Source organism: Natator depressus, chromosome 26 (genome assembly GCF_965152275.1).
Source record: "Natator depressus isolate rNatDep1 chromosome 26, rNatDep2.hap1, whole genome shotgun sequence".
NCBI classification, from domain to species: Eukaryota; Metazoa; Chordata; order Testudines; family Cheloniidae; genus Natator; species Natator depressus.
Window position 1 is genome coordinate 573,421 of NC_134259.1, and position 115,372 is coordinate 688,792.

At 48.6% G+C, this 115,372-nt stretch overlaps 3 protein-coding genes and 1 long non-coding RNA gene across 6 annotated transcripts; 1 reads left to right on the forward strand and 3 right to left on the reverse strand.

Moving 5' to 3' along the window:
- Positions 1-383: 383 nt before the first annotated feature.
- Positions 384-17,087, reverse strand: LOC141978320 (protein phosphatase 1 regulatory subunit 3C-B-like). Of its 2 annotated transcripts, none has more exons than XM_074940342.1 (2): positions 16,970-17,087; positions 384-2,452 (listed from the first exon to the last, which is right to left on the reverse strand). In XM_074940342.1, the coding sequence occupies exon 2, from the start codon at positions 2,419-2,421 to the stop codon at positions 1,555-1,557; it is 867 nt and encodes a 288-aa protein (XP_074796443.1). In that variant the 5' UTR covers positions 2,422-2,452; positions 16,970-17,087; the 3' UTR covers positions 384-1,554. The 2 variants fall into 2 exon arrangements, with proteins under 2 accessions (XP_074796443.1, XP_074796442.1); XM_074940341.1 differs by lacking the exon at positions 16,970-17,087 and adding an exon at positions 3,080-3,174.
- Positions 17,088-17,376: 289 nt separating this feature from the next.
- GINS4 (GINS complex subunit 4) lies at positions 17,377-22,529 on the reverse strand. Its single transcript, XM_074940343.1, has 7 exons — positions 22,383-22,529; positions 21,748-21,834; positions 20,847-20,960; positions 20,238-20,335; positions 19,355-19,443; positions 18,762-18,852; positions 17,377-17,514 (listed from the first exon to the last, which is right to left on the reverse strand). Exons 1-7 carry the CDS (start codon positions 22,476-22,478, stop codon positions 17,418-17,420), a joined length of 672 nt encoding a protein of 223 aa, XP_074796444.1. The 5' UTR covers positions 22,479-22,529; the 3' UTR covers positions 17,377-17,417.
- Positions 22,530-30,741: 8,212 nt separating this feature from the next.
- Positions 30,742-47,540, reverse strand: GOLGA7 (golgin A7). Of its 2 annotated transcripts, none has more exons than XM_074940067.1 (6): positions 47,407-47,540; positions 46,112-46,244; positions 42,329-42,481; positions 37,406-37,507; positions 36,084-36,147; positions 30,742-32,080 (listed from the first exon to the last, which is right to left on the reverse strand). In XM_074940067.1, the coding sequence occupies exons 2-5, from the start codon at positions 46,220-46,222 to the stop codon at positions 36,100-36,102; spliced, it is 414 nt and encodes a 137-aa protein (XP_074796168.1). In that variant the 5' UTR covers positions 46,223-46,244; positions 47,407-47,540; the 3' UTR covers positions 30,742-32,080; positions 36,084-36,099. The 2 variants fall into 2 exon arrangements, with proteins under 2 accessions (XP_074796168.1, XP_074796167.1); XM_074940066.1 differs by having other exon boundaries at positions 47,340-47,476.
- A 160-nt stretch (positions 47,541-47,700) lies between these two features.
- Positions 47,701-66,052, forward strand: LOC141978231 (uncharacterized). Its single transcript, XR_012636356.1, has 3 exons — positions 47,701-47,715; positions 64,690-64,753; positions 65,124-66,052. It is a non-coding gene; the product is annotated as an uncharacterized LOC141978231 (long non-coding RNA).
- The last annotated feature ends 49,320 nt before the right edge of the window (positions 66,053-115,372 follow it).

Here is a 115,372-nt window from a genome sequence, read left to right on the forward strand (position 1 = left end):
ATTTGGCTGTTTAGGCTGCAGTCACAAGAAGACAGGCCTGTCTGGTTACCGGTTTGCAGCTCCATGCACAGCAATGGGGCTGTATAGAAACGGAATGAAACTAAATTTTCTGAAAAACTTCAGCTAGTCCAAGCTTTGCAGCTTTGCCAGGGGGTGGGGGAGAAGGCAGTCTGCAGGGCAACTTTCATGCCCTTGTGCCTGTCAGCGAAGCGACAGCCAGGCACTGCTCCCACCTCTCACCAAAAAGCAGTGCAATACGTGGAGGATGGACCTGAGGCGGAGACTGTTTAGTGCACTGCCTGGCATGTACTACAGGGGTGGGAGGCGCTGTCCGTCAGCTGGAGAGACAGAGGAGCAGGGTTCTCAGTATACAGAGACTTTATTAAGGTTCTGAATCTATTCACAACAGCTAAAACCGGAAGGTTTCCCAGTGGCCCAGGCCCAAGATCGCAGTAGCAGCCAGCCCAGATAAGCACCGACAGCCAGTCCAGCTCAGCTTGTGCCCTGCACGGACTGCAGAGACACAGTGTCACTCAGAGTGAGCCAGGCTACACTGGGCACCTGCACTTTGCACACTGCACTGACTTACCGCCCTCCTGGAGGGCGGCCAGTGACACCAGACGCAGGTGAGCATGGTCCCCTACGGAGGCGTGATACGAACTGATGGAGCGACCAACGTGCTGTGTCACTAGCGACCTCAGCAAAAGCCAGACGAGCCCAGGCCAGCCTTCCTCCCACAGCAGCAGGTCCTGAAGGAGCACATCCCAATGAGCCACTCACCACCGTGCCAGGCCACCCGCAATCTGTTATCTTCAATGTGAAGAACCTGCCAGCCACCCCCACTGGGGTAAATGAGACAGAAGCCCTAACAGCCAGGCCAGTGCCTTGTCCCGCAGCCCCTTGCCATTGAGAGGATTTAAAGCGACAGCCACTGGTTCCCTTCAGGGGGGATGTAGGCATAGCTCACGGTACGCATGCTGGCCATTGGGTGCCACAGACATTCATACCATTATCTGCAGCACGGGCCTGGATGCCTATTTGTCCCAAATGCCTGGCAACTACAAGGCACTTAGGCAGCCTCTCCCATTCCTGTTTCTATGCCCACTGGGTCTGCCGTTCTGACCTGCACCCCCACCGAGTCCAAAGACCCTTGGTTGCTAGGCTGGCTGGGCAGTTTTTATTGCGGCTTGGTAACTCAGTCCTTTGACCCGCCAGCAGCTTTGCTGGCCTCTGCAAACAAGCCAAGGTCTGGCCTAGCCCTTCCCCAGCTACTTTCGCAAATGATGAGACAGCAGCACAATCCCTGCCCAGCCTCCCTGGCACAGTCTCCGCTAGTGATGTGTTCTGCGCTAAGAACCCAGACCCACGATTCAAGCTGAGCTACGGCCTCCAGCTTCTATGACAGGTCCTGGTGCTGAAGCAGCGTCCACGAAGACCAGAGGGGACACAGACAAGCTAGTGACGTAGCGAGCAGTGTCTTCCGCAGCGGGACCCCCGCAAGGCATTGCCTCTGCTGGAGCGGAGCATTTGTACCCACACTTAGAACTCTCGTTCCTACCAGTATGGACCATGGCTCTCCAAACGCCTCCAGGTCTGCCAGTGAGAGAGGACCAGTGCCGCTGCCTTGGAGGGGCCCAGGTGCTCCCCAGCCACGCTGGAGCCCCTGGCCAGCTGGGAGAAGGTGCTGGGAGGGGACGAGGAACTCATGTGGCGCACCTTGTAGTTGCTCCCATTGTTGTTGTCCCAGTAGGTTTTCTGCCCACACTGAAAGGAAACGCAGAACTCGATGGCTCCGTGGAGGCTGGATGCTTTGGGCAGGGTGATGCTGAAGGAGAACGTGTCTGCATCAGTGGGGCCGTATGTGCTGTGCATATATTGGCAGCAGACATCCCGGAAACTCCTCCAGGAGTCAAAGGTGATGCGGATATGCACCTTCTTCTCATACCCGATGTTCCTGACCTTGATGGTCCCCGACAGGGACCGCTCCTGGATCAGACAGTTCTCCAGGCAGATCAGGTTGGTGTGCAGGCGGCTGCGGAAAGCCATGTAGTCGGCAGAGGGCTGTGGGAAGTCCAGTGTGTACTTCTTTGTCTCTAGGTGGGGGTCTCGCAGCTTGGGCCTGAGGCAGGTCAGGTCGGACAGGGCTTGCTGCAGGTCGCACAGGTCCTCCTCGATCTTGGAGAAGAAGCGGACCGCTGTCAAGGAAAGCCCCTTCATGTCAGCAAACACCACCCTCTTCTTCTTGCTCCGGCTGCCCTTGGCGCTGTCCTGCTGCTCCAGCTCTGCACTGGGCTTCTGGTTCAGGCAGGAGCGGAGGGGTTTGCGTCCCCGGCCACCCCGCAGCTCCTCATAGGAGTTCAGCAGCTTGCGGATGGGAGGAGAGTGGGTCAGGCAGAGCCGCATGGCAAAATCCACAGGCATGGCTGGGGGTGTGCTGAACACCTGGAACAGTCTGGAAAGAAGCACAGACATGGGGCTAGGGGTGTAGCCTGGGGGCAGGAGAGCCGAGAACAGCAGGAGATATCTAGCAGGGCCAGGGGACATTGCGATCAGAGCGAGAAGAGCTCAATTAATGCCTAGCAACAACCCCGCCAGAACCTCCCAGACCCACTCACCACAGATCACCAGCAACCCCACTGCCAGAGACCTGCAACCAATGAACTTAGGGCTGCTTCCTTCCACCCTGCTGGTCAACCCCCAAACTCCTGCACACTAACCACCCACCAGCCCCACATGCCCCACCAGAGACCAGAAGCCACTTTGCCCGAGAAACCAACCAACATCCACCCTCAAATCCACCACCAGCACCCCCCAGCCCACCTTCTCCCCTCTGCCCCCCCTTCACCCCACCGACCAGCCCCCCCGCCAGCCCCGCCCCGCTCTCCTTCGCCCCCAGACCAGCCCCCGCGTTCCCCTTCGCCCCCCCCAACACTTGACCAGACACCAAATGTGAACAATCGGGACGGGGTGGGGGGTAATAGGAGCCGATACAAGGAGAAGACCCGAAAATGGGGACACCTGGTCACCCCAGCCCCAAAGCAGCCCCCGCGCACCCTCCAGCCCCCCCGCTCTCACTCACTCGCTGCAGCTCATGGCTCCGCTCCGCGCCTCACTGCCACACCTGGGAGCCACGGGCGGCCGCTACACCCCCGCGCCGGCCAATCAGCGTGCGGGACGCGCCCCCTCGGGACAGAGCGACCAATGGGAGCCGAGACTGCCGCTGCAGCCCCGCCCTGGGAGCCCGGCCCCCGCGGGGCGCTGCGGGGGGCGGGCGCGGACCGTGCGGGGCGCTGCGCTGCGGGGCCCGGAGCCGGCGCGGGCTGTGCGGGGCCCGGGGCGCTGCGGGCTCAGGGGCCGGGCTCCCGAGGTGCCAGCGCGGCGGCTCCCGCTCCAAACCCCGCAGCCCGGGACACGTGCGGGGCGCTGCGGAGCCCGGAGCAGCTGGGATGGGGCAAGGGGCCGCGCGCCACTTCCCTTCGGGGAACGGGCTGTTGCTCAACCCCTTTCCGGGAGCAGACCTGCTGCTGCGGGGCACTCACCCCGCCCTCGGCCCGGCCCGGCCCAGGGCTCAGGAGCAGATCACTGCCCGATTAGCATCAGCTCTGGCCGGGGGCTAATGGCTAATCCTCCCCTGCTGAACCAGCCGCCAACACCAGCCCTGAGACACCGCTTCTAAATCCACCCGCCGGGCTTAAAACCAGCCCCGTAATGCGCTCTGTGGCCAGCCAGACCTAGCCGCCGCGCCCTGGGGTGCCAGGGATTGCTAGGAAGTCCCGGGGAAGGCGGAAATCTGTGCTGAGCGCGGACATCTGGGTCTGGCGCAAGGGTACCGCACCTCAGTGCAGGGGCTAGTCCAGTGGTTCTCAAACTTATGTACTGGTGACCCCTTTCGCACTCAGAGGCTTGCTACGTGACCCCCCCCAAATTAAAAACACGTTTTTATATACTTAACACCATTATAAATGCTGGAGGCAAAGCGGGGCTTGGGGTGGAGGCTGACATCTCGCAACCCCCCATGTAATAACCTTGCCACCCCCGAGGGGTCCCAACCCCCAGTTTGAGAACCCCGGTCTAGTCTCTCTGCTAGTGAAGTTCATGATTATTGCAGTGTATCACCACAGGCCACAGAGGGCCCCATGAAGATCAGGACTCGTGTACTATCCAGGTGGATGCTAACATGACCCTCAGCATTGTAATAGCAGAGCACCCTGCAATCAGGACTGGCTTTATCCACACAATGCCTAGGTGAGATAGGAAAGTGTCCTCATGTCACAGAGGGGGAACCCAGATACAGAGAGATGAAAGGAGTTGTCCAAGGTCACAGTGTCAGAGCCAGGCACTGACCCAAGATCTCCCTTTTGCTTGACAAACTTCCCAAAGTTGCTGCTTTCCAGTCTCCAGCTGTGGATGTGTGTTTGTGAACAAGGACAGGCTAGCAGATGGACAGAACTCCCAGTCTGTTCCTAGTTGAGATGCCATGTGGGGAAAGCAGAGGGAGAGAGGCCAGACCAGGGTTTGGTATTTGGATAGCCCACGTGCACAGGGCAGTTCTCACCTCATTGACCGGGGGAAGGAGAGAAAAGTTCACAGCTTTGCAGGGCTGAGTTAACAGGACACCGGCCCATGGGTGGCTCTGAAAAAGCTAAAAAATGAGTTTCACATCATCACAGTTTTCTTTTTAAACTACAACCCTCAGTAATGGCCATGGAAAGACCTAACTCAGAATCCAAAGGCAAGGTAGGGGCCATGGTTTCTCAAGGTCTCTCTGGCTAGTAGAGATGGATAAAAATGGCTCACTCTGACCTCCCCCCTCTAGTTCTCCAGTGGCTAAACACAGAGGTTTAATCCCAGTCTATGGCCTGCCTACCGGCTGCAACTGGAACGGTTTGTCCCGGGTTTCCTGCAGTTGCAGAGAAACACACCCTATCCTGAGCAGATGAAGAGTCCTGGAATGGGAGAGCCCGTATTAGACTGTCCAGTAAAAATGATCAATATAGCATGTCTGGAAATAACACTCAGGTTCACCTTTCCTGGTCAGCCCTCACAAGGCTTGCTGGTAGAAAATGCCAGCACTTGAATCAGTTCACCCGTTCCCTGCTCCCCTGCTAATCTCTCTCAAGCTGCCTAGCCACTTCCGTTAAGCATGACTGATTCCACCTGCTGACAGCACAGATCTTCATCAGCCACTGACACAACTCATCCACTGCATGCATCCGATGACGTGAGCTGTAGCTCATGAAAGCTTGTGCTCAAATAAATTGGTTAGTCTCTAAGGTGCCACAAGTACTCCTTTTCTTTTTGCAGATACAGACTAACATGGCTGCTGTTCTGAAACTCATCTATTGTGTTTTTTACGTGGCTGCCCATCACCATGGTATCTGAGAGCCTTCCAGTAAATGTAAACAGAAATCCCGCTCTCTGCCTGGCAGCAGAAGCAAACTTAGAGCTAGCTAGGGGTGGGGCGGGGATTTTATTATGTAAAGTGCTACAATGCTGTGGGATTTGAGAGGGACCTTTGAACTAGAGGCCAGAAACCAGAGGATCATGCAACCATCCTGCCTGATGTAGACAGATAGCAGATGCTGCAGACATCTCCTTCCTGAGGCTTCCTACCCCCGGCCCGGGGGGATGCACACAGTCTGGAGGAACAGTAAGAGCAGGTGACATTTGCCTTTGGCTAGCATTTTACTGCAGGTCGAAGGGAGGAGCTGTCATTTCAGGGACATTATCACCAGTGGACTGCATCTTCCCAGAAGTTACTCACTTGTGTGGCCTCTGGAGAGGCACCACAGATGACAAGTTCTGATTTGGGTCAAGGAGTCGGTAAATCTTCCGAACCGGGACTAGCCTGAGATCCCAGGCAGCTAGAGAGCTCTGTCTCTTTCTGAACTGCAGTGGCAGCAGGGGTAGACCAGTCTCAGGAGAGGGGAAGAAAAACCTTTCTGGTTGTCATTGCGTCCCCAGGACAACACGGGGCTGAAAAGCCCCTTGTTGCCCCCCTTCAATCTCTCCTTTGCAGGGATGCCTACCAAAAAAACCTGACAACGGGTACGCAGCTGGTGTGCTGGACTGTTGCTCTTCATGCTGACACACAAGGTGGGGAGGTAATATTTTTTATTGGCCCAACCTCTGTTGGTGAGAAAGAGAAGCTTACACAGAGCTATTCTTCAGCTCCATGCAGCTCAAAGTCTTCTCTCTCTTACTAACAGAGGTTGGTCCAATAAAAGATATTACCTCCCCCACCTTGTCTCTCTAATGTCCTGGGACCAAGATGGCTACAATTGCACTGCTCTTCATGCTGAAGTTTTATCTCACCTTGTGCTCCTCTTTTTTGTTGGATCCCCTTGTTTTTTTATTTATACAACAGATGCAGGCTCTTTGGGATTGTTACGGGTCTGTACAGCACCTAGGACTGTGGGGCCCTGGTCCATGACTAAGGCTCCCTAGGTGCTAAAATACAAATAATTAATAACCTGGCAGCCACTTCTCTGCACTAGCACACCGCTCCAGGTGCTTCTCTACACCAGCACACTGCTGCCAACTCAGGAGTTTAATCACTAGTCTCACAGTACTTGGTGTTTCTTTAAAGTCCCAGCTGCTGGAGTCACGGGAGAATCTCAGTGGTGGTGGGGTGGCCGTGATGGTGGAGAAATTTTCCTTGAAGCCTGAGTCTCCAGTGCCAGCACCTAGGGCCATCATTTACGCCTGTGCAACATTTCACACCCATCTCACTCAGGTGAGAATGACAATGCAATGGGGCCAGAGCTGGAGCATCAGGCTGTAAGTTAGGGGCTTTGGCAGGATCTAGCAAGAAGGCGCCAACCTTCCTGCCTCTGTAGCGGCATGCAGTCAGGGAAGAAAGTAGGGCTCCTTGGTGTAGAGTACAGAGCCTCAAAATGCTCATACTCCTGGGGCCAGCAGGCAAGACTCAGGCCAGGTGAACACTAGTGGCTTTTGCCAGCACAGTGATGTCAGGTACAAACTGCACCTCATCACACCCGATTAACAGCTATGCCAGCCATAGGTGCTGATTTCCCCTCTTTCCCCTGGGTGCTTGACCCCCCTCACCTCTGCCCCCAGCTCCACCCCTTCCATGAAGCCCCTGCGCCCATTCCTACCCCTTCCCCCAAAGTCTCCGCTCCCTCCCTGCCCCAGCTCTGCGCCCCCGAGCGTGCCATGTTCCCGCTCCTCCCACCCCTTCCCAGAGCATGCTAACACTGCCAAACAGCTGTTTGGCAGCGACCGGCCAGGAAGCGCTGGGAAGTAGGTGGAGGAGCAGGGATGTGGCACGCTCGGGGGGGGGGAAGGAGGAGGTCAGGCATGGGAGGAGGGGAGCTTGGCTGCCAGTGGATGCACAGCACCCACTAATTTTTCCCCATGGGTGCTCCAGCCCCAGAGCGCCCACGGAGTCGGTGCCTATGATGACAGCAACAGGTTACAGCACAGACCTGGCCTCTCAGTCTGCTGCTCTGAGAAAGAAGCAATATGGACACAGCTGTGTGCACCTAGACCCTTTTATACATGGCTAAAAACCACCAACAGTCAGCCAAGGGCGCAGGAGCTGAGATGGGCAGCACTGCCCTCTGTGCACCCAGCCCACATTACACTCCGCAAGGCCTCAGGGTGTGGGGAGCGCAAGGCCCTGCAGTGAGGGTGGGGAGGGTCTATGGGCAGGCGCTAGTCACGCTGCCCTCCACTGCCGGCTGCAGAGGAAGAGAGTCATTGGGACATCGCAGCTGCAGAGAACGGGGCAGCAGCCAGGGAACAGTTGCTCCGCTGAGTACCTGGAGCTCTGAGCCCTGCCAGCCGCAGCCTCTGCGAACACCTGGGGTTTACTCATTACTCTGAAACCTGTCATTAGACATTGCCTCCCAGGGTCTTGCAGAGTTCAGGGCTTTCCTGCAGCTGTAGGTAAACAAAGGAAAAGAGAATGATAATGGTGGGTCAGGACCAGTGGGCTAGGAAAGGAGCACACATGATGTGCTCCCCAGTAATCATGCAGACCCCCCCAGGGAGAAAGAGCTCCACAGCGTCCTTGACTGATAACAGGGATCCAGTTACACCTCTCCATGTACTAGCAGCATGCCCAAGGCTTCTGGTACAGGGTAGTGCCTGGCCTTTCCAAGCGCCGTGCCCTGGCACTGCCCAAACACTTGGGCTGTTCCTTGCAGAGACTTGTTCTCCCTAATAGGCCTGTCCTCCGTCAGCCCGAGCAGGCTGCTGGCAGAGCAGGATCAGGGTGCCCAGCTAGCTGTGGAGGACGTGGGTCCCAAAGCCCAAGAACTCCGGCCCAGTTTGGCAGTTGTGCTGAGGGACTCTAACATTTGCAGCAGAGACAGCTTTCAGAGTAGCAGCCATGTTAGTCCGTATCCACAAAAAGAACAGGAGTATTTGTGGTGCCACAGGTACTTCTGTTCTATTAGCAGCAATGCTCGCTCCTCCCGCGATCTTCTGATGCCAGCTCCCACAAGGCCTCAGCAGCTGTTGGACGTGGCTGTGCTGCTTCCTGCAGCTAAGGTTGGCCTATGGGTGAGGAGCCAGACACCCCCAGGAGAAAGAGCTGCAGCCCAAAGCCCCAGACATGCAGCCCTGAGTCACAGCTCCCGGGAGCAGGACAGGAGGCTCCTTCTCAGACGCCCAGAGGAACCTCTCTCAGACATTTCCCCCACACATCTCAGAGCACAAGGAAAGAATTCAGGGCCCACCTCTGAGCAAAAAGGACATGCCCAGGATACCCAGAGGACGATATGGAACGCAGCACCACGCACATAGGTATAATGTGTAATGTGCCGCGGGGGCTAGGGTGATGGGGAAGGAGCAGCACTGGCCTCCAGCACACCCTGCCCTGCCCACAGGAGCTTACACACTAGTCAGAACACCACCACTCGGGACATCTGGTCTGACTCGAGTGCAGAGCCCGTCCCAGCCAAGAAGCCCAAGTTCACACCCTACCCAGAACTGCAGCGGTATGCAGCAGGGGTTGTGGCTGTCAGCAGCTGGGCTTCGGCAAAGGCGCTAGTGCAAGGTGAGACTCAAATGGCAGGTTTCTCAAGCCATGCCTGTCATTCTGCTCCTGGGACTGGGAAGGGGCTCATGGGAGTAACATCCTGGAGGTATGTGGCCTGTCTAAAGGCTGTGGTGTGTTCGTGCGCTGGATGGAGTTCAGTGCTTGCACGTCTGCACACGTAGCTCCCACTCCACCACACGTCTGTCTGTTACTTTTTGGCAGTGACTAAGCCAATAGTTTAGGTCAGCAGATTGCTTTCTCCAAATCACCCTTTCATCACATCCCCTGTGGCTGTCACTTCCTTCCCCTTGATTTAGTGACAAGCAGCTCACCATCATTGGGCATTTCTCCAGCAATGAAAGTACTACCCCCCACCCTCCGCTGCCCACTTCCTGCGGGGAAGGGATCTGACTCAAACTGGAGGCTGCGGAAATCAACGCCCTACTGGTGCTCTCTCTCACCCTCCTCCTGCTCTGGGCTATGAACTCATCACACAGACAAACCAGAGAGCTTGAGCCACCTTGAGCGGCAGGAGTAAGGTTTGAGAGCCCTAGTCCCTGCAGCAGTGCTCACCGTACCTGGGATGCTTATTTCCAGGCCCTGCTTTCTCCTCCAGCGCTCAGATTAACATAAAAACGGCCATACTGACTCAGACTAAAGGACATCTAGCCAGTAGCTGGTCTTCCAACAGTGGCCAATGCCAGGTGCTTCAGAGGGAATGAACAGAACAGGGAATCATCAAGTGATCCATCCCCTGTCACCCATTCCCAGCTTCTGGCAAACAGAGGCTAGGGACACCATCCCTGCCCATCCTGGCTAATAGCCATTGATGGACTTATCCTCCATGAACTTATCTAGTTCTTTTTTGAACCCTGGTATAGTCTTGGCCTTCACAACATCCTCTGGCAAAGAGTTCCACAGACTGACAGTGCATTGTGTGATGAAATATTTTCTTTTGTTTTAAACCTGCTGCCTATTAATTGGGTGACCCCGAGTTCTTGTGTTATGAGGAGTAAAAAGAAAAGGAGTAGTTGTGGCACCTTAGAGACTAACCAATTTATTTGAGCATAAGCTTTCGTGAGCTACAGCCGGGCATGTGCCTAGGTCAGGGGTGGGCAAACGTTTTGGCCCGAGGGCCACATCTGGGAAAAGAAATTGTATGGCAGGCCATGAAAGCTCACAAAATTGGGGTTGGGGTGCGGGCTCTGGGGTGGGGCCAGAAAGGAGGACTTCAGGTGTGGGAGGGGGCTCCGGGTTGGTGTGGGTGCAGGGAGGGGTTAGGTCTCCGGCTGGGAGTGCGGGCTCTAGAATGGGGCTAGGAATGAGGAGTTTGGGGTGCAGGAGAGGGCTCTGGGCTGGGACCGAGAGGTTCAGAGGGAGGGAGGGGACTCAGGGCGGCGGGTTTGGGTGCGGGAGGAGGCTCGGGGTACAGGCTCCAGCTGGTGCTTACCTCAAGCAGCTCCAGGAAGCAGTGGCATGTCCCTCCTCCAGCTCCTTTGCAGAGGCATGGCCAGGCGCTCTGCTTTGCATAGAAGCTGGAGGGGGGCCATGCCACTGCTTCTGGGAGCCGCGTGGAGCGGCCCCCGACCCTGCTCCCCGGCTGGAGTGCCGGAGCAGGGCAAGCCCCGGAGGGAGCTTAAGGGCAGGATCCAGCCCACAGGCTGTAGTTTGCCCACCCCTGGCCTAGGTTCTTTTGAAAAATCCCAGTAGGTGCCTCTCTCCATCTTCAAATCTGGCCCCAGGTGCTGGCTCTCAGCACCCTACTCCGACCACTCAGTCACAGAATCATAGAATACCAGGGTTGGAAGGGACCTCAGGAGGTCATCTAGTCCAAGCCCCTGCTCAAAGCAGGACCAATCCCCAATTTCTGCCCCAGATCCCTAAATGGGCCCCTCAAGGATTGAACTCACAATCCTGGGTTTGGCAGGCCAATGCTCAAACCACTGAGCTATCCCTCCCACCATCCTCTGCCTGTAGCCTGGGGCAGCGCTGTCCTGTGGTGATCATGGAGCATTCATGCATGAAGGAGGGTGTTTTTGTGACACAAAGATGGTGCCACAGGTGCAGCATTTCCAAAGGCAGAAAGGGCTGAGGGCAGCAAGCTCCAGAAGTGCCCCGATGGAAAGATCCAGCTTCTCTCTCCTGCGTGGGACAGCAGGGGTGACTTCCCTCTGCTCTCCCCTCCCAGCTCAGACTTTGCAACTCTAAAGCAGCTGCCCAGACAACTACTGTACTTAATTAAACCCAATAGGGTGAAGGAGAAAGGGGTCCAGTGAACACGTGCTACAGAGAGAAACTCGAGCAAGTCTCTCCCACAGTATCTGTTTCTCCAGTGGAAACTCAACAGCGATTTGTCTGGGAGCTGCAGAGCCCACGAGAGGATTTTCATAAGGGCTGTCTGTGGGGGCAGGGCATAGACCAGATCCCTGCGTGGGAACTGTAACCATCAGCCTTTGGTGTCACTTCTTTAGGATTAAACCCAGCTTCCTCTTCATGTTTGTGCCTAATGAATCTTCTTTACATAAATGGATTCATTAGGGATGTTCTAAACCACAGCACACGCCAAGCTGCTCACCCCATGCTGTACTGCACACATGCCATCCCCATGCCTCCTGCTGCCCAGGGGAGCTGGGCTGCTCCCTCACATCCCAAGAGCACATGCAGGGGAGGCCAGGCCCTTTGAGGACTGCAGGCCTGTGCCCTTGGATACACCCAACAGACCCATGCCACGGCAGGGGGCACAGAGCCCTGGAAGTTACTGAGGTGGCTCCCGCTTACACAGAAGAGGCATGTGGGAACCAGCAAGGAAGGAGGAGCTTTTCTTCTCTATCCAACAAGGACAAAGGAATGAAGTGCCTGACCCAACGGTCCCTCCAGCCCCGTACCCCAACTCCAGCAATGGTCAGACCAGCTATTCCAGAGGAAGACACAAAAATCCTGCCATGGGCTGGGGTGGCATAACATCTTCCTAGGAGAATTTCTTCCTAGCCCCGGCAGGTAGCTTACGTGTACTGAAGTATGTGGCTTTAGATTCCTTCCACATCATGTTAGCTGTCGCTATTCTTATTTTTCACCTTATTTGAATCCTACTAAGCTCTTTGCTTCAGCAACACCTTGTGGCAGGGAGTCTCACAGGTCACACAGCAGGTAAAGCAATATTTCCTTTTACTGGCTTTAAATTAGTTGCCTTTTAATTTCATTGGGTGATCCTTTGCTTTGATTTAGATCTCCAGATAGCATGAGAAAGGGCATATACAGTAGGAAAACTTCCCTAGCCTTCACTATATGGTTCATCATTTCATACACATCCATCATGCCATCCCCTATTATCTCCTCGCTGACCTAAGCAGTCGCAGGCCTTGTCTGAAGTGTTCCGAGGTTGCTACGTGTTTTCATTGCCCTTCTCTCAACTCTTCCCATTTCTGCTGTACCCTTTTTCCTGAGATGCGGAGAGAAGACCTGAAGCAACGTTCAGTGCATTTCTGAAAGGCACGCTCTTGTTTAAGTCCTCAGGTTGGGGACTGGGATATGGATGCTGTTATGGCTGTAATCTACGCTAAGTTGGAAGGAGCTAGTGGCATTAACCGTGAACAGCTGTTTGGTACCTGAAGGAAGCAGGGGCTCTTGATCTAGATCCCTGGAGCAGATAGTCACAGCCCAGACGGTACTGTTGGCTTGTCTCAGCGGAGAGGCCAGGGACTGCAGGGGCCTTGCAGACGGAGCTCTTCTCTCATGTCTAGGGTATGTCTATGCTAGAAGAGTTAATACCTGTAGTTAGGTAGCACCAGCTCAGCCGCATTGGTGTTAAGCTCCTGGTGCAGACAGGGCTCGGGCATTTCCCCACCATGGCAAGAAAATCTGCTCAGAGCAGGGCTAGACACAGTGGTAGAGATCCTTGTGTCCCATCCACACTAGTATTTACATGGTAACTAGCACTGGGGGTGCTGAACCAATGCTAGCAAAAGCAGCAGCCTCAGTGCAGAGACCCTCGGTGCTAGCTGACAAGGTGCCTGCAGTCACTGCCCTGTCTACAATGCTGCTAGCAACAGAGAAGCTGAACTTAACAAGGCCTGTGGGGTACGGAATCTTAAATTACCTCGCGTAGATCTGACCACTGTGTCTAACCTCACACAGCACATTCCTGCAACCTTTGTGCACTGGAGTGAGGGATCAGTATGGATCATCTGCTCCCGCTGGATACCATGAACAGGTTCCCTCCAGGGCCATCTCCCACTTGGGAAACGATACAATCATCAAAACATTGGGCGAGAAGTGCTCTGGAGAGGTCATCAAGTTCAGTCCCCTGCACTGAGGCAAGACCGAGTAAACCTGGATCCCAAGAGGGGTTTGTCCAACCTGTTCCTAAAATCCTCCAATCACGGGGATTCCGCCACCTCCCTTGGGAGCCCGGTCCACAGCTTAACTACCCTGAGCGTTAGAAAGTTTTTCCTGCTACCTAACCACAGTCTCCTTTGCCACAGATCAAGCCCATCACTTCTTGTCCGACCTTCAGTGGCCGTGGAGAACAATCGATCCCCGTCCTCTTTCCAACAGCCCGGAACAGGTCTGAAGCCTCAGGGCCTTGCTCGGTGGTCTTTTCTCACAACTACACGTGCCCAGGTTTTAATCTTTCCTCATAGGTCGGATTTTTTGATGAGCCTTTTATGATTTTTGTTGCTCTTCCAATTTATTCACATCTTTTTTACTGTGGTACCCAGAATTGGGCACAGAACTCCAGCTGAGGCCTCTCCCATGTCTTACCTATGACAGTCCTGTTAATACAGCCTGGAATGAGATTCGCTGTTTTTGCAACTGCATCACATCATTAACTCCTATTCAATTTGTGATCCCCCAAAACCCTGAGATCCTTTTCAGCAGAACGAACACCTAGCAAGTTAGTCCCCATTTTGTAGTTGTGCATTTGATTTTTTCTTCCTAAGTGTGGTACTTTGCACTTGTCTTTTTGAATTTCATCTTGTTGAAATGTCAAGGTTGTTCTGAATTTGAACCCTGTCCTCTGAAGTGCCTGTAAGCCCTTCCAGATTGGGGTCATCTGCAGATTTTATAAGCATGCTCTCCACTCCATTATCCAAGTCATGAATGAAAATACTGAGTAGTACTCGACCAGGACTGACTCCTGCAGGACCCCACTAGATACCCCTCCCAGTTTGACAGCCAATCATTGATAACTACTCTTTGAGCATGATCTTTCAATCAGTTGTGCATCCGCCTTACAGTAATTTCATCTAGACTGTATTTCCCTAGTTTGCTTATGAGAATGCCATGTGGAACTGTGTCAAAAATCAAGATATATCACATCTGCTGCCCCCCACCATCCACTAGATCAGTAACCCCAACGAAGAAGGGAATGAGGTTGGTTTGACATGATTTGTTCTTGACAAATCCATGCTGGCTATTCCTTATAAGGCTATTATCCTCCAGGTGCTGTGTTAAGTCCTGTTAGAGACAGGAAGGAGTGGGGAAAGGGAAGGGCTGGAGAAAGGAGAACCAGAAAAGGGGATTTGGTCTCATTCCCTGGCAGGACTCTATTGCAGAATTGCTCTGGGAAAGCCACTCCCTGCAGACAGGTGCTGTCCAGAGCACCAGTCACTGCAGGCAGAAATTCCAGTTAACAGGAAGGCCACAGGGACTCCCTCGAGCCACTTAGAAATTCCTCCCAAAGCCCTCCTGACCTTCCCTCACCAGCTGATTAGACAAGGCCCTCTCTGTGCACATACAAGGGTTGGCAGGGAGTGGGGAGATAATGTATTTGCATTAGAGTTCATTGGCTGAACCCACTGGAGTGGCCTTGGGTTTGGGGATTAGCTGTGCACCTCCCTCTCCTCTACCTGAAGCCAATCAGTACAGACAGAAGCTAAGAGAAGGTCCCTGACCCCCATGCTGGGCACTTCTAGAAGCAATGGCTCCAAAGCAAAGTCATACAGGATTTCAAGAGGTAAAAGGCCAGCCACCAAATTCTCTGCGCAACTGTATTTGCTCTGGCAGCGGCACAGCACATGGTCTCTGCATGCAGGGAGACAAAGCCTTGTCCCAGAGACCCAGACAGAGCCAGTCTCAGAACCGGAAACGGCGGAACAACCAGCACCAGAACCATTGCCAGCACTGAATCCAGTACTTGCAACCCCAACACCAGAGGGCCCCACCGAACCTGCACCAGCAGCAGCCAATAACCCTACACAAGAGGCTTAGATGGAGCCTGAACCCCAACATAGTGTACCAGCGGAGAGCGGTTCACAGTCAACGGAAACAGCCCCACCCCTACATCGCTTCCAGAGGGACCAAGCCCAGGTCCACAATCCAATGAGGAACTGATGTCTCCAGCATCAAGGGAACAGTTCCAGACCGAACAGGAAGCAGATGAAAACCTCCAGAGAGCTTGGACGGTGGCACGGAGCAACCCACCGCCTCTCAGCTCTTCTCATCGATCCAGGTTTGTTGTAGAAAGAGGACTTTTATACAAGGAAACTTTCTGGTGGACACCAGGAAGACTGGCATCCTCAGAGACAGTTGGTAGTTCCAACTAAAGGGTAAAGCTATCAAGCTTAGCCCAAAGTAAAACTATTTCCCCATGTTTATTTCCACCCCCTACTGTTCCTCACATGTTCTTGTCAACTGCTGGAAATGGCCCACCTTGATTATCACTACAAAAGGTCTCCCCCGCCCCACCTCTCCTGCTGGTAATAGCTCACCTTACCTGATCACTCTTTTTATAGTGTGCATGGTAACACCCACTGTTTCATGTTCTCTGTGTATATAAAATCTCCCCACTGTATTTTCCACTGCATGCATCCAATGAAGTGAGTTGTAGCTCACAAAAGTTTATGCTCAAATAAATTTGTTAGTCTCTAAGGTGCCACAAGTCCTCCTTTTCTTTTTACAGCTTGTACAGATACCCTGCCTGTCCCCATGGGAGGAGCCTTCCCAGGGTGCTGGGAGCAATCTCCAGTCCAACACCCAGGCCATTCAGCACCCCATTCACCTAATGAGGTACTAATGGCAAAACTTCCTTTCCTCATTAATACCATCAAGCTGGCAATCAAGGAAACAAACGAGCAGCCCTTTCACACTGTGCTGAGGTAACCTGGTATTTAGCACATTCTGAACATTAAGCTATTGTTCCTCCCCGCTCCTCCCCCACACAGAAGGGTCTGCCCAGCACTCTCTCCACTTCTAGCTCCTGGTCACTCCCACCTCTACTATTTGCAATGGAGAATCTGTGCACTGTGCTTTTTGGCTGAATGGATCACCTGGCAAAGGGCAGTGCTTAAAGTGGAGGTGGGCAGGTCACAAGACGGTCACAGACCTGGCAACCAACATCCCATCAAGCCAGGATGCCAGTCTTTCTAAAGCTGTGGCTCCCAGAGTTTGACACCGACCACCCGCTTTTGTTGGACCACGGTAAGCACTGGTGCCCCTGTGCTTTACACCCAAGAGGAGGCACAGACCTGAAAACTGGAATGCTCATTGGGGGAAGGCTGGGCGGCCCATGCCCAGGCCATGCTGGATGCAGTCTGGAACACAGGCTGCCGGCTTTCAGGAAGAGCCACAGATTGTTTAATGGGTGCCACGAATACAACAAAGTGAATCAGAATTGCTGTCAGGGATGCAGACGCCACCTCCTCCTCATTGATAGCTAGAGCCAGAGATACCCCACTGGTTTATTTGTGCTCTCTCAGGCCGATCATTGTACTCGCCATCCCCAGGCCTGTAAGAGCTCCACAGCGCCTGCAGGTTCCACACATGACCAGCCCCACCCCAGGCCATTCAGGGCTGATACCTGCTGCAAACCCACACAAGCACTCATCCATTGCCTAATCCCCTCCCCACACTACATTTAAGCATCTCTCCTAATTTAGCTGCACAGGAGGCTTGGAAAGGATCTTGGGCAGTGGTGCCCTTTTAGGCACACATGGAGATTTTGCTGTTGTCTTTATAACGTACCTCGCTCACACTGGCACATCCTCCTCCAACAGTCACTAACTCATTCCAGGGGGTTCTTGCCAGCCAGCTGAAATATCCGGAGTATAAGCAGGGCAATGGTGCCACCTGCTGGCTCCACAACAGAGCAGTAGCTTTGCAGAGGCTGCAGCTGGATAGAAGACCGGGCTCAGCTTTCTTTCAGCGGCAGTGTCCTCATTCCCCACACAGGGGCACTTGCTGATGGCACCTTTACCTGGCTGTTTGTCTTCCTGTCCTCAGGCTACAGCAAAACTGAGCTGCTGGGCCCCCAGGCTGGGCCGGGGGAAGGATGGGTATTTGCAACTGTCCACAACTGCTGTGTCCCCATGTGCTGACTGGCACAACGATGCTCTCAGGTGGTCTTGTGCATGGCACTTGCCCTTCCAGACTGCAGGGCCTCCTGCCTGGCCCCTTTAAGTCTTGTGATGTTTCAAATTAGCTGAACTGCTCCTGAGGCCACCAGGGGGGCAATGGTTTTGTATCTGATCAGGTGCTGTGAGCCCTCCTCCAGGTCAATCACATATTCTCTGAAGGGGAAAGAGAGACAGGTTCAGATGGAAGGGTGGCAGCAAGCTCAGACCGAGAGGAGAGGTGCTGCATTCTCCTGAGGCTCCTGCTTGCTTTTCAGGTTTGCAGTGTTGGATCATATAAAAGAAGTTCTGTATTAAAATCACAAATGAGTTTGATTCCCCATAGTTTAAATTCCAGGGTATTACTAATTAAGAGGTCTCTTGGTTTTTGGTACTGTTTCTCTCCCTCTCTGTGTGAAACTTGCAAGCTGCTAATTCTAAGACAGAGTCTGTTCTCAAAGCAATTCTTTGTAACAACAACTACTCACACAGAGAGAGACTCAAAGCAATACTCTGTAACAACAGCACCCAGAGGCTCCCCGCCCTTTTGTTGTATTCATCTTGTTCTGTTAACAATTGTGATTAAAATAGAGATAGAGGATGTATGTGGATGGATTCTTGGTGTGGATAATAACTGAATGATCAGGGAGGTGCCAGCCTCAGAATCCAGTGTCCATCGGCTGAAGAAGGCGTCAAGTGGAAATAACCAGAGGACCCCCGGAGGGCAGACTGGGATCCACCTAACAGCCTCAAGAATGGGAGAACCAAAGAACAAGATAACATCTGGCAGCACGGAGCCGTCAGGAATGTGCCATCTGCTGATTGATTCAGCAACAGCATGATGAAGCAATTCCCATAGACTGGCATACGAAGAAATTCCTATAAAAATGGACTCTAGAAAGTGAGAACTTTGGGGTCTGATTCTACAAACCAACTTCCAGGAGCATCAGATGAGCATCTGACAAGGCCCTGCTCCCTCCTCATGTCCAGGCCACCTGGCCAGTGGCTTGGCATGAGCAACTCTAAGGCTGGTAACTATGATAACAACCTTGCAGAACCTCTGTGTGTGTGTGTGTATGAATGAATGTGTGAATAAATATGAAACTTAATGGAAAGTTATAGCTATAACTAACTGCTTACTATGATTCTTTCTGTATTCACAATAAATGTGGCACTTTGCCTTTTTCCCTTTAATAAGCTCCTGCTGGTTTTTATTTTATTGGTATAACAGCCGCGGCAACGTGACCGGATTAGGCAAGGAGGAGGGGTGCTGCTCCATCCAGCCCACCCACCCACAGCTACACAGGCAACTCGCAGAGACGCCCCCTGCACTCTCCGCTGTGGGAAGCTGAGCAGAATACAGTCGGGATGGCATTTCTAAGGCATGTGCGTATCAGTGCACAGCAAAGCAATAGGCCACCTACCTCTGCTCATCAGTCTCTGGCTCCACCAATATGTTTTCCTGCCTCTCCTGCACCCTCAGGAATACAAAGGAGTCCAGGTTGGGTTTGGGAACTGCAAGGAAAGTGACACACTCAGCCCTGACCCTGGGCTCACGTGACTGAGACCAGGGCACTTTGTGCTGCACGAGCCACTCCTGGGAACAGTCTCTGCTCCTCTGCAGGACCTTCACGCGGAGCTGGGATGCTCATGAGGACACAGTGCAATGCTGGTCACTAGCACCACAGGTGACTGGCCAGCCCCATATGCACCAGCCAACACATACTTGAGACAGCAGGAGAGTCAGAACACAGAGACCAGTGTGAATAGCCTGGTGACCCCCTTGTCTCTCCCAAGAGGGCGATTCTAGGAGAGGGCGGTGCAAACATATCCAGACCAGCTTCTAAAGGGCCAGCAGTGTGGAGAGGGCCATGCTCAGACACCTGCCTCTTCCAAGCACTCACCGCTCTAGCGCTTACACTGCTTGCTCTCTAGGACTTCAGGTTACTCCAGGGCTCGTCCCCAGAGAGCCACTGCTAGAATCTTGTTGCCTGTACTGCAGCTGGGCTTCTCTTACCCAGTCTCAGGAGATCCACTTTCTGCAGGTTGGGAGGCATGTGTTTCAGGGCCACATTTTTCAGGTAGGTTTCTGTGTTCGCCATGTACCTGAAACAAACAGCCCTTATTGTCAGTCAGATCACGGCAAAAGCTGGTGGGCCAGAATGGACTCCAGGTACCAGCGAGACATGCTGAACCCGCAAGCACGGTGGGAAGACAGCAGCAAGCGGCTGGGTCTGGAGGGACAGAAGCTGAAATGAAGACTTCTCTGCTCCAGCAAAACAGCGCACACAAATCCTTCAGTGCCCAAGGGCACAGCCTATCTCCAAGGGAAGGTGACACAAAAGGCAGTGAGGGCTCTTCCCACTGGCAGGACTTGGGCAGCAGAGGGAACTTTTCTGGCATAGTTTAGTGGGTGGCTGAAGTGAGACTGCCCCTAGATACCTCCTTGGCCAATGGCCTGCCACAATCTGCCAGCGGAAGGCTGCCTGGAGACAGGAGAGGAAGCTGTGCAGCAGGACGAGGCTCCTGTCATGAATCTGGCATGCACACGGAAGGAGGCAAGTGGGCAGACACCAAGACTGATGAAGGCTGAGCGGGGATCTTTTTTCAATGCCTTCCCAGACAGACAGTCAGGAGCGCTCAGGGCCAAGCCTCTAGCTTCACTGCAGGCCCAACAGAGAGCGAGGGACTCGTTAGCTGGTCACTAGGGGACAAGGTTTTTCCAACCAAGCTGCCACAGCCAAGTTTGCCAAGGGAGGATCTACAGCATGTGAAGCGGAGGCACAAAGGGAGAGCCAGAGTGCATACAACCCCAGTTCTGGCCTGGACCTAGTTCTACTGCGCAGTAGAACAAGACCTGGCTCACCCCTTTGCCCAGCCCTCCTTCCATACCTACTCACTCTTTAGCAAAGGCAAACTCCTCTGGAGAGAGGATGGAAGGCTCTCCTTCCGCTCGGGACTTCTCCTTCTCCAGGATATGGGGGAAAAACTTCTCGATCTGCAGGGGAAGAAAAACCCCAAAGAAGAGTCAGCTGTGATCGAAACAGAGAGCTCCATCATAGGCAGCTCCCAGCATTCTCCCTTCTATAGCCAGAGGGAATCTGTCACTGCAGATTGGTGAGGTGCAGAGGTGGCACATCTGCCCTGGGATTAGTTCCGGACCCACGCAGGGATGTCTGCGCCTGAGAGGCGGGATGGCAATGGAGTTTCCAGGAGGAAGATTGCACTGTGCTGACCCTCCATAGGGTAATAAACATGCTCACCACAGCACTGTGACCCCCCCACCCCCACCAAGTCACTGTGATACCCAGAACAAGGTGCTGCGCTTGACAGCAATGAGGAATGGATTCCGCAGGTGAACCTTATGGTCACTCTAACCAAACATGTCAAGGGCCCATGACTCAGAGCCCCAGACCAAAGCAATATGCTTTTGGTGTGGCCAGAACGCCATGCCTCCAGCCACTCTCTTAAGAGTCACCTTGCCATGGCACAGAATAGCAGGGTGTTACCTTCACAAGCCTGCAGCGCAAGTAGCTGCTGAGGACATAGCGGATCCTCTCAATCTCCATGCGGTGGATGCTGACCTTCAGGTCTCCGTGCTTGGCTCGTTTCAGATTTGACTCCTGCAAAGGGGCACATGGGGGGAATATCAGACTGTTCAAACACTCAATAGCTAAAGACACAGAGAGGCCAATGTCCGCAGACTGAGCCCCGGGAAAAAGCTAGATTGCAGCTGCCTCTTGCAGACAGAGCACCTGCACCACGAATGCAGGTTACCACCCCTCACTGCCACATGGGAACCAACACACAGGACAGCTCCTTGGAAAAGGGAATCCAAGAACCACATGCCAGATTTTGCAGTATATAGGATTTGGGCAGGTAATGGCCATTGCCAAGACTGCAGATGGTTGATTCTGTCATCCAGGCAACTGTGAGTCTGCCTGGAGCAGGAGATTTACACCACCTCTGTAGCAAACAACTGCACAAAGAACCAGGAACTGGCTAGCAGCACTGCCTCCACGACCAGCCCACTTTGGCGAACAACAAGCTGCAGGCCAGGATGAACAGCAACCATGCTGAAGGCCCTATAGAATAGCAGACAAGGGCAACAACAACAGCTGATGCCAATTTTAACCTCTATGACTAACAGCAACATGCCAGGAGCCTGGGGGCTCTTGCTGCTCTCAGCACATAGCATGAACTATCACTGCTTGGGCAGAGCATGCAGGTTAACCACAAGATGCTCAGAACTACATCCACCCTCTGTGGGGGACACTGGAGAGGGGGACGGATAGAAGCACTGGCCGGAGCTTAAGCAGGGGACCCCAGGGCACGGAGTTTAGCAATAACAGTATGAACCTGCCCAGCCATTCCCAACCCCTGCCCCCACCTGTGCCCCCAGACACGCACCATGTGGTCCAGCTGCTCCATGACACACTCCACGATTTCAGACTTGCTCTCCAGCAGCTCTGGGGCAAACTTCTCATTCAGCCAGGCCTGCCAGCACAGCAGGACAGTGAGCCACAAACCGGCCTAACACTGGGCCCCCGTGATCTGACCCACCAGCCCTCACTCCCCTCCCGGAACCGGGATAGAACCCAGGAGTCCGGGCTCCGAGCCCCTCCCCTCCCGGAACCGGGATAGAACCCAGGAGTCCGGGCTCCCAGCCCTAAGCCGGGATAGAACCCAGGAGTCCGGGCTCCGAGCCCCTCCCCTCCCGGAGCCGGGATAGAACCCAGGAGTCCGGGCTCCCAGCCCCTCCCCTCCCGGAACCGGGATAGAACCCAGGAGTCCGGGCTCCCAGCCCGGAACCGGGATAGAACCCAGGAGTCCGGGCTCCCAGCCCCTCCCCTCCCGGAACCGGGATAGAACCCAGGAGTCCGGGCTCCCAGCCCCAAGCCGGGATAGAACCCAGGAGTCCGGGCTCCCAGCCCCTCCGACCACTCCCCTCCCGGAGCCGGGACTGAACCCAGGAGTCCGGGCGCCTAGCCCCTCCGGAGATAGAACCCAGGCGTCCGGGGCCCCGGGCTTCCGGCCCCACCCACCTGCTCCAGGCTGCGGATGAGCTGGGCGGGGGTCAGCACCAGCTCCTCGCTGCTCCCGTCCGAGTCCCGCTCGCGCAGCTCCGGGCCCTCCGCCATCCCGGCTCGAGGCTCCCGCCAACCGCGGGCGCGCGGTGACGTCAGCGCGCTCCGCACGGCGGCCGGGCGTCTCCTGGCTCGCGAGGCCGCTCCCCGCGCGCCCGCGGCGGCTTAAAGGGGCCGCGACGCCCGGCCGAAGCCCCGGTCCCCCGGGGCCCCTCCGCCAGCGCGGCCCTCATGGCTCTCAGCCGGCGTCCGGGGACACCGCTCCCTGGGCCCCGCGCCTCTGCCCCCGCGGGTGCACGGGCAGGACAGGACACGGGCGGACGGACAGACGGGTCTGTGGACAGACGGACAGAGGGATGGACGGAGAGACGGGGGATCCTCGGACGGACAGACGGACACAGGGATGGACGGAGAGACAGGGGATCCGCGGACGGACAGAAAGGTCAGTGGACAGACGGACAGAGGGATGGACGGACAGACGGGGGATCCGCGGACGGACTGACGGACAGAGGGATGGACGGAGAGACGGGGGATCCTCGGACGGACAGACGGACACAGGGATGGACAGACAGACGGACACAGGGATGGACAGACAGACAGGTCTGTGGACAGACGGACAGAGGGATGAACGGACAGACGGGGGATCCACGGACGGACAGTCGGACACAGGGATGGACAGACAGGGGATCCGTGGACAGACAGACGGGATCCGTGGACAGACGGACACAGGGATGGACGGAGAGACGGGGGATCCGCGTACAGACAGACGGGTCTGTGGACAGATGGACACAGGGATGGACAGACATAGGGGGGATCCGTGGACAGACAGATGGGTCTGTGGACAGACAGAGAGAGGGATGGACGGACAGATGGGGGATCCGCGGACGGACAGACGGACACAGGGATGGACAGACAGACGGGGGATCCGTGGACAGACGGACACAGGGATGGACGGAGAGACGGGGGGATCCACGGACGGACAGAGGGACACAGGGATGGATAGACAGACGGGTCTCTGTACAGACGGACAGAGGGATGGACAGAGAGACAGGGGATCCATGGACAGACAGACACAGGGATGGACGGAGAGATGGGGGATCTGTGGACAGACAGACGGGTCTGTGGACAGATGGACACAGGGATGGACGGATTCACAGACCAATGGACAGACTGATGGATCCATGGACAGACCTAGGGATGGTCAGATTCTTGACACTTTGCTGGACAGACAGACAGAGGAATGGGTCCATGGAAGGATCGATAGCAGAATGGAGGAATACATAGATGGATGGACAGACCTTGGTCGTGAGTGGGTTGTGCAGGCCCCTGCCAGAGCCACCCCCCTGATTTCCCCACACCACAGCCCCCATGAGCATCCGCACCCCCTCCTGGTGTGCAGCCCAGGCCAGCACTAGCCGCATCCTCACCCCAGTGTGAACATAATGGCACTGTGTCCTGGCGACCTCTTAGCATTCAGCGGCTTCAGTTGGGAAACTGGACCCCATCATGCCAGGCACTGCACCCACACACAGGGTCACTAGTATTGTGGGAAGGTGTGGGGCCCAGCCCCGTTGTGCAGGGTGCTGCACACGTACACACTGAAAAGTCAGTCCCTGCCCCAAGAGCCTGCATTCCTGTAACTCTCTACTAACTTGGATGTGTTTAGTTGTGTGCCACACAAACAGCTGTCATTCCATCCCAGTGGTGGCTAGGGATTGGGGATGATTCCTCCATATCTGCAAAGTGCTGCAGGATCGATCAAGGCAAGATGATGACGACGATTATTCCTTCTCACAGCAATTGTGCTGTTGCAGCATCCAGTAATGCAGCTCTCTGCTGGCTTCTCTGAGAAGCTCTTCCAGTGAGTGGCTGTTCTGCTCTTGACTTTAAGGCTGCATGCTCATCTCAGATGTGGGAGAGTACAGTAAGTAATTTTACTTTTCATGCTGGTGTGTCATCTCTTTTTCTCAGTTTTTGCCTATTGTTAGGATATAGATATTCAGGCCTGTCTGTAAAGGCCTGTACTTTAAGAATTTAGGGGTATTCTTATCACTTCGCTAGTTCTAGAAGTATAAAAGAAAGAATCAAAATCACTGTCTGCTGGTGTAAGGGCCCTCTCTTACTGTGACAGTCTGAGGCCCTGTGCTTAGGCTAAGGCCTTTGGCTAAGCAGCAGAGGCAGCCATAAGCTAGGAAGCGACAGGTCACATCCTCACATTCCAAACTAGTCACATTGAAAGAAGGTGCTATTGGGCTGTTAGGAATACAATCCTGTCCTGATAATGCCTATCACCTCCAGAGAAAGGGAAGTGCCTAGAAAATGTAAAAAGGAAACAGCATCCTGTCTGGCAAGAACTCACTTATCAATACTGGGATGTGAAATCCTCGCTTCTGTATTGTTTTGTCTGTATAGTTCCTACTTTGCTATTGTTTGTCTGTATAATCTCTGTCTGGTTCTGTGATTGTTCCTGTCTGCTGTATAATTAATTTTGCTGGGTGTAAACTAATTAAGGTGGTGGGATATAATTGGTTACATAATCATGTTACAATATGTTAGGATTGGTTAGTTAAATTTCAGGAAAATGATTGGTTAAGGTATAGCTAAGCAGAACTGAAGTTTTACTATATAATCTGTAGTCAATGAGGAAGTGAGGGGGCCTTGGTGGGAGGGGGTGGGTGTGTGTAAAGGGGGAAATGGGAACAGGGGTAAGGAAATTGGAATCATGTTTTGCTAAAGGGGGAGATGGGAACAGGGAATGGGAGTGGGGAAACTGGAATCCTGTTTGGCTAAAGGGGGAGATGGGAACAGGGACACAGGTGTAAGGCTCTGTGGTGTCAGAGCTGGGAAGGAGGATACTAAGGAAGGAAACTGGAATCATGCTTGCTGGAAGTTCACCCCAATAAACATCGAATTGTTTGCACCTTTGGACTTCGGGTATTGTTGCTCTCTGTTCATGCGAGAAGAACCAGGGAAGTGAGTGGGTGAAGGAATAAGCCCCCTAACATCTATTACACACCTTGACTTTCTAAATATAAAAATTAGGATCCTTTTTGGTAGTCTCAGTTGTTACCTGATTTGTCTGTGCTCTAGAGCAGGGGTTCTCAACCATTTTTACTCTCTTAGGTCCCCCCCAACATGGCATAAAAACTCTGAGGCCCACTTGTGCCATAATAACTGGTTTTCGGCATAGGAAAGCCAGGGCCAGCATTAGAGGTAGCATGCAGGGCAATTGCCTGGGGCCCCATGCCACAGGACCTCCCACAAAGCTACTTTGTTCAAGCTTCGGCTTCAGCCCCAGCCCCGGATGGTGGGGCTTAGGGCCCCGGCTTCAGTCCCATGTCGTGGGGCTTTGGTTTTCTGCCCTGGACCCTAGCGAGTCTAACACTGGCCCTGCTTGGTGGACCCCCTGAAACTCAGGGGGCCCCAGATCCCTGGTTGAGAACCACTGCTCTGGAGAATAGCACTAAATCTTCTCTCCTACACTCTCCCACGGTAATATGCATTTTAAAAACTGAACTCCTGTACATATTTTGAGAGCATGAACTTAATACCAAATAAAATGGCTGTACATCATAGGATACATACATCCAAATACATGCTGCATATACACGATTCCTTTAGCTGAAAAGAAACATAAGGGTACATTTATGTATCCAAACCCACCATGTTTCCCAGGAATTCAAGATACTAGGGATATATTACTCAGTGGTTGGTTCTTGGTTGCTCCCAGAAGGGTAATTGTAAAAACATTTCCAGTACAAATTATTACTTTAATTTCATGATAATGAGCTGCTCTGTGAAACTATGAGGTAAGAGAACAAAAAGATCAAGGAAAGCAGATTTGGAGGAGGGCGCCTTTGGGCTTTTATTTTTTTTAGAAGCACTTTGTGCTTTTACAAAAAGTTCTTGTAACAGAAATGATAAGAAATCACCCAAAGCCATGGTGCTTTATAGTCCTGTCTGTTACAGACCCCACCTCCAGGTTAACTGGAATATTACCTATTTTGACAATCAACCAGTAAATACAACATCTAGATGTAAAGACATGGCAAAGGCAAAGTCACATGTTATATTAATTTCATGTTTGCTTTAATATCTGTCTTACAAATTCCTTTTCTGTCTGTTTGGAAAAAACACTTTACCATCAGATGTAAGCTCAGGCCTTTGCATCACTGAGCAATTCTGAAAACTCCTTCATGCTGCCCTAGAACAAGGCACAGATTTTGTTCTGCAAAGCATTTGTCTTATGCTAGCATTTACAGGCCCCAACCAAGACTGGGGCCTCATTGCGCTATTTGCTGTACATACATGTAGTAAGAGACAGTTTGCCTTGACGAGCCCCATTTCAACCCCTTCCTGGAAGTCCCCACCCCAGCTTCACCCCCTCCCTGCCCCCAGGGGGTGCAGGAGGGGTGCCGGGTGTGGCGGGGGCTCAGGGTGCAGGGAGGTGGGGTGTGGGGTGCAGTGCAGGAGAGGCGAGGGGTGTGACAGGGTTGGGGTGCAGCGGGGGCTCAGGGCAGGGAGTGCAGGAGGTGTGCAGGGTGCGGCAGAGGGCTCAGGGCGGGGAGTTGAGGTATGGGGTGCAGGGTGCAGCGGGGGCTCAGGGCAGGGTGTTGGGGCGCAGGAGTTCGGGGTGTGGGCTCCGGCGCCACTTACCTAGAGTGGCTCCAGGGTGGCAGCAAAGGAAGCAGCTGGAACCATGTCCCTGCGGGACGGGGGTGGGGAACAGGGCTCTGCCTGCTGCTCTTGCCACTCCTCCAGGTACCTCCCCTGAAACTCCCATTGACCGCGGTTCCCCGTTCCCGGCCAATGGGAGCTGCGGGGAGCGGTGCCTAGAAGCAAGAGCAACGCACGGAGCCCTCTGCCCTCTCCCCTCCAGGGGCTGCAGGGACGCGGTTCTGGCTGCTTCAGGGAGTAGCGCGGGGCTTGCGGGCTGTAGTTTGCCCACCCCAGGCCTGGAGGTAGGCAGAGGGTGCGGGGAGTGTGGCGGGCCGCACGAAAGAACCCCGCGGGCCACGCGTTTGAGACCCCTGTTCTAAACCATCCTTGTTCTCAGAGAACCTGGGCTGTGTGCACAAGCCCCACTTCCCACAAGACAATGAAATGGCGCATGAGAGAGACATTTTTCCCTAGAGGTATTTTTTAGTTCTAAATATCCCATGCAGGTCACCACTTCTGCCTACACAGTCACTGCCTAATGAGCCACTCTACAGAGTCAGTCAGAGGCAGGTTTCTCAATCTCATTGGAGGTGACTAACTCTCAGAACTTCTCACCTCCAAGTCACTTTTCCAAACTGGACCAAATCAGCAATGGCTGGATGTGACCTACCATCTGGTGGCTCTTTGGTACTCTCTCAGCTTCAAGAATTTAGATGATTTCATTTTTAGTGGCCGTGTCTAGATCACAAAAAGCCACCGCTAACTGACATCACTATTGCGCTCTCAAAGCCATCTACAGCCCTAATGCAAGAGAAGAGACAAGTGCCTGCAGGGAGAGTTCTCGTTTCAATTCAGGTAGGTTTATGGAGTAGACTCTTTATAGGGTAATTATGTGACCTTAGTTCTAAACCTTCTTCTGAAACCTCTGATCACTTTCTGACTGAACTATGGGCCTAGTACAGACCTCAGTTCATACTAACTTCCACATTTTTCCTTCAGTTATATACAGCTTTGTAGAGTAATGTGACCCACTAGTGTAAGCCTCAACTCAGCACAAAGCATCAGTCCCAGTTTTATTAGGCCCCAGAAAACTGCAACAAGGGAAAACATTTTTTTAAAGCAGTTATATGAAAAGGTTAAACACAACAAGGTAATTTAAAAGAGTGAAAGGAGATATAAGCACGTACTGAAAAATATTTTAATTTGTGATCAAAGGGGGAGGATTTTTGTTGCAGTCAATGAGAAATAGGGGTAGATACATGGTGCAATAAAAGTGCAGAGTGTTGTTCATTACTTTAAATTACAGCCTTAGCAGAGGGCTGAAAGGGCTAGCCTCGCTGGAACACCACTCTGTCTGCAGAAGTCCCAGCTCCAGGGGTGCCCAGGCACAGACTGCAGAACTCAACACCCATGAATCCACTCATGGATCATTCCAAATGGAGCTGGACAGTCAGTACAGAGGCTGAGACTCCTCTGGCTGGGATACAACATCCACAGTCACACCCCTCAGATCATCAGTCAATAAGGAGGGCCTCACAGACCATCAAGCCTTTGGCTATGTTTTCCTTCACATTAATTAGCATGGAGAAGCGTCTTGTAAATCAGGAAGAGAAAGATAAAGGAAAAAAAGATACTGAACTGGGGTGGTTTAGTACTGCATGACATTTTGATTAAACTAGAATAGTATCAAATTAACACTGCACACATTAAATGGATTAAAAGATGGCTAACTGATAGGTCTCGAAATGTTATTGCAAATGGGGAATAGTCATTGAGGGAGTATGTTTCCAGTACAGTCCTGCAGTTTTTGGGCCTACATTATTTAACGTTTTTATGAATGGCCTGGAAGAAAACATAAAATCATCACTGATAAAATTTACAGATTGACACAAATTGGGGGAGTGGTAAATAATCAGGAGGACAGGACACTGATTCAGAGCAAGTTTGATTGGTTGGGCAAATAATATTCATTTTAATATGGCTAAATGTAAACATAATCAAGATGGCCAACTAGATCTGGGGAAGCAGGGACTCTGAAAAAGATTTGGGAGTCATGGTGGATAATCAGCTGAACATGAGCTGCCAGCGTGATGCTGTGAGCAAAAGAGCTAATGCTAGTCTGGGACGCATAAATAGGGGAATCTCAAGGAAGAATAAAGAGGCTATTTTACCTCTTTGTTTGGCACTGGTGCAACCACTGCTGGAATACTGTGTCCAGAGCTGGAGTCCACACTTCAAGAAGGGTGTTGATAAACTGGAGACAGTTCAGAAAAGAGCCACAAGACTGACTAAAGATTAGAAAACATGCCTTGTAGTGATAGATTGAGCTCTTTGAGTCTATTGAACTTTACAAAGATAAGATTAGAGGGTGACTTGTTTACAATTTAAGTATCTACATGGAGAACAATTATTTAATAAGGGGCTCTTCAATCTAGCAGGATAAAGTATAACACAATCCAATGACTAGAAGTTGAAGACAAATTCAGACTGGAAATCAGGTGTAAATTTCAACAGTGAGAATAAATAACCATTGGAACAATTGACCAAGGAATTCTCCATCACTGACAATTTTTAGATCATAATTGAGAATAATATCCACAGTTCTTCTCTAGGAATTATGATGGGGAAGTTTTCTGACCTGTTATACAGGAGGTCAGACTAGATGACCACAGCGGTCCACTTTGGTCTTGCAATCTATGAATTTGTTGATAGCCTGACCTACAAACTCATGATTCTCCGAAGGGGAGCCAGGACACCCCAGAACCAGTTAGAGGATACACAAGTTGAGCGCCCTAGAAACTGCTGCATCCAGGATCAAAAAGAAAAGGAGTACTAGTGGCACCTTAGAGACTAACCAATTTATTTTGAGCATCAGCTTTCATGAGCTACAGCTCACTTCATCTGTAGCTCACGAAAGCTGATGCTCAAAATAAATTGGTTAGTCTCTAAGGTGCCACTAGTACTCCTTTTCTTTTTGAGAATACAGACTAACACGGCTGCTACTCTGAATCCAGGATCAAGTCTCTCCAGGTTGGTCATGGGCAGGAGGTCACATCCTTGATCTTTACTGTATACCTTACAGGGAGGGACTCAGCTATCTTCTATAAAGCTTAACTTTTACTTAACCAAACCAAAAACTAGAAACTATTCAGAGAGAAGCCTATTAATGTCCTCGACTGTTAAAAAACCAACTTATTAATTCAGACAATTTTATAATACACATCCATTGTTCCATTTGCTGAGCCCCCTTTTGGGGAACGAACTTCACAGACTCTTGGCTGCTTATATAAAAGCCTGGAGTTGCATCCCACATTTGTAAATACCCAAACACTGTGTATATAACGTATCGAGGTGCCCAGCCTGAGCTACCGTGCCTCAGACATCGAAACCTCTAGACTGAAACCTATATGGGCTCAATATTAGGTCTGTCGCTGCTAACATTTTGTTTGTACACAAGCAAAAATCTGAGTAACAGAAAGTAGAACGCCCACCCTCTTAATGTCTAACATTCATTAGATTTGTAAGATAGCTGTGTAAGTGTATACATATTTTAGAATCTTGGTGAGCAGCCATCAGTTTTACTTAGGGAGTTGTTATTTGATTCATGTCAGTATCAAAGTATGACAGACAGTTTATTTAAGAAAAATTTATTGATCCGTTAATAGGTCTTCAAAATTATTGCAACAGGTCTGAAAAGGCAAACACACAGTTACAGCTTAGAAAAACAAGTATTTTGTACAGTTAAAATATTACACAAGCCTCCAGGAAAAAGATCAGTGTATGAGAAATTAGATCTGGAAGCTTAGATCCAGTATTAGCACCTACAGTATCACAAAGCAGAATGCTCTCTGTTCTGAACAGTTGTCTTCTTTTGTAAATCCCTTAATTCCTTCCACGGGAAAGGATGATAGCTCTCAAAACAGAGGGACTCTGCTAACTTAAGCCAAGGCCAGATAGAGAGCTCATTTTAATAAAGGAGAAGGAGACAACAGAAAATATTACACCAACTTGATTTGTAGGAAGTTTTACTCAGAAGATGTCCAAGGTATTTTAACAGACGTTGAGGAATGTTTATGCACGGGAAATACGACATACTGCACAGCTCTACCCTTCAGCAGTTTGCCAGTGACTAGAGTTAAGAAACTCTTACACACTATCTAGTACTTTGTCAAATCAAATTTTCCTATAAATTATATTTATAATAAAACCATAAAGGAAGTTTATTACACTTCACATATTAAACATTAAGGGATAGAGTAGGGATGGTTACATTAATTGGTTCAGCATTCATTTTATTGTGCTTACATAGCTTAATGACACAAGCAGTACACTATCTCCTCCTATGAATTTAGAACAACGCAGTAACAGTAGATTCTCACAGCAGCAGCAAAGCACCCAACAATAATGTTAGCTAATGGTTCTTAGGAAGAACTAGAACATGAAAACAAAAGCATTTGCATTATAATTCCCAGAGAGCATCAGCTCTGGAAACTTAAAATGCTCTATGCCTTGAGTCACTTGCTGCCAGGCAGAGGCACTCTGTGCAATGGACATATCTACCTGCTTCCTGCCCCTCTCGGTCCCCTGAGGACTTATTCTGGAGTGAAGATTTTGTTTTTGAAACACACAGATACACACACACACACTCCCAAAGTCAGACTTGTTGCTTTCTGAAGTCTGTCTGATGTGTAGGAAAGCCTGAGTGGCTGTGGAGGAACAGTACTGCTCTCAGGTGGCTGATCCACCAGTTAAATTTCAAGTGCAAACAGCTCAACTGTCTTTCCCTTAGAAATTAAGATGATCCCATCACTTAAAGCTTGCCATAAGGACACAAAATGGATGCTGACCAGGCAGAGGGTCACCCCATGTGGGGCAGAGGTCTAGGAAGTTAGTCCTTTAGTGGATGGCACCATGGATCTGGCAACAGAGAGGAATGATGCTCTAGACAGGAGGTAGGTGGACCTTTTGGTACAGCAAGTCCACCACCTAGCTGGGAGCTAGAAAGCAAGACAGAACAAGTTTAACAACATTAGGGACACTACAACAAACCATGCATGGCACCATTACATAACAGTCTCTGTTCTCCCAGAAGTACTGCAGCACAGAGGAGGTAGCATGTGTAATGGTTCACAGTAAGAGCCTGGGAGCCAGCACTCAGAGTGCTATTCCCAGCTGTGCCACTAACTTGGCAAGTGCCTTCACCTGTAGGTCCCCTTCTGCAAGACAGGGAGCAATACTTCTTGGTGTCGCCCCTGCATCCTCTGCCAACGAGGCCAGCATGCCCACTTCACTGCTTCTTCTACAGTAAGTCTTATGCATGGAACATCCTCCTCATCTTAATCCATAAAGCCATTATCCCCTCAGGACCCACTTCTGCTGTGGCATCTACAATCAGTCAACCAGTGATGACTGGGCAGCCAGGAGAGTTTAATTTGTTTAAGGAAAAGATTAAAGTGATTTGGAACCATCACATGGTGAAACAGCTACCTCTGTGGCCACAAGACCTCACTACCATTACCATGTCATTTGTCCTATAAGCAGCTGGCTTCCTCAGGAGCCTTGAGAATTATCAGCCACACCAAGTGAGGCTTTACCCCTTGGTTCTGAGCTGCGTTTATCGTCCAAATGACCACAAATGATAGCGCTTCCAGGTAGGGCTTCCTATCCTGCCAAGTTTACCACCAGGAGTCTTCCTTCTTCAGGGACTACTGCAGGCCACCATCCCTTCCTGAAGCTTCCCCAGCCATCCACACTCAACAGAGCCACTTGCCAGTTTTTACAGTTACCTACTCCCTTCCCAGGTCAGTCTGATAATTGGCCAGGGCTGGCTGGCCCCAAGCCTCTGGCCCTTAAAGGGGCAGGCCACTAGTACACCTCCCCCTTTCACTGTAACAAGTGAGACTGTAACCCCCTTTGGAGCAGGGGACTAGGTCTGTATGCGTTTGTATGGCACCTAGCACAAGGGGTTCAATTTCATCTGGAGACTTTGGCTGCCACTCAATACAAATGCGTGTGTCCAGGTTTAAGGAGTGGATGTAAAATACTTTGGAAGCCAATAAGGATACTAATTATGTAGTACTAAAATTAATGCAAATTAATCCAATTTTCATAATTGAACACTGAATATTTTCAGCAGTCTTGGTGAGGGACACTCAGCTATTTTGGTTGTGCAGAGTGGGATGACCACGCTCTGCTGGGGAAGATTACTGAGGCACAAAGAGCAGGTAGGCACTCAACTCCACTTCCCCTTTCTACCTCTGAAAATCTCCCACAGGGACCTGCAAGAAGATTCAGACAAACCAGTCAGAAGTCTCTCAGATCATGGTCTTTTCAGTCAAAGCAATCAAAGTTAGAGTTTACTTACAGCTAAAGTATCCAGAGTTGGAATATTTAGCGTATACTGGTAAGAGCAACTGGCAATTTGCATCTCTGCTCCTAGCATGGGCACGTAAGATGCAAGTTGGTGGCAGTGACTGGCTGGAGGGACTGCATGAATGCAATTTCTCGACATTGTTGAGTAAGCTCAGAGCCTGACTCCCCGCCAAACGAATCTTCAATGGATCACTGAATCAGCAGGTCAGATTCTGATATTAGCAATACCAGTGAGAGTTACTCTGAATTTACACTGATGTTGCTGAAATCAGAATCTTACCTAGAAAGTGCATCCTTTTTCAGCTGGAGGCATATTCCCTGCTGTTCCAGATTCTCTCACTAAACTGTGTATGTAGCCCACATGTGCTATTCAGCAGTCAAACAGATGGTCTAGGACACTTTGCAGGCTGGGGGTGCTGGTGGGTTAAGTTTGGGAAGACAGATGCCCAATATGGAGCAAGGGTCTCATTAGGTATGCTCCTGATACATATGCAGCTTCAAAAACAAAGTTGTGCTGAACAAAAATATTTGCAATTCATGAAACTATCCAGAAGTTTCTAATGTAAATCTTTCCCCATTTTACAAATTTCACAGTTGTTTGAACTTTGATAGAGTAGGGTCTTGCGTGTAATTGCTCAAAATCTACACCACCTAGGAAAAACATCATTTAGCAATAATAGCTGTGAAATGAGTCATGACAAATGGATTGTGCCAAGTAGATGCAGCTGCAATTGATAAAACAAACTTACTCCCAATGGCAGAAAACAAAAATCACACAGCGTATCACGCTCCAGAGTGCTAATAACTAGAGCAATCAGTTTGGACATTCTAAATCAGAAGAGTCATCTCTAAGTAACACATTGTTACAAACTACTCTGATATCCCGCAGCTTATTGTGAAGCTAAAAGAGTATTCAGACTTCTGGTCTAGGAAAGTCTCCCATCATGGCTTGGTGAGCCTCTCAGGGCTTGTCTACACTTACAGCGCTGCAGCAGCACAAGTGCACTCATGCAGTTGTGCCGCTGTAATGCTTAGTGAAGACGCTATCCACGCTGATGGGAGAGCGTCTCCTGTCCGTGTAGATATTCCACCTCCCTGAGAGGCAGTAGCTGTGTCGACAGGAGAAGCCCTCCCATCAACAGAGTGCTGTCTTCACCAAGAGTTTGGGCCGTATAACTGCATCACTCAGGGGAGCAGATTTTCTATATACACTGACATAAATCTGTAGCATAGACCACGCCCCAGGGCTTGTCTCCATGGTGCTGGCAAAGCACATTAGAAGGGTGTGATTTGTAGAGTGCTCTAACATGCTATGCTCTAACTGCCCCATGTAGACCCTGATGGGGGGAAACTAAAAAATACCCAATCTTTTAGTTCACACCAGCAAGGTCTCCATGGGCAACTAGACACAGCATGTTACTTGCGTGTGATTTGTAAAGCTCTCTAATATGCTTTATGCACAGTGCAGACAAGCCTCAGTGAAAATAATCCCATTTAGAAGAATTGTAGGTACAGGTTAATCAAGAGGCACCCAGCAAAGCAAAGGAGGGAAGCGTGTTGGGAGGAATTCAACTTTACATGTTCAGTAGAATTTGGCTTCTGCTGTGAGATATTCCTACTCAGGCCAGCAGATAAAATACTTTGTACTGAGATTGAGATCTTTGGGTGGGAGGCACTAAGTGCTTTACAAACATGAAGTGTCACAAAGAGAAATGGGGGATCACTTCAACCAGCATTGAAATGCAGTGACTTAGCAGTGCACAGGAAGTGAATACTCCATCCAGTTGAACCAAAAAGGTAACCCTGATGGAGGTAAGATGTAACTACTCCAATTGGAATTTGAGTCAGGATACAGGGGTTAATATCTTGACTCCGATGAAAAGTGCCAGAGGAAGCTTTAAGCAGAAGATGGCAGCTCCAGCAACAGAGTCCCTAACCTCAGGGGTGGCAATTGATTCAGTACTGACTATGGGGAGCAACCAGCACCTACTAAATTGCCAACACTACATCTTGCAGCTCCTGGATTTTTCTTAGATGTCTCCCACCCTAGTACTGACAAGGGTTGACTCTACTACTTAGCTTGAAAGAGCTGATGGCATTCGCACAAGTAGTGTGACTGCAATGTTAGCATGTAAGACTGAATGGGAGTCCCATATCACCTCATGCCATAAGTAAGAGTCACTCTGAAATCCAGAAGAGCCATTTAAACAGTGATTAAATTCAATCATTACATTTTAAACATGATTTTTAAAGTTCTGCACTGTTCAGCGAATCGGGATCTACTGATCTACCAAACCTGTGAGGTAATGATTTTTGATGCAGTACGGCATAAATTAGATTTAAGTTTATGCATGTTTAAGTAATTAAAATCTTGGATTTCATCAAGGTTAAATTTGGTGTCATCTGAAGTACATCATCATTCAGCACCATGCTGCCAAGTATTGATGTTTTTACAACTTCCGCTGGGATTTAAAAATCTAATCCACACATAAGATTTATTTAAAAAGCCTCATGATTACATGCAGTGGTTGGAAAAACATTCAGTCTCCGCAGGGGAGAGGACCTGCATCTTCTGAATTTACAGAAGCAGGTTATTGACCTGACATCTAATGCAAAGTTAATATTTACCTTAGACTCCTTAGTTTTATCTTCCACTGCTCAGTCCTCTGTCTTCGTAAATGGTAATTTCAATCTGCATAGCATGGCTGTTAAGAAAACATGCTATATAGAAATATCATGGAGATAAAACAGGCAAGTGAAACAAAGCAACGCAGTGGAGCACTTGATCTTTCAGCCTTGCATCTGCCATTACAGAGGGAATTTTGCTAAATTTCTGAAGTATAGTAAGCAAAACATTCTTCGTGGCTTTTGGCTTTGCATTCTGGCCTGTGCTACAACTTGCCTTTAAAAACGTCTGTTCAGAGGCATAAAGACTTCGTAATATTGCAGTGAAACTGTTAACATTCTTATGAACAAAGATTGGTCATTAGGCAAGTTTTTGCTTTGCACTCTTCCACTGTTCAATTATTAATCAAATTACCAAATTAAAATCACTATTTACATGTCTGTTTACCAAATGCAAGTCATTTTTCTGTACTTACAGTTCCCAAAAACACGCACAGCACATCAAGGGTAATGAAATTACACAACTGACAGCTGTAAGCTATTTGGGCCACTACTCAGATAAACTCAAGGAACTGCAATTAATTAGGATGACAGCTCACCACACACTATGAGCCTATGCATTTCAAAGGGGCTTTGAGTTTAGAATTCTTGACAGATGAAATGCATTACTCATACTTCCTCTTTTATTGCTACAAGATGCCCCCACAACCACCAAGAAAAATGGTAACTAGAATGAATGCTAAGCCATTTACAGTGAGGTCCAAAGCCTAGAAGAAAAATTGTAGGGAGAACAGCTGTAGCCAAGAGCAAAATCCAGGGAGACAGACCTCATCACTCAGGCAAGTTGTGGTGGAGATTTTACCATAGGCACCAGGTGGGAGCAACAATGCATTGTTTCTAAGCCAAGACCAACATTTAAAATAATTCTACAGAGCATTTACATTCCATGTTTTACTTCTATTAGGAAGTCAGCTAGCCTTTCAAAATGGCTAAGTTGCATCTTCCAGAGGTAGCAGAGGTTGAAGGAAGATACTCTGCTTCTGAATAGCACCCTTCTAAGAGAGCTCCAAGGAACAGATTTATCAAATTCATATTTTATTAAAAAGACTTTCTAAACAGATAGTAATTTTATCCAAATAAAGTCTGAGAGGAACAGCTGAGTACGTTACACATGAGACGTTATAAACACTAAGGAGTATGTGTTTTATAAGATCACAGAATCATGGGTGCCTGCAGCGTGCAATGCAGTCTCTGAGAGGTAAGATGCACTATTACTGTTCTGAAGACAGAATTCAGAAGAGGATTAAGAAGCCATAAAAAGATACAACTCTTAGTCCTCTCTCGATGGGGTCCGTCAGGAGGAGGCCTTGGGGTGCGTAGATCTTCTCATTCTGTTCCTGAATGAATTTGGCAATTTTCTTAAGAACCTGGTGACAGAACACAGAGACTTTACAGTTTTTCTGTTTGAGTTTTCACATCAGCCTTCCTTTAAAAGCCCCATCTACACTACAAATACAACCAGGTCAGGGGAGACCTAATAACACAGCTTCACTCTAACACAGCTGGGACTGTAGCCCTGTTGCATAGCTAGGCTATTATTTTTTCTTTTTTGGCGGGGAGTAGGTGGGAAGGATACATGGATAATGTCTTGTCTATACCAGCACTGAAACTATATTGCAGGGAGGTCAGGAGACAGCTGTATTGTAACAAGATTCTCCGACAGGTACGTTTGTATAATACTGTGTCTGTGCTACAAGAGGTTAATATAGGGTATAGCCTGGAAAAAAGAGACCTGTATAGTGCTATGAAAATATGCAGTTTAAATTACTCACAAAGCAATTTGCTTACTATATGTCATGGTGTGACTCTAAAAGAGAGGAGAGGCCCCTTTCCTTCCATGTCAATTTCCCATTAATAACAGACTGCCAAATACAAAGTGCTGATCTTAGCTACTCCAAAAATAACTGTTTTCCCCCTACATGCTTCTTCCACAGATTCAGAGAGTTCAAGGCCAGAAGGGACAATTAAATCATCTAGGCAGACCTTCCGTATATCACAGGCCATTAAATTTCACCCAGTTACCCTTATATTAAGCCAACAACTTGTGTCTGGCTAAAGTATAACTTCCTGAAAGGCATCTCGATTTGAAGACATCAAGAGATGGAGACTCCACCACCTCCCATGGTAGTTTGTTCCAGTAGTTAATCATCCTCACTGCTAAGCCTTATTTCTAAATTGAATTTGTCTGGCTTCAGCTTCCAGTTGGTGGTTCTTGTTTTGCCTTTTCTTCACTAGATGAAAGCACCCTTTAGTACTTAGTATTTTCTCCCCAGGAAGATACTAATACACTAATCAAGTCACCTCTCAATCTTCTTTTTGACAAGAGATTAAACTCTTTAGTTTCTTACCATACGGAGTTTTCTCCAGCCCTCACATCATTTTTGCGGCTCTTCTCTGTATCTGCTCTGATTTTTCAACATCCCTTTTAAAATGTTGAGACTAGAACTGTACGTGGCATTCTAGTATCAGTCTCACCAGCACCACACACAGAGGTAAAGAGAAACCACCTCTGCGTTCCTATTCACTACACCCCTCTTCATACATCCACAGATCACATTCGCCCTTTTTGTTAGAGCACTGTGCTGGCAGCTCATGTTCGGTTGCCTGTCCATTATGATCCCTAAATACTTTTTCAAGTCACTTCTTTCCAGAATACAGTCCCCACTGTGTGTGGGTATGGCCTGCATTCCTTATTTCTGGATGATTTTTTACAACAGTTTAAATGCAAAATTATGCATTTTGTCTGAATGGGCCCAGGTTATCAGATCATTGTGTTAGACTGCCCTGTACTCATTATTTACCACTCCATCAATTTTTGTGTCCTCCACAAGTAGTGTTTTTGTATTTACTGCTAGATCACTGATGAAAATATTGAAAAGCATCAGGCCTTCTTTGTGCCATTTGTTCTACTGCTTCTACTCCTCCAATCCAACAGTCTATTTACTGGTTAGCACTCTTCTCCCCCACCCTTCAAACATTTAGAGGTGCCACTGCCATCTCCTAATCCAACAAGTCCTGCTGCATTAAATGGGGGGTGACACTTGGATGAGGGAGGGCAGTTTTGAAGGGGTTGAATTCTGCTGGTTGTTGGGTGGGGTGTAAAACTGCTATTTTATATTTTGTTCAAATAACTGATGGCAGGAGTACCCAGTGCCTTGGGTAGCTGCTTATTTCTGTATAAGTCCAAATAAAACAAACATGTCTGCTGATCAACAATGTAGCTACCGCTTTTCCCTGCATGTCACCTTTGTGATGTACCAGTTGTCACCTGTCTGAACAGGAGTCGTTCCAGGCCAGCATTCCTTTAAATGAATCCTTCTGCATGTTAGCACAGAGCATTGCTCTTATCGAAATAGTGCCCGAGGCGAGTGCTAATTTGCGGTTTTGGCCTGTGTGTAAGCCAAGGCAAACAGACTGCACTAGTTTTATATAGTAACATTTCCAAACGCTTTGATCCAAATAGTTCACACACTGATTGTTAAAGTCAAAACAGAAGAGCCATACACTTCTTGCTTCATACAGGTTCAATCTACTTTGCCCCAGATAGGACACTGATAAGTTAGTAGACTGAATGCAAACACAGGACAGGCTTTCAGACAGATGGTGTTGCTTTTGTCACTTCATTACAGAAATGTTTGGGAAACTGATAGCTTTCAATGAATTATGTACTTGAAGTTATTTGATAAAAAAAGAACAGAATCCTAAAACGAGATCAAACCCAGCTTTCGCAGTTGGCTAAGCTCCAACATTACTAGTCCTACCAGTTTTATGGTATTTCCACAACCACTGAGTCATGCATCTATTTAAATATTTCAGAGACATTAGAAAGAAAGGTGGGGAAATAAACTGAAAAGGGTTCTAGAACATAAAAATACCAGAGTGGGAATGTCCAGTCTGCATATATACTGGGTCAAGAAAAGTTAAAATACTTGCAGAGATATGAGATCTAATAGTCACCAGCAGGGACCATTAGATAATCTAGTCTGACTTCCTGTCTAATATAGGCCATAGAATTTCACCCAGTTGCCCATGAACGGAGCCCAGTAACTTGTGTTTGACTAAAGCAAATCTTCCAGAAAGGCATCCAGATTAGGACCAAACCAAGGAAGTAATTTCACCAAGGACACCTTAAACATAAAGCTCTGCATAATGCAACTGACTTCTGGAAATTCAGATTATACATATATATAAAGTAAAGAGCATCTTGTTTTAAGAGAACAGACTACACATAGTAACAGCAGAAAACCAATACAATCTCTGAAACAGTCTTAGTTGAATGACTTTTGTATTTTATTAGCAGTGTGAAGTTTCACTTTGGTCTCTCACACACACTGCTCCTTCAGATTTACGGAAACCTCCCAACGTTTCAGTTCAGGAAGCTTTTACTAGTCAGAGTTTTGTTTCTTCTCTCTCAATGGATGTGTGTCAGCCTTCTTCAAACACATAATGGAAGCAAGCATGCCATAAAGATATCCAGCTCAGATCTCTCCAACTCTCCCATTTCCTGCTCAGTCAAGCCGCAAGAAGTGGAAACTAGAGATGGCATATCCATCTCCACAATCCATTACTACTTAAGTCTCTTACAAAATGACTGCATGACTGATTTCAAATAAAGAATTCCTGAAATGCATCCATCCATACTCTGCTAAGGGTTACTACTTAGAGACACACTCCAGTTCAGTTTAATCAAATGTAAGTTTTGATGGAGGAGCTTTCTGGTGAGGTTTTAGCTACAATATTGCGTATTTAGAAATCTATACTGATTAAAGAAAATGGCAAGATGATCACATTATGGAAATCAATCTTTTATTTTGAGAGGGTCAAAAAAATTGTTTGTAAAACCAACTAGATATTCAAACAAATTACACAGTATAGTAGTAAGTGCAACAAACACAAAAGTTAGAGAGAGCTAGTCACAAGAATTAACCATCTCTTTGCTCTGTTCTCATTAGCATGCCCAGGAATGCTGTTTTCTCCAATGAGATTTGAAAAGAAAAATTATCTGCCTTGCCATCTCTGTCCCAGTCTAGTTCTCAGTTGTAAAAAGACATCTCAGCTGGTGCAGCCTAAGGTCTAAAAAGTCACTCTTCTTACATCAGATAAGCCAAAGAGATCTAGATAAATAAAATATATCGGAAACAAGCACAATTTATCACCCAGCTCAGAAGGGATGGCAAAAGGCTTCTGTTCATATATAATATACAGCAGTAATCATGAATAGAATGATTTGGAACATGTTTTTCTTTCAAGTCAGCAATATTAAATTATCAGGCTTCTTTAAACTCTCCTTTCATTTATAGAAGGGATGCTGAATGTATTCAGATACTGACTTGGCCATTTACTCATTGGCTTTGTGAACTCAGACTGCATAAAAATAAAATAAAGAGGAACTGCCAATACTAAATTCAGACCACATATGTAAGCATGGATGCATGCAGGTGTGAAAGTATGAATGGCTTCTAGTTCCTCAAGCCAGTGTGTCAGGGTGTTTAAACAAGAAAGAAAATCTGCATTTTTAAAGAGAAGGTATCAGACCACAACATTTTTATAATTTAGAATGATCTAGTTGTTCACCAAAGGACTGGAAGCCAGCAGTTCTGAACAGCACTAAGCAGGTCACTTAAAATCTTTCCTCATCAGTAATTTAATCCCGTAAGAAATTAATAAACATTCAGTGTTAAAACTCTCCAGTTTAGTGTTTGTCTAATGGATTTTAAAGTTAAACATGATTGGGTTAGGAATGGTTCAACCAGCTGGGCACACTGAGTGACTGATAGGTTGAAAATGTATCTTTGACTTTTCTCCTAAAACTGCACATTATCTTTGTATGGTTATAGTTTATCCTAGCAGCAGGATGATCTCTTCACACATCTGGAACATGACATTTTATTTCTTTGCTACTCTCCAACCAGTGACTCAAGTTGGCATTTATTCCCTGCATATACACTTGCAACTCTCAGATATAAGTGAGAGGAGAACAGACCAGGATTTTTCAGGAAGCTAGGCTAGCAGGTGAAAGCTTATTCCGTATCTGTACTACAGTGATGAACTACGCTGTTATAACAGAAAACTTTATAAACGAAGTAAAAAAGCAAAACACTTCTCCTGTTGACAGACCATAACTTTCACATACAACATTGTGAGTTTCATTTGCTTTAAGTTTATTGCATGAAATGTAACAGGCTCACCTTTTCATAATGTGTCTCCATACACAAAAAGATAGTGTAGGCAGTCAGACAGGCCAGACATCCTTCAAGATAAGATTGGCCCCCAAGCTTCTCAGCTTCTGCATAAAGGTTATTTAGAGTTTGAACCGTCTCTTCAAACTGCTGCCTATCGATCTGCAAAAGAGATAGAGTTTAACAAGACTAACCCAGCAAATTTCTCATTCAAGACTCACTGATCCCCAATACAGAGATCTAGCTTTTGTGCTAGAACAGTCCGTTAATCAGCAATGTCACCTACAGACAGTTTCAAACAACATGGAGAGCTAAGGTTTGGTTTAGGTACCGAATTACTTCCATAAATTGTAGCATTTGGTTAAATAGCAGCTAAGTGATCTAAAGTCATTAGATCAAATGTGTATTCCCACATTACTCATTTATTGTGTGCATAGTCATCTAGCCAAGAGATGGCATCTTAAGTGGTGTGATGGAGTTCTTCTAGGCCACCGTTGAACCTATCAGCAGGCATTCATTGACAATGTGCTTCATCCTCTGTGTCTCATTTGCAGCCCTTATTTAAACTGCATTATGTGTAACTTGTTAGGTTCAAAGTACAACCTAGTTGAAAACTGCTGATCTGGAGGGGAAGGTCCTCTAGATTTCAAAAATACATTTTTCACTTAAGGCCTTGACTGTTTTGCATTATTATGGCAGAGTTGATCAAACAAGTTATAAATAAAATTAACAAGGAAAAACTAAGCTGATTAGTGTACCCTACAGGGCAGGAGAGAAGGAAACAGGACCCAAAGTGACATTTACCCGCTATAGAAGAAAGAGCAATTGGCAAGGAGGGGTTATTTTGTAGCTTAATAAAACATTACAGTTGACAGTAACAAAATGAAAGAAAGTACTTGAGAGGGTACTTGTGAAGCCACTGAAGTGCAGGCTCAGCAGAACAGCCTTCTCACCATGAGAGAGGACTGTGGTAGACATAACTGCACAACAATAAATGCTTTCTTTTTCACTGGCATAACAGATGCCGTTTGTGTTACTGTTACAAGGGACACCTTTTCTCAGGATACAGAAAGCATAAATATCAATGTTTCATAAATGATGTGAATGAGCATTTTAAGCATATTGTTATGTCTAGATTTTCACATCAAAAATAAAATGTCTTCTAATCATGATCAATGAACAACAACAAAAAAGAGCAACTGACAAGAAGTCAGAATGTATACAAATTAACAGAATTTCTACTTCTTTATTTTTGATAAAGATTATGGTCCACAGGAGAGCTGGATGCATAAAGGATGTGGGATCTAGCCCTTAGCTCGCATTAAGATAAATGTGCGAGCTTTAATACGCTGCTTCTTATTCAGTGTTTCAGCCATTCCTGATATGCACAAAGTCAATATTCATAATAAAGACTTTACAGCATCTACAGTAAGAGATTAGAGTTAGGTAGGTAGGTTTAGTTGCTTTAATCAGACTTTATAATGAAAGGACTCCTCCCACACCGAGCTAACACCAAGAACACTCACCTCTGATTCTAATTATGCACATTTAAGAATGTTGGTATAAACTATAGGGTTATTGAACATTCTGTATTTTAAAGACTGAACAGGAAATGATACGCAACAAGGTGGCAGAGTGATATTTAGATAACGTCTCCATCCCTTTCATAGTATGCTATTCTGAGTTGAAAGCAGACAAATGCAGACACAAACCACTTCTATATAAAGCAACTTACGAAAGCTGGAAGTATCTGTTTACTAATATTTAAAACATATTAGATTTTATACTAGAACTTCATGTATAAATATCATCTTCCCCCTAGTCAGAGCTCCTACATTCACAACCTCTCTTTAACAACTGTATCGATTTACCTCCTAAAGGCTGTCAGTCTGGACAGGACTGTAGAGTTTTCACCTATTTTATCCAGCTTGTGAGGTGCCATTCTCACCCTTGCTACTATTCAGTTTCTTCTGTTAGTGACCAGCTACATTACCAACACAAATCATGATACTGGAAGGCCTTCCTGAAAGGCACTGCTATGGATTGCTCCTATACATTCCTGTCCACACCCTTTTACTCAGTGACAAAATATCACCTCACCTCTGCAATTACCCCATCAGCCAAGCCACTAGGCTGGCAAGAAAACACTCATTACTATATCTACATCTTTCTGACAATTTTCTAATAATTAAACACTGAATGCACTCAAGATGACATTGTGCGCTCCCATACTTTGTGCATGAGAAACACGCTGTTGTACAGTGCAGAGACTATCTAAGCACTCCCGCTACAAATTTGTTTGTATCTGAGCAAAACCCTCCCCCCTAAAATCAAAGACAGAAATTATAGAAAGTAACTGCTATAAACTAATTGTAGCAAACAGAAAACGAGGGATTCATTTCAGTTTATACTAAGAGCAAGAATAACTGGGCTGTGCATTAAAGCCGAATACCTGTACCATGTAATGTAAAAGTCAAATCACAAACAAACAAACAACTGGCTCTTACCTAGAGCTTTGCGTTCACAGATCTCAAAGCACCTCACTGAGGTGATAAGTATCATTAGCCCCATTTTGCATACAGGGAAGTGGAAGAGGAACCCATCACTATTTTTGTTCAAACATGTTAAAAAAATACTAACCAGAAAAATGCCGCTGTGACAGCCTGACTACATAGATTAGACCATAGCAAATGCAGCTCCCCAACCGTAAATTTAAGGAGTCAGATTATTAATGTGGGTTGGAAGGCAGGCTCTATTTTTATCTGTGGTTAGTTTGGTACTATTTAAATCATAGTCCTATTAACTGAAAATAAAAGACAGAATGCAGTTTACAACTACTTTGATAATCTCATTTCCCATGGTGTCAAATTTCTTCTAAGCAGAGGCCTTGGCTGAGGAAGTATTGGCAAAATGTCATCTCCCAGACAAAGAAAGCAGCGCCATCCACTGAACAAAGGCAGTTTAAGATTAACTATTAAAATTAATTTTTAATATGATTTCTAATTTAATACTCCATTACTCTTCTAGAGTGCCTCATTTAAGAAGCCTAAAATCTTTAGCAAAACAATTATAGGGAGAGTCAATTTAAACCCATTTTGCCTGGATTTAAAAAAAAAAAATCTATTCTGATTACTTGTATCAAGTAAGGTCACCGTAACTGAAAGAAAGCAGAGCAAAAGATGTTTCCTTCTATTTTACCAGTTAGTTCACTTTAGAAAATGTTATAAACCCACCAAAACTGATAGTAGATCTCAGGTATGGTGTTATACTAGAAACTACTTTTAACTCTCTTAAAATTGGCTAGATTTCAAGTTGGTAGTGTCCTTTTAAGCCTTAACCACTCCGAGTTAGGTAGGTACAGCTTTTACAGATTTAGGAACTGAGGCACAGAGAGTAAAGTCACTTGTCAAAGATTACACAGTAAACCAGTCACTGAAGTAGGAAAAATAATAATAAAAAATAATCAGTCTTGACTCCCTATCATCTACTCTAACTACCACCCCACAGCGAACAACTCAAACGGATTTAAAAAAAAAAACGTATGCAGGGTAGTTTGTATAAGTATGTAGGAAGCGGTCACCTTAGTTGTCGGGAAAACACCACATACATTGTTGGCTGTAAACAATACAGGACTCATTCTGGGCACATCCTATCACATCCCCTTCTTCAGGCACAGGCCGCAGGGAGGAGTGCACAGCAGGTACGCGCTCCCATCACCCCTGGCAGCTAGCTCCGGCCTTTTTTGATCCTGTCCGTAACCCAAACCAAGTTAAGTTAAAACAAAACTTTTACCCTGTTTTCCAGCTCCAGGGGGAACTTGGTCTGGAACTGGCACCTGGTGCCGCTACCGTAGTCTCGCTGGACAAAGACTTTACCGGAAACAGGTGCCTGCTGCGGCCGCATCGCACAGCTGGAACTGGCTGTTCTGTGAGAGGAAACAAGGGGTCCAACACATGACATGACCACCAGAGCCACCCGGACGCCGAAGAGTACAGCAGGCTTGCCCCACCCTACAGCCCCTCCACTGGGGGGGTTCCAGGCGGAGTTTGCCCTACCCCCCCGCAGAGCCGCCGTCTTGCCAGTTTCAATGAGCCTGTTGAAGTCTCCCTCAGTCAAACTGTCCGCCTGAAACTGACCGGAAACTCATCCCCGGCCCGCCCAGGTTACCCCCTCCCCGCGGCCCCCCTCAGACACCTACCTGCCGCCCACTCCGGAGCCAGAGCCCCCACAACCCGTGACCTCCGCAGCCCCCCCCAACCGCCAACCCCCCCACCGTCCCCACGCCCCCTCCCCGCAGCTCCACCAGACACCTACCTGCCGCCCACTCCGGAGCCAGAGCCCCCGCAACCCGTGCCCTCCGCAGCCCCCCCCAAACTCCCCCCCCACCCCAACCACCAACCCCCCCACCATCCCCACGCCCCCTCCCCGCAGCCCCCCCAGACACCTACCTGCCGCCCACTCCGGAGCCAGAGCCCCCAGAACCCGTGCCCTCCGCAGCCCCCCCCAACTCCCCCCCACCCCAACCGCCAACCCCCCACCATCCCCATGCCCCCTCCCCGCAACCCCCTCAGACACCTACCTGCCGCCCACTCCGGAGCCAGAGCCCCCAGAACCCGTGCCCTCCGCAGCCCCCCCCCCAACTCCCCCCCCCCAACCGCCAACCCCCCCACCATCCCCGCGCCCCCTCCCCGCAACCCCCTCAGACACCTACCTGCCGCCCACTCCGGAGCCAGAGCCCCCGCAACCCGTGTTCTCCGCAGCCCCCCCCCCAACTCCCCCCCCCCCCAACCGCCAACCCCCCCACCGTCCCCGCGCCCCCTCCCCGCAGCCCCCTCAGACACCTACCTGCCGCCCACTCCGGAGCCAGAGCCCCCGCAACCCGTGCCCTCCGCAGCCCCCCCCCAAACTCTCCCCCCACCGCAACCGCCAACCCCCCCTCCCCGCAGCCCCCCACCAGGACACCAGCCCCCGAACTCCGACCCACGTCGCCCCAAAAAACACCCGGGGCCCCCGCCCTTACAGACAAAGCCAGGCCCCCCTGCTTCCTCCACTCCGACCCCGGCGGCTGTCGTGTGCACTTCACTTACGACTGCCGTAAAAGCACCACCCCAGCTCCGCAGAAAGCCGAAAGTGAGCAGCGGTCCCACGTTAGAGGAGCCCTGCGCGTGCGCCGCTCCCACGGGGCGTAGAGCGCGTGAGAAGTTGGGCTGTTGTACGCATGTGCCAGGGAATGAGATTCTGCGCATGCGTCACGCTGCCGCTCAAGGGGCGTGTTCGTGCTGCTGTAACCTGTCAGGGGCCCGTGGGCTCCCTGTGGTGTCGGGCCCCGCCCGGCGGCTCAGCGCCCCCCGCCTGGCGCAGCCCACGTGCACGGCCCCCCCATGGCACAGCCTAAGGTACGGTCGTCCCCCGCCATGGCAGGGTCCCTGGCACGGCCCCGCCTCCCCCCCCCCCGTGGCACGGTCTATGGCACGGCCCCGCCTCCCCCCCATGGCTCGGTCTATGGCACGGCCCCGCCTCCCCCCCATGGCTCGGTCTATGGCACGGTCTATGGCACGGCCCCGCGTCCCCCCCCCCCCCCCCGTGGCACGGTCTATGGCACGGCCCCGCCTCCCCCCCATGGCTCGGTCTATGGCACGGCCCCGCTTCCCCCCCCCCATGGCACGGTCTATGGCACGGCCCCGCGTCCCCCCCCCCCCCGTGGCACGGTCTATGGCACGGCCCCGCCTCCCCCCCATGGCTCGGTCTATGGCACGGCCCCGCTTCCCCCCCCCCCCCATGGCACGGTCTATGGCACGGCCCCGCGTCCCCCCCCCCCCCCCGTGGCACGGTCTATGGCACGGCCCCGCCTCACCCCCATGGCTCGGTCTATGGCACGGCCCCGCGTCCCCCCCCCCCCCGTGGCACGGTCTATGGCACGGCCCCGCGTCCCCCCCCCCCCCCGTGGCACGGTCTATGGCACGGCCCCGCCTCACCCCCATGGCTCGGTCTATGGCACGGCCCCGCGTCCCCCCCCCCCCCGTGGCACGGTCTATGGCACGGCCCCGCGTCCCCCCCCCCCCCGTGGCACGGTCTATGGCACGGCCCCGCCTCCCCCCCATGGCTCGGTCTATGGCACGGCCCCGCTTCCCCCCCCCCCCCATGGCTCGGTCTATGGCACAGCCCCGCTTCCCCCCCCCCCATGGCACGGTCTATGGCACGGCCCCGCCTCCCCCCCCGTGGCATGGTCTGTGGCACGGCCCCGCCTCCCCCCGTGGCACGGTCCCTCCACCCCCCGAGGGGTCACCTGATGAAATTAATAGGCAGCAGGTTTAAAACAAACAAAAGGAAGTCCGTCTGTGCACGATGCACAGCCAGCCTGTGGAACTCGTTGCCAGGGGATGTGAAGGCCAAAAGTATAACTGGGTTCAAAAAGAATTTGCAAAGTTCCTGGAGGATAGGTCCATCAATGGATATTAGCCAAGATGGTCAGGAATGCAATTCCGTGCTCTGGGTATTCCTAAGTCTCTGACTGCCAGAAGCTGGGACTGGATGATAAGGAATTGATCCCTCGATAATTGCCCTGTTGTGTTCATTCCTTCTGATGTATCTGGTACTGACCTCTGTCAGAAGACAGGAGGCTGGGCTAGATGGACTATTGGCCTGGCCCAGTGTGGCCATTCTTATGTTCTTATCAAGCATGCTATGATACTGACTATTTTTCTGGAGCCATAGGGAGCACTCACAGACACAGGGACGCCATACCATGCATTATGGGCCATGTGGAAGAAGGCATGGAAGCAGTTACTTAAAAAGCTGACAAACAGAAAGTTGAGGCAAAGCAGTGTGGATGGGGTGGAAATGGTGTGAAGCTGAACAAGGGAAGATAAGTAGGGAGAGGGCAAAGTTATATAGGGCAGTGTTTCTCAATGGCTGGTCTGTGGACTGGCACCAGTCCACAAGATCTCCCTGACACAGTTAAGGAAGGCAGCAAGCCAGTCCCTGATATCAGAAGGGTTGAGAAATGCTGATACAGAGTATGGAAGGTGGTCACAAGCAGTTTGAATCTGAAGCAATCGTAGATGAGCAGCCAATGGAGGGATTTGAGTAGGGGAGTGATATGATCAAAATGGCAATCAGGGAAGGTGACATTAATGACTACATTCAGTCTTGCCAACCCCAACCATTCAAAATTCATGAGTCAGGCCCCATAAATCATGAGCTCTTCAAATTTTATTGAATAATTATTTTGGGTTTTTTTAATTTGTCTTTCGCTTTTTGAGTCTTTAGGGTCATGTTTTTCCGCTTTTCTCTGCAACCACAAGATCTGGAAATGTTTTTTTAAATGAAAGTGGAGACTCTCCCATAATTACATAACTGTAGGAGCCGGGGCTTTAAACCACCAAATGTTGTGAGACTTGTAATAAAATCACGAGAGCTTTGAACGCTGTGTTTTTGATATGGACTAAAGGGACTGGGAGCCAATGACTGTATGGAGGAAACCAGAGAGGAGGTTGTTGCAGTGGCTGAGGTAGGATACAACGATTTGGCTTTGGGAATAAAAGGATGGATCTCAGAGAGATTGAGCAGGAAGGAGTGGCAGGATTTGAACACGGCCTGGATCCAGACTCATTCTCTCTTTCTCAATAGGACTCAGGACATACTTGAATTTTTTAAAGACATTTTCCCTATCTGTAAAATCAGATTATTGACTACTACTGATATTTTCATCTATTAAAACTGATAGCTTCAAGTCCGTCATACATGGGCACCTTTGCTTGTTTGGTTTCTTCATTTCCAGTTTGTAGCAACGTACTGAGCTGCACTGTAAATATCATCATCTCTTGTGGCGGTTCAATGATGAGACAGAACACAGGTTTATCCAAGCAAGCAAGCTGGTTAGCTGAAAAGGGCTGCTGCCTGTCAGCTTTCCACCTTCCCTTTTATTATATTTCTCCCCCTTGCGCATTACCTACTTCCACCGCAAAAAGACACAACAAAGAAATACATGACTTTGATTAATATTCTTATTTTCCAGCCTCTATCTACTACAATCCTAATTCTCAGGCCTTGAGGCCAGGCCAAGGAAGCTTCCCACGATTACTGTCCTTTAATTAACTTCCCAGGGTTCATATCTGGTCCTCGTCCTTGGATGGAGCAATGTGTTGCTCCTACACAACGGTCAGGGTGTGCCCTGACTGTTTCCAGGTGGATGGACTAAACATGAACCCTTCATTCCCCCGATTTTTGTTTAATTATACTCGGCCATCTCATGGTAGCCGTCAATTTGCTTTTGCAAGCAATTTAACTCCCAGACTGACAAGGACATAACTCGGGGAGCTTGCCAGGGCGAATCTCTACAAAGCCTTAGCAAAGAGGGAATACATTGTACGCAGCAGCAACAAAAAATAAGCCCAGTGATCACAAACACAGCATAACCGAAAAGTTGTCGCAGCCATCCTAGAGATGGCAGCCAACCTGTAAGCCAATTCCAAAAGCCCTCAAACCCCACATCTTGACGTATGTGTGCCGTAAGATTGGCCAACTCGGCCAGTCTAGATTCTATGGAACGACTATTATCAGTTAAATTAAAACAACACATATGCCGAAACGTGGAACAGCCTAGGTGATGTTTTAAGAGCAGAAAATCAATGGCTGCTCTGTTATCCAAGATTGCATCCCTTAATTCGTGTTGCTCTGTGTTAAGTAGGGCAATTGCCTTGGATGTTGTATTAATTGCCTTCGCTGCAAAGCACGCCAGGGCATTTAAGGTTCTGGCTGTATAAGTGGCAAGTCCGGGGACCCCAACAATGGAGGCCGCTAAAGCAGTATACTCAGCGCGACTAAAAAGCTCAACATCTGCAACACAATTATCTGAAAGGGGTACACTTCTTTTACTGTGCCTTTGGCTGGCAAAAGGCAATATAAGCGTCATTCTACTAAGACAGCAAAGGGTGCCATCACTTAAATTTGCAGGAATATAACTAAAGGTGCGTGAGCCACAGGTAAAAAACCACCCTGATGGTAGGATGATATGGCCATAATTGTATGAAACATTCACAGCGCGGGAACAATTTAAGAGGGGTTGAGGAGTTTGCCGACAGCCCAAGGGCACCTTTGTACTAGTGCAGTTAACCACACGCGCACAGGTGACATTGTTGGCCCCGGCCGGGTACGGTGTGTGGAGGGATATAGCCGTGTGAGGCAAGGTATAGTTGGCCGGGCCCCAATTAGCCATGCCAGAGTACTGGGAAGAGAGATTCGCGTAAGCAGCGAGCATTGTCTCATTCCCTATTTCCTCAGGGTGATGACATACTGGTATAAGGCATGTACCTAACAATTCTCCGGCTGCTACAGAATCAGACAAACAAAAGTGGGTAACATTTGCTATTGAAGCCAATGTATCCCATATGTTATATGTCATTCGGGCCCGTAACGGGGGAAGCGCTCCCGAGCCAACCCCTACAGGAAATAGCAGGCACAAAAGGCATACAATCAGCACAGAATTAGCAGTGATTTGGGCGAGAATCGCCACAAACAAAGTCTCAGGAGTCTCTGGCTGTTGATTTGCTGCCAGTCTTCGTTGAGCCGCCGCGACCAATGCTTTTACTGCTCCCCATGTCACGGGCTGGCTTGGGACGCTACGCCTCTTCCGTTTCCGTCCCGCCGTTGTCGACCCGGGAGGCACCACGTTCTCCTCCAAGGTCAGCTGAAACTCCGGTATGGGGTTCGACAGCCCCTGGCGCCATGCCATGCTGTTTCAGTGCCGGTCGCACACACCGGGCTGGAACCCACAACGGTCCTGCAGGGAGAGACACAGCAGCATATCCCCGACCCCAAGTGATTAGAGGTACTGGGCCCAGCCACTGCGGATCGGGCAGCTGACGGTAAAAGACACGCGGTCTTTCCAGTACCTCAGATTTGTGAAAATGGCGATCCGCGGGGGTCTGCTGATCTGCGTTCAGCGTTAAATTATTTAAAGTAAACAAAAGGATATGCATTTGTTGTTGAATGTCTCCTAAGGTTCGGAGACGCAGCTCCCCTTGTTTTAATTGTTTATCAAGCAAGGTTTTGAGCGTGCGATTGGCACGTTCAACAATGGCTTGGCCCGTGGAATTATAAGGGATCCCGTGTTTAAGACGGACGTTCCATTCGGCGCAAAAAGTGGAGAGGGCTGTGGAGCAGTAAGCTGGGGCATTATCCGTTTTAATTTGGCTTGGGCGACCCATAACAGAAAAACAGGCTAGCAAATGGTGAATAACTTTGGGAGTGGCTTCCCCACGCTGTGGGGTCGCCCAAAGGAACCCCGAATAGGTATCAATGAAAACATGTAAAAATGAATAGGGGCAGAATTGTGGCACGTGAGTGACATCCATTTGCCACAGCTGATTCGCTGCGGTACCTCTGGGGTTAATGGCATAAAAAACGGTAGGGGCAGCAGCGGCACAGTGGGGGCAGGAACGAACAATAGAATGTGCATGATCAGCAGGAATAGAAAACTGTCGGGCCAAGACAGAGGCAGACTGATGAAAAAAGGAATGGCTTTCAATGGGGTCAAAAAAAAGAGAATTTACCTGACCACGTAACGCGCGATCGGCGCGCGCATTGCCTTCAATGAGTAGCCCAGGCAGAGGGGTATGACTGCAAATATGAGCAACAAAATAAGGGAAATTACGAGTGGTGATGAGATACTGTAAGGACAGAAACAGGCTAAGGAGGTCCGCATCGACCTGAGGGGTAATGAGGGCAAGGGGTAAATGATCGATTACCTGATAAACATAATGCGTGTCCACGATCAAATTAAACAATCAGCAAAAAGTTGAAAGGCCAAAATAACAGCAGCTAATTCCAAGGACTAGTAAAGCTCTCCAAGCGCTATGCCAGCAAATGCTGCTGCACAAGCGATTGAAGCGCTTTTAGCTTTTCTAGAGGGAGGGGCCACTGGTCAATCCAGACGGGCTCTAAGGATTGCCATACCAAGGGCAATGCGGAGGGCAATGTGGGTGAGGGAGGATTTTGGGCCATTATATATTAATATCAAGGGTGGTGTCCAGCTTTGTAAGTAAATCACGGCCCCAAATATTGAGGTGGACAGGGAGTACAAAAGGGCGGATTGTAGCAAGGGCACGGCCTCCTGGTTTAGAGACCGTGACCCAAGACAAACTTTGGCGCCCGGGTTTGCTACCCCCGATCCCCCACAACTCTTTAGAAGGAACTGTTGGCCAACCGACCGGCCACTCCGGATCACGAATCACCGTAACGTCAGCTCCAGTGTCCACCAGCCCTGTAAAAGGAACGTTATTTAAGAGAAGTGTTAACTGAGGTTTCGAGGGGCGGACCGACATTGTTAGAGCAACAAGTGGAGAGGACGTATTGTGAGACGGTGACTGAGACAGCGTCGATCCAAAGCCGCCTCCGCCCCCGGCTCGATCCTCTGCGGCTGGCACCTGATAGGGGACTAAAATCAATTGTGCAATTGACCGTCCACGTGGGAGCGACTGCGGAAGATGGGTCCATACCTGAACCTTAATAACGCCGGTGTAATCAGCGTCAATGACTCCTGGGATGACAAAAAAACCCTGTTTCCCAGCGTGTGAGCGAGGGAGAACCAGACCCACAAATCCGGCAGGGAGAGGTCCCGTCACCGGCGTAGGTATGGCGCAGACCTCCCCCGGCAACTGAAAATCAGCGTCCTCCTGCATAATCAAATCAAGCCCTGCACTTCCGGCAGTCGCCGCCCTCATGGAATCTATGGATTGTAAGGCAGAGGAACAGTTGTCTGAGTGGGAAACACCCCCGTTTGGCCCTGGGTTCGGGGGGGACCCGTCGTGCGGTTTCCCGACCTGCTACGACACTGATTAGCCCAGTGATAGCCCTTCCAACACTTGGGGCACTTCTTTGAGGGGCGGGCAGGCGCCGTCGATGAGCGGCACTCCTGCTGAAAGTGACCCTCCTTACCACAGCGGTAACAACGCTTCCCCTCTTTCCCGGTTCTTTTTAGGGCGGCAGCCAGAACTCCAGCTTTATGTGCTTGGGTTCCGATGTTTTGGCACGCCCGTAGCATGTCTGAGAGCTCTAAAATGCCAGAGGCTTGCGCCGTCTGGAGAGCGCGGCGGCAATCCTCATTTGCATTTTCAACTGCCATTTTTAACAGGATCTCCTGAGCTGCCGCAGCGTTATCCACCTGTCGGAGGATAGCCTCCTGCAATCTGTTGGTAAAATCCAGAAAGGACTCTGATGCACCCTGACGGATACTAACAAAGCTTTTAGTAGGCTTGCCTGAATCTGGGACCTTCCGGAAAGCATGCTGGGCGCAGGTGGAAATAAGGGGGAAGAGGGCCTGAGGGAGTTGAGTTTGCATCTCAACGGTAGCAAACGGTCCCTCCCCTGCCAAGTGCTCAAAAATAATACCTTCCGCTCTATGAATCTGGGCCTGGCGTTCCGCCTCCTGCCGATACTCACTAATCCAAATAACATATTGACTGGGTGACAGCATCATGCGCAACAGCGCCTTCCAATCTTCAGGGATCAGGGAGTATCCACTACCTAGCCCTTCAATGAGACCACGCACAAACGTGCTAGTCAGACCGAACTCGCGAATTGCTTTCTTTACCTCTCTAATCACCGAGTAAGGCAAACTGACCCAGGTTCCAACCGGGTTGCCCTGGCCATCATTCTGCCAGGTCACCGGACAAACCGAGACCAGCTCAGCCAGCTCCTCTGCTGTAAGATCTGAGCGAGCCTTCGCTGCGTGCACCATTTGTTGCACCAGCGAAAGCCTCTGAGCAGATGCAGACGACCCCCTGGGGGGCCCCGAAGCATGGGGTTTCAGGGGGGGATGGTAATCACAGACCGGCTCTGGCGGGGAAGGTAAGGGAGGCGGTGGTAATAAAGGCACTGGGGGCGAAGCAGGGAGAGGGATGGCTGCAGGAGCCGACGGCGGTGGCGAAATCGGCAGCCCCTCTGTTGGTGCGGGAGAGGGTTCTTCCGAAGCGACACACTGTGTTGCATCGGTAGGAGGGGGGGTGGCTGCAGGAGCCGACGGGCATGGCGAGATCACCAGCCTCGTGAGGGAGGGCCTGTCCGAGGCAACACGCTGTATCGCATCGCGGCAGAGGTGCCAGGCATGTAAAGCCTGCACGGGCGCCCGAGGCTCTTCATGCAGTGTCTGGCCCAACCGCTCCCAGTCCGCTAGCTTAAGGGTTCCGGCTTCAGGGTACCACGGGCACTGGGCACTCACCTCCTGTAGCAGGAGAGTGAGTTCTCGAGCGGGGCAGTCATGCTGAGCCTTACGCAGCAGATACTGTAGCTCATTGCGGTGTTGCACTTGCAAAGCAGAGAGGGAGCTTCCCATACTTACCACAATGAAAAATACTCACCGGGATCCACGAAGCGGATGAGTGACGCGTCTGAAACCCTTGCCGGGCGAGGTGAGTGCTGAGGGCCCCACGTTTGGGCGCCAGTTGTGGCGGTTCAATGATGAGACAGAACACAGGTTTATCCAAGCAAGCAAGCTGGTTAGCTGAAAAGGGCTGCTGCCTGTCAGCTTTCCACCTTCCCTTTTATTATATTTCTCCCCCCTGCGCATTACCTACTTCCACCGCAAAAAGACACAACAAAGAAATACATGGCTTTGATTAATATTCTTATTTTCCAGCCTCTATCTACTACAATCCTAATTCTCAGGCCTTGAGGCCAGGCCAAGGAAGCTTCCCACGATTACTGTCCTTTAATTAACTTCCCAGGGTTCATATCTGGTCCTCGTCCTTGGATGGAGCAATGTGTTGCTCCTACACAACGGTCAGGGTGTGCCCTGACTGTTTCCAGGTGGATGGACTAAACATGAACCCTTCAATCTCTATTGATTATGATATTCATATCTTGCTCTAAATCAACCCCGAGCTTCAGACACTCTTGAAGTGTCCTCCTTGCACTGAAAACATCATTAGCATGCCTGATATGACAACATCTGTTCTCTCCCATTAAAACGCTCTGTTCATAACACTACACATTTCCATTACAGCATAAAGATGGAATAGATGCCGTGGCAGAACAGAGCTTGACTCTTGACCTACTTTCCTGATACTTAACTGCTTTCTTGTGCCTTTTAAATTCTGAATTATGACCTTTTGGTTATGGCACAGACAAATTGGCCAACTGCAACAAAATCCTGTTTTGTGAAAGAAAGTGCTTTGGTTGCATAGACTCATGCTTCATTTAACCAGATGTTTGCAAAGAATACTCTTCGTACTAAATGTTATTAGAAATACCCCCAGGAACATGGATATCTGGATTTTTATAGCCCCTCCTCTGCTTGTTTTTGATACACATTCAGTTGTTTGGTGCTCTACTCAACAGCTTCTACTAAAACACATTTCTTTACTTATTCTATGCACAATGTGTTGTGTGCCTGGATGCCATGGTGGCACATGTAATAAATAATAAATATACTTCCTCTGGATTGTGGGCTGAAATGATTTCTGAGGATGAAAGATACGAGAAATTCACATCCTTTAATAATTAGCACAGTGTGAAGAGTGTACATTTAGCTGCGGTAGCGGTGGAGGACAGGAATGGATGGTGAGCAAAAAAAATTGTCTAAGTTCCCAATTCTTTTTAAAAAACTATTCTGTTTGGCCATAGGCCAAGAAACACTGTTTTCCAACAGAAATACACATCCTGCATTCCCTTAAACCTTCTCACGTTGCTTCTAAAGCAAGACGCAAACACAGGAAATCTCAATGTTTGAAATGTCAGTGGAATTCAGATGAAAGTGAACCATAAATGCCCTCTGGACGGTCTTTATGTTTGATATATTGAACTCCATCCAGCTTTCTGTGGACACTTTTTCTAGGAAAGTTGATAGAGATTGGCCGTGGTGTCTGTGGCCATAAAGTCCCGTCTCCACGTTGCTGTACAATATCTTGTGTGCCATTTGCACCCTGGCTGTCACCTTTTTTACCCAGAGGAGGCTGCATTTATGGGGTGATATAATGTAGATATCAGTAGAGAGAGAATTGCGGAAGTGCTTGGGGCTCCGTAGATGGAACGTGATGTATAAATGTAAAATATTACTGTATTAGATGTTACAACAAAGGGTCAGATCTCAGAGAGAGGTTCACTTAATTACTGGCTCATTGACTCATACTGATCTGTCTGTATAAGTGTGATCAGTGTTTAGGCAACAGGAGTAAGAACTGATTTAAATTTCATGTCGGTAATTGTACAAGTTTTGCTGCATATATGTACTACAATGTCACCATATTCATCACCTGCAAAAGGAATGCTCAAGAAAGAGCAGTCTTTTATGAGGGATGTTGCGGCCCCAATCAACCTTTGCCAAGGGCTGCCAATGAGTTTTCTTCAAACTTCTCATATGAGTGGAGCTCTCACACTAGCTGACTGATGTACCATACTAGTTGCCACTCAGCATGCAGTCCCACACAGGAGGTTTCTTAACTCAACCTGGATCTTCATAAGGAACATTATGGGATGTACATATGTTCTGAATAGGAAAACGGGCACACTGCCCCTGTCGAACGAGCTAAATCCTGCCCTAGATGTGTGAGCAGATTTGGGCTCTTAATTTTGCAGGGGGGATGATAGTGGAAAACGAGCATATTGCTGAGCTGTGGCCCCAGGCAGCCATGAAGTCCTCTTGGAGTCCAAGCAGTATAAAGGTTCTGGCCCCTCTGCTCCCTAACTCACCAACCAGTTCCCTGTTACCACCAGGGAAACTATCACTGTCCTCTTTTTTTTTTTTTTTTTTAATTTACATTTTCAAGGGACATTTCATCAGTATCCCTTTCTCTCAACCTTGTTTTTCTGCTTTTCCCTTGAAACTGCAGGACCCTTTACTGGCACTGCTTTGTTCTTCTCTGCATAGTTGGTTTGTATAGATGCACCCCTCCCCAAAGATGCTTCTTTGCAGGCGTTGTGTGTATTCCTGAATTGTTTTACTGGTGTTTTTAGACATATATTTAGCATGGGGCTCTTTATACCTAATACCCCCATCCTGCCCCAGGAGACTGGTTTAGAGGTGCACACAGATTCCACAGGCTCTAGCAAGTCAGGAAGAAAACATTTTGTTTTGCAGAAACAATCCCTCCAACTTTAGCATGTGAGTTCAAGAAACTCACCATATGACCAGAGAGCCCAGATCTGTCACAGTGATGACTGAAACCCAGAGACAAATCGTGTCTCAGCTATATTTTGTATTTGTTTTACAAGACCTCCTGTGTCAGATGCCTTCTAATGCCAAAGATTGTCTTCCTGGGCTCAGAGGAGCTGCTGTATTTGGAGAGTAAAGAGAGGCCAAGACCTCTGAAAGCTTCAAGCAGGGATTGGACATTTCTATCGAGAACACTCATATCCAGCGTTATAATAGTTAATGCTAAAAAGACTTTTTAAGGAGTTAAAAACCTCGCACTTCAGGGCCAAAGCCAACCTCTAACTACTAGGCCTTAGGAGGAGATCTGCCCATGGCTGCCCTAGATGGATCTGTTAGTTCTGATCCAGTCTGGCAATTCCTAGCTTCTGAGGTAAGGAGTTTTCCTCTTTCATTATCCCATCCCAAGAGCACTCTACCCAGCTCGCTCTTCCCACACTCCTCCAATAAAAAAGAGAACTCACTTCCCCTTTTGCTGAGTTAATAGTTTCTGTACAGGGAGTGAATAAGGCACTGCTGATGTAATGCTGGGTTCTGAGCCTCTTCTTTAAAACTCCCAAAGTCCTTTTCAAGATAGATCTTTGCTTCCCCCCCCCCCCCCCAGCACTTCATCCTATTTAATTGGCTGCAGATAGCCATGGGACTGGCCATATGGATTTAATAAGAATGTTTTCAGTATCTCCTATGTTGTCTCCTACATCATATAGAAAGATGTGTCAAACACATTTAATTAGAAACAGATGGAAATGAATCCTTATCTTGGAAATGAATCCTTATCAATTAATTGCCCAGAGCTGTCTGGGCAACTTTTCATCATGTAGGTAATTATTAAAATCCCAAAGCTGTTTGGTCTCCGGTTCAGACTCACATTAGTCTGTTGGTGTCCCAGTGACTTGGTGTCCCAGTGTGACGCCAAGTGTTGCCTGCTCAGTTTCTAGTGTCTGATCCTCTGCCATTGCCATTGAGCAGGGGTTGGACTAGATGGCTTCCTGAGGTCCCTTCCAGCCCTCATCTTCTAGGATTCTATGGTGTTAAAGGGAGTTTTGCCATTAACTTAGTGGGAGCAGGATTGGGACCTAAGTTAGAAAGCAGCAAATAAACAGCTCCCATTGTCTCCCTGTGCTGCTGAGAATGTCAGCAACTGACATGCAAATAGTCTACATGAAACTCCACCACAGAGCCTCACAGGCTTGTGAAAATATTCACTCTCCAGGCTGTTACTGCCCAGAGTGTTAATTTCATTGTGTTTTCTTAGGAAGCTGAGCTGGTGGGAACAGATTGGCATTTGCTCCAAAATTATTCCAAGTTTATTTTGCTGATAAACATATGATAATTTCCAGGCCCATTAACCTTTGACCTTCAGACTCCTGCTTTTGCTAGATGCAAGCAGGGTCAAAGGTTATTTAGTATAAGGAGACCTTGAAAACTAGTTATGAGAGCTGGGCAATCAGCAAGAAAAATCATCTCTGTGAGTTTTAGACTAGAATTTTGCATCCGCTGTATTCACATCCATTTTTATTCACTTTATACTAAAATTAATCGGAACAAATAATTGTGCAAAGTGCATTTCAGGCTAGTAGCTGAAATCACAAATTTGTGGTGAAGCAAAATTTGTTTGGGGCAGAAATAGTTTATGAAGGTTAGATTACACACTCATGAAACATATTGCCACATGACTTAGTGTGACACAACTCAAATAGTGAACACTCGATGGAATACTTGTGGTGACCAGTTCCTCAGCTCATGGTCTGGTGTTGTTTGCACCAACAACTGATGATTGTAAACAGCAAGGAAATTTATAAAAGCTACAGTCTGTTCACAGACAAACCATACATAAGAAAAGGGACAAAAAGTCACAGAATTACTTGTTTCTTGTGAATTGTGTGCTGAGCTCCACATAAACCTGGTTGCACCAAAACTTCCCCTCCTACCACTTCCTCTGGTTCTGCCACAATAACCCACTCGGTCTTTAGAAAGCTTATTATGTTGTGGGAATGTTTCTATTCATTAAGGGCCTGATCCAAAACCCACTGAAAGACTGCCATGGACTCAGTGACAGCTGGATCATACTGCTCTTTTCGAACACTCTTGTCTTAACAATAACACAGTATTCTCAAGAAGCTCTGTACATCTAAACCCTGGAACAAGGCTTTAGCCATTTTAGCTAGTTTTAGTTGGTGTTCGCCGGAACATTTGCAGCTCTCTGTCACCTTGATTTGCAGCACTTTTAAAAGCACTTTTTACACGCAAAATATAATAAAAATGATAACGTGAAGCAGTTGGGAAAGCTCAAGTTCTCACAGGGGAAAGATACTGCACTTCCTACATAGCTGTTGCATATCCCTTCCAGAGGCAAGGTAATTATTGAAAGAGCTTTCTCTGATATTCCATACACTCTGCCATGTGCCCATAGGACTATCCACCACTGTTCATACCCTAACGCTTATCTGCATGCATAGTAAATACATACATAAATAATAACTCATCTTATGCAGTGCCACTGGCATGTATGGAGCTTTGCAGGCAATTAAAAAACAAGTCCTTGCCCCAGGGAGGCTATAGTCTAAATTAGCCTAAACACAGTGAGCAATGAGAGTAAACAAAAGGCAGAGCATAAGAAGATGAAGGATACAGCAGTGACTGACCCTGAGATGTGCTTACTGTTACATACAAGTCTCATTAGTTCACCTTTTTAATGTATTAAAATTAGGCTTCCCTGGATAGTCAGTAGGTGGCACTCTTCCCCTCTAAGTGAGTAATGATCTGATGCCCCACATGAAATTAGGGGTCACATTGCTACTGGATGGGCAGTCTTTGAGAGGGGATGCAAAACTGGACTGCAGACCCTTGGGACTTTTGCAAGAGCAGGCATGTTAACCCTGATGTCCAGGCCAAATTCCACTTTGGGTAATTACATTCTGCCTTTGTAAATTCTCCCTGGAGTTTCATACGATACAATATTCTTCTTCACTCCCTCTTGGAATTGCTTTTCTGAAGCAGTCGCTATTAAATACCTTTGCTGTTCTGCCCTAGAAGTAGCTGCACATTGCTGCTGGGAGTAGTGGTTGTGATCCCTGTATAGTGTACCTACTATGTAAAAACTTTGGGTTCCTTTGAGTTGGAAGGTATTATTAATTATCATTATTATACAGTATCAGATATTGGTGGTTTTCTTCTGACACATACAATTACTGCAGTTAAAATTAAATGCAAGATTCTTTGAAGCTAGCTAGGAGACCCTAGAAGTGTCAATCAGAGGAGAATGAAGATGTTCCCCATCCATATGGAACTTCTGAGGGTCCTACAGGGTATTTTCTCTTTGCGTGTACAGGTGTCACGTTACCATGCTGATTCAGAGCTGAAGAGACAGGGTTGAAAGAGCAAGAATACATTTTCCAGAACCCCTGGGAGCCCAGCATGGATATGTTCTGGGTAACAGGAAATTACATTTGCCCAGAGATAGTTTAGTTTGAAAGCTGTTTATATAGTGGGAAAATCCATATGCTACAGCTAAATGGGATCTGGATTTAATGACATTATTTAGAAACATTTTAACTAAACAAAAATGTAAGACAAGAGTGAGTGAGTCTTCCCGGGAGATGGAATGCTTCTGTTTAGTATAACAAGTGTAAATGTGGCCTCCACAAAACCTCGGAGAGAGGGCAGTGCCCTCTCAGCAAATTAAAAGACCAGGAAAACAGGAAAATGAGGGAAAGAGTTGAAAATTTTAGAGCTTTCTATATTAAGTGGTGGATGTGGGGTTAAAACAAAGCAGCCTCAGAATACTGCATGCCTGAAGCCCCACTCATCAACAAACAGTGTTTAAGTCACACAGGAGAGATAATGGGACTGAACATTTTTGCAAGACCTGTTGGCTACTTATTTAATGCATGTTCATGTTAATTAACAAAGTATTTACAAAGAACTCCTGTAGAACCTTTTGCTAATAGAGACACACAGCACCCCATCCCTTCCTCCCCCAACCTCCACAGCAGGGAGTAGTTCTGTAATTTGCCTACCAAGAAAAATCATCTAGAATCTTTTCTTTTCATTTCATGTATTGAATGCTTGAAGTATGAGGTGGTGACACATTTGGCTGCCTCTTCAAATGTGCACTCAGAAATAGCTGTGATAGGACTTGACCTTTCTGGCTCCCAGTCTGATTCAGGCGGAGTATGTCACAGATGGAATGCACTGTGCCCCAGAGGAAGAAAGCTGACCACCCTATGCACTAAGACTGGTTACCATCCAGACAAAGGGCCACAGGACTCACAGTGTTAATGAATCCTGGCACCTGCTTTATGAAATTGAGGAAAGCTGATCAGATAGTGACAATTAGTGGAAATCTGGAAAGAAAAAAATAAGGCGAAAGATATGGCAGGTGCACATGGGCCAAGTAGTTTAGGTTGTTAATTATTCAGTATTATTCCTAAACACTAATCCAGAGCTAATAGGGGTTTTTACCCTGAAACTGTGGGTAATTTTGATTCTTCTGGAAGTAAGACACCGATTGCATAGATTGCATAAGCATCTAAAGAGATTTAACCCCCATGCCCAGCCTCCCTGAGCTGTGACTGCCAAGAGTGGGTGTTTGTCTGATGATAGAGAAAGAAGCCTTCTATGGATTAAGTAGAGATCATTAAATGCATGTCACTGGTGACCTAATGTGTACATGACCTTCCTGTCTCCGTGTCAGACTAACTCACTGTGTCCCCTAGGCATCTATCTGCACTAATATTGGCCAGAAATCACTAGGTCTGTTCTACTCATGCTCATACTGACACAACAGCTCAAAACCAGTGATGGTTACCACTTTGTTCTAACATGGAGCTTTATCATCGCCATCTATAAATCATTTTCCATGGTATTGCTCACATAAGAGCTGGGCTCTCTAGTCCACTTCTCATTGGAGCTGGGTTTCTTTGCTCATCTAACTTCCTCCATCACATAAGGGGAATTCAGCTCTCTTGTAAAGTTTTCCTCCATTAAGAAGTATTACTGAAGCATCATAGAAATTAGAGATGGCAAATCAAAAGCTACTGGGAAACCACAAGATGGGTTACTAGAGGCCACCAGACAATGGCCAGGCTCTTGGACTGATATCCTCTTCCTCTTGGAAGGAGGGGGAGGTCTAGTTTGAGCCATAATTGAGCATTTTTGGCTAAGCCATGCCTGTATAATCTGCAGTCTTAGTTCCATGGTTCATTAGTCAGACCCCAGATGGCCTTTTGTCTTTGCTTTTTCTGGGATTCTTTTTCTCCCTTGGAAGTTGTGAAATCACAAGGCATCTGAAGATATTATTCTAAGGTTAGGAAATTAGCTAATCAGTGAAATGCTTATTAAGATAATTATTGGAAACCATTATTTGGTGCAAAAATCATGGGTGGTTACGTTTTATTACTATTGTTTCCTCTCCTCCCACAATGGCAGTTACACCTCCCTGTTTGTCATCCCTGCATAATTGCTGCAGTGCGTTTGTCCAGTTGCTGGCAACGCTCAGATCAAAATGGCTGCTCAGCGGGATGTGTTGGCAGGCTGTTCAAACTTCCGGTAATGTGCATGGTGGACGGTCGAGTTTTCTCACGCTGCACCACGGGCAAAGAGCTAGAGCAGCCACATTTCAGGAGGGCATTAGGGAGTCCGGGCTCAGGTCTGTGTGCTGTAGTGGAGATGCCAGAGCCCCAAGTTTGAGACCCAGGTAAAACAGCCTTAACCTAGGGTCAACAATCAGCATAGAGGCTAAATCCCTGGTTTCTCTAACCCAGCATCTGCTGACTCAAGTACCACTCACCCTCAGCTTACACTGTAGTGTAGACATTCATTTATAGTCTATCAGAGGGGCTGGTTGGGCTCTTGGAAAGTTTGAAGTCCCTATACATTTTGTATCTGTTACCACTGTATCTCTTTACTAACTAACTTTTATCCCTCTTCTTGCTGCTTTGTGTAGGAGAGTGTATTGTTATTAAAAATAATAGGAATAAAGTTAGAAAAAGCAGGGAATTTATCATAGGGAATCATTATACTTTTCTTCTTGCTTTAATAAATCTTGACACCCCCTTGCTCCAGCTCTGAGGCTTTAATAAAAGAACAATTTATTACAACCCATTATAAACAGCAAGTCATGTTGGGACTTAGAGACATTCCTTCCAGATTCATGTTTCAGTGCCTTTGTTTGGAGCTCTACAGAACAATTGATAACCTAGAAGCCTCTGCTTAATTACAGGTGTCCATTCCCATGCCCACTGCCTCTTTCCTTCTCAGCATCAGAAGGCTCAGTGCAGAACCAGGTACAGTATCAATTACATGATGCTTTCTCATGCAGCTTTTGTATTAAATACATGCAAATGAAGAAAGCTAGCTGTCTGGCTGGCTACACAGCCACTAATAGGGCTGGTCCGGGATTACTCTGGACTTCTAGGCCAGTAGAAGCAAAATATTTTGGGCTGGTCAACTGCATTATTTGTGTAACTCTGACACTGATGCACAATGCTGTTCAAGACATGAATTGAAGAGACTCCTTGAGCCAAAGAGCTTACAATCTAAAAGATGATGTATAGCAAACAGGTCACAGGCTTAACTCAAACCCAAACTTCTCCATCATGCAAAGTCTTTGGATCTGGTGTTGAGGTTCAAGTGCCATCTCTGATTTATTTTTAGGAGCACCACCTGGTGGGATGATGGCAGCATAATGCTTTGTGCAGCTTGGACAGTCCTGTATCTATGCCCAAACCCACGGAACTGAACAGAACACCAGCCCAGCTGGTCTCAAAGAGAAACAGATTGGATGTCTGTCTAAAAGATTTGCTCTAGGTCACCAGAAGTCACTCAATAGTGCTTGATAATGTTCACCTATATTACAGGTAAGAATAACTCCCTGCTTTGCTGGAATCACTGGAGGACATTTTATTGGCTGTGTTATGCAGGAGGTTGGAAGAAAACTCATCCTAAGTCACTTCACTGGCCAGGAATTCACCCAGGATTCTAGACTGAAATTTGCTGGTGGAAACACTTTTGTTTCATATTTTGTTGAAGTTGAATGTTGCACAGTTCAGAGAACGTGTTTTTTCTCCCAAAACTTTGTTCTGTTGCAAGCAGATGGATGAATGAAATGATTAACCCTGTGTGGGTACAGATAGCCTGCAAACCTTGTAGGGCAGCTCTAGCCTGCTGGCTGACTCACTCCTGCTCATGTGTGGCTTGGGCCTACTGGTCTGAGTGGCTAGCTGGGATGCATCCTGCAAAGAAGAAGTGGAGTACAGAGATCCAGTTAGTGTTCACACTTTTCATGAACCAGCAAGCACATCATCATCATCATCATTCCTGTAGTGCCTAGAGACCCCATCTGAGATTGGGGCCCCATTGTGCTGTGTGCTTTACATGGTATGAGATGGCCTCGTCTCCAAAGATCTTAAAATCCGAATAGACACTGTAGACAAAACATGGGAGAAAGGAATTATTCTTCTAATGGTTAATACGATGTAAGTATTGCCTTCAACATTGTTACTGTCCAAATTAATTTGGAACTGTTTGGCAAATCTCTAGTTACCATGGCAACAAAACTACACATTTGAATATATTAAAAATCACACAGTAAATAAAATCACATAAAATTTCAGAAGTTGCATGTCAAGAACTTTGGGTGCACGTGTGTGTCAGAGAGCGCAATGGCCACAGACAGCTCAGCCTGTGTAGCTCCCATATCTGAACAGGCCTAGATTAAAGAAGTGTGGAGTCCTTTGTGCCGTTCTGAGTGAATTTAAGACGAGGTTTCTTAACAAATTGTTGGTGCACTTGTTTGGCACATCTGCAAATGTAAATGACCAAGCCTAAGTGCCATAAAATGCAAAAGTGACTCAGCCCATCTTTTCATTAAGGAAATTCTCTTTTTCTGTTAGTTCTTGGCATCATTTTGTTAAAACACTTCATTTTTCCCCCAACATCTTTTTCATTCTTGCTGAGAAAAGGATTATGAAATTTTACAGTGCAGTAATAAACCATTATTATTTATTAAATAAGAAGGCCCTGTAAAAATAGAAGGGAAATTCAATCCAGATGCTATCTATTTCAAGGGCATTTGAATTCCAGATGTTGGTAGTAAAATGTGGTGTCTAATTCATGTTGTTGGACAGAAAATGCTCCTGGCTGGGTAACCTGCCCTTACTTATTGAGATTGTGTATTGTTTCCTGGGCCCGCCCACCTCAGGCATGTTAGAAAAAGCGACAGCATCTAACTGTGGGATTAGACTTTATTCCTCTGCTGAACATACTTTTCTGCATTTTTATGGCTCAGGGTGAGATTGTAAGCACATCCAATTGACTTAGTACTTGCTTTATGAAGGTAATAAACCAACAGCTCATAGAACCCCACAGCCATGTTCGTACAAATGATCTGAGAGGATCAGAGCCATGTTGGACACAGACAGTTATTCACAAATCACTATCAAGTGTTAGGATAAAAAAAAGATCAGAGTGTGATACCTCATTGGCCTGCACTACTCATTATTCGTGTCCCTTAGGAGGCTGCCGACGCACCGTCTTCACACTGAGGCAGTGGGTTCCACTTCACGTTTCACAGTATCTGAAGGGATCTTGGGCTAAAGAGAGGTGCTGGATTGGTAGCCCTGGAGAGCAGTGTATTCTGCTTAGCCCTAGCCAGGTACAGCATCAGCCGTGGTAGTGCAGCATTGCCCCCCCCGAGCCCCAGGCCTCCCATCAATATGCAGCATCACTGCTGTGAAGGCACAATAATTTGACCTGCATGCTCCCTTAATATGTATATGCTGTCTGCTCTGAGAATGTCTGTAGGGCACTATCCAGCCCGAATGTTTGCTCTGTGCCATAACCACAGTCTGTTCTGAGGGGGAATTTCCCTAGGGAGCCATTTCTGCCTTTCATGGCTGCCCAGGACTGCTTGGGCAGGAGTCTCAAACTCTGCCCAGCCTGTTACGGAGATTGAACCCTTGGGAAATATGTGGCTGTGCCCAGCCAACTACGACCCCTGGCTGTGTGGCCCAAAGGCCTCTGCCTGCTGGGCTCTGTTACGGGCTGAGCAGATAAAAGAGTGATTGTGGTGAGTAGAGTGGCCTAGCTTGGTGCCCTCGCTGGTCAGCTACGACAGGAGATGCACACTGGTTTCTCGGTAGAGAGTGCACCATTTTCGTATGTTGTGGACAGAGAATATCGCTGAATGTGGGACATCACATTCTGTCAAACCAAAGTGAGGCTTTACTGTCTCTCGGAATGTCTCTATGCAGGCCGTACTGGGGGAAGCATGTAGGAAATGACATACAGCATAATAGGTAAACAGCTCAAACACCACGTCATCTGCTAAGGATGCTGAAAGCAGATAGTGCTGCACGGTTTGGATGCAATAAATGGGTACTGTAGGTAGCCATGCGGTGAGAATGGGTACTTAGTTACCACCAATGTGGGGGCATTAGAAATACCTGGATAGATAGATCCAGAGTCATTTTAGTAACAAGGGGAAGTTGAATTGGTACCTGAAGGTACTGTAAGGCATCAAATGGCCAGTATAGTGGTTTGCTGGGGGAGCCCTTAAGAACACACCAGATCCATAGAGCTTTTGCTTCCATGAGGTCTTTTCCAGAGGAAAAGCCTTGGCCTTGAACCCTCCAATCATTGAAGAATGTACCCTGGATGTTGCAGGGTAAAGAGTCAGCAAGTCTGTCCAATTGATCAGTCACTCTCTGTTTTTAGTGCTTCCCTCCCAGGACACAGTACCCAACTGGGCACTGATGCGCAGGCATCCGTCTCACCACTGGAGACCCTGGTGATACAGAAGGCCTGGAAACTCCACCTAAGCCTTCCTCCACTTGGTTCCATTCTATCTTCTAGATGATGCTTGCATATAACTGTCCCACTGTTCCCACACTGGGCAAAGTCTATGGCGCTCCATTGGTAATGATGGTAGGAGAATCTTTCTCCACTGCTCTCTGCCTCTTGTGATGCTCCATCAAGAGGAGGAGAAGGTAAAGAAACAGATGCAGGGAAACAGCTGTTTATGCCTCTGAAGTGCCTGATATGTAACAACTGAGGCTAATGGGTCTGCTCCCATTAACATAAATGTTTTCCCAGGGACTGCAAAGGGAGCAGCACTGGACTGTCAAAGAGAAACCACACAAAGGTCACAAAACAAGGTTTATAAAAAAATAGAAAATTTGAGCAAGTTCCCACTGAGAGATTGCCCTGAGAAGTGGAGCTTCCTTTTGTTGCTTTCATCCGCTGTTTCTGTCAATATCTGCTCAACATTGAGGAGCTATTTTAATGAGGACAGGGTTGGCAAGGCTCCTGTTTATTTTCATTGTAACTGTAAAGTAGATAGATCGATAGCTGCACCCCTCCATCGATTTCAGTGGCACTCCACGCATCTTCACCAGCAAAGGGTTTGTTCCTATATGTCTGAGAACTTCCACTATTAAATGTGTTCTGTGAAAACTTTCTAGTTCCCCTTTGCCTCCTCCTGCCTCGGAGACCTTGTTCTAAGGCATTGTCCCTAGTCTGTTTGTCACATTTACAGTTTGGTGAAGATATTGCTCTTGTGTGGATAGTTTCTGGTCAGTTCACTCCAGCTGTGGGGCATTGCCAGGACCCTGAGAGGGAGATGGCAGATTCTGACAGGGTCACTAAACACTCTGACTTTGAAGAACTTCTCCTTTTTGATGGCACCTTAGAGACTAACCAATTTATTTGAGCATAAGCTTTCGTGAGCTACAGCTCACTTCATCTGATGCAGTGAGCTGTAGCTCACGAAAGCTTATGCTCAAATAAATTGGTTAGTCTCTAAGGTGCCACTAGTACTCCTTTTCTTTTTGCGAATACAGACTAACACGGCTGCTACTCTGAAACCTGTCCTTTTTGATGGTGGATTGAGCAGTAACACAGGAAGTATGCCCAGGAGCTGGTAAATAGAATAAAATAAAAATCAGAAGTTTGTGCTGGGATATCAGGGGATCTTGGCACCTACGTGCTCGGGTGTTGGGTGCTTTAGAGCTGCACAGTTAGAAAGGCGTGGCTTAGCTTGCTACAGGGAATTTTCCTGGGAGGTCCCAGGAGACCCCCCCCCCAAGTCTCTCAAAGCAGAGGAAGATTGAGCACAGACCCATTGATTTGTGGATCCAAGTTCTGGCTGGCTGCAACATAGGCCAAGATAAAGTCATTCCCTTCCTGTTAGCTAGCCAGTCCTCTGAGGCACATGGGGTATCACACAAAGGAGGCAGTGGAAGTGGGATTTTAGGGCAAAGTTCTAACTGCAACAGACCTTTCTGTACAGTAATTATAAAATGCTAATGTACAATGACCAGGTCTCCAGGGAGTCCTTCTTCAAAGCCCTCATGTGGCTGTGGCAGGGGACTCCTGGAGAAGTTACAACTTCAGATCAGAATCACTAGCCTAAAGATCACACAGAGTGACTTTTAAGTGGAAATCACTGTTTTTTTTCACAATTAGATGGAGCAGGAATAATCAAGTGGGGCCAGAGGAATCATCATTGTTTATCTAATTGCCAAACAGAGTTTGGTATGACAGCTAGTTTTTCCATTGTTCCACTAATTTTCCACCTCTCTTCGTTATAAAGCTGGTTATGTCTGCACACCACATCACAATGAAAAACAAAACAAACATTTTTCAATGAGAGCTTTGAGAGCACCCAAAAGTGAGCTAAGTATTTTGCAGGCAAATCAATCAACTGACCTGTTTATAATCTAGCCAATTTACAGTTATCAGACATGGCATGCATGCATGTGTGTGCGTGCATGAGTATGTGTCATGCATGCGTGTGTGTGCATACACATGTGTGTGGAAAGGAAGAAGCAGGAGACCATTTTTAAAAGGCCCTTTCCTCTTCATGTTTAACCCTGGCTTATTAGTCTGTTGTGTTCTTGGAGCTGAGACGGCTCTTATTTACTTGGGGGACTAGGCAGCCCTGCAACACAGTGAGGAGTGAAGTCACTTTCTCCCATCCCTGTACTGAATGGTGCTTGAGTGGGATGGAGAACCAGCCTCTGGGTTTCTCATGCCGTCACGAATCATAGGTCCTGCAGTAGCAACATTTCTTTTGCATGTTGCGCATGCATTACTGCTGGGCTGGCTATTCCTAGCAAGCTGTGTCCTGCTGCATCACCTAATTCATGGGGTTATTTGGTGCCCAGTCCCAAGGACAGCAAGCTTGGAGCGATAGAAGTAGAGCGTTAGGGTCCCAAGGCTTCAAAAGGCACATGATTTATTAAAACAAAACCACACAGAAAAGAGAGTTCCTGCCTGAGAGAGAGACTGTGTTATTGTTATTGCAATACAGATTTATCAGGGGCTCGTTGCTGTGGTATCTGGGTGGGAGCGGATGAGGACAGCATGGCAACACTGTACTGCAGGGGTAGCTAACTGGGATATGCTAGTCAGCAGTTGGCATTCCCATTAGACACTCAAGGATTTCTAGCAGGGCTGTTATATTCACATCACATTGAAACTCGATGCAGAATTTTCCTTCAGCCACAAGGGGACCTTTTGTGGCTGAGAAGAATTTAGTGTTCATGAAAAAGCTGGAGACCAAATTGCTGTGCTCAGCCAGATCAGGTACAGCATGGGCTGCAGCAGGGCAAGCTTCCCACGGGTCCTGCCCCACCATAATGTCTCAATACTGACTCAGAGGGACCAGGGGCAGGGGGGAAGTTTAGTCTCCACAGCCTGGTAAGTCCTGGGTCACTCTGCTGCCCTGGGTAACAGAGAAAGTTCTCTGGGTTCTAAATAACCCCTCCATGTCCATGCGCAGTGGGACCACCGTATGCCACATTGCCGCAGACCCTGCAGAAGGAGCACGAGTCACCTAGCAAACGCCATCCCCTGAGTGGACCCGCCGCTGCTGACATCATCAAACACAGCAATAAGAAAGAGCGAGGGACCACATCAGCCTGTTGGTTTCAGCACCACTGAAAGCAGTAGAATAGCAGGGCTTCCCACAGGTAAACAGTGCCAACTGGCAGGGGGAGCCTGCTCCTTCCCAGCTCCTGCATGGGCACTGCAAAGAGTGGTGACTAGCAAGAAGATGCTAAATACCAGTCTTTGTAAAAGGAGACAGAGAAGTCCCTGTGGTGCTGCCTCTCCTGCCATCTCATGCTAGGCCCTTCACTTTGGGTTTCGTGTTTGTGAGTCTGAGAATAACCATTCCAGAGATTCTGCTGGGCCCCGGGAATTGCCATTCCCGCTCACACCCATGGCACCCACAGCCCAGGCTCCTGTCTCCAGCAGTGGCCAGCATCAGCTCATTCAGAGCATGGTGCAGAACCCCCTGAGGGGGACAATTATGGATTCTAGTCTCTTTAAATGAAAGAAAAATACAGATATATTGCCCTGGTAAATCAGTGTTGAGGTATTTTATTTCCTTTGACTAGTGTCACAGGCTCATCTTTTAACTTTTTAACTGGTGACTGGGAAAAGCCCGAGTGCTGTTGTACCTAGTTAAAAATACATGGCGGGGCAGCCTGCGGTATCAGTGTATTATTTATTTATTTGGCATTGATGAGGCCACAGGAGACCCTTTCCCATGATGTCTAAGTGTCTACAAGGGGAGAAGATTTTGGATAATAGAGGACTCTTTAATGTAGCAGAAAATGGCAGAATAAGATCCAGTGGCTGGAAGCTGAAGCTAGACAAATTCTGAATAGAAATAATCTGCAATTTTTGTACCGTGAGGGTTATTATTTATTTGTATGACTGTAGTGCCTAAGAGCTGTAGTGATGGACCAGGATCCGAGGGTGCTAGGTACTGTACAGACATAGAACAAAAGGACGGCCCCTGCCCCAGACAACTTACACTTGAGGTATGAGACAGGAGACAATAGATGACTACAGGCTGCCCAGTGGAAGTACAAGGAGACAATATTGGTCAGCATGACTGGCAGCGGCAATACTGGAGCAGCTTGCCTGGGGATATGGTGAGTCTCCATCACTGGAAGCCCTTACATCAGGACTGGATGTCTGGCTGAAAGCCCTGCCAGACGTTGTGAGCTTGATGCAGGCATCCTGGTGGAGTTCTGTGGTCTGTGTTGTGCAGGAGCTCAGACTAGATCATAATGGTCTCTTCCGGCCTTAAATCTGTGGATCAGCCACTGCCACCCACAAACTGAAGCACAATGCAGCAGTGAAGGGGTTAATATAAGACCTATTGATTTACTTAGCTATATACAGAATATAGCAAAAGATCTTCCACCCAATGCCCTAGGCACTGCAGACAACGTTTGAAACAATATACTAAAATACACAGACCTGTCACTTCCCTTGGATCAGTGTTGACACACAGCAACAACAGCTATATAACCGGAATTCATTGGCCTCCTATCCCACACAACCCCCCTGGCATCCCACCTCTAGCCCCATTTCCTTGTGATGAGCCTTGGAGAGAAGATGGACCTTGCAGCATGTCAGCATGGCTGCCAAAGCTGGTCTGTTGCAGACCTGGGGAGAGAGAGTTCCAAAGGCCCGAGACCATGATAGAGAAAACCCTGCCAGCTGCCCCTGTCCTTTATATCCACTGGGCTACAGCTCAGAGGGAGATGCTTCTCTTCCATAGACAGGTCCCAGACCATTTAGGTCTTTGCAGGTCAAAACCAGCATCTGACTGTTAGCAAATGTTCATCTTCCAAGGCCGCCAGATGACCCCTGGTTGGCTGCCTGTTCATCGATTCGTTCTGGTGGGAGGTGGGGGCACATGGGAGAGCTGCTGGCGTGTTTGTCCTTTCAGTGCACTAGCACTGTGGTGTGGAAGCTGTTTCCCAATGCAGCCCTGTTCAGAACCTGTGCGCACCCTCCGGCCCCTCTCCCACGTACCCTCTCTTTGGGCTAAGCAGTTGGTAAATGTGATAATGACAGTTCTAATTTGCTGAGCTAAAGCTAAAACAAAAAGGCCGGCTAAGCAGTGGGGTTGCCCTGGGAACCTGAATATCAGCTGTGCCTACTATTGCTTCCTCCTTCAGCCCCCTGCAGGAACAGCCTGAACTAATTAGCCCTCTAGCACTCCATAATGAAGGCTAATAAACACCTAATGGGTTTGCTTGAACAAACAAGCCCCTTACAGACCATAGGAAACCTAGAGTCACATGGAGAGGCTCGGGGGAAGACTGAGGTTGAGGGCTTGTGTTACCATTGCCTCTTACCAGCTATTGCATATTGTGCCCCTGAGGCCGAGGGACTGCCTTGCCCTGCTGTCCACAATTAACGCCATTGCCAGAGCAAATGACTGTGGATCCTGCCTGGGATGAAATATCACAGTGAGAAAAGAAAAGAATTCTCGCTGTGCAGGTGACAAGCCTCAGTGGCTACTTGGTCTGCAAAACACTGGCTCATTTTATTGTTAGCTTGTCTTCCCGATTCTAACCTCTGTCACTAGCCTATATTGTCAGCTGTCTGGGGGCAGGGACTGCTTGTTTGTTCCTCAGTTGTGAAGAGTGCCGTCCAGTAGGGCTCTGGTCCTCGGAAGGGTCCCCAGGGCGCTAGAGTAATACAATAATAAATTCTAATAATAATTGCTGTTAGTAATGACATTAATGTCTCGGCCTGTGTTACCCAAGAGATCCATCTTAGCCTGGCACATACATACCGGACTATCCAGATCCCGGAGGAAATGTGCTCAGAAAATAATCTGTTCAAAATACTGTACCAGATGGACTGCATTTTCCTAACCTTTAACTGGTTTCAATGTGCAAACAGTTAAGATCATAATGTTAACATTTTCTCAGATGTTTTATGTGCATATAAAATATTCTCAAAGAATGTGCTTTTGAATGCAAAGTTTAATCCAATTACAATTTTACTAGAGTTTATAAAAACATAAAAAGTATGTTTTCAGGGTGTCTAAGATCCTGTTGGCTTTTGTAGTAAACTCTGAGGCTCTCGCAGTGGAGTATAATTGCCACTACATAGGAGATGACTCTGTCGAGTTATAATTATGTAAATATGCCCGCATTTCAGTCCCATATCCTGTCAGTTCTCAGGATGAATGAGATAATGAACAGAATTCAAAACAAATATGTTCCTTCTTTTTACCAAACTGGAAGCATTTTCTTTTTTTGTTTCGTTTTCTGTTAGAGGCTAATGGCAAGACTTCTATTGACTTCCATGGGCTTTGGATAGGACACTAAAAGCACAAGTTAAAAAATAAAACACCAGCCCTAACTTGACCAGTAGAAGTTAATCATGCTGCCTAGTTTATCCCCAGGCTGATCCAAGCCTAGAACTCCCCGTCAGAGGTGGAGAGAGCAGCATTTTGAAACGTAGACCTCACAGAGATAATATGTGAGAATATGTTTTTCCATGGCTCAGTCCAAACCCAGAATAAGTCAGAAAAGGAGGCAAGTGGCCCTTCGTGGATGTTCATTTTGATACACTTGCTATTACATTGTTGGACTATAAAAGACAACAAGCATGTTAACTGCTGGGAATCCTTCTGGTTTGCTGTGTTCTTTTACATGGAGGCTTTGTTTCACTGCATGGAAATGTAAACCCTATAATAGGTCTCTTTCTGAAGACCTACTTATTGCATTATAGCATTTTATGATTCGATGCATAAATAATTTTAACAGGCTTATTCCTATTCAGAGATGGTGAATAGGAATAACCATGTTAAAATTATATAGCATGTGAGCATGGAATCGTAAGGAAGGGCAATAAATTACTCTGTTAAAGATACTGCGCTGTAATTCCATTCCATGCATCCCTCTAGGATGCAGCCCACTGCTCGGTAACAGACACAACCTCAGAGGAGCCTGACAGTCCTGCATGGTTGTTCAATGTTCTGAGCAAAAAACACTGCATTTCCTTACGGCTGTAATTTTAAAAAGACAGAAGGAGAGCCAGAGAGAGAGAGAGTCCCTGCTGCAGATTCCACGTGTTAGCAGAAAGGAACGAGCATTCCTGTCTAGTGCGGGGAAACTCACATACAACAGAGAGATTTTTTTTAACCTGGTAAATATTTTGTTAAATTACACACTGCTGTATTGAGGGGAATAATTTATATAAAGACCCATTAGTTTGTTGCAATGATTTTTTTATGGCTGCTCATGTACGTCTAAGGAAATACACAATGAACTAATACAAATGCTTGTTTCAATATTAGGAATGAATGAAGAGGGAACAGACTCTGCTTTAATGTCTGTCATGCAAATAGTGCAGCATCCTTATCGATTCCACCGTGCTGCTTGCTCATTATACTGGCATAGACAGGCACAGCAATTTTCCATGTGCCAGGTACAACTCCACCAGGCAGGGCCCTGAAGCCAAAGGAAGAACCAGGATAATAAGTTGTTTTGAATAATTTTTTCAAAGCTGTGTGAGTGCCAGGTGGGGTTCAGAGTATGGCTGGGAAGGGTTAGCCCACACGTGGCCATTTAGCCGAACTGCTCTCCCTGCAGGGATATGAGAGCAAGGAGAGATCTTCTCCTCTCTCTGGTGAGCTCCTCCATCCCCTCCCCCTTTCTTGTAGTGAATTTCTGCTGGACTCTGCCTCCCCAGCCCTCTGTAACTGCCCCCTGGACCTGGACTGAGAAGGTAATTTGAACCTGCCCCAGTGGGTATCCCGCTCAGTGTTTACAGAAAAAAGACAAGCGCAAGGAACAGGATTGTGTTTGTTATTTGTAAGTCAAACCAGCTGGGATCTAAAGGCTGCAGATCCTGTCTTTGAGAAATACCAAATGTCACTGCAGCTTGCAGCCACTTCGTTTTTTCCACAGAGGGTTGTTTTTTCTTTGCTTTAACCCCCGGTGTCAATTTCCTGGGCAAAGCCTAATCGGCTTCAGAGGAACTCCAAAGAGAGCATTGTCTGGGGAAACACTAGATGGGGCCTACCTGTCAATGGAGAGACACCGGTATCCGCAGGGGAAAGAGAGGCTTGGGGGAACATGACAACAAGGGCAAACTTTCCAAAGACGGTTTGAAATCAAGCTGTGAAGCTTAAAACTGCCCCAAAAGCACCTTGCTGGAGCTTCAGAGCCAGCTCAGCTGCCTTTATTACTGAACCTGCCCCCAAAGGCGAAGATCCTTTGGCAGGGCATTGTTCAGCCAGTGGCATGAGCCAGCCTCTCCCAGAGCTGCCATGGCGAATGGTGGTGGGTTTGCATCACAGGGGTTTGTGGGGCTGTTTTAATGGACTTTGATCCTTGCAGCAATTTGGGTTTCAGCCTGGCTTTACTCATAACTGGGTCCTTGGTCACCTGAGATGGGAGGGGCCCTCGCGGTAAATCAGGTCTGAGTTTGAATGTGTAACAAACTTGGCACCAGGAAGGTTTCCCCCTGAATCTGGGTTGTGTTGTGAGCATTTCATGAAGCTCTGCTCTCACCACTTTATTCTGTGTGTCTTGCACTTGAATCCTAACCCAGGAACTACAAGAGGCCTCACAGAGCCCAAGACTGACCCTACTCCTACTTTCAAATTTAATGTCTTCTGAATTCTACCCCAGGGTTGGCTTGGCATCGTTTATATGAACAGACAGAAGCATAGGTGTCTAATTTATTCCTTTCTCTGGGCAAAGTTCTCCAAGGCTTTTTGAAGTGCCTTGAGGGAGCTTAAGGAAATTGGCCAGTTTCCCTCAATATCCTCAGGCAATGGCGTAACCCACTGTTCAGAGGTATTCTGTGTCCCACACAGTGTCTGAGCCATAGAGGATAAGGTTCCCTTACAGTTGTTAGCTCAGGGACCTGCTTCTTTAGCTCAAGCTGCACAGCCTTTGCTCTTAGCCCCAGAGGCACTGGGGTTCAGTCCTTGGTAATGATCAAGTTTGGTCATTTTGCTCTTTCCCAGGAGCTGCTGATCTGCACAGATTCAAGGTCCCTGGGTGTAGTGTTTCAGGACAGTGAGGAGCCGGGGTGGGCAGCCAGCATTGTATCTTCCTTGTCTGTTTGGAAATATCTAAGTATTCCCAAATGCTCCTACAGTGTCTCGTATCCAAGCTGTATTTACACCCAACGGCTGTTCCTCTAAGTTGCTGGAGAAGGGTGGTCCCACGGGATGGGAGTTCCACACATTTTCGCTTTGGGTCCTGCTGAGACCTGCAGCCATAAGCCAAGATGCTGGAGCTCCACCAAGCTCTGGATGTCAGCATAGCCGAGAGTTTCCTAGTTCAACATAACTGCAGATATACTGGTTTAATGGAGGAGATGGAGGAACTTTAGAACAAAGACACATTCAAGTCACCTAACACAGCACAGATCCAAGAGGACAAATCGACTTTACAGGCATAGCTTAGATTGTGAGATATGCTTGCAAAGCCAATTTGTTTCATTTTATAAGCTTGAAAGAGTCAAGTCAGGGTTCCCTGTATGGTTTGAATTACGTTTGGATAGTGGTGCTCAGGAAAGCTAGATATGGAGACATTGTCGCTCAGTCAATGTTAGCGGAGCAGGGGCCATCTAGTACTTCTTCAGTGGTTTAAAACCAAATAATCAATTTCTAGCCAAAAAAAAGAACTTGAGGTTTCTAAAGAGTTCGGAAAATGGTGAACACCTGAAAATGGAGGTATCCATCAGGCCTCAATTTTTCTGGAATCTGCTTCCATATAGACACCAGCAGAGAAAGTAGGGATCTCAGCTTGTTACGTTTACTGAGAGGAAGCTCTAAATAGCACCAAAAAAGAAACGTTTTAAAGTCAGTTTGTATTAGTCTATTTTATCAGAACTAGTAACGCTAATACTTGTGTTTTGTTTGTCCAGTGATGTGCAAAATGTCGTTAATATCACCGGTCGCATACATATGAGTGCAAGAGAGCCAACCCTTCACTGTCAGTGTCTCGGCTGGTGTGCATTCAGCGACGTTCACCAGCTGAAGATCTGGCCCCAAGTCACGGTGGAAAGAACAGTTACTTTATTAGCTTCCAAGGAGCAATGTTTTGGCTGCTTCTGTCTGTCAGGTGCAGTTCGTCCTCTGAGAATGAGGCTTTGTAGGCTGGCTCAGCTCTAAAATAGGAAGCGACAGCACCACCCACGCAAGCTTGCCCCTTACGCTGCTCTAGTATACGGGGAAACTCTTCCTCACGGGATCCCATGCATTGATTCAATAGCTGCTTATGATTTTGATCTGCTGCTGCTCGTATGGAACAGACACAGTTGCTCATTAGACAGCTGCCCCCTGCCATTGGTTTGCCTATGCCATGTTTTGGTCTTTAGAGAGCGTATTCCTTTTGTTCCTGTGCACTGTAATATCTATTACATTGGTCATGTCAGTCACACCTGCCTCCAGCAGATACACTGCAGCCATGTGGAAAATGAACGAGTATTACATAACACCACCAATAATGGTAATCATAATAATACCACTCAGCACTTACAGAGGGTTTCCCATCATCAGAGCTCTTCTCAACCATCAGCTAACCCTCCCCACGCCCCTGGGAGGTAGGGTGAGAAGTGTAATTTGCAGTTCACACTGCAGCCTGAAAGACAGCTGACAGAGTTTAACAGCCCTCTCAAGAAGGACACTCTCCTTGGGACCTGGAGCCTTGTTTGCACTGGGGATTTGCTGGGATTCCAGCAAGCAGCAGCTAGCCACTGATGTACCTGCACTCATTCAACGCCCGCAGGCTAGATAAGACAAGCTGCAATTTACACCAGCTTCAAGCAAGACTAAGGTGCACTGGTGCAAATAGCAGCTTCCCTAGCTAGCCTAGGGAGTTGCACGGCTGCAGATACGTCAGTGGCTGGCTGCTCTTGGAGTGCACTGTAGCGAAATGACATTGGTGGCTGGAAATGACATTGGTACATAGACAAGGCCTGAGGTTTAGAGTACTGTGTATGGCAGAGATTCTTCCAGGTGGTGAGTCTCTTGTCAGTTACGTGGCCCTGTTTGCCAGAAGCTGGGATTGGGTGATGGGGGATGGATCATTTGATGATTCCCTGTTCTGATCATACCCTCTGAGGCACCTGGCATTGGCCACTGTCAGAAGCCCGGATACTGGGCTGGATGGACCTTTGGCCTGACCCAGTTTGGCCGTTCTTATGTTCTTATCAGTACAAGCCTTCCAGCTCACAATAAAGCACCGGTCTAAGTTTCTATGGTCTAGGTAGGTGTCTCTGCTCCCCCTCCGCAGGGCAACCCAGCCAGGTAGGCTGTGAAGAGATACACAGACGGGAGACATAACAGAGAGAGAAATTTCAGGGAGTTGGTCCCTTGTTCAGTGCAGCAGCAACTGATGCCAGGTGCACCCTGGACGCAGGGAAGGAGGAAACTGTGTGTCATTCCTGCTGTGACATGAATATTGTCTGGACTGTGGGAGCCAAGCCATGGACTTGGCTGTGCTGGTGATGCTGGTGAGGCAGCAATCTGTATTTGTCTCTAATAGACAAAGAACGTCTTCTCTGTCTAGCTCGTGCCTGGGAAGCTGTTTAGAGATGAAGGGCTAGGTGCTATTACTGTCACCTGTGAGCTCTTGGCTTGCTAGCTGCTGACCACAGTGAACCTTCCTGAAGCCACCACGGCATTACAGCGCACTGAGATCAGTGGGAGAGTCAGTGACGTTCTGTGGGAGAGCGAAGCAGGTCTTCAAGGACTGCCAGGACATGTCAATATCTGCATCCTCAGCCCCATCAGAGCAGAGTCCATTAACAGCCTGTGCCTCATCTATCATTCCACAATAGCATTTTCCTTCGGCACTGATAAATTAGGGAGACCTACCATGTACCAGCTGAGTCAGCAACGCCTGTCTCTCACCCCGCCTGCCCAGGAGCACACAAGCATGGAGGAGGCTATTCTACCAGTGGGGCGTGACCATCGTTGCCTGGAAGCCAGCCATCTCCTTCAACAGGCGTGGGAGCTTTCCTCCCCTTTGTTCTCTTGAAGGAACCACCTTGCAGGGCTGGATCTCTGTCACCAGCCAGCCAGTCCCCCCACACTTTACATCTCGCTGTCTCGGTCACTGGATTGGCCGCACGGTGGGGTTCAGGAGCGAAGCTCTCGTGCGCTCACTCGCTCCCCAGCTGCACTGTTTTGTAATGATCACTGATGGTGAAGGGCGGTGCACGCTGCCTCCTGTGAAGGGCACCAGGGTGGAAGAGCAGATTGTATGTAATAGGGCCAGCTCCCAGCTATGCCCTGGGAAGCATTCCCTGCAGTAATCCTGCCTTCTGGCACCTCCTGTGAACGCGGCGGGTCAGCAGGGCAAGCTGATTTCTGCTCCTGGAGCTGAAACAGAAGCTGGGTTTTATTTTCCTCGCCTGTTGATTCTCTCCAGAGGGGATGTCAGGGCCTTGGTGGAGTGTTATTTTTCTAACCTCCTGTCCCCCCAGAAGGATGAGTCTGAGGGTTTGATGTCATGGTTTGAATCAAGCTGCCAGATCCCCCCTCGTGAAGCCATTTCCCCGAGCCTTGAGTAACCTGCTTACACCAAAGCAGTGACATCTTCCTTACATTTAGGCTTTCCCAGGGAGGCTTAGCTGGTAACGGACCCTGGTCTCCAACCCTGGGGTGTGAACTGCAGAAAGGGCCCACAGAGTGGCTTTGCCAGCCAGACACCCCAGAAACCCTTCTGGTGGGAATCGCTGCTGCACCAATAAACCAGTCTGGGGTAGCCAAGGGAGTGAGCTTGTTTGGGTCTTTAAAGGTGCACGTCTTGCCCTCGCGTCCTCCAGACTTTCTCCCTGAAATGAAGCAGCAGGAACAACTCAGGCTCCTGATCAAGTTTTTTCAACATTGTATTTTAATTTCAGTGGCCTCCCTGTTTGCCTGCAAACATGGGAATGTGATTATTGCGCTAGACCGTGCACTGCCCCCCCATGCACTACCCGGGCCACACTGGCTATATGTAGTTTGAAAGCCCAGGGAAGCTGACGTCTCTCCGGAATTCCACAGTGCAGGCACTGAACCCTCTTTGGTCTCCTATTCCCTCTTCTGGCAGAAGGAAAGCTGATCCTGGAGCAATTCATGCACACTGCCTGGCCAATACCCCCTAAGCCTCACTGCCCAGGCCCCTTGGCTTTCTGTGTCAGGAGATTCGGAAGCCACAAACACAGCCCCTTCCAATCAGCTGAAGAAGAGGGGCCCCCTGAAAAGGGCAGACTTGTCTTCGCAGCCCAAAAACGTGCAGTAGCTGGCTGGTTTCTTCCTCTAATCGTGCACTAACTGGAGTGTTGGAAAAAGGAAAGTGGCTGCCTGGTCTCGGCCTCGCCCCCTCGCTGTGTGAAATGTTTTAGACATGCTGCACACAAACATCCACTCAGCACAAGTCCTTCTGGCCGGCCAGACTAGCCTGGACCCATTCAGCAGTGTTTCACCCAGTCTCTTCACTGGTACAGAGGCCAGCAGGGTCACCATTTTCCCCAGGAGGTAACAGTGGAGGTTATATCAGCAAGAAGCAGGCAGTTCTGGGGACTGGTTTCTGGCCTGGGGCTGGGGATTTGGCTGCTTGCTCTGCTCAGCATGACTGATTTTACACAGCACTCTCTAGTCTCTTCACCATCAACTTTGAGGCCTTCTGGCCTTAGGAAGTAACATAGGTTTTGCCATCTCTCTTGCCCCTTGCTAAGGTAGCCTGATTCCTGAGGTGACTCTCTATGGGAGGCCATTAATACCCCCTTGCCCGTCTGGTGGGTGTGTTGAGTTAACAGGTGCTTGCATTAACAAGGAGATTGCCCCTTGAAGTGGGCTGTGTTTAGGGCCAGATCTTCAATTCCCAGCAGCTCCCTGTGTTCTCAGTTCGGGAGGGGAAGGGCATGAGTGAGATATTCTTCATGTGGGAGTGGAAAGGGGCTTCTCAAAGGGAGCTGTTGGGTGCTGGGTACTTTTGAAAACCTGGGGTACAGACCAAGCAGTTGCTGGTGGCTGTGCATGCAGGGAGAAGACATTCTATGATCTGTGACGTCCCTGCAAACCCACGCTCGGACTGCAAGCTCCAGCCAAGGGAAAGCATCAGGGAAGAGTTTCAGAACCATAGCTCAGCAGACCAGAATCCAAAGCAAATGTCATTGGAGGTTAGTGGACTTCAACCAAATAGCAGAGAGCTAGAAACTCTGGGGCTCTGCAGAGAGGAACTCCACTGCTTCTCTGGGATTTTCAGAGGGACTCAGAAGGGCCAGTTCTCCATCCAGTTTGTCAATAAAAGACACGATGGATTGTGTATGTTAGACCCTCGATGGGAGTGGGGTATAATGTGGATGTGCCATGGCGGGGTGGTGAACACATACAAGGAGGGCATGCAGTGCAGTGTGTGGAGCAGAGCTCTGACGGTCGGGATTCCTGGTGTCTCTTGCTCGCTCTGTGTAAATCACTTCACCTCTCTCTTGGGGCCTCCATTTACTGATTCCTAGAGTTTAAGGCCACAAGGGACGATTGTGATCAACTAGTCTGGCCGGCATAGCACAGGCCACAGAATTCAGCACGTGGCGCCTGCATCCAGCCCAGAGCCAGAGCCTGTATTTCAGCCAGAGAACCAGTCCTGATTCAAAGGCGTCAGGTGAATTGTCCCCATGGTCAGTTACTCTCTCTGTTAAAAACCTGCAGTTTAGTTCTAGGGTGACCGTCTGGCTTCAGCTTCCAGCCCCTGGATCTTGCTGCTAGATGAAAAAGCCTCTACTATCAGAAAGCTTCTCTCCATGTGGATACTTGTAGACTGAGATCCAGTCGCCCCTTCACCTGGATACACGAGACAGATCGAGCTCCTTTAGGCTCTCACTATAAGGGAGACTTCTTCTGACAGACGGTGGATCAGTCTTGTCAACCTTTTCTGAACCGTTGCCAGATTATCCACATCCCTTTTGAAATGGGAACACCAGAACTACACAGTGTTCTAGTAACACTCTCACCAGTGCTACACACAGTGATAATGCTGCCTCTACCCCGATACCCCCCTGCTTAGAGAGCCCAGAATCACATCAGGTCTCTTAACCACTGCACTGCACTGGGAGCTCATGTTCAGCTGATTATCCACCATGACCCCTAAGTCCCTATGGCGTCACTGCTTTCCAGGCTACAGCACCTCCCGCCCCCTGTAAGCGTGGGCCTGAAAGCTGCTCTTCATGCACATTCGTACAAACTGAACCCGGCTTGTATGGCTGCACAAAGGGAGACAGCGTTGGATCCCTGTGCTGTTCTGAACTGGCAGAAATACTTGCTACTTCCCCAGCTCTGCTTATGTGTATAATTTCCTCAGCTGAGCCTGCCAAAGGCTCACACAGTGTCTGTACTGTGTAGTTTAGATTTCAACCAGCTCTCTGAGACCTTGCCTTCCTGTGTGTCTGTAGAGCACCATGTACACCCAGCTAGGAATGACGCTAAAGTGAGATTTCTCATCTATGGTGCATGGCCATATGGAAAACTCAGACCCCACTTCTTCCCAAGGTGGCAAAGATTGGGAGAGATTCAAAAGACTGGGACTGTTCACCTTAGAAAAGAGACGACTGAGAGGGGATATGATAGAGGGCTATAAAATCATGACTCATGAGGAGAAAGTGAATAGGGAAGTGTTATTTACTCCTTCACTTAACACAAGAAACTGGGATCACCCAATGAAATTAATAGACAGCAGGTTTAATACTAACATAAGGAAGCACTTCTTGACCCAACACACAGTCAGCCAGAGGAACACATTGCCAGGAGATGTTGTGAACGTGAAAACTATAACTAGGGTAAAAAAAGAATTTGATAAATTCCTGGAGGATAAGTCCATTGATGGCTATTGGCCAAGATGATCAGGGATGGAACCCCATGCTGTGCGTGTCTCTTAACCTCTGACTGCCATAAGCTGGGACTGGACATCAGGGGATGGATCACTCGATAATTGCCCGATTCTGTTCACTCCCTCTGAAGGATCTGGCATGGGCCACTGTCAGAAGACAGGATACTGGGCTAGATGGACCATTGGTCTGACTCAATATTGCCAGTCTTATGTTCTTAATGGTATACCACAAGGCAGGACCCCACTCCCATGCACTCTATGGCACCATTCACTGCAGTCCTTGTATCTGGCTGGAGGCAGCATTTGCTATAAAAGAGACATGGCTCTGGGTGCAGACAGCTAGCCCTGAAATAAAGAGGTGGGTAGGTGAGAATCTGTGTTTTGCTGTCTTGGAGTTGGAGTGGAGAGCATCTTCCTTCCCTTTAACCTACTGCAACCAGCATGCCCCACCCTGGCCAAGCGCTGCAACCTGCAGCAGCTGTGACTGGCTCCCAAGCCTATTAGCGTTGTGACCCATTTTATAGCTAGGATTGCACAGACCTTCCTTGCCCTGATGCTGCCAGCCTAGAGGAGCAAAAAGAACATTTCACAAGAGGGATAAAACCTCTGCCTCCCTCTGTCCTGCTCAGCTGCCAGGAAAGTTCCTCAGGAAGCAGCACAATCTTTGTTTAGCCATTAAAGCCGAAAAACGGGGAGAGAATCTTAGGAAATGCTTGAAATGATTAGCTGATCTTAACTCTAAGGAGCTAAATAAATGCAAAGCAATTCCCCCTCCCCTAGTCCCTCGTGCTGCTGTAGAATGTAATCTCATTTCTAAACACACAATTACAGAAAATAAAAAGAAAAGAAAAGAATAATTAATTTCTGCTTCCTCATGCAAATCCTCGGACCAATCATTTAGGGATCAGGAGCAATTCAGCTTCTTGTGCAAATTCCAAACTGAAGGCCTGAAAAAAGAAAGTGAATGGATTTACTTTTCTAAGAACCAGCATTAACAAAGGTTCCATTTTCCATGGTTATGTGTCTGGCTAGACAGCCCTTGCTGACAAGCTCTCAAAAAACATGTGTTGGCCTGTTGAAAAGGCCTCAGTGTTGACTGACAGACAATTGAAGTGACAAATTGTTTCATTGTACTTGGCAGGGAGAGCGCTGTATTAGATAATTATGGTGAGGAGGGAAACGATAGGTCAGAGGTCAGAAGACATGTCTGACCCTATTTTCTGAACACTCTGAATGGAGCCCGGTCCCTGGGGACCAGTGTGTGACACTGTCTCATTTTTTTAAAACTTTCCGTTCAAATGATTAAGAGCTAAAGAATATAGAGAAGGGAAGAACTCTGCTTGCTCCTCCCTCTGTCCCTGGCCTTTTAGAAAGCAGCTGCAGAGTTTAGCTATGACAACAAGTTTGCAAACTCCCTTTCTGTTAGTTGCATGTTGTAACCTAAGATGAGGGCAAGATTTCTGCCCAATACCTCTGTTACATCACACAGAGACGGGTGGAAAGGCGACAGGGTGTTTCTGAAGCAAGCCCGGACAGCAGTGTTCATGACAGAGATGCTAGAAAAGCACCTTTGGTAGATGTTTACATGCTTTCCTGGGAGCTGGCCTGGTGTGGATTTAAGGGTACTCGTTACACAGACATGACTCAAAAAATAAAAGCCAGACTGTGCCCACACTGCAGGCAAAGCTGGATAGGGCTGAGTCAGCCTGGGCAAAGCCTAGATAGTAGCAGACCACAGGTCACCTCTACCTGGACCCTCTGCCCAAAGGATAAATGGCAGGCCCAGGAGTACCGTTAAGCAATGGTAGAGTAAAGGCCTGTTCATCGATTCATAGGGGCCGGAGTCAGAAGAGCCCATTGTGAGCGTCTAGTCTGACCTCCTGCATAACACAGGCCAGAGAATTCCCCCAAATAACTCCTAGAACAGATCCATCCTCGTACGGTCTGCAGCTTCCCCTTGGGCCCCCCTCCCCACTCTCCTCCCGCCTCTCTCTGTCCATTTGCTAGTGAGAACAAGAGATCATCAAAACCAGGCCTAGATTATCTGGGCCTCCATGACAACAGTGACAGCAGCAGCAGCGCCTCCCAGCGCAAGGAGCGGAGGAGACCCTGAGCACCTACCCCGCTCACGTGCCAGAGCAGGAGTTGAAATCCACACACAGGCTGCTGGTAGAGTACATAAGCTGCAGGTTCATGACAGGGACAGTCCCAGGTCACTGTGTGCCATCCCAGCGAGGCAGGGTTGCTGCAGGTGTGGATGGTGCATGAGTCTGACAGCAAAGCAGCGTCCCACAGGACGCAGGCAGGAAGCACCTGGAACCTTGGCATGGACACAGAGCCCACCTGCCAGCCAGGATGGGCCAGGGAAACCAACCCTGGAGCAATCCCTGATGCCCAGGGTATCTGGGCACCCCGACTCCTGCTTTGGCCTGGCTGTCAGGCTGTGTTGTCTTAGCTGGGGCTGCTGCACACTCTGGCCCTGAACAGGCACCACCCAACATGTGTAAAGCCATTTTGCACAGAGTGTGGCTAGCACCCTTTTACTTTGCACCCCCACCCTGCACATTTTCACCACCTCTCTGAACATCCATCGCTGCAGAGTCAGCACAAGGCAGGTGGAATGGGACCACTGGCCCTGACACCAACTTTGCAGCCTCTGCAGAAGCCCCTGGGATGTAACGGAAGTTCAGCCTCAGTTGGAAATGCCTCTAGCGCCCTGTGTGAACTGGCTGAGTCCAGCAGGCTGAGTCCAGTCTCTCACTTTAAAATACAGAGCATTCTGGGAAACCATCTCCCACGGCAAACCTCTCTTCTCCCTTGTAACGTCTAAAATCACCTGTGGTCACAGGAAATCCCCAGAATGAAATTCTGGGCCTGCGCTAGGGCACAGTTGGTGTGGTACATTTTGGGGACTGGCGAGGGAAAGAGAAACTAGCAAAATAAGGTAACAATGAAGCTCTTGTCCTTCAGCCACCATCATGGGAAGCAAGTCAGGAGAGGAAAATACCCAAGAAGGGGGCGGAAATACAATCAAGTGTCAGTAGAAAAGGTGATGACCTGGGGGAGATATGAAAGAGGCAGACAGACTGACTGACTGACTTTGGACCACAAGGAAAACTGGGACAGCTGTCGGCAATGGAGGCTGAGACGTGCCGCTGGAACAGAAACAAAGATTTTCGGGTGTGTATTTGGGGGGAAATCTGGACGTCAGGAGAGCTGTGCAAAGCTGCAGTGACTTTGGGATAAAATATTTGTGCAGCGTTGGTGAGGAGCACTGACCCTGAGGGGATGCTATTCCACAAACATGCATCAACGGCTGTATAGGCCACAAGTAACTTACAACATTGTAACAAAGGTTTTGGAACAAATTGATAAAACTAAACAGTAATAAGTCACCAGGACCAGATGGTATTCACTCAAGAGTTCTGAAGGAACTCAAATGTGAAATTGCAGGACTACAACTGTCGTCTGTAACCTATCATTTAAATCAGCTTCGGTACCAAATGAGTGGAGGATAGCTAATGTGATGCCAATTTTTAAAAAGGGCTCCAGAGATGATCCCAGCAATTACAGGCTGGTAAACCTGACTTCAGTACCAGGTGAACTGGTTGAAAATATAGTAAAGAACAAAATTGTCAGATACAGAGATAAACATAATTTGTTGGGGAAAAGTCAACATGGTTTTTGTAAAGGGAAATGATGTCTCACCAATCTACTGGAATTCTTTGAGGGGGTCAACAAGCATGTGGACAAGGGGATCCAGTGGATATAGTGTATTTAGATTTTCAGAAAGCCTTTGACAAGGTCCCTTACCAAAGGCACTTAAGCAAAGTAAGCAGCCATGGGATAAGAGGGAAGGTTCTCTCATGGATTGGTAGCCGGCTAAAAGATAGGAAACAAAGGGTAGGAATAAATGCTCAGTTTTCAGAATGGAGAGAGGTAAATAGTGGTGTCCCCCAGGGGTCTGTACTGGGACCAGTCCTTTTCAACATATCCATATATGATCTGGAAAAGGGGGTAAACAGTGAGGTGGCAAAATTTGCAGATGATACAAAACTACTTAAGACAGTTAAGTCCAAAGCAGACTGCAAAGTGCTACAAAAGGATCTCACAAAACTGGGTGGCTGGGCAACAAACTGGCAGATGAAATTCAATGTTGATAAATGCAAAGTAATGCACATTGGAAAACATAATCCCAACTATACGTATAAAATGATGGGGTCTAAATTAGCTGTTACCACTCAAGAAAGATCTTGGAGTCATTGTGGATAGCTCTCTGAAACCATCCATTTAATGTCTAGCAGCAGTCAAAAAAACAAAACGAATGCTGAGAATCATTAAGAAAGGGATAGATAAGACAGAAAATATCATATTTCCTCTATATAAATCCATGGTATGCCCACATTTTGAATCCTGCGTGCAGATGTGGTCGCCCCATCTCAAAAAAGATATATTGGGATTGGAAAAGGTTCAGAAAAGGGCAACAAAAATGATTAGGAGTATGGAATGACTGCCGTATGAGGAGAGATTAATAAGACTGGGACTTTTCATCTTGGAAAAGAGACGACTAAGGGGGGGTCAGGATAGAGGTCTATAAAATCACGACTGGTGTGGAGAAAGTAGATAAGGAAGTGTTATTTACTCCTCATAACACACGAACTAGGGGTCACTAAATTAAATTAATAGGCAATAGGTTTAAAACAAAGAAAAGGAAGTATTTTTTCACACACTGCACAGTCAACCTGTGGAACTCCTTGCCAGAAGATGTTATGAAGGCCAAAACTATAACAGGATTCCAAAAAGAACTACATACATTCATGAAGGATAGGTCCATCAATGGCTGTTAGCCAGGATGGGCAGGGATGGTGTCCCTAGCCTCTGTTTGCCAGAAGCTGGGAGTGAGCGACAGGGGATGGATCAGTTGATGATGACCTGTTCTGTTCACTCCCTCTGGGGCACCTGGCATTGGCCACTGTCAGAAGACAGGATACTGGGCTAGATGGACTTTTGTGGGCTGTTCTTATGTTCTTAAGACATTTTTAAAAGGTTGGGATGTGAACTGGGGGCCAGGAGATGGGTGGGAGATGAAATGTTGCTGCACTCGGAACGGGGCAGGGCATTATTGTGTAATATTTATACTGTGGTAGGGCCAAGAGGCCTCTACCAGGTCTGGGCCCATTGTGCTCGGTGCTGTACAGTCATATAGAAAATGACAGGCCCCCGCCCAGAGTGCTCACAGGCATAACCATGGATGAGACAAAGAAGCCAGTTGGGATAACTGGGGTTACAAAATGAGGGATGTGAGTGTATGTCAGAGAAGCACAGTGCCATGTAGGCTGCAATCTCCTTGGGGCCGGGGCTGTTCTGTTTAGCACGGTCGGTGCACAGCAGTAAATACCAGGAGAGCTGCCCGGAAGTCAGACATTGCTGTAAGTCCATCACCTTCTCTCTGTCTAGCCAGGTCCTTCTGCCGTGCAGCCTCCTCTCCAAAGTATCTCAGCAGCAGTGCGGTAACTCCAGGGCTGAACGCTCTTTGTTTCATGGAGCCTGTCCCGACAGTTGTACCCATTTTGTTTTCAGGGCTCTCAGACTCCGCACAATGTACTTTGTGTAGCTACAGTACTTTTCGGCCTTGGAAGCACAAATTGTTGCCTGTTTTTGTTGCCGAAGCCATGTGTGTTTGGGAACGGGCTCGCATGTACTAGAAAAAATGTATGCATCTTAGTGAGCCCATCTGTGAATTCATGGACCACCCCCAGCCCAGAATTCCAGGGAGTCTGGACACTTGGCCCAGAGACCATTAGCCAAGGCTGAATGGTGCGTCAGGCGCAGAGCTGTGTGGCGACTTCACCCGATGAACGTGGTGTGTGTGTATCTCTGGGAGTGCTGCGGCAAAGAGAACTTGAGGAACTAGAGCCTCAGCAGCCTGCCGAGGATTTAGGAGGGTCAGCACTCATGTCTGGCCAGAGATGGAGGTGAGGGGAGGCCAGAGCTGACCGCTGTGTAACGTGATTGGTTAATTTCTGAATATTTTCAAGGTGTCTCTGTAGTGGCAGTGGATTGTGGATGCAAACTGCCTGTCACACGGCACCAGTGCTCCCGCTGAAGCCCGGCCTGCTCAAAGCCAGCACCAGCAGTTTATGAAGCTAACCCTGCCTGACCGAATCAGAACTTGAACCAGTCGTCCCACCTCCCAGGCTCAGACCTGGGTGCTCCATAACTCAACACTTGTCTGGACAGTACTGTAACTCCCTCCTTGCTCAAGATGGATGGCTTCTGTGCGACTACAAACAGACCTGCACCCACACTTACTGAGGCTGGTTTTTTTCACTGGCTGCAACAGAGTACAAATAATAATTATTGAAGCCTCTCTCCCACCATAGACATAAAATATGGCCATGGAAAGCCAGCACAGCTAGTCCATTGAGAACACTGTTAAACTGAGTAATACCAATAATTCAAAACAGATGAGTGGAGGGCTCAAATACTATAGCCTTAGTATCCCAATCTGACCTGACCTTTGGAACTTGCTGAAAGTTACCTTGAAACTCACCAGAACTCTTTGTAACTTCTGTAAAGGGTTATTTATTGCAAAGTCATAAATATTTGTTATGGATTTTATCCATCAATCTTGAAAATGAATTAGGTTAGAAAAAATTTATGTACATGGATCTTGGGCATGTGTTTCGGGGGAAGGGGAGGGAAAGTAGAATCTCCGTTGTTCACGGGAATGAGCCGCTGCAGAGCTGTAAGCTGTGCTAGCTGCATTAACCAGTTCCCTTCTGCAAATGGTTTAAATGCACCATGCTATTGTGGGGCAAAAGGGGAAGAGGAGGGGAGCTTTCTAAAAACCCTCTTACAATCTTTCTATAAAGCTGTCTGTGTAGAAAGGGAAAGTTCCCCCTCCTGGCCCTCAACCCACGCAAGAGCTCAGTTAGCAGCTCGGGGCCCTTTGTGCCACAGGAAATCAGACTCAAGGCAGCATCTGCCAAGTCTCCATCAAGCTGGCTTGGGCAGTGGCTGTGGGGAATGGGAAGCTATCTGCAGACTAACATGATTGTCTTTCCAGTCAGGGCCGGCTCCAGGCACCAGCTTTCCAAGCAGGTGCTTGGGGCGGCATTCAGAATGGGGCAGCAGTCCGTGTCCCGCGGTGGCAATTCGGCGGCAGCTCTGCTGCTCTTCCCGCCACAGCGGCAATTCGGCAGCAACTGCTTGGGGTGGCAAAATTGGTAGAGCCGCCCCTGTTTCCAGCCAAAGAGGCCTGTATCCCTGATCTACACAGGGCGCTGCCCTGTGGCACGACATGGTGGTATGTGACACATCCCCCCTGGGATGCAGCCAGAGCAGCCTCGCCATTCCTTGCCCTGCAGCCAGCACCCCAGTGAATTAATAAGCCCTGATTCAGGGAAGCATGTAAGCATGTGCTTAGCATTAAGCACATTGAGCTCAGTGGGATTTAAGCATGTTAAAGTTACATGAATAGGGCTGCTTCTCTGAATTGGCAACATATGGCTCTGTGATGGGATGTTCACCCCACACCATTCCTGAAGGGGTTCAGGTAGTTAGAGGGGGCAATTAACCACATAGGCTGCACCTGGAGGGGAGCCAGGGCTCAAGAATGTTGAATTAAGGACAAAGATCACCTGGGCAGGAGCAGGCTTCTCTAGCACTAAGAAGTTGAGCCCAGAAGGGGGCTGTCACAGAGCCTCACAAGAAGCCAAAGTGGAAGGAGCCCCAGAGCGTGGAGGAAGCTTGGATGGGTGATAACCCAGAGGATGGAAGGAGGAAGTGGGGCAGAGCGCAGGGAAGTAGCAAGCAGGTCAGGGAGTACAGCAGACCCAAGCTGTGGAGTACAGGGTCCCTGGGCTGGAACCCAGAGTAGTGGGCAGGCCTGGGTTCCTCTCCCAGCCACTGGGGAAGTGGTACAGCCTTGGATGCAGAGTAGAGGACTGCCTGGAATGGTGGAGGGACAGCTTGTCCAGAGAGACTTTGCCAGACCCTGGAAGGGGAGGATTAGAGTGAGCTGGCCAGAGGGCCAAGCCATGGAGAAGACTCCCATGAGTCCTGGAGGGTGAGCTTGAGACGATGGGCTGAGCGACTGCAGGGAGGGGCGTGCAACCGGTGGCGAGCTAGTTCCCAGCTGAGCCTGAGGAGGCGCACCAGCGGTGAGTAGTGATCCCCATTACAGGTGCTCTTTGAAAGCAATGAAAAGGTTCCCACTGGTGTTCTCCTGGGGGGCCCCAGAGCCTGGGTTACAGCCTAAGCTGGAATGGCTACACGGCAATTTTATAGCCTGTGAGCCCAAGTCAGCTGACCTGGGCCACAGCTGCGGGTGTTTTATGGCAGTGGAGACATACCCTGAAAGTCTGATTTTCGTGTGTTAATGTGAAGTGAAATGCATTCTTCTCTTCAATACTCAGGGGCTGTGTATCTTTTCTGCATTAGTTTTATAGGCACCCCAGAAAATCCCTCAAGACCCCACAGGATCCCACAAATCATACCAACACTCGTAAGCTGTTGGCACTGTAGCTAATGAGATGCTATTTTAAGAGGTTATTGCCAACAATTAAATCTGGCTGCATTTTTTGGTTTTAAAATTGTTTGTAGCAGCTGTGCTCGCCCTGTATATAATTTCAACAAGTGCACAGGAGAATCTGCCACAGTTCAGAATAGTTGCCTGATAACTTTTCCTGGCCCTTGCATAAAGCTGTTATTGCTGAACAAAAGAACCCAATGCAAACATATTTTTTTATTCATGCTTTCCTGGAAGAGAGGCAGCGACTCACTGGGTTGTAGGTTTCCTTCTTTCCTCAGAAACTCTGACTAAGGAAGGATCAGAGAAGATGGTTCTAACCAAGCCAGTGCTGAAACTTTTAAATTCATATGCCTGGTGCCTAGATGCCATGGTTACTGGTGCTCTACACCATACATCCGTAGGTATCTAGAAAGAACAAAGGCCCCAGGCCCAAGCCGTGTGGAAGTCGCTGCAGGGCCAGGTGTTCAGATTTCTGGATGGGATGCAATGTACTCTTCATGGAAAGGGATTTAGCCTTGCGTGGCTAAATGGGGCCAGGATTTGAGGGGAGGGAATACTCTTTGTAAAAATATTAACCAACTGTTACAGATTTTAAAACTCCTGTGACTGAATCATAGCAAACATGTAGCAGTTGTACATTTGTCTTTATAGCTCCTTGTGGAAATACATTTCTGCTTGAGAATATGATGAGGTACATGGAGAGATGCTGTCTGTATGTAGAAGCTCATATGGGTGCCCCCCACGGCTGATACACTTGCTGAATATCTCCTTCTTTGTCATACACTGCGGAGGATGGCAGTTCTAAGGTCATAATCTGGGTGCTCATGTGTCATCAGGAGAGAGAACGTTGGTGTTTGGCCACATGTCAGGGAAATAGAATGGGAGATTTAAAGTTGGTATGATACGAATTTATCAGAGGGAGTTTTGGCAAGACACCTGGGCTAACGTACCCCCTTTGGGTACTTTCTGCACATTTTTTTACTCTTACTCTGAACTTGCACAGGATTTATTCTGTGAATTATTCCCTGTTTTTTAATTGTATTCTATAGAGGCTAATTTTGTATCCTAAAGGCAGAGATCAGGCAGGCCCTGCAGCGTCTCCTAATGGTGAAGGATAGCACAAAACCAGAGCACAACAAGCACTGCTACTTGAAGTCTCCTTTCTCCTGGGGAAGTCAGGGCAGTTAAGTTAAATGTTATCACAGAAACACAAAGGAAGGAAAATTATTTCCATCTTAAACTGAGCCTGTTAGCCTATCTCCTCTCGCTTTGGCAGTGTCTCTGACTCACGTGCCTGAACAAATTGCTGCTGCTGATCCACACTGAGTGACTCTTGCACCTTGACATGGTTAGGATCAAATTCTGCTCTTCTGAGGCCTCAGGACTGGACGTTCCTCCTCCCTCCAGCCGTGAGCATCTTCCCAGCTGACTCTGTGACCTGTCCCCGGGATGCACAGGGATCTCCTGTGGGTAGCAAAGCTCAGTGAGTCGCTGGTAGTTGTTTCAGTTTAGTTTTCTCCATCACTCCCCGGAGCAATAAGGCTCAAAGTGTGAAACTCAGTACTGAAAACCAGAAGCCAAATGCTGACGATATCACCAGGGCTTGGGCTGGATCCAAATGAGCTGACTGTTACATCCAGGAAGAAATCAGCTCACAGAGGCCCTACCACAATATAATTATTACACAATAATAGCCTGCCCCATTCCGAGTGCAGCAACATTTCATCTCCCACCCACCTCCTGGCCCCCAGTTCACATCCCAACCTTTTAAAAATGTATTAAGAATGGCCCACAAAGGTCCATCTAGCCCAGTATCCTGTCTTCTGACAGTGGCCAATGCCAGGTGCCCCAGAGGGAGTGAACAGAACAGGTCGTCATCAACTGATCCATCCCCTGTCGCTCATTCCCAGCTTCTGGCAAACAGAGGCTAGGGACACCATCCCTGCCCATCCTGGCTAATAGCCATTGATGGACTGATCCTCCATGAACTTATCTAGTTCTTTTTTTAATCCTGTTATAGTTTTGGCCTTCATAACATCTTCTGGCAAGGAGTTCCACAGGTTGACTGTGCAGTGTGTGGAAAAAATACTTCCTTTTCTTTGTTTTAAACCTACTGCCTATTAATTTCATTTGGTGACCCCTGGTTCGTGTGTTATGAGAAGGCGTAAATAACACTTCCTTATCTACTTTTTCCACACCAGTTGTGATTTTATAGACCTCTGTCATGACTCCCCTTGAGTCGTCTCTTTTCCAAGCTGTAAAGTCCCAGTCTTATTAATCTCTCCTCATACGGCAGCCTTTCTATATCCCTAATCATTTTTGTTGCCTTTTTCTGAACCTTTTCCAAGTCCAGTGTGTCTTTTTTGAGATGGGGTGATCACATCTGCAAGCAGGATTCAAAATGTGGGCGTACCATTGATTTATACAGAGGCAATATGATATTTTCTGTCTTATTCTCTATCCCTTTCTTAATGATTCCCAACATTCGGTTTGCTTTTTTGACTGCTGTTGGACGTTAAGTGGATGGTTTCAGAGAACTATCCACAATGACTCCAAGATCTCTTTCTTGAGTGGTAATAGCTAATTTAGACCCCATCATTTTATTTGTATAGTTGGGATTTTGTTTTCCAATGTGCATTACTTTGCATTTATTAACATTAAATTCCATCTGCCATTTCAGTTTTGAGAGATCCTTTTGTAGCTCTTCACAGTCTGCCTGGGACTTAACTGTCTTGAGTAATTTTGTATCATCTGCAAATTTTGCTACCTCACTGTTTACCCCTTTTTCCAAATCATTTATGAATATGTTGACTAGGACTGGTCCCAGTACAGACCCCTGGGGGACACCACTATTTACCCCTCTCCATTCTGAAAACTGAGCATTTATTCCTACCCTTTGTTTCCTATCTTTTAGCCAGCTACCAATCCATGAGAGGACCTTCCCTCTTATCCCATGACTGCTTACTTTGCTTAAGAGCCTTTGGTGAGGGACCTTGTCAAAGGCCTTTGAAAATCTAAATACACTATGAGCATGAGCTTTCGTGAGCTACAGCTCACTTCATCGGATGCATAGCATATTGTGGAAACTGCAGTTTCCACAATATGCTATGCATCCGATGAAGTGAGCTGTAGCTCACGAAAGCTCATGCTCAAATAAACTGGTTAGTCTCTAAGGTGCCACAAGTCCTCCTTTTCTTTTTTCTTTTTACGAATACAGACTAACACGGCTGTTACTCTGAAACCTAAATACACTATATCCACTGGATCCCCTTGTCCACATACTTATTGACGCCCTCAAAGAATTCCAGTAGACTGGTGAGGCATGATTTCCTTTTACAAAAACCATGTTGACTGTTCCCCAACAAATTCTGTTAATCTATGTGTCTGACAGTTTTGTTCTTTACTATAGTTTCAACCAGTTTGCTTGGTACTGAAGTCAGGCTTATTGACCTGTAATTGCCAGGGTCATCTCTGGAGCCCTTTTTAAAAATTGGCATCACATTAGCTATCCTGCAGTCTTTTGGTACAGAAGCTGATTTAAATGGTAGGTTACAGATGACAGTTAGTAGTCCTGCAATTTCACATTTGAGTTCCTTCAGAACTCTTGAGTGAATACCATCTGGTCCTTGTGACTTATTACTATTTAATTTATCAATTGGTTCTAAAACCTCTTCTATTGACACTTCAGCCTGGGACAGTTCCTCAGATTTGTCACCTAAAAAGAATGGCTCAGGTTTGGGAATCTCCCTCACAGCCTCAACCGTGAAGGCGGATTCAATGAATTAATTTAGTTTCTCCGCAATGGCCCTATCATCCTTGAGTGCTCCTTTAGCATCTCTATCGCCCAGGGGCCCCACTGGTTGTTTAACAGGCTTTCTGCTTCTGATGTACTTAAAAAAAAATTTGCTATTACTTTTTGAGTCTTTGGCTAGCTTTTTTTTCAAAATCTTTTTTGGCCTTCCTAATTATATTTTTACACTTTATTTGCCAGAGTTTATGCTCCTTTCTATTTTCCTCATTAGGATTTAACTTCCACTTTTTATAGGATGCCTTTTTGCCTCTCACTGCTTCTTTTATTTTGTTGTTTAGCCACGGTAGCTCTTTTTTGGTTCTCTTACTATGTTTTTTAATTTGGGGTATAGATTTAAGTTGAGCCTCTATTATGATGTCTTTAAAAAGTTTCCACACAGCTTCCAAAGATTTCACTTTTTGCGCTGTACCTTTAAATTTCTGTTTAACTAACCACCTCACTTTTGTGTAGTTCCCCTTTCTGAAATTAAATGCTACAGTGTTGGGCCGCTGTGGAGGTTCAGTTTAAAGGTAACTGTTTTCAGCTCCTCCTGACTTTGCAAGCTCAGGGATATTTCTTTCTGTGGTGGCTAGCATCCCCTTTCTCCTTAAACTTGGAATGAAAGTGAGGCAGGAGTGCTGAAGCCTGCATGTCTCTCTCAGCTGCTGTTAAAGAACCTCGGGGTATGTCTGCACTGCAATTAAAAACTTGGGGCTGGCCTGTGCCAGCTGATTCAGGCTCCCAGGGCTTGGGCTAAGGGGCTATTTAATTGCAGTGTGGACGTTCCGACTCAGGCTGGAGCTCAGGTTCTGGACTCTGTGTGGAGGGAGGGTCCCAGAGCTTGGGCTGCAGCCCGAGCCTAAACCTCTGTGCCACAATTAAACAGCCTCTTAGCCCGAGTCAGCTGACATGAGCCAGCCACAGATGTCTAATTGCAGTGCAGACATTCTCTAAAAGCCTTAATGAATACTGGAGGTTTGACAGCATCCAATTGTAAAGCAGTCTGGCAGTTTGTGAATTCCAGTGTGTGTGTGTGTGTGTGTGTGTGTGTGTGTGTGTGTGTGTGTGTGTGTGTGTGTGTGAGACACAGACACAGACACACACACACACACACACACACTCACAACTGATGGCTCCTGCTCTCCCATATCTCTCTGTCCAGCCATCCAAGAGCTCCTGAAAAGGTTTGACATGAATGGGCTGATCTGGCTTCCTTTTTGTTTCCGTGCCTTGCCCTTTCCCCTTTGGCCTTTGCCCAGTCCCATGGGCAGCAGAGCTGGGGTTTGGCTACAGATCACTTCACAGCTGGCCAGATACTGTCATGGGAGTACAATGAGCCTTAGCTGATCTGCCCACAGCAGGGATTCAGAGACCCTCTTGGTTCACTATTGTCCCAGTGTGGCTGCGGGGAGAAGTTTGGTGTGAGCCAATACCAGAGACTGCATCTTATGCGGGTGCTTATCTCTGTTAAATGACCGGGCCTCCCTGTTTAGAAGAATGATCCGGTGCTACCCGACCTTAAACCCAGGCCCGGGTTAACCCCCTCCAAGTGCTGGATCTGAAGGAGTGGTGTTGCGACCTGCTGGGCCTGGGGAAGCATGGCAGACGGGGAAGCACTGCTGTCACGGGATGGTTCTGACAGGTTCCATTCTTGCTTGTCGCTGCCTGGGGTCAGTTCTGTGGCAACACCAGGAGAGGCATTTCTCCTCCCATTTGGGGACCCCGGGGCTGGCTGTTTTTACAACTCCTGCGGCTCTCAGCTTGTGTGTGTGCTCCAGGTGTGGGATTTCTACACCTATCCCTCACCCTTGGTAACGCCACATCTGAGGGCAGGGCTTTGTCCAGAGCGATTCTCAAGGGATAATGCAATGTCCAGATGTGTCTTGAAACATTTGTGTGTGATGCCAGCTGGGGAGTCAGCCCATGAAATGGAAACTAAGCACAGCACACTTGTGGTCACTGTGGGTCCAGGTTAATCACTAGTGGCTGGGCCCCTCCTCCTCACCTGTCGTTATAAGGGCGTCTCTGAAGTTTTCTCGGAATGGCCATTTACTGGATTGTTTTGGAGTCTCCAGGAATGAAAGATTAATCTTTAATTAAAGATTATGTCATGTAATGAGACCTCCAGGAATATGTCCAACCAAAATTGGCAACCCTAGCTGGCAGAGTCTATGTAGAGCAAACCCCTCTGTCACCCATTGCCCTCTTTGAAGCCAGGCAGGGTTCGCAGTTCCCAGTGCTCTCCCTCTATTAGCAGAGGTCTCCCAGATTTGGTAATGATCTGCATAAGTTATTGTGTATATATCCAGATCTCTACATCCCATGACATCCTAGTTGAGTGTGTATGCACCTCTCTGTGTGCATGCATATGTACATGTGGGTGGGTTGGGTTGGCAGGCTCAGAAGCAATGGGATTCTTGTGAGGATGAGTCTATGCTGGGTAACCTAGTAGTGGGAAAAGCTGACAGAGGGAGCATGACACCAGGAGCTATTTGTTCAATCAATGATTTACCAGATGTGTACACTGCACTAAAGGCTTGTAAACATACTTTAATGGCCAGCTGTAAATCCAGCCAGTAGCAATGCCATCTCCATCAGACACATTTTAGCAACAGCAGTGTGAAGACTTTGAATCCCTTTGCTTTAGGCTCTGTCAGTTTTGCAATTTTGCGTGTAAATCAAAGAACAAATGTCCTTAGGTCAAAATTATTTGAATGCCAGAAAAGGTTTTAGGATCAGCAGCTTCTCCTTCTCTGGATTCCCTGTAGTTTCTTGTCTTCCCCAAATGGCATCTCCAGAACACTGGGTTTCCATTCGAGTGCCCTGAAGTGGATGGCTGTGTTTTCACTGACTGTGTTGGAAGTCTTTTTTGTTAATCACTGAAGCAAAGCATCATTAGTGAGAAGTGCAGAGTATATACAAAGAGGAACTTGCCAAATTACTAATAAGCAGAAACTCCATCCATCTTAATGAGACAGGGTTAAGAAAATAGCAACCTAGAATATACACAATGGAGCGTTTCCACGCTGTTTGTTTGTTCATGTTAGAAAGTAGTTCAGAACTCCATCTCTGATGCGCCTTGGAGATTGTGACACAAGCTCCAACCACAAACTGTTTATACTTTTGCAAATCATTAAATAAATAACAATAAATAGATGGATTCTTCAGAAAAGCTTTAAAGAGGAGACGCAAACATCTGGCACCCAAACAATCAATCAGCCCCTCTCTAAGCAGCTGGAAGACCTTCTCAATGCTGAATGAGTCAAGTTTGCATGAGGAAACTAATGGAAATGAACATGTTGCTCACATCATGGCTGAGGTCTTCATTCTTGCAAGTGGGAACAATTTCACACTGGACCGAGCATGCAGTGACCTGGCACAGGGCAACGGGGTGTCTAGAGGGGCCTATAGCATGGCTGGTCTCCCATCTTCCATTCTGGACAATTGTGCCAAGTTAGTTCCGTTACTCAGCATAGATGGAGGGTCGGTGTGTGGGGAAAGCTAAGAGGGGCCGAGTGAAGGGGAAGGCAGGAAACAAAATCAGACCCTTTTATGTTTGGATTTTGTTCTGGAGGGTCCAGAGGAAAGAGCTCCAGAAGTCCAGAAAACCACAGTGGGGAACCCAATATCTTTTTATGAGGCAGAGAAATCTGGCACTTTCTGCAACAGCTCACGCTGTTTCTGTGCGCAATGCAGCCGTCGGAGAGAATCTGTGGCTCATTTTGTTGTTCAGTTCATCAAGTCCACGTGACCCTGGGTAGCAGCTGTCCCACCAGGGTTCCTTCTGGCATTTCTTACTCTTGATTTTGCAAATTTCCAACACGAGTGAGAAAAGCCCAGAGCATGAAATAAGGTGCATCGCCGTACTAAGGAGCAGATCCAGCCAGCCTGGCTTGTGTTGAACAGCGCCTGGGGGCTTGGGGTTCTGGTGAGCTACCCAGGCAGTGCAGGCAGGCCCAGGTTAACCAGTGTGCATTAGGTGCACTTGCACAGGGCCCCCATCTCTGGGGGCCCCCTACCCATCAACCCCCTCAAAACACGCCAGTATCTCTCCAAAACAACCCAACCCGGGGCCAGGAGAGGGGGCGGGGTGGGATCTGGCCAGGGAGGGGCATTGCCTGCCCACTGAGGTGAGAGCCAACGGGCTGGAGCAGGAAGCTGGGCCAGCCCCACAGGACAGGAGGTGCTATGGGGTGAGTGCAGGGAGAGCTCGTGCTCCAGTGCCTCCCCCAAGGGCAGGGAAGGTGGGGGGTCCCAAGAGCCCCAAGGGCCCCAAAGTTCTTTAGCCCCGCCCTGACTGCAGGTGAGAAGCATGAGGAAGGACCGTTCCTCTTGGAAGTGCAGAGCCCAAGGCCCTTTCTCACACTGTGGGGCTGGAATGCTCGGTGCTTCAGGTTCTCCAGCCACGCCAGCCGAGGGCCCGTGTGGGTGACCTTACGGTGGCGGCCGTTACTGTTAAATGTCATGAGTGAGGGTGGGGCCTGCGTCCTGTTAGGCCTGGCTGTGGTTTATGGCTCTGAGGTGGCTCACAGCCTGCCCCTTGGTTACTGTGGCAACAGAGCAGGAGTTTGCCCCTGCACCGAAGTCCCTGCACACCTGTGCAGCTGAGCCACTTTCCCCTTTTGTTGGGTAAGAACTGACGAGTGGTGCGTTTCCCGTCGCTATTTCATCGAACTCCAGGGCTTGCTGCATGCTCTTCGTGCAGACTTTAGATAGCCGACAGCCCAGCTCAGCAGCCCCCCGCCCCCCCCCCCTGGGCCTGGGTACAGCGTGGGATCCTGGAGAAGAATGTGTGGCAATACAGAGCTATTACAGGATAAATGTTTATAAGCCCCTGTAAATATTTGCCATCAATTCCCTTCTGGGATTAGGGGCAGATAGAGTTTTCAGCAAGGTGCAGCCATGAGCTGTCTTTTTTTGTGTACAATACTGTTGCAGCTAGTAAACGCTGTGTTGATGGTGGATAGCTCTATAATGGAATGGTGGTAGATTCACATTAACAGGAGACATTGATGGGGTATAGCGTCATAGAATAACTCTATGCCTTGATGCCCAGCCCAGCCATAGGTATAATTGTCCTACCCTGCAGTAGGCACTGACTGGTCCCTATGGCTGCAAAGCCTCTGCCAGCAGGTTTCCAGGTAGTGCAGGCTCAGGGAACATTCCTGATTGTATCTACCTGATTTAAACCTTTGAGCTATCTGCTGAGTAAAAACAAACAAGGCAGAACTAACATCCTGCCCAGCAAGCCAGCCCAGATACAGGGACTATCAGTTTAGGGATGGGGTATCTAATCTAAAGCAAATATTCCCTCTGGTATTTCAGATGGCCTGGCCCAGTGCACGGCTGTGTTGTGGGAGTTGTGCATCTTCAGGAAGAGTGGCATGGTCTAATTCATATAATGCATGGGGGGAAGGGTTGGGATTTGGGCCTTGTCCACTCGAGCATTTTACTTCAAACTCCTGGTGGGAAGCGGGGAGAAATGACTGTGCAGGCAGAGCCGTGACTCCTCCACGCCAGCAGACCAGGAAATGCAGTAACGGGCCCTGGGTGACTTGGGGAAGCAGCAGTGCTCATTAGATGGCCATAGCTGCAGCCCAGGGTGGAATCCATCTGGGGGCTCCTCCATTTTGCTGCTCATGTGCTATAGACAGTCATTTGGCAAAACCCAGCTCAGTCAGCAGCTATTGTTCTGAAAGAGCCTGGGGCTGCCGGGTGTGGTGGCTCCTCTGTTCTATCAGACCACTCAAGCTGGGCTTCCGTTGGGGCATCTGGGGAAAGGTACATTCCACAAACCAGGGCTGCCCTGGACAGCACGTCCTCTGCAATCCCGTGGGCAGAAAATGCGACCGTCGCCTGCAATGCATGAGAAAGGTCAGCTCAGCAAGGACGGGGAGGAAGGCTCCAATTCCAGAACCAGAATTCCCTGGATGCAGGGCAGTCCCAGATGCTCAGGATGGAGATGGACTTTGTGCTTGGGGACCTGCCAAGGCAGGCCTCATGCCTGAGGGGTGGTACATGGGCTTGGGGGACCAGAGATGCAGGGCTCACAGCTGAGTACAGTGATATGGCCCTTGAGCCTGGGACCATGGGAGAGAACCCATGTCTGGGGAGTGTGGCAGGAAAACAGGCCATGAGGGCCCATGCTATAGAAAATGTCAGAGGTAAGAGCTCAAGATTTCATGGGTGTTTCAGGGACCCCTCATTTCTCCAGGCCCATTTGCATTCCAGATTTGCCTTATTAATTAACAACAGATTTCACAAATTCCAGCAGTCTGTGCAGCAAATGTCCAGGTTTTTAACATGTGTCCATGGAAGCCTGTTCTGAGAGCTAGCCAGCTAGGCTTCATATTTGCACTCTGGACAGTGGCAAGAGACTCTTCCCCCTTTCTCTGGGCCTCAGGTCTCCTCAGGGGGAACAATATGGCCTGCCGTGCTGGAGAGAATTCCCAGTGGGGCTTGCACATCACATGCTACTCACTTCCCAGTTGGTTCACTTGACTAGTTTGCCACTGATTCATCCCAGCAGTAGGCCAGAAGCTGCAGTGGTAGGCACAGGATGGGACATAGGTCTACAGATAGTTTCTGGGGATGGCAGGACAGACAAAGGTTTCTCCAAAGCTGCAGTGGTGAGGACAGACCCAGGTGGATGTTATTTACTGCCCCTCTCACATTGTTTCCTGATTTATGTGGGTTTTCAGGTTGAGCTGTAGTTCGAATGTAGATGGGGCCCCTATTGACTCCCTCGATGGGCTGTTGTGCTGATTTGACAGCAGCTTTGGCCATGATTCTCCTGAAAGGCCAGCCCCCTTCCCTGGAGCAGGTGTGACAGGCTTTGAGCTACGGGTGCCTGTGATCATTTAGCAAGAACTCGGGTTCAGCTGCACAAGGTAACAGATGAACCGCAGACCAGCAGAAATAAACATGCTAAATTGGACAAAGCTTTCCAAGGAACAAACAAGCTGAGGACTGCAAATTGTTGAAATTATGGATGTTGCAAAACATTTCATTATGCAGTGAGGATACATCATGCTCCTGTCGGCAAGCCAGCAATAAATGGCAGTAAAACAAAGTTACATGATGATATTAGAGATGATGCGGTAATTTAAGAAACAGCTGGTTACATATTTATGAACTGCAATGGCTGGGTAGGCTTCATGCAGGAGAAACTAATGCCTAACTTGGAAGGAGTTCCTAGGGAAAGCAGTTCTTCTTGGGCAGAACTGTTACTTATGGGGCCTCATACTGTGTATTAAGCAATTTAGCGGTCTAGACCAGAGTTGGGGGGAAAAGAACGAAAAAACGGTTTGATGGACAAACACAACATGTTTGGTTTCTGATTTACTCCAGCATGCTGATGAGGGGTATCATCTGCCTGTAAATGCAGATATTAAACATGGTGGAGTGCAAAGATTGTACAGATTTTGCATTAAATCTCAAGAGAAAGTGGCATTCATGCTGCTGAGTATAGATCTATTTAATTTAAATAAAATCTGTCTGAGCTAGTGACAGCTTCAGTCAGAGAGGCTATAAAAGCTGAGTTCTGGCAGGCAGCACTGGGAAAGAATTGGGATTTGTTTTTTGACATTGTTTAATTTGTTTTGATAATGTTGAAATATTAATCTATCAAAATGAAACAATTTCAATGTTTCTGAACTTCAGGATTTTGACTTTGTCTGCATTTGAGATGAAAACAAAATTTCAAAATGTTGGGATTTCCTGCTGGACAGAAATTCCATTTTGCAACCAGTGTTCGTTGCTTCACTGCCATTTCCTGAGCCCCGAGCAGCAGGAAAGGTCTCACTCCATCCAACTGCTTCACTTTATGCCTCTTTCCTGCAGCCAATGGCACGCTGTGGGGAGGATTTCTCTTGTTTACTGCTGAATTCTCCACTTCATTAGTGGTGCTAACTGGCTCCTCTCTTCTCTTAGGCCTCCGGTGAAAGTGGCTCTTTCACGCTTCCAGGCTGCAAGAACTTCTTGCATTTACTTCTCAATGAGGTGTAGTTCCTGTATTAAATGGCACAAGCTGTTTAAGCAAAAGGCAGCGGCAGTAACAGGAGCTTTGTATGATTGTAGAGGAAAGTCCTTCAGAAACTCCAGCACAGATGTCTGGGTACCCAGGCAGTGCAGAGCGAAGGTGCCTAACATTACAATATACCATGTCCTGGGGCAGCCGGTCTGTGCTTCCTGGGTGCTGGGATGTATGGACAGTGCCCAGCTGGCTTTCAACTTCAGCACCATGCTCCCAGCATGACACACAGTGGAGTCTCATTGCCACCTGATTGAAAATAACCATTTGAATTCATAGCCTCTTTTCTCTGAGGAGCTCTGAGTGCTTTGCTGACACTCAGAGACGAGCAGACACACACAAAGTGGGGGAGGATGTTTACTGATTCTCTGGCTGTTTCTCTTTTAAAGGAGTCTTTCTCCTTAGACCCAGACGTGAGCATAGCAGCAAGTCCTGGACACCTTACCTGTAGTGTTTACACAATACATTGGCTTCACCTTTCTCCTGCCAACTGTTGCTGGTGCTCTGATGGTGCAATAGGGGATGCATGCAAGGAATAACCTGCCCCTTGGAAACAGAAGGACCACTTGCCTCCTTCCTACGGTGCAAGCACAGATGGCTTAGGATGCTACCTAGCACATGCTCACTATCTGGGCTATATTCAATGCAGAGGCAAATCTGCACACATTCCATCCTGTGCCACAATGGGTCTGAGTGATGAGTGACCCTCGGGGACTCTTGCAACCTGACAGAGCCAAGCTCTTCTGCACCCTCATACCCCAGGTGACTAGTGCCCCTGCCACTCCTCCTGTCCACTGCCTTGAGTTCCTTTGGGAACCCGAAGGTTATTTTAGAGAAGGACAAAAGTCAGGCTGAAGGGAAGCAGAGGAAGCCAGGTTATTCCGTGCCAGTAGAAAGCCTGGTATACATATTGACATGGCTGTGCCTGCCATTTTCTTGTCATACGTCATCCCAAAGCCCTGTAGGAGGGATCGTTCATTCTGAAGATCAGTCTGTCCCTGATGCTGAATTCCCTCCTCGCTCAGATCATCTGTGTTATAATCAGGGGTTGTGGCTCCTGGTCTGCCCCTTTGTTAGCAGTGATAGGACAAGAAGAGGGGCTTCCGGCTGCCGGTCTCCTCTCATGCGGTATACCATGGCCATACGCTGCAAGCTCTAGGTCTGCAGCGCTAAGAGGCATCATTGCTACCGTTCAAATATGCATTGAGCCCTGTGGTGCCAATGCACCCTTTCCATACAGTAAATGGGACAACTGCAGGGTCAGACGGCTGTCCGTGGTGCACCCTCTTTCCATGGCAAATGCATGGCTGTACTTGCCTTCTTGGTGTGGGGTGCCTTGCGTTCCAGTGTCCATACTGCACGCCAATCACCTGTCACTCGGTATTATTTTTCATATGCAAAGCCTCTTTGAAACAGAGAGGCCAATATCCCACTGGCTTCTTTGGGGCTCCGGCTGTAAAAAAATAATACATAATAAAAATAGCATGTAGTAAAGATAATTAAATCCAGCTCCCCGGGGCGAGTGGGGCACAAAAGCAACGTGCTGGGGGATGAGGGCAGGCATGGGATGAGGCACGGCAGGAGCAATGGAGATCGGGCTCCGGTGCCTGCCCACTGCTGCTCACGATCAAATGGTCTGTGTGCAGGGCAGGATTCTCCCTCCCTCCTGGCCCTGATGGAGCTGGCAGCCAGAATTCAGGACCCTGAACCGAAGGGAAGGGAGGATTCAGGACTGAGTTTAGCTGTACAGCCCAAACTCCTGGCTTGGTCATCAGGTGCTTTTGCAGGACTATCCACACCTGCTGCGCCTCTCATGCTGCAGCGAAGGGGCTAGGGGAATGTGTCGCTGTAGATCCATGGGCCTTGGCCCCAGCCTGGGCAAGGAGCTTCATGTGGGCATGAAAGAGCTGGACCCCTCTTTGCCTCTCCCCTGTGGCCAGGGCCCTAGGGCAGGAGGCGTTTACTCCCAGTGCCATGGGATGGCTGGGCACTGCTGGAGGAGTTCAGAAACGTTTTCAGCTCAGTTTTTGCGGGCTGAGGTGTTTCCCCGAAGCCCCGTGAGTCACTGTGAGCATGGCAGGGAGGGGGTGCTGCTGGAGCACCCGGTGTGAGCACTCATACTGCAGTCAGCAAATGCCTACCCAGAGCTGAGGGTTACTGCTGGCGCCAGCTCACCTAGAAGCCGGGCCAGGCCTGAGGTGGTGCAGGAGACAGGAAGGAATAAATCACAGGCAGACGGCGCTCGGAGTCGGGTCCACCCCCAGCGACAGGAGCTGGGGCAGTGATTTCCGAACGCAGGCCGGCAATGTCAGTCCATGTGCCATTATTGTACCCACCTCACCACAGCAGGTCCCAGGGGTCTCGTCACTGCTGGGGGAGACATAGAGACACCCGGCTAGTTCCCACTTGGAAAAATAGCTTTCTGGGGCTGGAGGAGGGTGAAGACAGGAATGCTGGGCTGCCTGCACCCAGGATACACATGCTTCCCCCTTTGTCCCTTAAACAATACAGCCTCTCTCTTAGTCCTAACGATTATCACAAAACCAACAAGACCTTGGAAAACAAAAAGAGCTGCCAGCCCCACAGAATAGTCCAAGAAAGTGTAATTCCCACAGAGATGTGTTTAACCCCTGTTATCACCGGCTGGCCTGGGGACAGGACCAGCCGGATACAGGAGAGATGATTCCTGGGGACACATGCCTGTTCTTACATCCAGCTCCACTTACTGAAGTGATCTGAAAAACGGCCCCACTTTCCAGGCTCCCTGCTTTAAATGAGAGATACCAGGGGTTTCTCTTTGTCCTCTGACTGACGTTTGTAAGTTTAAAGCTGAATGAAGGGCCTGCAGTGAATTGTGTGACTGAGACGTAAAAAATTGCGTACGTAAAACACTCGGTATGTGCCTTCCCTTCCCTACCCAGGCTGCTCCATGCGCACGGCAGCTTCCCACACCCCATACCAAGTGTCTCCATCTCTCTGTCTCCCTTTCCAACCAGGGATCAGCCATGGCACTCTGCTCCCATCTCGGCACCTTGCCCTTTGTTTATACCACAGCCATCCCAGATCAACAGACAGGGCCCTGCCCAAGGAGCTTTCGTAAAGGGCCACAGCCCTGCACAAATAATAATTCTGTCCCCTCACAGACCCTGTCTCCCTGCACTCCCACACTGCTGGCCTCTGACAGAGGCAAGGTTCAAGGTCATCTTGATTCCTTGTGGCAGTGAGTTCCATAGGCATGGAGCAGTAGCCAGTCAGACTCTCTCTGCCTCTCTAAAATGTCACCCTGAGGGCTAATGGGTCCGTGTCTCCTGATTAATGTAACCGTGGTGGGAAGATACAGTCACAGGGGGACAGAAAGAGATGGTCTCCAGAAGAGACCTTTCAAGGCTAGGAATGAAGCCTTGGGTCTGGCCCTGGGAGCAGCATACCAGGGTGCTGTGCTCTCAGCAGCCTGTGCTGCCCCATTCTGGGCGAACGGAAGCTTTGGTTGTCACTGTTTCTGTTGCTAGGTCCGATGAGGTCATGGAAGCGTGGATCCCTGTGCCTTGTATTGTGTCGGAACAGCTCTGGGGGCTGGAGGAAGCTGGTTGCAGCCATAGCTACGTGGGTATCCAGGAAGGATCCTGTGGGCACTGGTGCCTTGGACCAAGGGTGCTGTTGGGGTGGCAGCTAGTTCTTAAAACTTCTTTCCTCTCCCTCCTCAACACCACCATCTTACACAGCTGCAGGAGCTGCATTTCCTGTCGATGTCCCCACAGTGGGGATAGGAATCCAGACAGTACAAGGACAATGCTCCCTCTAATTTTTGAGAGGCTGTGTGCGCAAAAAATTTCTTCTGTGCAAATTTTTGTGCGCGTGGTGTTTTGCCGTGTATGCGGGGTTTAGGATCTGTGTGCGCGCGCACATGCGCACAGCTTAGAGGGAACAGTGTACAGGGGCTTTCCAAGGCTTTTCCATTTCACTTCGGGGTAACTCCTCTCAGACATCTGACTTTTAAACAACAGTCACAGCTGGATTTGGAGTGGAAGGCTTGGCCAACTCCAGAAAAAGAAACACAACGGGAGCAAACTGAGCTGAGCTGCCTTTTCATGTGACCTGGGGCCTCCAGACTGCCCCAGTGCCCCAGCCCAGGGATCTGTCCAGCTTACTCTCCAGGAATGGCCAGTACCAGGTACTGGTAGGGAAGGTGCAAGAAACTCTGAACGGGGCAGGTATTCTGACAGTCCTAAGGGTATGTCTACATTATGAAATTAGGTCGATATTATAGAAGTCGATTTTTAGAAATCGATTTTATACAGTCAATTGCGTCTGTCCACACTAAGTGCATTAAGTCGGCGGAGTGCGTCCTCACTACCGTGGCTAGCATCGACTTACGGAGCAGTGCACTGTGGGTAGCTATCCCACAGTTCCCGCAGTCTCTGCTGCCCGTTGGAATTCTGGGTTAAGCTCCCAATTCCTGATGGGGCAAAAACATTGTCATGGGTGGTTTTGGGTACATGTCTTCAGTCGCCCCCCCTCCATGAAAGCAATGGCAGACAATCGTTTCGCGCCTTTTTTCCACGCCGACACCATACCACAGCGAGTGTGCAGCCCGCTCAGCTCAGCTCACCGACACGGCCGCTGTTGTGTCCTGGATGCTGCTGGCAGCAGACGGTGCAGTAGAACTGATAACCATCGTCATACACTGCTTCTGCTGCAACTCTGCTCTGCCGCTATTGTCTCAATAGTGAATTTCCCCATGTTGTCTGTCATGGGCTCCCGGGTACGTGTGTTCTTCCTCGGGAAATGTGCGTGGTGCTAACCGTCGTCCTCCACCGCTTCCGCTGCAACTCTGCTCTCCTCCTCTCATGAATCCACCTCGCAGGTCCTCTCGTCGTTCTCTATAAATATCTATTCTTGTGGCATCCGTCATCAGCTACCACTTCTGCTGCAACTCTGCTCTCCTGCAGACACCATGCCACGGCAAGCATGGAGCCCGCTCAGATCACCACGGCAGTTGTGACCGTTCTAAACACCATGCACATTATCCTGCACTATGTGCAGAACCAGAACCTGCAAAAGCAGGCGGGGAGGCAACGGCAGCGCGGTGACGAGAGTGATGAGGACATGGACACAGACTTCTCTCAAAGCATGGGCCCCGGCAATTTGGACATCTTGATAGCAATGGGGCAGGCTCATGCTGTGGAACACTGATTCTGGGCCCGGGAAACAAGCACAGACTGGTGGGACCGCATAGTGTTGCAGGTCTGGGATGATTCCCAGTGGTTGTGAAACTTTCGCATGCGTAAGGGCACTTTCATGGAACTTTGTGACTTGCTTTCCTCTGCCCTGAAGTGCAAGAATACCAAGATGAGAGCAGCCCTCACAGTTCAGAAGTGAGTGGCAATAGCCCTCTGGAAGCTTGCAACGCCAGACAGCTACCGGTCAGTCGGGAATCAATTTGGAATGGGCAAATCTACTGTGGGGGCTGCTGTGATCCAAGTAGCCAATGCAATCACTGAGCTGCTGCTATCAAGGGTAGTGACTCTGGGAAATATGCAGGTCATAGTGGATGGTTTTGCTGCAATGGGATTCCCTAACTGTGGTGCGGCAATAGACGATATCCCTATCTTGGGGCTGGACCACCTTGGCAGCTAGTACATAAACCTCAAGGGGTACTTTTCAGTGGTGCTGCAAGCACTGGTGGATCACAAGGGACGTTTCCCCGACATCAACGTGGGATGGCTGGGAAAGGTACATGACACTTGCATCTTCAGGAACTCTGGTCTGTTTGAACAGCTGCAGGAAGGGACTTACTTCCCGGACCAGAAAATAACTGATGGGGATGTTGAAATGCCTATAGTTATCCTTGGGGACCCAGCCTACCCCTTAATGCCATGGCTTATGAAACCATACACAGGCACCCTGGACAGTGGTAAGGAGCTGTTCAACTATTGGCTGAGCAAGTGCAGAATGGTGGTAGAATGTGCATTTGGATGATTAAAAGTGCGCTGGCGCAGTTTACTGACTCAGTTAGACCTCAGCGAAACCAATATTCCTATTGTTATTGCTGCTTGCTGTGTGCTCCACAATATCTGTGAGAGTAAGGGGCAGACGTTTATGGCGGGGTGGGAGGTTGATGCAAATCACCTGGCCACTGATTACGCGCAGCCAGACACCAGGGGGATTAGAAGAGCATAACAGGGCACGCTGCGCATCAGAGAAGCTTTGAAAACCAGTTTCATGACTGGCCAGGCTACGGTATGACAGTTCTGTTTATTTCTCCTTGATGAAAATCCGCCCCCTTGGTTCACTCTACTTCCCTGTAAGTCAAGCGCCCTCCTGCCTTCGATCACCACTTGCAGAGGCAATAAAGTCATTGTTGTTTCAAAATCATGCATTTTTTATTAATTCATCACACAAATAGGGGGATAACTGCCAAGGTGGTCTGGGAGGGGTCGGGGAGGAGGGAAGGACTGGGTCGTGTGGTGGATGAGGGGAGGAGGGAAGGACAAGGCCACACTGCACTTCAAAACTTATTGAATGCCAGCCTTCTGTTGCTTGGGCAGTCCTCTGGGGTGGAGTGATTGGGTGTCCGGAGCACCCCCCCCGCCCACGTTCTTGGGCGTCCGGGCGAGGAGGCTATGGAACTTGGGGAGGAGGGCGGGCGGTTATACAGGGGCTGCAGTCTGTGCTCCTGCTGCCTTTTCTGCAGCTCCACCAGACGCCGGAGCATATCAGTTTGATCCCTCAGTAGCCTCAGCATTGCATCCTGCCTCCTCTCATCTTGCTCCTGCCTCCTCTCATCTCGCTTATCCCTCCTGTCCTTGCATTCATTTTCTGCTTTCCTGGACTCTGACATTGTTGGCCTCCACACATTCTGCTGAGCTCTTTCAGTGCGGGAGGACTGCATGAGCTCAGAGAAAATTTCATCGTGAGTGCGTTTTTTTCACCTTTTTATCTGCGCTAGCCTCTGGGACAGAGATGATAGGGGGAGCGTTGAAACATTTGCAGCTGCGGGAGGAAAAAAAGGGAGAGTAGTATTTAAAGAGACACATTTTAGAGAACAAGGAGTAGACTCTTTCACAGTGAACTGAGCTGTTAGCATTACATAGCACATATGCTTTCAGAACAAGGTCACATTTTGCCTCTTATATTGAGGGCCTGCTGGTTTGGTGTGAGAGATCACACACGCAGGGCCAGGAACAGAATTCGACTTGCAGGCAGCCATGGTAAGCCACAGCCTTTCAGCTTCTTCAACCTTCATAACATACGGGAATGGTTTCAAACAGCAGCGCCCTCCTTTCCCATACCAAGCACCCGTTGGGTTGGTCATTTATAAGGAGGGGCTGCGGTTTTCGGGTTAACGTGCAGCACAAACCCAACTAACCCCCCCGGCCCAATTCTCTGGGATGATCACTCTCCTGAGTATAACACAGAGAGCTAAAGAATGGATGTTGCTTGAATGCCAGCAAACACCGGAACCATACGCTGCCATGCTTTGTTATGTGATGATTCCAGACTACGTGCTACTGGCCTGGCATGGTAAAGTGTCCTACCATGGAGGACAGAATAAGGCCGCCCTCCCCAGAAACCTTTTGCAAAGGCTTTGGGAGTACCTCCAGGAGAGCTTCATGGAGATGTCCCTGGAGGATTTTCGCTCCATCCCCAGACACATTAACAGACTTTTCCAGTAGCTGTACTGGCCGCAAATGCATTCCAAGTCTTCAGGGCAAATTAATCATTAAACACGCTTGCTTTTCAACCATGTATTATATTTACAAAGGTACACTCACCAGAGGTGCCTTCCCTGGCTTCATGGTCCGGGAGCCCACCTTGGGAGTGTTGGGAGGGTATTGGCTCCAGGGTGATAAACAGTTCCTGGCTGTCGGGGAGAGCAGTTTCTCCTCTTGCCTGCTGTGCGCTATCCTCCTCCTCCTCCTCCTCCTCATCTTCCTCGTCCGCAAAATCCTCATCCCTATTGCATGAGACTCCCCCCTTGCAGGTGTCCACGGACAGGGGTGGGGTAGTGGTAGGGCCCCCCTCCCTCCCAGAATTGCATGCAGCTCATCATAGAAGCAGCATGTTTGGGGCTCTGACCTGGAGTGGCTGTTTGCCTCTTTGGTTTTTTGGTAGGCTTGCCTGAGCGCCTTAATTTTCAAGCGGCACTGCTGTGGGTCCCTGTTGTAGCCTCTGTCCATCATGCTCTTGGAGATTTTTGCAAATATTTTGGCATTTCATCTTTTGGAACAGAGTTCTGATAGCACAGATTCATTTCCCCATCCAGCGATCAGAGCCAGTACCTCCCGTTCGGTCCATGCTCGAGCTCTTGCGATTCTGGGACTGCATGGTCACCTGTGCTGATGAGCTCGCCATGCTGGCCAAACAGGAAATGAAATTCAAAAGTTCCCGGGGCTTTTCCTGTGTACCTGGCTAGTGCATTTGAGTTGAAAATGCTGTCCAGAGGGTCACAATGGAGCACTCTGGGATAGCTCCTGGACGCCAATACCATCAAATTGCGTCCACACTACCCCAAATTCAACCCAGCGATGTCGATTTCAGTGCTAATCCCCTCGTCGGGAGGAGTACAGAAATCTATTTTAAGAGCCCTTTAAATCGACAAAAATGGCTTCGTCGTGTGGACGGGTGCAGGATTAAATGGATCTAACGCTGCTAAATTTGACCTAAACTCGTAGTGTAGACCGGGGCTAAGAATGAACACTCCAAAGGACAGCCCCTGAGGCTGCTGGGACGGGACCATTTGTGACAGCAGAAGAGTTAAGCTGCTGGCTACCAACATTACTTTTCCCCACTGTGTCCCTTTTTGTGAGGAAAGGGGAAAGAGTGCTGCTGAGGTTCAGAGAAGCCGCAAAGTCACTGCTGTCACATAGTTGCCCACACGAAGCCCCAGCTGAATTTCATTATGGGTAATACCTCTTTAAGAAACAACCTGGCTTTTTCTGCCAATACCATAGTTTTCCTTGGACTCCATCCATCGGGAAGTAAGGTTTGCAGAGTCCAGACCAGGTTCCCAGAAACATTTTGCAGCTTTGGAAATGCTGTTTGCAGAAAAGCTGAGAGTTTCAAATAGACCCTAGATTCCCTGATGGCATAGGGCACATGGCCTTGTACAGTCAGGGCCAGATTTTTAAAGGTATCTAGGTGCCTCAAGATGCAGACTAGATGCCTCATGTGCATAGATGCCTAACTCTCATTGATTTTAAAAAACCTGCCCCCCAGTGATTCTGTCTCACTGCAGCACAGCTTGGCAGAGTAATAGAAAGAGTCACACAAATTAACACATCTGACTGGCTGTGATGAATGTTCTTAATGTTTTCTCTGACTACTGTGTGGGTGCCTCAGTTTCCCCTAGGCATTTCTTAAGTATCTAGGTGGTGGGATAAGGGTGTGTGATTGTTGTAGAGCCCTAGAGGGCCAGTGTGATGGTGTCTGCACAGAGAATGGCCGACACCCTGTCTCCTGGCAACTGATAGCCTGGAGAGGTGCCAACTGAAGGTGTTGGAGAACAAAGAGATCAGGTGGCCTCCTGGCCCAGGAAAGAGACAAAGGCCAGAGGAGGGGCGGGAGAGTTTCAGTTTGGAGCTGGCTGGGGAAATGGAGGGAGGCCCAGAGGGGGCTCTGGCCTCCCTGCCCCCCAAGATGGATCTGACTGAGGGGTCCGGTTCTCTGTACCTACAAGCTCTGTTCTAGACCATGTTCCTGTTGTCTAATAAACCTTCTGTGTTACTAGCTGGCTGAGAGTCACGTCTGACTGTGGAATTGGGGTGCAGGGCCCTCTGGCTTCCCCAGGAGCCCGGCCTGTGCGGACGCGCTGCGGGAAGCGCACGGAGGGGCAGGGGAGGCTGAATGCTCCGAGGTCAGATCCAGGAAGGTCGACGCTGTGTGAGCTTCTTGCCCTTCTTGCTCTGGAGACAGTCTGCTCCCAGAGAGGAGGCTCCCCGAGAGTCCTGCCTGGCTTCGAAGGGAGCAGCTCCAGAGCATCGCCCGGTGACCCCGTGACACTGGCCTTTCCGATTCTGACCCCGTATTTCTCTGGAGGTGGCTGGCAAATATAAAACTACTTCTGAATTAACCCCTCCTGCACAAAACCAAGGAAACAGCGCGTGCAGCCATTGTCGGGGGACAAAGGGAATTGCTGCAAAACAGAAAACTGCTTGGAATTGTTTATTCCACAAAGCCCAAGCCCAGGGGCTTGTGAACCCAGCTGGACCAGGTGTAGAGCCTCTCATGGAGCCACCTCTCCTTTCCCCTCCATGACTGAAGCCTTTTGGAACCTTCTAGCAATCAGCTTCCTCCGAATGATTTCTCTCCTGAGGGGAGACTTATCAGCCCTCAGGAACGGGGGAATAAAGCTGCCCTGCGCTGCAAGGTGTGGGACCATTTACTGATCCTGGCTAGGTGCTCTGAAGCTGAACAGCCCCAAAGAATTGCTGACTTAGGTAACAAATTGGACTCAAATGTATGTTTGAGCGACGGGCTTGTCAGATTTGCAGATACAAGCAGCTCCGATGAGCTAATGTGTGTTTTTAATGTTTGCCTCTCTAACACCCTGCGTCCCATCCAGCAGTAATTATTTGGGGGAGGACAGCAGGGAAGCCAGTGCTGGTTTCAAACTGCAAGAACAAGTGGACTGTTCTCTGGGCTGCTGGACAATGCTAACTGCAGAACTGCCATATCTTCACCCTTTCAGGAAGCTCTGACAAGAGAACTCCTCCACTGGGCAGCACAGCAGACTCTGTAAGGAGCAAAAAGTTCCTGGGCTTGTGCTCTGCAGGTTTCACGGCACTCAGAAAACCTCCCAGACATGTCGCTCGCTTGCCTGGAGCTGTAGGGAACTAAGACTTGGTTGATTTGTGAGTCAGCGTGCGTGACTCTGAAGGTAAAACATGA

What these genes read in the sequence shown, in the direction of transcription:
- GOLGA7 (XM_074940067.1), bottom strand. Translation starts at nt 46,222, where the DNA reads ATGCGGCCGCAGCAGGCACCTGTTTCCGGTAAAGTCTTTGTCCAGCGA. An exon ending in CCCTGGAGCTGGAAAACAGG is followed by an intron (nt 42,482 to 46,111) that starts GTAAAAGTTTTG and finishes TCTCTTTTGCAG; the next exon opens with ATCGATAGGCAGCAGTTTGA. An exon ending in TGGAGACACATTATGAAAAG is followed by an intron (nt 37,508 to 42,328) that starts GTGAGCCTGTTA and finishes TTCTGTCACCAG; the next exon opens with GTTCTTAAGAAAATTGCCAA.
- GINS4 (XM_074940343.1), bottom strand. Translation starts at nt 22,478, where the DNA reads ATGGCGGAGGGCCCGGAGCTGCGCGAGCGGGACTCGGACGGGAGCAGC. An exon ending in TGGAGCAGCTGGACCACATG is followed by an intron (nt 20,961 to 21,747) that starts GTGCGTGTCTGG and finishes GCCCCTTTGCAG; the next exon opens with GAGTCAAATCTGAAACGAGC. An exon ending in AGTGGATCTCCTGAGACTGG is followed by an intron (nt 18,853 to 19,354) that starts GTAAGAGAAGCC and finishes CTTTCCTTGCAG; the next exon opens with TTCCCAAACCCAACCTGGAC.